The sequence below is a fragment of the Phaethon aethereus genome (assembly GCF_964289735.1).
Source record: "Phaethon aethereus genome assembly, chromosome: Z".
In the NCBI taxonomy this organism is placed as follows: Eukaryota; Metazoa; Chordata; class Aves; order Phaethontiformes; family Phaethontidae; genus Phaethon; species Phaethon aethereus.
Window position 1 is genome coordinate 50,696,284 of NC_138577.1, and position 121,896 is coordinate 50,818,179.

General features: G+C 41.5%; 2 protein-coding genes across 2 annotated transcripts; one reads left to right on the top strand and one right to left on the bottom strand.

The window, feature by feature from the left end:
• Nucleotides 1-36,601: 36,601 nt before the first annotated feature.
• On the top strand, nt 36,602-37,747 carry S1PR3 (sphingosine-1-phosphate receptor 3; the record flags this gene model as incomplete). The annotated part of the gene is made up of 1 exon (XM_082013411.1): nt 36,602-37,747. One exon carries the CDS (start codon nt 36,602-36,604, stop codon nt 37,745-37,747), a length of 1,146 nt encoding a protein of 381 aa, XP_081869537.1.
• Nucleotides 37,748-48,161: 10,414 nt separating this feature from the next.
• On the bottom strand, nt 48,162-106,148 carry SHC3 (SHC adaptor protein 3; the record flags this gene model as incomplete). The annotated part of the gene is made up of 12 exons (XM_082013652.1): nt 104,737-106,148; nt 84,640-84,710; nt 72,364-72,427; nt 69,665-69,784; nt 66,465-66,518; nt 62,173-62,224; nt 57,901-58,027; nt 56,570-56,723; nt 55,481-55,577; nt 54,403-54,597; nt 51,868-52,163; nt 48,162-48,290 (listed from the first exon to the last, which is right to left on the bottom strand). The coding sequence occupies exons 1-12, from the start codon at nt 105,274-105,276 to the stop codon at nt 48,162-48,164; spliced, it is 1,899 nt and encodes a 632-aa protein (XP_081869778.1). The 5' UTR covers nt 105,277-106,148.
• Nucleotides 106,149-121,896: the final 15,748 nt, after the last annotated feature.

Here is a 121,896-nt window from a genome sequence, read left to right on the forward strand (position 1 = left end):
ATTTTCCTGCCATTCTTTAATATTTCACATGCACTTTGATTGGATACCAAGTAACCATATGGGTTAAAACTGTGATTTTTTAAAAGCTAGATCTGGAAAGACCCTATAATAACCTGATTGACAGGGGTGACTTTCACCAAAAAATCACTATTAACAGTGGGAACTTCAGTGCATTTGCAAAGGTTGGTAACGCTGAAACATCCCCAAGCTCATGCTTAATAGATACTATGACAGGAACAGCCTCCTTGATGTGGGTAAATAGCCATGGAAAAGTCACTATATTACAGTTATCTCTCTGTTACAGAGCAACTTCTAATACTTCAGCAACTTGAAAACAACCTTTCTCCTCCAGACAGCCTTTACCCCTTTATCTTAAAATAGGGCTGGGTGTTCCTGTGTTCTTGGTTTTTTAGGAAGCACCAGCCTGGACTTTTTAACCTCTCTGTCCCAAGTCTCCTGATAGTTTAAGTGACATAAATAAATGATATGCTTTTAACTCACAGCCCCAACTGCTTGGTTTTTGTCAGTGCTATAGCTAAGTCATGGCTGAGAAAGCTGAGACTTAAATAAATATCCATATATTTACTAAGCTGCTGCTCCACTGGTGAAATCTGAATACAAGGAAAACTTGGACAACCTTTGAACTATTGTGGCACCACCACAGTGAAATGAGATATAGCAGCTGATTTGCCTGGGGCAGCCATAAAATAACTGGCATCCTGGCCATTTGTGGTTCTGCATAATGGGGCTTTGGGTTTAGCCACTTCAGCCAAACCAGTCCATTTCTAAATTTCCCATGTTTTTGTATTTAAACAAAGTCCAAATCTCCCAGGCCCCGTGAGGAGCAGCAAACCTGGTGGTCCTCATTTTCTGTTTTCTTTTAAAAGCTGGGACATATTGCTATATTTCCCCCCCTACCACCTATGCTTTCCCTGTACTTACTTTGCAGTCCCAGCTACCTCAGCTGTTGATCCCAGGGAAATTTCCTCTACTGATGCTCCCAGGAATAGAAGACATTTGTAGCCAAACTGGTAGTAACGCTGTGGTTGCATGCATGTTTGTAAAGTTTGTTTTTTATTAGATTTAATCTGAGGCAAAACGACTGGATGGAAGTTTCTGCTACTTCGGGCCATGCACAGATGGTCTGTCTGAGGTCTCCTTATCTCCTCCTGCAAAGCCTGTCTTACTCAAATCACTGTGATATTCACAAGTTGAATATTCAAAAGAAGAAATGTTTAATTATTTTTCAAACTTTTTAATCATTTCAGACTCTGTAAGTATTCAGAAAAAAAAAGTTTATGTGGGGCTAGAAGAGAAAAGAGCTCGTTTGCTCACTCCCTCCTCCTCTCACCACCAGCTTGCCCTGGAGGAGAGGACCTGTCCATCCACATCTGGCAGAGAGATTTAGACATGGCTGAAGGGAAGTAACAGTCAGACCCAAAGCTTGTTTATTTTACAGAAGCTACTGAGCTGAGGTTGGGAGGCTCTTCTGGCAAAGAAATAGCAGAGGCACATCACAGCGTGGTGGGAAGTTTATAGCAGCCACTGTCAGAAACCTGGGCCACCAGTGGATGCGCAGGTGTGCCCCACGTTAGTGCTTCCCCTCTCCAGGGAAGAGCTCCTTGCCTTGAGGCCCACAGGCTAAAACTTAAAAGAAAAAAACAAGCAAATAAAAAGAAAACCCATTTGGGAGTTTTCAGAGGGCTGAAAAAGGAAAGAGACTGGGTATGATTCTATGAGTTTTGTGGAAGAGCTGAAATAGTTGGACAAAAAAAGATGCTGCTAAAGCACCTGAGCTGAGCAGGGAGACTGACAGCATGTGGGGCAGTGCATGGGGTGCTGCGTGGGGCAGGTCCTTGTGTCCCGGCCACCAGCACTGTGCAGGGTGCAGGGGCTGCTTCTCTGGATGAAGCCAGGCTGGTGCCTCAGCGAGAACTGGAGAGGAGAGCAGCACTAGCAACACCTCTGCTTCGGGTGAGGAATAATCCACTGTTGCTGTATTCACTCCTTTATCTTCCCGCTGCTTTGGCCTCATAATTTTTAGTAAAATACTGTATGGCAAGGCAATTGATTCCTCTTTGTAAATGTGGAGAATTAATTGACTAAGCAGCAAGTAGTGTAGTTTAATTTTCCTAAACATCTGGGTGAGAGCTTGAACTAGTCTTTTACTAGTGATCCCTCAAATTTGATCCTGGCCCTTGGAAAGCTGGCAGTCGAGTCGGGACTGTCAGGGTTAGTATATCTGAGAAGAGGCAGCTAGTGTCCATGAACCGCGAACAAACAGTTTCCAGCTGAGCACTCCTTGGTTAGCATGTTGTTCCCCATTTGTATACTTTGTGATATGTGGTGATGCAGCAGTCTGGTACTTCAAGAAACCTTCCCCACAGCAGATAACACTTTAAGGTTGTTTTTTTCTTTCCCTTATATCTCTTTTTCTTGCTGATTTAAGTAAGTCTTCCATTGCCAGTGTATTATACCTATTTAAGAGGGTTCTGCTGCTTTCCAATGTTCTGAGAGCAAAAGGAAGCTAGCAACTTCTTGTTTTGGTCAGAGTCTGCCCAGAGAAGAATTTCCTCTCATCTTTAACATGATGCATTATGACGGTGCTTTCCATTGCTGCAGTTGCGAGGCTGTTCTAACCTCTCATGCAGCAGCACTGCTTTTGTGTAAACAACCATCTGTGTGCTCCCTCAAGAAATGAGCAGGCATGTCACCCATTAAAAAGAGAGTAAGATCATGTTTCAGACACGTAACCCATCCAACTTTGTTCCTCTTTCTGATGTAGCATTCCCTGTATTTCCATAGATATCTCTTTTTTCCTGTGAACCACATCCTCTCTTTTGCAACAGCGTAATTTCTTTGACCTCAGCCTTACTATAAAATGGAATCCAATTTTGTGTTGCATGGTTTTCACTGGGAAAAAAAGCCAGTAACGTGCATTTAAATACCTCTCAGTTTACCTCTCCTCCTAGGTATGTGCTCATTACATGCTCATTACAATATCTCTGCATTTATATTCGTTTTAGACCTATAGGAAATTCTAGTTATACCTGCATTTTAGGTCTTTCTGGACTATCCCACAGCTGAGGAGCAACGCATAATGTAGTTCATTGTAACTGGCAGACCTTTGCCTACAAGCTGTCCAGACTGCTTGCATTTGTCATCAACGCTGACGCTGAGCTCTCAAAGACCTGTTTTTCTATAAAATGGAAAAAAGCAAACAAAAACTGGTTAACCAGCCTTTCAGGCCAAAGGCTGGGCCCCTTTTTTGCCTAGCACAACAGCATCTTCAGTTTGCTTGAAGTCTTCAGGCACTACTGCAATTAAGTAATGATAAGAATACAATAGGAGGATAAAAAAACAACCACATAAAATCACTTCTTCCCGCCACAAAAAAGGCAGCTAATATCCTTGAAACACTGTGAGAAAGACTTTTTCCCACTGAAAGATTCCACAGGAAATAAGAAAAATCATCAACATTTTGACATGATTGTCTAATTGAACTGTTTCTCTTTGTATGGGAATTTAATGAGTATTAAAAACATCTCAGCTTGTTAGCATGCAACATATGAAAACAAAGACCCTGGTGACCAGCCCTCAGAGCAAATATTTGCAAATGTTAAGGCAGCAAATGAGGTGTTATTTAAATGAAGGCACTCTAAAAAGTCTTCTTAAACCACCCAACTTTCCAAACCCACAGACTAAGTATTAGCTTGAATTAATTAAAAACTTCTCCCTTATTTTTCCTTTTCTTCCTTGTGATGGATTTCTGGGAAGACTAAGGGGTCTCACATCCATTCCCACTAACTCCAAACCCTGCTTGCCCATACGTGCACTGGCAATCAGACACAGTATTGCAGATTTGTTCTCAGTTAATGAGAGCTCAGGAGAGTAGAGAGGGAGAGCAGGGTCTAATTTGCAGAGCCGTGGGACCCGTTGACTTTGACTACTCTTCCCAGCGTCCTGCTGTAGGTCAGGGTGCTGCTCCTGGCTAACACTAGTCACCCAAAGACACTTGTAGCACACAGATCTCTGCATTGCCAACTCCTGTGCAGTTCACTGGAGGAATGATGTGTTTCCTTTCATGCTTAAAAAGCATATAGGAGCCCTGAAAATTAGGCAGGTGGCCCCAGAGACCAGTTTTAAAATGTGGGGATCCATCAATAGTGATATTTATAGCTTAGAAACCAGCATTAAGACAAACCTCAGATGCAGTAAAAAAAAAATTAAAATATATTTACATAATCAAAATACAGACAATGGCTACAAAAGCTTTACAGGTCAGTGAAAAGAAATAAAAACATAATTATACCTATCTATACTTCAGATCAGCTCCCGGAGACTTCAACCCTCTGCCTCTCAAGGCATTTACCAGAACTTAGTGTTTTTATATGCACACTCTTGTTCCCTGTGCCTGTAGATAGATGAACCAGATACAGGGAATATTTAACTGTTGTGCAAACTTCCCTGACATTACATTCTTCTTTAAGTCTGTCCTTCCTACCCCTGAATGATCCATACAAACATAATTCAGTCAAGGTGCTAATTCTAACCCTTTGCGTCTGGCTAGACACCCTTCACCTCTCTATCTCTCCGTGAGGTCTATTCAAATACCTCAAGCACAGCTGGCCAAAGCCACCTCCTGCCCAAACGATGCCCTTCTGGTTGGGACACTGATCCGAAGCACAGCCCAGCTCTCAGGGCACTGTCTGAGGAAAATGACTGCACTGAAAATAACTCCTTTTTTTTGCCACCTTCATTTTTACCTAAATTATTTCCACAGCGGGGTTAACCCCCCAAGCACCCAAAGACGTACGCTGGCCTGGCTGCTGGGACATGCTGTGAAGGGAGGGAGCGGGCAAGGACCGGCACGGAGCGGGCAGCACGCGGGAGCTGCTCGGCGCAGCCCTGCAGCCTGGGGAAAAGTCCGTGGGCGTGTGGCCTCTGGATGCGAACGTCTGAAATGTCGCCGCGCCCACAGGCCCCCACGCATAGCAAAAGGACCAAGCTCTGCAAACCACTGTTAGCTCTCGGCTGAGAGCCCACGACAGCGCTCTGACATCCTGAGCTACTTTCCGCGTGTCCCCTGCTCCGTGCCACGAGGGCACTGGGACGTTACAGCCCTCCCCGGCAGAGACCCCAATGCCATGGATGCTGTGTGTGAAGCTCAGTCCTGCAGTGAAACCTGTGTGTGGCCTCTCCGCTGACATAGTATGATGTGTTTGCATTTATTCATCAAAAATATTGACACTCAAGGCAAGACATCGCTGGAAATAGTTCTGGTTAAAGGTAGGGTCTGTCTTTAGCCAAGTCATTTATCAATTTAGAGTCCCACCCTTTCAGCAGAAGTTTTTATTAACAAAACAAACTTGCAGCCATTACTGCAGACACAAACCCGCTCCCATCCAAGCACTAGAGCCAAATATGTCAACAGCAGTACAGTTACAAGCTCCTTCTTATGTATCTTAATGTGTATTGATGTCTGTGTGCAAAATACCTAGCAGAAAAACTGTGATAGTGAAAGCGAAGAGACGGATGGATGAAAGGATGGGTGCAAGCCTGGGGCCAGCACAGTTAGGTGGGCTGTCCCCTGACCTTCCTCGTGCAGCAGGCTACTCACACTTACACAGAAATGTTGTGGGAAGTATTACCTTGGCTTGGATGCACAAGGACTTTCATGGCTGACTTACTTCACTGTCACCCAGTTACAACTTCAGTAAAGCAATGAAGCCAAAGAACTGCATTTTGAAAATAAGCACAAGTGGTGTCGCAAACTAAAACCTCAGAAAACAGATCCAGAAAGGATGTGGTAAACATCTGTCAGTCTGCATCCTTTTAAAAAAATACCCAGGGGAAGTACATTTCATTACTGACTATGCATATTTACCGCGGGTTTAACCTTTTCTTTGAATAATTGAGTGTCCTTCATATTCTGAACCAGATGAATGGTTTGGAAGAGTTGTTAGGGAGATTAGACTGCTTGTAAATAATCCTGGCATCCATCCATTCTCTCCTCCTCTTTAGAAAAAAAGTCCATCAATGAAGGAAGATCACCCCAGAGGGACCAGTTTCAGAGCAGTGGTTTATGTAGCCACAGTTGTTCTGGAGATGCTGAATCACTTAAGGGAAAAACTAGTTGCTAATGACTGAGAGATATGCCCTATATTTATTTCAGAAGATTCTGGAGCAACCTAGAAGTCTTTTCTCACTTCCAATGTGACTCACACTGCTTGTAAAAGAAGAAAAAGCCATTAAAATCAGTAATCAAGCATTATTGTATGAATGCTTTTAAGTATATCTACAAGATATGGCGATGAGGGTGTTGGTCTCTTCTCCAAACTAACTAGTGAGAGGATGAGAGGAAACGGCCTCAAGTTGCGCCAGGGGAGGCTTAGGTTGGATATTAGGAAAATTTCTTCACCAAGAGGGTGGTCAAGCATTGGAACAGGTTGCCTAGGGAGATGGTGGAGTCACCATCTCTGGAAGTGTTCAAAAAACGTGCGGACGTGGCGCTTCAGGACATGGTTTAGGGGACACGGTGGCGCTGGATTAATGGTTGGACTTGATGATCTTGAAGGTCCTTTCCAACCTTAATGATTCTGTGATTCTGTGAAGAAAGAATTAAGGTTGTTTGGATTTCTATTAAACTTAAGATTAGCTGAAAATTTCCTATCTATACAAATCATTATTATTTGACAACTACAACATTCCCGTAATATACTTTACCCGAAATTATGTGTATGTATATACTCTCCAGCTTGACACCATTTTAACATCGTTTATCTGAAAACTGAACAAGGCTGTATGCCAAGAAGACAGAGGTCCAGACAACTGGATATTTGTAAATCTCAATTTTGCAAATGTCTGTGTCCCCTCAACCTTACTTGGTCTGCAACCAGCCTATTTTTAAAAATCTTCTGGTCTACTGCCAAATGAAGTGGTCATTAGTGAGGGGCAGGAGAGGAAGCCATTGCCCAGTGGCATACTTTGCAGTTTGTATAATTTAGGTTAGGGTTTTCAATATCTTGGAGAAACATGTTTTGTGTTTTTTAGACCAAAAGAACAAAGAAGTAGCATTATAAGCCAACTAATTTCTGGACAGCTAACTGAGGTACCTTAAGATAGATGCATCATCACCTGACATTGTCCTACAACGGTTGGTAGGGAGAGAAGCCCTACAGGGAGGCTTGTTGACCAGCTTTTAGGACGTGTGTACATGCATGCACATGTATATGTGCCTGTGTCCCCCTAATTAAATGGCTGCCCTCCCAAACCAACCACCTCAGCTAAAAGCCTACGATGATGAAGGACAAATTTGGCAGTGAGATATCAGTAACTTTCTTGCTACAACAGGGCTAAGAATTACATGCAGAGAAGTATTTGCTTTATATTTATATACTTAGTAACTGCTAAGAATCTGCAGAAGGATGCAGACATGGTTTACAGCTCTGTATTTATTTCTCAACAAGGCTAAAAAACTAGGACCTCTTCTTATACCAAATGAACCTTCACAGCCCTCAGGTATGTTTGCAAATGGCATTAGGTCAATGAGTCTTGAGAGGAGAATTTTCCCAGATGACTGTAGGTGTATTGTAAGTAAACAAAGCCTTTACTTCAGTTTTGCTCTTAGCAGACTAGAGCATGATGAAAGATGAGCCTTGTTTCTCCAGTCAGGCATTCTGGCCCAACCTGTTGGGCATTGCTGTGCAATCATGGCCAGAAATACAGGATTTGATTCTATCCAAAATCAGCAGTCAGAATCAGATTATTAGGATGCATCCATCTATGTTATTCCCCATAAGCATGTAAAGAAACTAACACAAGATTGCTCAAGGAAAATCGGAAGTGGCAGGATGCTGTACACAACTGGTTAGCCAAAATACTGCAGGTGGAAGTAGGAGATAGACTCGGTATGGTGGAAAACTTCTAAAACTTTTTGCTTTTGCCAGATACTGCTTGCATGACCTGGATAACTCTGCTCCATCAAGGGATATATTACTTCCATGTCAAGTGCTGGTGGGCAGATGTTATGCAACGAGACAACTGCTATTTTATTACCTATCCATTATAGTTTCATAAAATACAACCCTCTTGTATTTTCTGCAAAATAAGTGGGAGGATAATAGATGCCCCATGCTACTCATTTCATTCTTGTGTCGTCTTTTTTTGCAAGAGCAATACATCTTAAACCTTTCAAAGTCTCAAAAGCAGCACCACCATGTAGGAGCAAGTGGTTTATTTATATGGCATGACAGAAATGCTTAAGCTCAGACGGACCCGAAACTGGCAGCAGCGTAACCACATCAGTGCTGCTGCTCAGTGAGCCTGATTAGCTTAGCAAAACAGATGCATTTTTCAGAACAAGGTAGTATCCATCCAAGGTAGATATTTCAACTTAGACTGATGTTAGAGTGAGTATTTGCATCACTCTTATATATAACTATGTTCTAAAGCCCAGAGTCATCCCACCTAGCCCCAGGCACCTAACTAAGACATACTTCTTAGGAGCATACTTGCCCTAACATCCCTGTATACTGGAGGAAGAGAGACAGACACTTTCCATTACAGTTTGGATATTTGGTGAATTCCAAGACACAAGATCCTGTTTTCATAGAATTATAGTATAGTTTGCATTGGAACTTAAGTGCTTTGAAAATACTGTCTTTTCTTTCCAACTTCTCCAGTTTTGAACCTAGACTCAAAATTAAAATATGGTTGTAATTTCTTCTGACTGCCATATTTCTCTCCATTTATTTATCAATTTATAATATTTTATGTACATTAATACAGAATAACATGTGAAAGCTTTGGAGAATCTATGTGTTCCGCATGATTTGGCACAGAAATTCAAGGGCAGTACATCCAAACCAGAAAGTGTATTACAGACACATTTACTCTGTGGTGCTGCCCAGGACCCAGATTCTATGTGATACATTTTGTTTGACCGTTTTCATTTCAGGAGCAACAAACAAAATGCCAACTGCAGACAGTTTCACATTTCTGAATCCCAAAGGCTGGTAGGAGAAACAGTCATACACAGGAGAGAGGAACAGTGTGTTGGACACAGATTGTACTGAATATTTTATGCTGAAGTAATTGATGTAACTAAATCATTTAGAGAGTGACTCCAGTGCCCAGTGCTTGCATGCTGTGTTAGGGATGATAGGAGAAGAGGCAACAGTGGGGTTAATCTCAGAAGGTATTGCTGCCGTGGTCTTCCTTGACTCTGACCCCAACCCCAGCATCCTTGTTCTCGCCTGCATCTCTTTACGCTGCCACGAATTCAAAAGTCCACACGACACTTCATTAAAACATAGGTCTTAATCTTGAAAAGAGAAAATAAAGTAAATAAGATTTTTTTTTTTTTAAAGTTGCCAATGGTGACTTCTGCGCCGGATGGGCTAGTTAAAGCTCAGCGCTGCGCTAACAGATTTGTGTGGCCCTTGGCCAGTGGAGCACAAAAATATATGGTGCAGTCATCCTGGCAGCTGGGTCTGGATGCATTAGATGAGATAGGATTGATTTCGGAACTGCACAGCCTCTTGCTACTGCAAACGTGTCCCAGAGCTAGCAGTGCCCAGACACCACATCTCCACCACACTACCAGGGCTGGGAGGCTGCAGCCGCATGTGTGGCTGCTTTAGATCACATTAATTGCAAATTTTCCCCATGGAAATCCCCAAAGAGAAGGAAGGAAGTCTCCTGGGGGCTTCAGTTATGTGTGAGCCAGGTCAGCTTACAAAAACACAAAAGGAAATTCTTCTTGCCAGGACACCATGGAAGGAGCCATTGAGGTTTCCTGTTAAATATTTGCTTGCTAGCCGTGAAGCACACTCCAGCCAGTATTTATGTAACGCCAGAGATTTGTATGCCTTTTACCTACTTCTTCCGCAATCCTCTGTCACTTGAAGACGTTTTGAGAGTTACGCCAACCTGCTTGTGTCCAGAGCTGGCTCTAGCACAAAGGGTGACCCTGTAACGTCTGTGGTTCATTCCGAAATCAAATTCCCTAAACAGGCGCATTCCCAGGAAGCAAGAGACTCAGATGTAATTGCATTCTGCCTGAAATTTATTATTGGTTGGCACTTCACATTGCCTTTTCAATGCCTGAGTCCAGAGCTCATTCAAATCGTACTCTGCACACTCATTGCAAGAGCACAATTTATTTCTCAGAAAAATAAAAACGGTATTTCACAACACGAAAACTTGTGTGTCAGAGGAACTTCAGCAAACCCATTGTACCTTCCCCTTGCAGCCTTATGGTTGCTGATTGTTACCTCTTTTTGTGTTTTAAGCTGTTCGAAAATGACGATCCTCGTAATGAAAAATGAATATTTATTCTTCTTCAGACAAGACTTCTTCCTGTGCCAAGGATCAGAGTGATGAGCAAAGCAGTACCATTGCATGCCCACACAGGCCTCCCCGCTGCCCTTGGCGTGTGCTAGCTGCACACAGAATTAAAGAGAGATTAGTACAAAGAAGAGACCTTGGAAACAAACCTTAACACAGATTTGCTTGGCTGACTGCTTTTTGCCTATCACACCCTTTTTGCAGGGTTATGCTGTCAGCTTTGGTACCTGTTGGACTGTGCCTGAAGACGCCTCTGGGTCTCCCTGCGTAAGGAGGCAGGGTGGGCTGGGCCGGCAGCCCCTTCGGAGCCAGCCCTGGGTATCTCCTCCCAGGGCGTCCTGGGAAGGTGCCCCAGTCCTGTTGCCACTACGTTGTTCCACCCCAAAAACCTCAGCATTACCCTTTAGCACTTCCCCTCCATAATCTCAGCGGGACGCAATGGATCCCAAAGGCGAAAATCTTCCCTCTCCCGCCGCAGCGCGCAGCTCTCCCTGCATGGGCTCTGCGCCAGGTCAGCAATTGTGCTACGCTTAATCCAAGTTATTTTTACAGCACTTCTTGTAATTGTCAACGGCACATTCGGTGTTTACCCTTGATTGTGGTGGTTCCATGTTGTTTGTTCAAAAGCTGCGCTGTGAGAGCTAAGGCAAATCAATTTTTTGCATCACGTTGTAATGAAAACTTCTGTCACACAACCTCAGCCAACTCACATGCTAATACTGTGGCCATTTTTTAAAATAAAACTAAAAAGGCTCAGTGGAACTGCCTGTGCTTTTATTTTAGACACAATAGGGACCTAACGTTCATGTAGGAAATCATAAAGCAAAAATAAAATATTCCACAAACAGAAACATCTTGGCACCTTTCAACTGTTCAACAAAATTTACAAAATACTCTAAGTGAATAAAACAGCAGTTTGTAAAATATCCTCAACTAATTTTGCCCCCAGATTAACAGTTAAATAGGAAACACCCTTGATTCAATGTAGACAAGCAGTAATTTAAACAAACTTTAGAGTTAAGGCTTATTTACACTTTGTTGCCTGGCCAGTCTGATGTGTTCTGCATAAAAATGTGTTTATATACAACATTTTTTTTTTTTTTTCAAGTCAGCTGGTGTGTTAATACACCAGCTTGTTATTAATACACTTCAGAACTGGGTTTATGCAGAGGCACATGGCAAAATGGAGTGGATACCTGCCTGGTCCTACCATGGGGATGTCTGCTTCATCCTTTTCCTGGCTTGCTGGTTTATCCTGCCTGCCTTCCTCCCACCGCCCCCTCACTCTCCCCTCCAAACACCCGCTCGCTGTTTGAGCGCCGGCAGGCACCAAGACCTGCCCTGTCCCTTGTACGCCAAAATGTCGGTGAGTTTGGGTACCCAAAGTGATGCCACGGTGGCAGCTCCGGTTTGAGCACCTATTGCCTTTCTGAGCCTGGGGGGCTCGGGCACCACGAGCCTCCAAGGGAGTTCTGCAAGGCTGTCGTGTTGCCCCTCCTTCTCAGACTACTCTTTTTAAGCCATTCCTCTCCTCATTACTCAAAATGGCAGCTGTGTCAGAAATTGTAGGAAGTTGGTCTCCTCTTTCCACCTCCGAATACAAACTACTGTAACTCATAGTGAGGGCTCCTACCACGTCCATCTCACTTTCTCCTCTCTGATTAACCTGCCACAAGCCAAGATGAGAAGTCCTAAAAGGGAAAGGATTTGAAGGAAAGTGAAATTCAGAAAAGAGAAAGTGTTAAGATTATCGTCCTGGCTGACACTTGCTGAGACTTTGGCTTTGATCCAGTGCTGTATACCATACACAGACATGAAAAAAAGAGAACTTGCACCCAAAGAGTCCCAGAAACCATACAGCAGACTCATCCGCCCAGCCTGCCTATGCAGCACGGGGTTTCACTTCTGCAGCTGTCTGTTGTACAAAACCATGGTGCATTTGCCTGCTAGGCCACATTTCCAACAAAATTTTCCCTGTCATTTGGCTGTGTTCTTCACAGCACTGTTATCCACGCAAAGCACTTTTTCTCCTTTATTATTAATAACAATTAGTTTGATGTAGTCTTCATTGTTTATTTCAAAATCGTTGAAGTTGCCTTTACACCTGTAGTTTTGCATCTTGAGCAATTCATTGTCTCCCACTTTGAACAGCACAAACTGTGAAAATGCTTTACATAAAAAACATACATAAAATATACTGAAATACCCACCCAAAAAAAGTTATGTTCTTACACAGGATATGATATTTCAGTAATCATCACCAAAGCCTGTCAGAGAAGCATATTTCTTGTTCCCAGGTGTGCTCTTTACAGGATGCACAGAGCATCGAGGACCCAGTTTGCAGAAGCTGTTGCAGTATTTTCCAGGGCAGTTCAATGTGATTGACAGAATTCTCAACAGCCAGCCTCCCTCCTCCTGCCACAGTGTTTCCCCTGCTTTTGAAAAAGTTTTGCCAACTATAGCAAGGAGCGCTCGTAGGAGGCAGATATTTCTGAGCAGCACAGAACGCTAGCAGGAACATCTGTCCATCTTCCAAAAGCATTTCTTTCTGCAGCTACTCAGGTGGGAATTTCCAGCTCCTTTCTCCTACCCAAATGCCCAGGAAAAAGATCCATAATCTGCAGAAATAAAATATAAGTCCGCTGCCCCAGAATGATTGGAACAATCCCAATGCCATTGGTGTTTCTGAGCACAGATCTTCCACTTGCAATCACAAAAAGTAGTTCAGACCTTTTAAAGTTCTTACATAAACATTAGGACATCTTCTATGGCAATCAAATGGACTTTAAAATAAGGAAGGGTAATAAACTTTTTCTGTACATAAACAGATGTTTTTCAGCAAACAATAGCCATATGCTTTTTATCAATAGTCCCAATACTACTCAGTAATTCCCAGTGTGAAAATCTGCTAAGGCCCCAGGGTGAAAAGCTAGTCCTGTTATACAGGACAACCACAACGCATACACCTAGTCCCACAGAACCATAGTATTGACTACTTACACCAAACCAGTTAGCAACTAATTAATTATAATCAGAGATAGTAAATTTCCAGGTGATGATTGCACTTTCTGTCACACCAAGCAGGGCTCCTGTGAAGGTGTCCATTGGGGCAGTGCTGGGAGCAGTTCTGCACATCACTAATAAAGTGGCCTTTGGCATCCGGAAATCAACCTGCTCCTGCTCACCATGCCAGGTCTTTGGCTGCATCCTGCCCCAAATACCACTTCTTTTCAGCCAAGCACAGAACCATTTCTTCCGGAAGTGCAGCCACTCCAGGAAAGACCTGGGAGAATTTTCGTTTTGGTTTCAAACTCCTCTTCCATGTCACTCATATCACACTGCTCCTGAAGGATCCTGAAAGGATCCATTTGCCTCTGCACTGCTTTCTTAATGAAGGACATGAAGGACTAACGAATGACTGTGTTGAAGAAGATACTCACTCCACAGGCTGTGGAAAACATGAGCAACACAAAACTCAATGAAAAGCAGAACACAAGCTATAGAAGCTATAGAAAAAGCTATAGAAAAGAGGGAAAAAACCCAACACTCTTCAAGAGACCTTTCCTACCGACAGGTACATCTGGCTTTGTCTCTAAGAGAGAGACAATATGCCCATGAAAACTCCTGTTTCTTTGTCACACACACACTCACACACACATCCCCCTCCTGCAATTCTGCCACAGTTCATCCATTAAAGCAGCCACTCTCACCCGAGTCATCCACCCCTGTATATTTATAGCACTTCTGTTATTATTTCGCTCTTTGTGGGTGATCTCTTGAGATATGCTTCCCCCTGCATCCTGTGATTATTCATGAGAGCTATAAATACTCAGCTGAGTGGGTCAGCACATCCCTTCCCCCTCTCTGAAACAGATTTAATCTAACCATATACTCTGGTCCTCGTTTTTGGAGTGGGGACCTCCTCACTGCTACAAGAAGAGGATTGCGGGTAATATAGCTAAGACCACAGTATCAGATGAAATAAAATTAGTGACCTGCATTTCTCCAGCTCTGCTGGGGAACAAGGAGAGAAGGAACGGAGACTTGTACAAGAAGTATAGGCAGATGCTTTATCTCTGCAGCCTCACATGACCCACAGCACAGCATCTGTGGGGAAAGCTGCTCGACTCTGTTATCGCCAACCAGTGGCCACATGGTTATACCTGGAATCATGCCACATTCAACAGCAACTTTTAAGACACTGTGTCATATCTTCTCCTTCTGTGCTAAGGAATCATGCCTGATTCTCCACTCTTGTAACAGGAAGAATTCATATCAAACAAACTATTTTAAGCCACACTATTTTAAGCTGGCCATACATTAGAGGACGTTAACTGATAGGACAAGAACGAAGGTTCAACATAAAACTCACAAAACAAGCCTGTAAAAACATTAGCAACTGTCAACATGACTGTTAGTTAGTGCAGGACAGCAAATGTGGATCACAGAAACACTCCAAAATAAAAACATGATGCTCTTCAGATCTTACTGTGCTCGTTAGCTGCCTCACCTTGTAGACTTCTGGTATCTGTTTTTATAGTCCACCTTCTTATCATACGCACATCTCTTGAGGACTGCAGGAATACGCTGAACAACTTCTGAGAGCAAGAGGCACAAGGTCCATCAGGTTCAACTCCAAAACAAGCAGTATACTTTTTCAGATGAGGAGAAGGCTGAGGTACTCAACAACATTTTTGCCTCAGTCTTCACTGGCAGTGTCTCTTCCCACACCTCTCGAGGGGATGGAATGCAAGACAGGGACTGGAAGAGCAAAGTCCCTCCCACTGTAAGAGAAGATCAGCTTCGAGATCACCAGAGGAACCTGAACATACATAAGTCTATGTAAGACCTGAAGAGATACAACCCAGAGTCCTGAGGGAACTGGCTGATGGAGTTGCCAAGCCACTCGCCATGATAGTTGAAAAGTCCTGGCTGTCAAGTGAAGTCCCCGGAGACTGGAAAAAAGTGAAACATTGCACCCATTTTTAAAAAGAGTAGCAAAGAGGACTCTGGGAAGTACCGACCTGTCAGCCTCACCTCTGTGCCTGAGAAGATCACGTAGCAGATCCTGACAGAATGTATGCTAAGGCACATGGAGGACAGGGAGGATGGTTCAAAACAGCCAGCATGGCTTCACCAAGGGCAAGTCCTGACTGACCATCCTAGGGATCTTCTATGATGCAGTGGCTACATCAGTGGACAAGCTACTGATGTCATCTATCTGGCATCTATTCTGTAAGGCCTTTGACATGGTCCTCCACAACATCCTTCTCTCTAAATTGGAGAGAGATGGACTTGATGGGTGGATGAGGAATTGCTTGGATGGTTGCACCCAGAGTGTAGTGGTCAATGGCCCAATGTCCAGATGGAGATTGGTGACGAGTAGTGTCCCTCAGGGGTCCGTACTGGGACCAGTACTCTTTTACATCTTCATCAATGACATAGGCAGTGGGATCGAGTGCACCTTCAGCAAGTTTGCAGATGACACCAAGCTGAGTGGTGCAGTTGACACCCCTGAGGGATGGGATGCCATTCAGAGGAACCTGGACAAGCTCAAGGAATGGGCCCATGTGAACCTGGTTCAATAAGGCCAAGTCCAGGGTCCTGCATCTCGGTCGGGGCAACCCCTGATATCAATACAGGCTGGGGGATGAAGGGATTGAGAGCAGCTCTGCCGAGAAGGACTTGGGGGTACTGGTGGATGAAAAGCTGGACATGAGCCGGCAATGTGGGCTCGCAGCCCAGCAGGCCAACCTTATCCTGGGCTGCATCCAAAGCAGCGTGGCCAGCAGGTCGAGGGTGGGGATTCTGCCCCTCTGCTCCTCTCTGGTGAGACTCCACCTGGAGTACTGTGTCCAGCTGTGGAGCCCTCAGCACAGCAGACATGGACCTGTTGGAATGGGTCCAGAGGAGGGCCACCAAAATGGTCAGAGGGATGGAACACCTCTCCTGTGAGGACAGGCTGAGAGAGTTGGGGTTGTTCAGCCTGGAGAAGAGAGGGCTCTGGGGACACCTTCTTGCAGCCTGCCAGGACTTAAAGGGGGCTTATAGGAAAGATGGGGACAGACTTTTTAGCAAGGCCTGTAGTGATAGGACAAGGGGTAATGGTTTCCAACTAAAATAGGGTCAATTTCAACAAGATATAAGGAAGAAATTATTCACAATGGGGGTGGTGAAACACTGGAACAGCTTGCCTGGATTGGTGGTAGATGCCCCATCCTTGGAAACATTCAAGGTCAGGTTGGACGGGGCTCTGAGCAGCCTGATCTAGTAGATTATGTTCCTTCTCATTGCAGGGGAGGTGGACTACATGACCTTTAAAGGTCCTTTCCAACCCAGCCTATTCTATGATTCTATCATTCCTTTCTTCTCTTTAAACAGCCGGGAAAAAAATCACGTAAATCCTTTCAAATTTATGCATAGATCCAGATGAAGCTCTGTCTGGAACTTTAAAAAAAAATTTAAATTGCTCAGATAAAATAACTTCTGCTTATGGAGATCTTAAGAAACTGCTCTTAAGTGGCACACAGACTACTTTTTAGTGACACAACAGTTGGTGTTTTCACTCTCTTCTGAAGATAGCCCACTGTCTAACCACAGGGAATGCAAACTAAGAGAAGAATGCAAAAGGTATGAGATGCACACACAGAAATTCAACAATGTAGCTATTTTCACTGAGACCACAATCAACACTTGTAAAAATATAGCCATAAAACAGATTTTGATATTACCAAACAGCAGTCAAAATAACACAGAATTTGTTTCCAAAGCTCACCTATAAACTGTTGCATGCAATCATTATGGATGAGATTTCTTAAGATAAAACACTCTTTCAACAGTATTTTTCCTTGCCCAGAGTCTTTGTAAATCTGGCGTGTGTTGAAGCAATGTGTCACAAAGAGCATCAGACCTATATCTTGTCCTGCCCTTCAAAATTCATGATTCACAGCGTATTCAGGGTGATGCCACTGACAGGATTTCATTTTTTTATGCATAAGTAGGCGTCAAAGAGTCAGCTGCTGAAGCCAGAGAACACAGACCCCAGTAGACAGGAAAAGGTCTATTGGTTTCAGTGTCTTCAGGCTGAAGTTTTGACCAGCTGTAAATCACTTCCGAGTAGGAATGCAAGGCCCATCATTTCTCGACCATAATCAAATTAACAGTTGAGAATAGGAACACTTCATTTTCTGTTTCTAGAAAGTGAGTGAGAAAATTAAGTGACAGGACTCATTTCTTAAACAAATCACCAAAGTCTGAAAGTAAAAAGGAATGCTGTAAATTATTTTCCACCACAGCCACTATCATGTGTTATTCCTTTGTCTTCCAGAACAAGGACAACTGTGTCTGCAGGCAGCACGAGATAATGACCTATAAGAAAAGGAATGGATATAAACCAGCATTTACAGAGAAATGGTGACTGGTATAGACACATCTGTATCTCTATACAAGGGTAAGCTGCATGGCCACTGTCCCCTATCCCCAGCATGAGAGTATATGTGCACATACAGTTTCCCTCAGAATTAATAGTGGCAAGGGGCTTTAATTGAGAACAGAATACAATTACTGACTTTACTGCTCTTTCTCTTTGTATCTCATACAGGAAGCCTGTGCCCTTGTAGCCCCTAAAGACTATGTCGCTGTTTGACAAAATATGACGATGCAGATCTCCTGATATGCTATTAGCAGCATGACATTTCTGATGTGTGCGCAATCTCAGTGCCATCTTCATGTGTTGACTTCCACTCCTAGGCACACTGGTCTTTGACTACTACCTTATGCTGGTCCAGGTCCCACAGCTCTTGGGAGTACTATAACATCAGACCACTCCATAGTTTTGTAATGGCAGCTTATCTTAGCTTAATTGAAAATTAATGCTAAAATATAAAGATAGACAGAAAAGTGATACAGTAGTGAAAAATTAATGCAGTAACTGATTTTTGTCAATGAAATAGAACAATGACTTGCAAAAGTATGTCTGGACTTCCCAAAAAATAAATACCACAAACATCAAACAGCTCTCAGAATGAGATGTAAACAGCTTATTACACCTTTATCACATCATGTAAAATATTCTTCTACATACAACTTAAGTGATTTTCTCTAGGAGACTTTCCTTGGGAGAAAATGCCAACATCAGCAAGATTCACCAGGCTTTACACAACTCCAGGGAAAGTTGAAGGAGCATTGAAAAAAATACAAAGAAGTATGACAGATTGTGAGCTGAATCTCGTGCTCGGCTATGGATTCTGCTTTCTGGACTTCCCTGATGGCTAACCTGAACTCCTGAGGCTTTCAGCTGCTTGGGGCTGGGGTATAAATGTGAGAGACACCCTCAGTGAGATGCCCTCTGCCTTGGGGCTCATCCCCTTTCCTATGCCACTGGGGTGGGTAGAGGGAGTGTCTAAACTCCACAGAGATCTGAAATTGAGTGCAGCAGAAATTCATGGATGCTGAGACACATACTTGTATCTCTATCAAAAATGTATTACAGCAACTTACAGTGCAATAGCAATGATGGTCCTGGTGCCAGTGAGGGTGTTTACCTCCCCCTTTCACAACCCTTCCCAGTGCAGGCACAGTTACCCAGTAAAGACTGGAAGGATGCCACTAGTAACGATTCTGTGCCCACATGCTCTACATGACCATCCGCAGAGATGCAAATGAAGGATTTGCTGTTCCAGAACCACAGAGCTCTGTATTTAAGCTAAATAAGGCTTTGATTATGCCTTTTATTCTCAGGCTTGCCAACGGGTGGGGCATAAATAACACTATTCCAAAAGCATCCCTGAAAATACTGTGCCCCAGAGACATACATTCCTACTTTCCTCTGGAGGCGGGACAAATTATTATGAGTAATGATTCTCCTCAGGCGATATGTACCCACCACCACACACATCATGTGACCCATCAGCTACATGTAGTTCTGCATCTATTTACCCTCAGTGCTGCCAGCGACCCAGGAGACAAGGTCTGATAGACACGACCACAATTAGGCGTGTTGCTCCTGCTCCAGCAGACACCTAGGAGAGTATGAGCTGTACCACTAAAACTGACAAGATGTCAACTTTTGGTAACACTGATGCTTTAAATATTGCTGTCCCAGTGATTCTTAGAAGACTTTTAAAAGAGTAGCAATGAACAGCTAAGAGAAATGAAGGGAGTAGGCAGAAGGTGTGGAGTGTTTTAATATCGGCAAAAGAAAAACTGTGTCAGAGGTTTCAAGTCTAGGAGAAGAAAGTAGAGTTATAGAATATGTAGGAATATAGGAAAATTAATAGAGGAAATTGAATAGAAAAGGAATATTCAGTAGCTGGAGACCCCGAGTTTCTGAGAAAGGTAAGGCTGAAGTGTAAGAGAGAACAGAATGGAGAAGCTGTAGATAAAAAGGACCCTTAAAGAAATAGGAATGATAAAAGGACCGTTAATATGAACAGGGATCTTTCTGTTGGCTAAAAAAGAAGACCAATATTTCACCCTACTTGTATTAATTTGTAAGTGATATCTGAAAGAAACAGACCTAACCACAGGTTATTGACAAAGACATTTGCTAACAGAGCATAGCCAGTGAATTTACTAAGGTCTTCCTGGCAAAAAGGATGGAAAACTCTTATGGCATGTGGCAATTGCTGGTGTGGGTCAACTGACACAGCAGTCGTAGAAAATGGCTTCACATTAAAAAAAAGTAATAGTAACTTAAGTGTATAGCATGCAGTAAGGACATGACCCCAAGTTATGAATGACCCTTCGAATGTGACAGACAGGACAGAAAAGGTGGTAGGATGTCACTAAAAATATGCATTGCTTAGCAGAGATAGTTACCTAAGAGTGTCCCACGGCAGAGCAGCAATAAGGCTGCCGGTATCTGACCAAGCCAGTGTGGGTGTTACCACGCAGCACTGCCTCATGCTGCACATACAGACCTAAGAGGAACAGTGAAAATCACATTCAAAACTTTAAAACAACTTACCACTACTCTATGTGCACTATGGCATCACGTGCATACATGTGAAAGTGTTGGGCAGCCTCACTCACCTTCAGGTCTTCTTCCACCAGCAATCCCACTCCATCCAGTGATACTACCTAGGACAAGTGCTCTTCAGTCTGGCCTGCAGGCCATGTTGTAAGCTGAGCACTATTTACACAGACCCTTACTGTGACACTTCAACCGTCATGTTCCATGAAACAGCAACAAACACACTATCCATTAGCTCCTAAGCTAAGAAGCTCTTAAAATCAGATTCACAGAAGGGGCACACAGAGCTTCTGGGGAACTTCTTGTTTCAGCGAGTAATAACAGTTCTTAAGAATGCTGTGTGGTATGGGAGGAATTTATCTCCTGTATAAAGGGAAACAGATGTCGAGGGTAGCAGGACATGAGATCATTAAGGGGCTGCTGTGAGGGGTCGAGGGTTCTTTTCTGAACAGTGCTTGTTTTATACTTTTCTAAACATCATGTTGAGTCATTATTATAAAGCCAATGTATATGCCTGATTTTTAACTTTTCTGAGAACTCTCAAGCCCTATTAGCCATCGTAAGAGTCAGAATTTCTCAATGGCTTTGAAAACCAGGTCCATTACCTCTTTTAGAACATGTTATTTCTTCTCCTCCCCTCCTCCACTGCTCTTTTGCTTCCTTATAATCATTCTCAGCATATAAATTACTCATGGCAGAGACAGCTAGCATTTCAGTGCCTAGACTGCCCTTACACCCAGCCTGTTTAGATGTAAGCCTAGGTACAGATTTTAGCCTAGCATGCTACTAATACAAATAGTGGCCTCTGTTTGAAGTGCTTTCCCCCCTGTGGCCATGTCCCATGTCCTATGGCCACTGTGGAATAGGCAAGCTGGCTTATGAGACAATGCGTGTTTCCTAGGAGGCCCTGATCTTCCCAAGCAGGTCTTAGGGGGGTGTAGGTAGCCTTAATCTGGGCTGCCTGCACTTGCAGGTATGCTACAATGCTCTGCATGCATGGAGAACCTTAAAAGCCTCTTTCTTTCCAAGCCACCGTTACCTGGACATCTTAGGTCTAGCCAAGATGTCTACTTATTTGTGCTGTTAAGGGAATAAGTGTTTGGTTTCCACAGCTGAGCTCCAGATCTGAATTTCCTTTTTAGCTCCTGACATGCCTTGTCAGCAGTGACTTGTCCCAGCTGGTGGTACCTGAGATGTAACTGGCCACACAGTCCCTGCACACTGCTGGTGAACTGTGACCTCAAAACACATCTTGGATTGCATTTTCCACAATAAGCTTTCAGAGAATTTGGAGACAATTAGAGGGAACTGAATTAGCGGGAAGGTCACTTGTTAGCCAAATAAACTTGACGTGGGACACAACCACGTTGTTTTAAAGCATGGCATACCACAGAGCTCTGACTCACGACACCTCATGGGCTCAGCAGAGGTGATTCAGTGTCAGGGACCTGGGGGCATTAATTGTTGCAGAGGCTTGTCTCCAGCCCCATCTCCTGCTGTCTGCTGGCCATGCCCAAGGTGGATGTGGCTCTGTGACAAGCCCCCGCTCTGCGCCCTGCTCAGACCCATGGGTCAAGACCCAGCTGTGCGGGGTGGCCCCAGCAGGGCAGCCCGTCTCCAGGCTCCCAGACATTAAAGGTGTTATCATCACAGCTTGACCATACCTGCTTGAAGAGCTCTTATAGTCCCTTGCAAAGGAAACAGCAGCGTTGATGCTAAACCCACCCTAACCCACAGCAGTCCTCAGCCCAGGGTACAACACGGTCACTGATGCTCTAACGCAACAGACCAAGCCGTAGACTGTCTTTATAGGGCAGGTAACCACTTCCAGCAAAATGGTTGATAAGACAGCTGTGGGCAGCAATAGCTTCAGCTTAAATTAGCAGGGCCAGAAAGTCAGTGCACCCAGTATTACAACAGTTAAATACTGCATGTCAAGGATCACAGTGAAGCAAAGTCCATTCTTCCAGCATTGCTAAAATATTATTAACACTATATCAATATGAACACAGGGGAAAATTTTACCTTCTTGCTTTGTGCTTCTTTGCTGTCCCAAAAGAGGTCCATTGTCAGCAAGACATCCCAAAAACCCAACTGCTGCTGAATTTGGGGTTTTTTCCTTCTTTTTTTTTTTTTTTGCTTGCCCCAAACCTTCAAGACTCCTAACCTAAACAGCTGAATCCTTCCCTGATGCTTCAGTGAATACAGCCTGCCAGGGTACATGATGGCAGATGGCAGCCAGGAAACTAGCTCTGCATTTTGCTTGAGTGGAAGGAAACTTTCTTGAACTGTGCTTCAAATGCACTGAATCACGGTGGGATCCAAATGTCTCTGAAATTAAAACTGCCCCATTTACCCTGAAGATTTTTTACCACCTGTATCAGGGTGTTGGCAGACACTTTGTTAGCATTTTTTGAATGCTTTCAATCTGAAATCCAGAGATTCAAGTTTGCTGCTTTGGCTCAGTTCTTGACCAGATCTCAGATGGAAAGAACTTGGACACCCACAAGTCTATGGGGCCTGATGGGATCCACTCAAGAGTACTGAGGGAGCTGGCAGAGGAGCTTGCCAAGCTACTCGCCATCATTTATCAGCAGTCCTGGTTAACAGGGGAGGTCCCAGATGGCTGGAGGCTTGCCAGTGTGACACCCGTCTACAAGAAAGGCTGGAAGGAGGATGCTGGGAACTACAGGCCTGTCAGCCTGACCTCTGTTCCAGGGAAGATTATGGAGCGGTTGGTCTTGAGAGTGCTCACAGGGCATGTGCAGGACAACCAAGGGATCAGGCCCAGCCAGCATGGGTTCATGAAAGGCAGGTCCTGCTCAACCAACCTGATCTCCTTCTATGACCAGGTGACCCGCCTAGTGGATGAGGGAAAGGCTGTGGATGTTTTCTATCTGGACTTTAGTAAAGTCTTTGACAGCGTCTCCCACAGCATTCTCCTGGAGAAACTGTCAGCTCACGGTTTAGACAGGTTTACTCTTCGCTGGGTGAGGAACTGGCTGGATGGCCAAGCCCAGAGAGTTGTGGTGAACGGCGTTAAATCCGGCTGGCAGCCGGTCACAAGCGGTGTTCCCCAGGGCTCAGTTCTGGGGCCGGTCTTATTCAATATCTTTATCGATGGTCTGGATGAGGGGATTGAGTGCTCCCTCAGTAAGTTTGCAGATGACACCAAGCTGGGTGGGAGTGTTGATCTGCTGGAGAGTAGGAGGGCTCTGCAGAGGGATCTGGACAGGCTGGATCGATGGGCAGAGGTCAACTGTATGAGGTTTAATAAGACCAAGTGCCGGGTCCTGCACTTGGGCCACAACAACCCCATGCAATGCTACAGGCTTGGGGAGGAGTGGCTAGAGAGCAGCCCGGCGGAAAGGGACCTGGGGGTGCTGGTTGACAGCCGGCTGAATATGAGCCGGCAGTGTGCCCAGGTGGCCAAGAAGGCCAACAGTGTCCTGGCCTGTATCAGCAATAATGTGGCCAGCAGGAGTAGGGAAGTGATTGTGCCCCTGTACTCACCACTGGTGAGGCTGCACCTTAAATCCTGTGTTCAGCTTTGGGCCCCTCACTACAAGAAGGATGCTGAGGTGCTGGAGCATGTCCAAAGAAGGGCAACAAAGCTGGTGAGGGGGCTGGAGCACAAGTCTTATGAGGTGCGGCTGAGGGAACTGGGGTTGTTCAGTCTGGAGAAGAGGAGGCTGAGGGGAGACCTTATCGCTCTCTACAACTACCTGAAAGGGGGTTGTGGCGACGTGGGTGTTGGTCTCTTCTCCCAAGTAACTAGTGATAGGACGAGAGGAAATGGCCTCAGGTTGCACCAGGGGTGTTTTAGATTGGCTATTAGGAAAAATTTCTTCGCTGAAAGGGTGGTCAAGCACTGGAACAGGCTGCCCATGGAGGTGGTGGAGTCATCATCTCTGGAAGTGTTCAAAAAACGTGTGGATGTGGCGCTTCAGGACATGGTTTACGGGACATGGTGGCACTGGATTAATGGTTGGACTTGATGATCTTGAAGGTCCTTTCCAACCTTAGGGATTCTGTGATTCTGTGATGCTGTAACTTCTTTTCTATTGGGCTAAAATTCTTGCAAAAATAATAAGCAAAACCCATCTCCTGCTGCTTCAAAATGGCACTTTGTTACTCTGCTGTTCTGAATACCAAAGTTGTTAAAAAAGTTTGAATATCTTAATCCTGTATTCTGTGGAGGTGTCATTTTCATTTGCAAATGTGACTGCTACTTGAACCAAAACCCTCGCCTGGCAATGAAACTATCCATGTAGGCATCTGCATCTTCATTTCATAACACCTGCTTAGCCTCTGCTTGTTTACATTCCCTGTTAATTAAAATCTGTTTTTTTTACTGTACAATCCCTGCAAAAACCTAAAATTTATTTTAATTTTTAATCATATGATAGTCCTTGGCTAATTTAGAAAGACTTCAGCCAGACCACCTACAGTTTTAGTTATTTTTCTCTTTGAACAAAATAATCCCTATTTTTTGCCACCTTTGCTGAGAGTTAAGTTTTTCCATTCTTTCAGCCATCTCTATTAGTTTCCACAGGAAAAAAAAAAGTCCCTCTGCAACCATACACACATGCTAAAAGACAGACAAAATGGGGCCATCTGCTCCCATCACATAAGGTCGCATTAGGGAGGTGTAGCACTCCTCCAGGGATGGTGTGCACAGTGCTATGCCCACAGATTTGGCAGCGGGCACCATGCCTCAGCCATGCTCGGCCCACCTTTTGGGGAGGGCAGAGATGTCTGTGGCCCCGATGGAGTCCCGTGGAGGCAGCCAGGGGAGCAGGAGCTCTGCAGGAGCTGTGGGTGACGGGTGACACTGCAGTGGTGGCATTCATGCAAGCTACCCAGATCCCCCTGGGGGTCTCCTCCCAGTGCCCTGGGGCTCAGCGCAGAGGAGAGGACCACAGCTACTGGAGAAGGGTGGGAGCAATGTGCAGAAAAGAAAGGAGGGAGAAGCCTTCAGACAGTGATGTAGACGTATGCTCTTCATGCCTGGAGTGTTGAGCCGCAGGATGCAGATGGGGAAACCCAAGGAGCTGTTTCACTGAACTCATTTCCCCTTCTGCTTTCTCTGCATTTCACTTTTTACATCATGTCTGGCTGGAAGTGCTGTGATAACAACTATCTTTCTTTTAACACGTGCAATCTGCACAGTGCTGTGCATTCAGCTGAGTCTGTCTCAACATAATGCTAACGATAAATATCTGGCCATGCTCTGAGCATCTGCCCCGTTATCCCTAGAGGAAGGTGTCACTTGCAGAAACAGACAGAGCTCAGCTTAGCTAAGCACATGATCCCAGTAGTTAACACACAACATGCAGCTGAAATATGTCCTATGGGCATATATTGTATTTATACGTGATATGTACAAGACTGTACCTCTCAAAAATGCCATTACAGTTACAGAAAAGAAGGTGAAGAAAACAGGACATCTAAACCAACAGCCTTTTTACAAGCTTGTATTCAGCTTGTAAAAAGTCAAATTCTTTCCATTTTCATCATCCCAAGTAATGATCTGAGGGAGCAGAAAGTAGACGTGAAGGTAACAGGTGTATGTGTTTGGTTACGGTGTTTCTTGATCGTTTCTAAGACAGGCTCCAAAATGATGTATTAAAGCTATGTCAATATTTTAAGGGCTTTGAATCAGAATATTATTTTCCAAAGACACCAAATTTAAATATATTAATTCAAATAGATTATGAGATGCTGCGATTCAAACAACATTGATAAAATGTTAGAAACGTTGAGGTAACAGGATTTGCAAGATCTTGACCGCAGTCATTCCTGTGGTGGATTTATAGTTAGTGTGTCAGCTTTACTGCTGCTAAAGAAAGGAGAATACATATCTTTAAAACAAGTAGAGAAAGTCAAAAGAATTCAGCAAATACATAGCCATGACATACAAAGTGAATGAATATGTGAAAAAAGTCATAATTTTTGAAGTTTCCAAAATCTTCTCTGCTTATACTTAACAGTGATTGACAGATTGCTTATTTGATGTAGTAACAAAATGCATTTTGATCAGTGCAGATTATCATTCAACAGTATTACAAAGAAATATTCGGGGGCATTTATTTTATTTTCTATTAAATAAAAATAATATTTTTTTCCTCTTTTAATAATTTCTCAATTAAACAATATTACATTCAATATTGGCCTAAAACTGAGTTGGAGGCACAGAAATAAGCACAGAAATAGTATTACAAACAAAGATATGTTGCAGCACTTCATCACCTAGACATAACAACGCATAATACATCTTGTTAATATAAAAAAGATAGCTCAGCAGCAGTAGAAAAGTAGAGAGGTAAAATAGGTTACAATATAATCAGATAAATATCATATTGTTTTGAATTGCAACTTTAAAATCACCCTGCTGCTGTTTTGTTTACATACCAAGATAGTAAAAAATAAATGACTGATCTTCCACATGATGGAGCATTCCTTCAGAAACTCCAGGAAAGTAAATCAGTGAGAGACCTGTAAAGTATTGGATGAAGGTCAGTATGAGGAAATTATAACTAAGGCATTAATAAAACAGTGGATGAATGATTTTTTAATCTTGATAGACAGAAATTACCAAAATTTTATCATGCCCTAAACAGTTAACAGAAAAAGGAGACTCTTCAAGGACTTAATTGTAACTACCACATGAGAAGGATAATATTAATCTTGAAACATGATCTGTTTTGTCTGTGCAGAAATTACAACATCTTTCCTCTGAGGGTAACTTCAGCCTGTATTGCATATTTATACATTTCACCTATCTGTAAATAGAAATAACTTTAACTACTTTTTAACTTTTAAGCATGTCCTGAAAAGCCCATTTATATCAATGGCATCCATCTGTTAGGCATTCATTGGATCACATCCCATATATGGAAGTAAAAAACCTTTTTTTAATTAGTTATTCTCCATGTAATACAAACGATAGAAAATCAAATTCATGGGCTGTCGCAGTGTGGTGTGAGGCCCAGGACCATTTGGACAACTTCACTAGGTCGTTTTCTGAGCCCATTGCTTTAGCTGAGCCACCTCTCTCCAAGTCACCCTGCTGACCCTTCCTCTGCCATATCCAGCTTAAATCACCTCTCCTTTCTTTTAATACCTGCAGAAGTGAGCAATAGTCATGCTGTTACCTGTGCCATGGCTTGTCCTTTTAGCCAAGACCATGCTTTCTTGTAACACAGGAGAAAAGACCCGGGGCAGGATTTGGCCCATGCTAACTTTGGAGCTGGAGGTGTGCAGGGCACCTACTGCCCCTGCTTGGGTCCCCAGTCTTCCAGACGTGCCCTGCCTTCTCATTATATTTAACAGCCGTTAAAGGGCTTTTATTCCATGTGGTTTGTTTAACCACTTTTTCTCTTTCTCTCCCGCAGCAACGTGTTCCACAATTCAACGGTACACTGACGGAAATTTGTTTCCTTTTGTTTTAAACTGCTCTGTCTTGGTTCATTGTGGTTTTTGCCTTTCCTCAGAGCATTGATTAGACCTAGCCAACTTGCATTTTCCCTGCAGGGATGACTTTTATAAGCATTCCATTGCATTTTGTGCCTTTTTGTGTTTTACTGTATTCATGAGGAAATGAAGCAACCAGAGGCACCCGTGGTACTCAAGGTGCAGAGCTCACAGAAGAGCTTGACCATGTTTTCCATTTTGTTCTTCATTCCTTTCTTAATCATTCCTAGTATTCAGTTTCCCTTTAACAGTTAATGAATGTAGGATGTTTTAGAAGAACTATCCACAAAGACCTCTCACCTAAGCAATAACACTCCACGTACATCTGTGCATGTATCATTAGAGTTGCTTTTCTTATGTTTCACTTAGCAGTATGGAAATGAACACACCATTTTATCAGCAGGTCACTCAGGACCTTCAGGTCTCAGCAACTTCTTATCCTCGGTTTTAGTTTCACTGTCAAGTACCCTCAATAACATCAGCAAATGCTGTTCTCCCATTATTCATCCTGTTTGCCCACTCACTCATGAATTTCCAGGGCAGAACAGACTCCTCATCCCCAGGAAATTCAGCTGTTAACCTTGTTGCTATGAAAACTGATCATTGTTCCTGGCCTTTACATTCTATCTTTTACTTGGTTATTAATCTTTTTACCCCACAAAAATGCAATTTAGAGTACTCCAACAAGGTCAAGAGCCTTGTGGAAAGCTGAGTACGGTATGCGTGTCTCACAGGCTGTTGTGTCATGTTTGGAAATGAACCGGTGGGTAGTATCTGCTATTGCCAAACAGGCTGAGCTCCCCAAAGGTTCCTGTTCACTGCTGCTTTGGCAGCCGTGGCTGAGGTCTCTTTCCCGTGATGGAGAGGAGAGGTGGGCCATGAGACCCCCACTCTCACTGGTGGGTCTGCATTGCTCAAGGTGCTTTGCAGTAGAAGAAGGGCTTTCAGACACCACCGTCAAAGGTTTCGGTCAGAGATAACATCTGGTCTGCACCATCAATACACCACTTCTCATGCATACTCCTCTGCAGAGGAGGGTAATGTCCTTGTACTATATATAGTGGGGCCTCGCTGTGGGCTACTCCTACGGGATGGTGGCAAGCCCAACTGAGGAAGGCAAATCAAATCCATCACAGGCAGCAGGGCAAAGTTTGCCATCTCCTGGCACCATTGCCAAAAATATCTTTCCGGTGGCAGTACCTTGTCCCCTCACCTACTATGGTCTGATCAAAATGACTGTGTGTTCTGGCTCCCCTCTCCAAGTAGCCAAAAGGTAGCAAAGAAAAGGGAGAAGAACAAGGAATAATAGCAGACTGCAGAGCAAGGCCAGAGGCTGCTTACTAAAGCATCTGCTCTGCAAGAACTGGGCCTTCACAACAAGCAGCAAGTGGCTGCCCGGAGGACTACAGAGCTTCCTGGTTTTGCAGGGCAACTCTTGGACAAGGCTTTCCAGTACAATGGGAGAGCAGTGATTCAGAGACCCAGGCTCCCCTTTGCCGAAAAGCATTGTGTGCTTTTATGTGGTGTGGAATTTTTCCACTCCTCTTCCCCTTCACAAAAGAGCGCAGCTTTCACGCAGGACACGATGGGAGGATGAGGAGATAAGGACAGGACCACCACACATTTCAGTATAGCCCTATCCATAGCTAAGTGGGGCTGCATCCATGGGGTTCATCAGCTTCAAAGTGATTTTACCAGCATTCTGCCCTGTGTAGTCCATATCTCCTATCAAGGTCCTAAACCAGAAGACTTTTATTACTCGTCTTCAAGCAGATAAAAAGCAATCACAGAAACACACCATTTGTTCTGCTACATCAGCTTAAACTTCTGGCTATAAAAAGCCTAGTTCTGCTTTCTTTCAGGACTTTTCTTCCCTACCGAGTAGCAGTGCAGGCAACCTGACAGCCGAGCCCATGGCATGAGTCCCAGTGTGACGATGCTCAGCTCCAGACAGGAGGCTCCCAAGAAAAACACTGATTGCAGTGAGACGACTAGGCAACACTACACGCCTGCCTGCGCGTAGCAAGGCTGTTGTAGTGTTCCTGTTTGCCAGCTCATTGTATCCGTTTCTGACAGAAATCTTTGCTGTACCCACAGGCATCTTACAAGTACGTTTAAATTAGACAGTTGTAGGATCCAGGTTTCAACTTCTCCAAAGTGCTGCTCCCATCACTGAGGCAATCTGCTTGCTTATCGCTATCCTTGAGTTGCTATTATTCCGTCAATAACGCTGACAAGAAGTACTAAGAACATGCTGTAATTAAGCAGCTCAGGGTCAAACCAAGCCAAGAGTTCCTGAGTGCCTCACCCTGTGTCACCCCTCTCAAGCTCCCTGAAGATCACATTATGAGACACGGTAAAACACGGGGGCAGATGCAGGAGAGGTAAACTTCACTCAAGCACGCTAATAGCTCGAGCTGAGTAAGGACTACCCAGAATTTCCTCCCTCCCCCTCGCACTTTTATGGACGTTACAAATACTCGGCGGCGGGCTCCGCCGTCCCGCACTGCACCCCTGGCTGCCCACAGCGCCTGGTGCTTCACCCGCGGCCGTGCCCCGACGGCAGCAGCCGGACCCGCAGAGGTACCCCCTTGGGCACGGGGCACGAGTGGGCAGTGAGGGGCGAAGCGGCGGTGGTGAAGCGGGACGGGCCGGGGGCTGGCAAGGAGCGCCGGAGTGGGAACCGAAGCGTGACTGGGGGCGACAGCGGCGTGGGAGCAGCGTGCCGCAGGCAGGAGCCGGGGGGGCGGACGCGAGGCGGGGGCAGAGAAAGGCCCGGCGGGGCGGTCGGGCGGGAGTACCCGGGCGGGGCGGCGGCGGGGGAGCGCGGAGCCGCGGGGAGCGCCTGCAGCGGCAGCGGGGCAGGGCCGGGGCGATCCCAGCTCCGCCCGGCCTGGTCCGGCCCGGCCCGGCCCAGCGCAGCCCCGGGGGCCGAGCGGCGCCGCGCAGCCGGCGAGGTCGGAGGCGGCGAACGCAGACCGCCGGGGGGGGACGCGGCGGGGACGCAGCAGGTACTTCGCCTCTCCTGCGGAACAGCCCTGCCCGCACCCTGCCTGCCCCCTTGCCCCTCTCCCCGCTACCTGGGCGGCGGGCTGCGCCCTGCCGCCGCCTGCCCGCCCCGCAGCCCGCCTGTCGGTGCCGCCGGCGCGGCCGCGTTGGTCGCCCCTCGGCGAGCCACGGGCGGGGTGTCCCGGGCCCGCTGGGCTGCCGCTCCGCCTGCCTCGCCGCTTGTCGTGGGAGCGGGAAAGCCACCGCGCTGGCGGCTCCTTCGGGACGTCACGTAACGGCGTAGTGGCAGGCACGGAGCGGCGGCGGGTTGAGTAGAGCCCGAGACTGTGAGTAGAGTCGTTTTTCCCGGGTGGGACGGTCACGCCGCGGACACGTCGGGGATGTTCTTGGGTAGCTTAGACAAGATGGTTGTCTCTGCCCAAAAAGTTTGGGTTGCTGCAGTAGTGAATCTAATGACAGAATGCTGGAGTTTGGAGGGGGGAATAGGTCGGGACCGCTGGGAGCCGGTGAGAGGGAAGAAGTAAATGTGCCTTTCTTTAACGTGCAAAAATTAAACCAGCCCGGAGCTCCTGTGTGAGATATGCATGTGTGCTACTCGAAATTACAAAATACAAACTAATGTCTAAAATTCAGAAGCCAAGAAAAATAACCATTTATTAAAGGCTTTTCTGAGGCTGTAAGCTGCCAGCACATTCACTTAAAAAAAAACCAACAAACTTTTTAAAGTTTATTTGAGTTGTCCAAGACATGGTTTCACGGCAGATGTTTGTTGTCCAAACTTTATTTGCAACTGGCACAGCTTAATTTCAAAGGAAATGTGTATTGAAATGTGCTGCTGTTCTCAAAAGTCTTTTCTTTTCTTAAATTTAGCATTTCCAGGGTGTGCCAGATAAATTACACGTGCTTACTTTTCATCTGGAAAAGCTTTAAAAACAATATACAAAAGTTTGTCTTCAGATGCGCATTCTTGACTTTCCCTTTGCCTTTCTTAAAATTATCATTGGTGGCCTAAGCCAATGGTGGCTGTGTGTGGAAGAGAAGAGAGAGCTGCAGCATGTGTGGTGGTGGTGAAAGGGGGGTCTGGTATCTTTGGTCGAGTCTGTTTGTGGATATTTAGAAAGCAGGAAGGTACAATTCCAGCTGAATTAACAGTGAGTGTACTGAACGCATAGAATCGTATGTTCTTGTGTAGGCAAAAGCAGATAGTGGAAAGTTAAGTCCTGTTCTCACTTGTGCTTTATTCTCACTTGTTGCTTTGTCTTCAGGATATCATGAAAATTGAGAGCGGTTTGGCTCACTGTTTTGAAAATAGAAATTTCTTACTCTTGCAGCTGTAAAGTACGCAGTGACTCATGAGATGGTAAAAGCCCTCACCTCCCAGAGCACCCACTGGGAGCAGAGAGTGGACATGTACGAGAGATGGTTGCTGAAGGGCTTTGCCATCTCCATTATCACCAGTTCCCTGTTGCCTCCTGGTACTGGGAAGTACACATTCCCAGAGGAAAACTGCAGGTTGACTCCAGCTGCCTTAGCCAGGGCGTTATCTTGCAGGGAGGCGGTGAGATGTACAGCCCTGAGTCTCTGCCTGTGCCACTGTGTGGTGGGGCTGGAGAGAGTAGTGGAGGTGTGCCTTGCCATAGGGCAGATTGAGGGGTTGTGGCCTACTGCACAGCATTGCCCTTTTCATGGCACATGTGACACAAGGACCATACAGACCTTGGTAGACCCTAGGGATATGAGCCATGACAGAGAGCCCCCAGTCCAGCCTGGAAGGGTGCTCGACCCTACTAGGATCCTTGACCTCTGCAGGAGACCACACTAACTGCTGTGGAAACCCCAAAGCATGGTGGTGGGCAGGGAGATTTTCCAGGCAGGCATATGATGGTGCTCACTGCTGACCCCAACTGCTCCCTCCATCCTTGGAGCAGGGAGGACAAAGGTCAGCCAAATAGCTGAAGGAGGTGACTCAATTGTCCTCCACACGACTGCGGTTTTTAACATTGTACTGCTGCCTTTATGTGAGTAATTTAGCAAATGCTATCGTGTTCGTGAGGAGTACAGCCAGTTTGCCCCGTGTTGCCAATAGGTTTATCTTTGTAGTGGTACCTGGTGGTGCAGCAAGAGGGATCCTCTGATCTGAGGGAATAGAACTGATTTCCAGCAGTATCAAGAGCTCGGGTTATTGAGGTACCTATCCAGGGCAATGCTCAACACACAGCATGCCACAGACGGGCTCTTCAGGTCCGGTTTTTAATATTTTGCGCTGAGGTCCATACCTTGCAGCTAGTGGCTAGTCTTCTGCATGTGACTGGGACAAAGTTATTTTGAGGAGTGAGTTGTAGAGCTGTCAGGAAGCAGTTACACAGATATCCTTGACTTTGCTGCTGCTTTCTTGTTATTATAATATAAAACCAGTGTTAATTTTTCTGTTAAAAATTAATATGCTTTCTGAGTTACTGGCTACAAAACAGGAGGAAAACAAAAAAGTGGCTGAAAGATATTACCTGGAAATGCTGCTGCCAGAAGAGAATAAATTTTAATTTTTTTACATTATTATTTATATTAACTTTCAAGTGGCTTGCGAGTGATATTCATTCCTTGAGAGTCCTGGCAAATAATAATGCTCCAGCCTCCATTTCCTTGCTACTATCCTGTCAGAGGCAAAGATTTACTTTTGTGATACTAAGTTTGCTGTAATAATTTTAAGGGAAGAAATAATTATGAACAATGGAAGACACCTTGTAAGATTTCTGCTGATTGCGTGAATCGTCCCTGCCTTCAGCCAGGGGAACTGGTATAGCACCATTGCCTGTAGTACAGTCATGACAGTTTACAGCTGCTGAGTTGTGGCTGATAAAGTCCTAAGTCTGGCATATAATTTTCTTCACAGAAAGAAATGTATTTGCCCTTTGGTAGACCAGTATGAAAAGTCTGTTTGTAAAAGACTTACAGAAACATTTATTTTGCTGTATGTGGTCTTCAGGCAGCCACCGGCCAGTCTGGTGAGTATTGCTAGTTGAGCTATCATTAACAAATACTTTTCTAGTCAAATGTAATTGTTTATTTTACAGTGGAAAGCACTTGCAATTCATATGGACACAGTGGCATTTTGTTAGAAGACAATACAATGAAAGACTGTGATAGTTGCTGTGATAACAGTGTGCAGATTGTAACTGAATTACAATTAGATTGAACCTTAGCTGAGGTGAAGTTGTTCTGTTAAAGAACTTCACTGTTACCATGCTTCAGAAAAGAGGTCAACAACTCGAGGGCCCAATTCTGCTCCTGGGAGGTGAATGAGATGATTGCTGTCATCTTCATAGTAAAAAAGACTGAGAACACCAAGCAACAACTGTGTTTATAGGATAATATGTCTCTCCCAGAGGGTCTCTTGGACAAACAAGTTTGGACCTAAGCACTAGAATGGGGAAATGGTAATAATGATGGGTAAATAGTAAATTATTTTCTCAGAAATAATTTTAAAACATCTTGAATGTACTAAAGAATTCAAGTCAATTTGCTGTAGGCTTTTGTCAGTTTACTTCTTTTCTGAAGGGGATCCAGGAAAAGGGAAGGTGGGAAAATACGGTGTGGGTCATGCTTTAAATCCCTTTACATTCATCTGGGATGTGGTTTGCTCCTCCCCTCTTCCAGAAGGCACTTGAAAATGCATCTGCCACTTTTCAATTGCCAAAACAAAATGCTGGAACAGCACTTAAGACCACTTGTGGTCTTAAGAAACCTGTATGTAGAATCATAGAATGGTTTGGGTTGGAAGGGACCTTAAAAATCATCTAGTTCCACCACCCCTGCCATGGGCAGGGATACCCTTCCACTAGACCAGGTTACTCAAAGCTTCATCCAACCTGACCTTGAACACTTCCAGGGAGGGAGCATCCACAGCCTCTCTGGGCAACCTGTTCCAGTGTCTCACCATCCTCACAGTAAAGAATTTCTTCCTACTATGTCATCTATTATCTACCCCTTTCAGTTTAAAACCATTACAGCTTGTTCTATGACGACACTCACTGATAAAGAGTCCCTCCCCATCTTTCCTGTAGGCCGCCTTTAATTACTGGGGGGCTGCTATTTTCCAGTGAAAGTACAGACACTTCTATATTCAACCTAAGCCTGTTGGTGGTAAGCCTACTCTATTACACAGAGTAAATCAGATATTCCTTGGGACGTACAGGCTGCAGGTTAAAAACTGTTGGTGTGCTGGTCTCTAGCAGAGGTTGAGACCTTGATTTCTTCCCTTGATACCTGTCCTTTGAAAGTGCCTTTCACATGTCTGGGAAATGCTAGTGACCCTTGTGTAAATAAATGGTAAGATCAGGAGCAATAGCTCTTAAAGAGTTCCCTGAACTAAGCTATTTCACTTTGGGACAATTGAAAGTGTCCTACCATCCAACACAGCTTTTTATTTTCTTGCCTTTCCCAGAAAAAAGTTAAATCTTTACAAATTTGGTTCAGATGGAACCAGTTCTCTCCTCATCCCCATCCTGGTTTGGTTATTAAGCTGAAAAATTGGCTACCTGTTCAACCTCAATGCATATGTTTGGGGCATGAGCACTGATTCTCATTGGAATAGACAGCAACTAAACTGTAGCACTTCTGGTAAAACCGTAAGTGCTCTGACACCTTCTGATACTTTTACAAAGCTGTGCACATCTCTTCCAATGTTTATACATGACAATGGAAAAAAGACAGCTAGGAGGATCTGCTGTGAAAATGCAACCTATTAAAGTCTGTGGGAAAACATTGCAGTTAATCTAAGTCATAAATTAAAGCAAAACAGCAGTAAATTGAGAAGGACAATTAAAGTTGGTATAATTATTTTTTATTTAAAAAAAAACCAGTAAAATTAAATGTATGTCTTGTATACACATGCAAAGGAAAAAAAAAAGGAAAGTGAACCATAAAGAAAAGATACTTAAAAAGATGTGACTTTATATGTTTATTTTAAAAAGGAAAGCAGAAATCCAACTAATTTGAATGGGAAGTAGGATTGGTTTTATGATGACTGGCTTTCAGAGCGTCTCCTTAATTGTAAATAGCATAATTTTGCACCCTTAAGGGTCAGAAGTTACTTTAGGTATTGGCAACATGCACACTGGCATGAAGACTTGAGACCAGCTTTCTCAGGTTCTTTCCTACCTTAGGTCTGCAGGGAGAACAGGGACAAGCTTTGAAAGCAGTGAGTTTGCCTTGTTGCTGCTGCTCAGGCAGCGATGGTTGGGTGGTTTGGTAGTGCCACGTACACTTAGGTCTTTCTGAGAAGGAGTGAGCTGCACACTGGGGCTTGGTGGGACCATTTACTAAACCTTCTCACTGCCCCTCCGGGTTTTTTTCAGCGTGGAAATTCTGTAGGAGAAAGCACCTAAGTTCTCCACATTGCCCTCCTATTTCCGCAGCAGAGCTGCATCTGTGCAGAGCAGGACCCACAGCTTACCCACAGTGACCTTGATAAGCACGCAGCAATGCTAGACCTTGGTGTCCCGTTGTAGTCAGCGTCCCTCTCAGCTCCTGGGTGTATGCTGTAGCTTGAGCACCCACGTAGGCCGTGGGTGACATGGGAAGACAGTGAGATTTATGTTGCATTTGTTGTTTTTGTTTTCAGAACCTGGTTTGCCAGCCACTCTCCCGAATTAATATGCGAGGCTTGCTGGAGCTGGGGATTCCCACTGCCTGCCCAGAGGAGTGCTTGGATGAGCGTGGCTTGATCTCCCTCTTGTGGAAAATTATCGGAACTAAATTCTCGTGGTACTAAAGAAGGAAAGTCCAGGTGAACAAATGATGGCAGCAGTTACCATGTCACCTGATGCATTTGTGGGCCCTCAAGTAAATGAAGAGATGGACTCTCTGATCGTACTGCATTATAACTACACAGGAAAGCTTATTTTAAGGGAAAAGGCAACTGATAACATAGACCTGACCACTATTGCATTTCTGATCTTATGTAGTTTCATAGTCCTGGAAAACTTGATGGTGTTGATTGCCATATGGAAAAACAATAAATTTCACAACCGTATGTACTTTTTTATTGGCAATCTAGCTCTCTGTGATCTTTTAGCTGGGATTGTTTACAAAGTGAACATTCTTATGTCTGGGAAGAAAACTCTGAGTTTGTCCTCCACAATCTGGTTCATTAGGGAAGGCAGTATGTTTGTTGCTCTGGGAGCCTCCACTTTCAGCTTACTAGCCATAGCTATTGAGCGGCATTTGACCATGATTAAAATGAGGCCTTATGATGCAAATAAAAAATACAGAGTGTTTCTTCTCATTGGTACGTGCTGGCTTATTTCAATTTCCTTGGGTGCCTTACCCATCCTCGGCTGGAACTGTATAAACAACTTACCAGATTGCTCAACAATTTTGCCTCTGTACTCCAAGAAGTATGTTGTGTTCTGCATTAGTATCTTCATAGCCATTTTGGTTGCTATTGTCATCCTATATGCCCGTATCTACATCCTAGTAAAGTCCAGCAGTCGTAATGTCACTAACCACAATAACTCGGAGCGGTCCATGGCGCTCCTTAGGACTGTCGTCATCGTTGTTAGTGTCTTCATTGCCTGTTGGTCTCCACTGTTCATCCTGTTCCTCATCGATGTGGCCTGCAGAGTCAAGGAGTGCTCTATCTTGTACAAAGCCAACTGGTTTATTGCTCTGGCAGTCATAAATTCTGCGATGAACCCAATCATCTACACTCTGGCCAGTAAGGAAATGCGTCGGGCTTTCTTTCGCCTTGTTTGTGGCTGCCTGGTGAAATCCAAGGTGGCCAGATCTTTGCCTATTCAGCCCACACCAGATCACAGTCGAAGTAAATCCAGCAGCAGCAATACCCAGAAGCCAAAGGAAGATTTCCCACCAATAAATGTTCCCTCGTGTATTGCTGAGAAAAATGAATCTTCATTTCACAATGGAAACTTCTGTAAGTAAAGGATTCCTTGAGACAAGTACCTTTCTGTGGCTTTTGAACTACAAATGTAGTTTAAGCATTCATGCACTTAAGTCACATGGCAAAACACTAACCACTTATTTAACTTTGAGGACTTATTTATCAACAATCATTTGCCTTGTGTGTTCATTCAGTAACACACCTGATTCAGAAAAAACCTTTCATGCTACCCAACAGCCAGGGCAGAGTCCATGCCCATCTAATGACATTGTGTACCACGATGGCATTGCATGACGGGGTTGCATTTGGCACTGCCTGCCTGATTTTGTGAGACTTTAAGAAAACCTGTTACAAACTTCAGCATTCACTAAACACTGATGATGATCGGAAAATGAGCCCGATTGTTGCCGACTGGGAGAAAAGCTCATTACATATGTTGGTGATTATAGTTCTCTGTACGTATCTTGCTATTATGTTAATGGCCTTATATGTATGTGGTATAAATAGCTGTATATTTGTACAATTCCTTATTAAGAAGTCGTTGTTTGGTAAAAGTTTACAATATGCTAAACATTGTATTGCAGTATACAGTGTAAGGTGACAAATTATACAAATAGATAGGTGTGTTTCAATGGGGATATTTGAAAATATATGAAGTAGTAACTTTTAACTGACAGGAACTTTAACATGTCATATCAGTGCAGTATTTTTATTTTTTCCACTGTTATTCAGACTTTTCGTGTTTAGTGAAAGACAACATGACAGTTGTCACTGTGACATTTCACAACTTATTTTAAACAAGCAGTAGTAAATAACCATTGAGAGAGGCTATATATGTTTGCTATTTAAAGTAGTTAAAATGTGACCCAACAATACACATGTATCAAGTGTATGTACTGTTTCAATGCATATATTTTTACTTACTATTTCCAACGTATTTAAAAATTTATGTCAAACCTATGTACAAACCTGTGTACTTTGTGAATGCACTACCTAAGCTGAGATACTTCAGTTCTCAAACGGAGACGTATCATTTCAGAAAGTAATGAACCACAAGCGGGTCCCTATGGAGTTCCTGTATTTCTCTCCAGGCATTACCACAGCATGGGATTGCATTAGAAATTCTCACTGGGAAGACATCCAGCCAGTGGGACAAGATGGTTTTCTGGCAATGGGACCCTACACTCCTACCATCTCCAGGCACTTTTGCAGATACAAGAGGGAAGTTGCGGTACAACAGGATCATGCTGAAGGGCGTATCTCCACTTATACCTGACACTGCCTTGGATCTGGAACAAAAGCCTGTTTAGTTTGGAAGACCTTCCAACTTTCCTGGAGCCCTAGACTTACTCTTTTGAGAGGCTGTTCCAGAGAAACCTCTATGAAGACAACTTTATGGTTCATCACTGCCTTACCAGCCTCAGTACAGGGTGGTGTTCAGCATCAGAGGGATTCCCTGAGACCTAGGGGTGTTAAGACTTCATAAACATCTGGCTTCAAGTCCCCATGGAGGTGGCCTGTGGTACTTTCATCAATAGTACTTCGTGGGTGGAGGCTTCCGTAGAGGTTGATGGGAAATTCTGAGATTAGTTCCCATTGTCTTTCAGTAAGAATGTAAGCATCTAACTTTATTGGGCTCTTTCAAAGATTTGTGTTTAATGTCTCAGACATTACGAGACATGCGCAATCTTGCTCTATGCGCAATCAGAAGTAGTTGAGGCTTTTTTAATACACAGCCTGAAAGAGCTCATCCTTATCTTTACTCTGGTCTTAATCATTTAAAGCAGTAGCATTAGACTCTTCCCAAGTATGTACAGTGTATAAGTTGTGTAATGTGTGTAGCAAAAGCCTTTAAAGTGTAGAGGTTTGCATTGTGATTATCTTTTACAAGTTAACAGTCTGCTTGTAAATGTTTTATGCTGTTAGAAAAGTGTAAGAACAAAGAAAATCTGTGTTTGAATGAAGTAACTGTGAAAGAGAGTAGTAAATATGAAATAATTCATACCAAAAATGTTGAAAAGCAGTGCACTTAGAGAAGAAGAAAAAGCTAAACTAAGCTAAGCATGATATAACTATATGAACTGCAGATACAGGCTGGGTCAGCAGCTCTGTAGCTTTGTGAGAAACAGAACTAGTGACATTGCATTGCCATGGCTTGCTTATGTTTTTAGATCTTACAGTGCTGTTTGGCTGCATTTTCCGTGTGGATGTTCTCTCCTGAAGTTGCGTCTTTGAAAACTGCCAGCTAAAATATTTGCATACTTCTAAATGTTAGTTCATGACATGGTGGCACGTGGCATCATTCCTTGGCTATTTTAGAGCAGAAAGGCCTTAGCAACACAGCAGTTTGAGAAAACATTGTAGCTAACCCCACACCAATTCTAATATCAAGGATGTTATGTGATTCTCATTATTTAGGTGAAAAAAAAAGAATATTTTTAATAGCCAAAGTCCAAGAACATGCCTATAGCAGTGTGTTTTAACATCTGGATTCTAGCCTTAGCTATTGTCAGAGTTGATGCAAGGTAAAGTAATGCAAGCAACTCCATTGTTGGAGGCCATGTGATTGCGTGTCAGTACAAAAACCTTTCACTCTACTTTGATTTCCTTCTCTTATTTTGGAGCTTTGGGGATATTTGCTTAATTCACTACCCTGCTGTACTTGAAGCAGGCTCCTAAGATTCATGAGTTCACATGTAACACTGATAATATAATTTACAAAGTACTTATGACTGAATAGAAAAAAAAAAACTATTGTGGGTACAGTCTTCAGTCGGTACATCCCACTGGGACTTAGTAAGTAAAGCACAGATTCTGGGAGATTTCAGAGCAAAATTTTAAAGTAGGACAAGTCGAGGGTTTAACAGCAGTGGACCATAACCAACCAGGAAGCTGTCCTATCCTTGAAGCTGGAAAAAGATGGACAATAGCTTCTTTCACCCTAAAATATTAGAAAATTCTTTAAAATACATCCCAGAATCCAAGCTTTTTATCATCTAGGCTGATTTGAGCATACAAGAAACTCAGTCACGTCTCCGTTCGCCAATTGGTTTTACATGGAGCAAAAGCTACGGCGGAGACTAACATTTCATTCATATTGTTACATGAATTGGAGTATTTATTTTGGTTCTGGATTACGAAAGAAATGCAAATCAAACCACCTAAGGAGAAAAAAAAAAACTTTTACAAGATGCTTTCCAAGAGTCTTTTATTGCCAACAGTCTTACAGAGTATTTTCAACTTATTAGGTACCATAAACATTTTGAAGAGTTTTAATTAAATCTCAAACCTTTGAACTGAAGTTGTTGTGTAGCAGTCGTTTTTCAAAGAATTGTAAAATAATATTTTGGCCTTCTGTGGAAAACTTGCATGTGAACTTGGGATGTCCTGCCTGCACCTCTGCGTAACGTGCCAGGTGCTAAAAAGCTGCAGTCCGGGGAGCAGCTGGTCCAGCCCTGCAGAGCGGAGCTGTGCTGGCATCTGCCTCGGGTAGCGCCATTAATCCACCAACACAACCAAGGGCACAGCTTGGCCCTTTGACTTTCCTGGGAGCTGTGGACCCCATGGCCAGCCCGGGCCTGGGGACACTCCCTGCTCATGGCAAAACTCAAGTGGGGTGGGCACGGCAGCAGGGATCAGGGGTTTCTGCTTGGCCACCATTGAGCGGTGAGGCTTGCCACAGCCCTGAGGCCAGTGGGCACCTGAAGTGGGCTGGAGGCACCGTGCAGGTGCGTGCAGAGGCGGGCTGGTGCCCGTGCTGCCCTCAGAGCTGCATTTCTTCTGCCCACAAGCAACATAAGTTCCTAGGGCATCCCTAGGCTCAGCTTTTCTCCAGGTGGGTAAGAGGGAAGTGCCTTTGCAAGGAGACGCTTGAGCAGTAGAGGAAGAGGATTTGGGGAACATCAGCCCAGCTAAGCTTCCTTCTGATGTGGAGCTTTTCTGCTCTCCACAGTACACTAAATAGCTGTTCTTGCATGGACCTTGTCCTTGCTCTCCCATGAAGGGGGCTACCCTTGGCTACCCTCACCTGTTCAGTGTGCCAGGCAGGAAAGCTACCTTTTCAGGAGAGGACATCATCTGGCCCAGAAAGAGGGCTTGTACAAGCCATTACTTGCATCGTGAAAAGGGCATTTGCCGAAAACGAACTTGTGTAAATCAGTGTTGCCTCTGTCAAAGTAAGTGGGGCTCCTCTGGTGTAAAGTCAGTGTAACTGAGGTCAAACACCTCATGTGCCATCTGGTTCTCTGGTATTTTTCATCCTTGTTTCTATTGAGATGAGTAGTTAATTGTCTTATTAATATTCAATATCCAGGTAAACCCTGTAGAATTTCATTTATTCTGCTACAAAACGGGTATCCTTTCAGGTAAATAAAAAACCCAGAAAACAAATTAGGCCATTAGGGAACCTGGGCATAGGAGAACAGACTGAAGCCCACTTTACATGCATTTCCATTTGATAGTAGTGCTCAATATTTTATTACTTTGGTTAATCATATACAAACTGAATAATCAGAAAACAGTTTAATGACACTTACATTCCAAATTCTGTTGCTCAAGGACTTCCTCAGAGACAAAATTTGCCTCTATAACCAGAACCACAATCAGCAGACAGGCAAAAACTTGATATTCACAAAAGTCATTGGGAATATAAATGATCACAATATTTCCACATACATTATTCTTCCTGCAATTCTCAGTTAAAAATGTTTCTAAAAGTAATAAATATTAACAAATAACCAATGTACAGTCAAACTCCCTTTTACAGCAAAATAGTAACTTTCTTGTTTTGTTGTTGCTGCCTACACAATGCGAGGAAAAACACTTACCTCAAAAGAAGAAACCTGTCTTCTTTCAAGATTAAACTCTGCAGGACGTTACTGAGAAGCAGTTATCACACCAATCCAGCCACAAAAGACACAAATATATACCAATTATAATCTTTACATTCTTCTTTTAATAAAAAACTTCACTTGTTTTGAATGAATATTTGCCTGGGTGTGTTTGGTGGATTTTGCCTCATGGAAGAAAAAGGACGACTGCTAGAAAAAGCTGTCATTTGACCTGTATGTTATCTGACCTTCATAATAGCTACATAAAATGTAAATCTGCACCTTAATCTCAAAATCTGAGGCTACCTTCCTTTTCTGAGTCATCCGTGCTGTCTCCCACAAAGTGAGGTAGCAGAATGAGTCACCCAGCTTTAGTGTCTTTCTTCCTTTGGTTTCCATGATCTGTTCTGTTGTTAAACAAGGTTTAAACACTCTCTAGTTAGCTTTTCCCCTGTATGGTGCTTTTTGCTAGAAACATGTAGTTCTGAAATCTTATCCCCCTTACTGAGACAAAACCAAAATTCCTGCTTTTTCTCAGTGGAAGCCATACAAGATGCTTATGTTGGAGCATGCAGAGGAACAGATCAGGGCTTATGAACATAAATGTCTCAAAAAGATGAGCCGTAGGCATTGCCTAAGTATTTTGCAGTTCCGTTCCCCAAAGGTTCTATTTTACCCTTATCAACCAGTTAGCGTGCTTATAATTTGGTGACAGCTCTCTATTCTCATTAGTGGTTTATATGCCTATTGGCTCCTCTTCCCAGGCTTCACATTTCTTATCCCTGGGGTTTTCTCTCCCAAGACAGCTTTTCCTGTCCTTCTCCCTGCCCAAGCCCATGGTTAACTGCAGGCAAATTGTATGTCCATGTTATCTTCTCCACAGGCCTGCCCGCATTCCAGCTGCATCCAACGCAGATGTGAGCAAGGTCCACAGACAACTGTGTGCGACCGAGTCGAGTCAGTACCGACAAGCGCAGAGCTTTTAGTGGAAATTTGCCCATATGTTGTGCAAAAAGACCATGCAAATCCACATATTTTTGATAGTACATCAAGGTAAATCTGAATTTGGTTTTATGCAGGCGTGTTTTGAAAACGTCTGGAAGATAAAAAGGGAAGTGTGTCTGTTACTTCAGCTTAGGCTTTGTTTATGCAAATATCGTTTACTCAATATAAATTCTTGGTTCTGCCACTTACTTCAGTTATACATTGGATGCTAAGAACAAAGGCTTGAAAGTGGATATGTAACCTGTTGCCAGAACATTCACAAGTTCCAAATTTCCCCTTTAGAGCTGTAAATTTCCTGTAGGCTGCAAAACTCTGCTGGTTTTCAAATGGAGCATTTGCTGCTTACAAATATCTAAATATGCATCAGTTCTATTATGAATACATTGTAGCTGGCATCTGGCACTTGATGTGCCAGCAGCAGTCACACTGTGGTATAAATTTTATAAATTCTCCTCATCTTACTGCACAGCATGATGCCTGGGGACCACGATGATAAGAAATGTGAGCATATTGCTCCACAGAGGGGAGAAAGAATGAACCCAGGATATAGAAGATTTAGTGCTGGCAGGTGACATTTACCAGACTGTTAGTAAATGTTTTCTTCCGGTGACAGTGCACATCTTCCACTCAAATCCTGGTCCCGGCACTACGTCCTTTGCTCAAGTTTTTATTGAACATGTATGGCAGAGAGGTTTCTGGCAGAATCGGTGTTATCTCCCATTGTGAACCCTGTAGGATGTGGAGGGAAGATACTGTATGACCTTCTGTCCTCACCACGTGTGCAAAGCCCTGGGCAGGGAGGCAGGCAGTAAGCCATGGAAATTGCATCTCCTCCTATGGTCTCCACCCAGGCACGGCCAATATGAACTTCCTCTTCTTGCATTAGCGAAGGGAACCTATTGAGTCCTCAGATGAGCAAACTCCCATTGAAGTCAGAAGGTAATTCAGTTTTCAAATCACATCTTCTGCCTTTGAGGTTTCATTGCTTCTGAATCATCTGAAATAACTGACAGTTTGGGAACATGACTGTACCTCAGTGTCCAGTCTATCACTGCCAGACTCACAGGAAAATTTTATCATCCTAATAATTATACTAGAATTGGAATCTGAATGAATCGGAAGCATTTTGTTCACTTTTGAAGGTTCGTTTTTTAAAGGAGTCAAATGCATTTTCTTTGCCCCTAGTCCACATAGTTGCAACACAACTGGAATCAAAACTGATAATCAGATAGGACTCAAAATCAGTGTAGACAATCTTGCAGGATATTTGGAGTTTCAGTTCTGACTTCTCAGCTATTCCCTGGGAAAATATCAAAGGATACCATAACACTGTCTAATCTCAGTGATTTTTACTGAGTCTAGTAAATCTGTTCTTTCAGTAAAATCCCAGTTCTTGAAGTCATGGTACTGAATTATCACCAGCAAGTGTCTAGCCCTTGTGATTGCATAAAAGAGAATAAAACCAGAAGATGAGGGGACTACTCATTGCAGGGGGTTTGGACTAGATGACCTTTAAAGGTCCCTTCCAACCCAAACTATTCTATGATTCTGTGACTTAAAAACAAAGGCAAACATTAAAAGGCTCAAATTATTATGCTGTCAGCTGTCTGGGTTTTAGCCAATCACACAGCACTTGAGCCCATCTCATAACTTCTGCATCTCTTAAATTGCTGGCAGTGTTAGCTCCTCACTGAAATGAGCCCTGTCTCTCTAGCCGTTTCAATTCACTCTTGTTGAGCTCAGTATAAAATGGTCTTTGACTCTAATGACAACAGGTTTGGAACTGCTACCTCCAAGTGGCTATACAGTTTTTATACCATTTTCAGGTAGGGGAAAGCCAAATCTACCAGAGCGACAGTGACAAAAAGGAATGGCAGGATCCACAAAAGGAGCATTGCTTGGCCTGTGTGCCCTTCCTTCTGGACAACTTTGAGATCATTTGGTTCCCAGTGACTTAGAAAAGCCTCTGGATCATCACACCTGGCCAGACAGGATCTCCTGGCCCACTGCAGCAGCGAGGCATTGTTGCAGCCCAAAGGCACTGCCACTACCTAGGACCAACTGCATCTGATCAAGCTGAGTGTAACCTTTGCATCACCAGTGGGCATGCTGAGTTGGGCAAATTGTCTGTGCTGACAGAGTAGTTTAAAATAGCCACATTTTTCTGGAGGTACAGTTTGTGAAATTGAGGAATTTAATATTTCTATCAAGCTGTTTCATCTTGTGTCTTGTCTCCTTGCCACTTGCTTTGATTTCCAAAACATGCACCTAAGTGGCTGCTAAGTTATTAAAGCTACATCTAGGACAATGGTAAAAAAATTTAGACGCTTATTTTAGTGTATGTTTAGTGCCTTCATTTATACACCCATATCTTGTCACATTTTTCCAAGCATACACTGACAGGATATTTAGGAATCTAAAACAGACATAGGCAGCAGGTGGGATTTTTGAAGGCACCTAATGGATATAGGCACCTGGCTCTTACTGAAGTGATATACAACATTCGAAGTACAAAAGAGGCCTTCTCTTACAGTTAGTGATACCACACTTAAAAACTTTCCAGGACATGGCTGTAGGGAGGTGAGAGCATGGAATGACAAGTGTTACACATGATAAAAAAGGTGGCAACTGAGATACTTCAAACTGGAATATGGTGAGACATGGATGCTCTTAAATAAAGTCATTTGTATGGATACTGCTTTGGACTGTAAGATCTCATCACCTTTCCTTGCAATTTCTAACCTAGTACAAGGACAACCCAGGTTTTAAGAATTCCACTGAATTTGGGTTGCAATGCAGCATTTAATTTCTTTCCTTTTCTCTCAGCTCCCACCCAGACCTAGAAATACCAACTAATAACTGTCTGCAATAAAAATCGATCAGAAGCATTTGGTTACTAATGTCTTATCTTGGCTTCTGAGTATCTTGATAACAGAATCAAGTGTATTTTATTGCACAGATCACATGATCAGTCTTAGGTGCCTCAATCATTTTCGTTCTTGAGATCAACCAAAACCAAACTTCCCAAGCTGCAACTTCACCATATTTCAAAGCAGAAGGTACAAGAAAATTATTTAAGAATTTTAATATAATGATCCTACCTGAATGGATTCTAAGTGAATCCTTTAGTCAGTTTGGTTGTAATTTGACAAATTTTTTTATCTTAGCAAATTATTAAAACCAAATGAAATTTTAAGTAGATTTAAGTATTGACTACTTTACGGTAGGCAGCTACTTAACCTAGACTTATTCTGCTGACTCTTGGCCTTTGTGAATCAAATCTGAAGATTTGATTTGAGATCCTGGTGCTAGAGAAGACCTTGGAATGCTGAAGGCTAAATCCTGACTCTGGCACAAACTTTGCCTTTACAGGAATTGTGTCTATTGAATTTGCCTCTTGATAAGTTTCATAAAATATTCATATTGCACTTGCATTGGAATAGTGGAAGCCTTCTTTAAAACATTTCCCAGTACCAAAAGCCACAGACATTTCTGCTAGAAATGCCTCTTTAGTGTATGTGTATTTTTCAACTGGATATTTAGAGAAAAGCAGTATATTTGTGATACCTATCACTTGCTGAAGGCCAAAGTCAAGTTATGCTTTGGTAGGTAAATGCAAATGACATCATTTGCAAAACTGAGTCATGATAGTTTTCACTATTTATAAGAAGAAAAGATTTTTCAGATATGTCTTTGACCAACCACGTATATCTTGCATCAAACCTATTAAACACAAGTTATTTGAACTTGCCTAATCGGTATATAAGATCTCATTGGAGACTGGTAGTCAAAGACACCTAGATCTTCACCATAAGCAGAGAACTACTTAATAAATAACCTTAGCACTCAAATTAATAAATTAAAGTTACAGAATATTGTTATATTATCATTAGAAAAATCAAATGCACACACCTTGTACACAGACAGAACACCAAATCATTGTTAAAGCAAGATACAAATGTTCTGAGTAGCATCATATAAGAATTCAAATTTGACATCAGAAAGATAAAATGCTTTTGATATCAGTGGCACTGAATAACACTTTTAAAAATCATTTTATGCTAAATTTCTGAGTTGGAATGCTAGTTGCTGAATTCAGACTCCTTCCATGGTTAAGCAGCATAATGCACCTGTAATTCCCATAGTTGTGCTTCTTAGGTAAATCAGCAATAATATTCCTAATATTCATTTTCTCAAGAAATTGAGACTGCTGAATTCTATTTTAATCTGAACAATCACAACTGGCATTTTTTTTCTGGTAAAAACACATGGTACAGAAGATAGTTCTATACCATCAACAGACTGACCTGAAAAATATAAATATATACTGTATTTGTCTATATAATATGTATATGTACACTACCAATATTCACATTAGAGAATCTGAACAATTTTATTGAAATTACTTTTTAAGAAAGCCTTCTTCTGTGACTTCATGTCTACATAAAGATTTGAGAACTTTCAAGGGTACCATGTGAAATGGGGCTTCTTAAACCTAAAGAAAACATACTGGTGAAATGAATGTGAATATGCTTTTTTTTTAATGCACATGTTTTTTCAGATCTGCAGTTTCCACCAGTTGTAGCTTGCAAATCACAAAAACTGTAACAGTTATCTGGAGTCAGTGTTTCCTCTCAGCAGGCTGCTGCAGGCAGAGTTCACTCCCAGAAGAAACTATTGGTAAATTATTCTCAAGATGATGATTGATGAGGTGACTTATGCTGTCAAAGACACGATCTTTTGTCCGAACCTTCAAAAAAAGGATGCAAAAAGATAGATTAAAGGGCAAAATACTTTCTCCCTTAACTGCACACTAAAATTCTCTAAGAATAAAATGACACAATTAATCATGCTTTAGAGACTGATCCTTCACCATCAAAATCAGTGGAAATTTGGCATTTCTGGAGTTTTGCTTCTGTTTTGTTTCCTACTCCCTCTATTCTCTCCAAAGAGATATTATGCATGCTACCTATGGGCCAGTGTACTACTATTACTCTTTCTGAATAGGTCTGCTTGAAAACTTTCTGTGCAACATTTTGTTTCACTGTAAGTCAGATTTCTAGATAAGATTTTCTTCTTCAAGAGACCACCTGTTTCTTTTAAGTGTTTTCCACCTTTTTCATTAGAAAGAGCTGTCCTTCCAGAGATTCCAGAACCCAATTCTTCTCTGTGCGCCTCAGCACCTTAGTGCTTTCCTTAACAAAGACTTTCGTCTCCAGGTGCTGGAAAATTCCCTTCCCCAAAAGCGATAAGAGCCACGGCTTAGGTTTGCCCCATGCTGCACAGTACACACCTGTGCCTTTGAAACTGAAACACTTTGGGGCAAGGAATGTCATTTTTCTAGCCCATTTACCAGCCCTCTGCACCAGCATCCTGTTAAGTAAATTATCACACCCATGATAAGAAGAAACTGATATGCAAGGTAAAACAGTAAAAAATCAGGACAGGCCAAAAACTAATCTATATTACAAAACAATCTGTATTTAACCACATCTTCACAAAATATTTCCTTCCTATCTTTAAAACAAGTTAGGCATACAGCTTCCACAGTCAGAGGAGAGGTCCTCTCATACGAATGTCATGCTGCAGTAAAGCTTTGTGTTGGGATGGCTCTACACTGCATCAAGCAAAAGCCTGTGAACAGTGCTCTGTAATTTCCTTGAACTTTTCTCAGAAAGAGAGAACAACTTTTATTAAAATTTTCCAAAGCCAGCTTATGCTGGGGTGGGCACCTCGCTTGAAATATTTCAGTCTTCATCATTAAGTTCTAGCAAAACTGCTAGAAACTTATCACAGGATGTCACAGGGTAGAAAAAGAAAGAAACAACTTGGATGGCAAATTATGCTATCTGCTCGATCTGTATGTAGCTGCATCACTGGAAAAAAACGATAGGCTCTCCCAATTTCTGAAACATACTTGCTCGACACATCACTTCCTGTAATTATTCAAAGCAATATTTTCAAAAAGAAAATATATTTTAAAACAGCAATAACCTTCCTTATCTATATTCAGATTAACACCTTTTCAGTCCATTCAGCTCAGCTGAGAGTTTTCTCACTAAAAGCAATACACTTTGTCATCACCAGAGTTCAAGCCCTAATTCTAAATCCAGCAAAAATCCTGCAGTCCCCCATTTTAAGCGTCCCTTACCTGAACTAGAGATTATTGGGTTTTTTTGTCATCTGGATGAGAGCAGAAGCAACTGGACAGTTAACTCCGCTCTGAAAATACACCCTTAAAAGAGCTGTAACGTGTCAGTGGGTAATTGTGTGTGAAATGGATTTTCAGGCCCGCCTTTGTGTGAATCGGTTTTTACAAAATAATCACGCCAAGGCCATGCAGAAGAAATGCACGCTGCTGGCACGCTGCTGCGCCTAGCCACGCACTGGCATTGGTAGTGACAATTCTCTGCTCTGACATGTCGCCAATCGGGCTTCTCAGGAGCTGTGTCAGGATCCCACAAATCCTGACACAGCACAGCTATACCCACATACAGCCGCAGAAGAGCTGTTGTTATTAATTGTTGTAATCAATTTTGTCATTCTGTGATCAAGCAGTGCCTCCGGAGCGAGGAGCGTCAGAGCCATTCAGGCCATGATGGCGCATCGCAAGTAGGCTGAGGGAGGGGATAGGCACAGAGAGCAAGCAGGTCTCTACGCAAGGAGGTCAGCAAATTACAGAATCACAGAATCATTAAGGTTGGAAAAGACCTTTAAGATCATTAAATCCAACCATTAACCCAACGTCACCATGCCCACTAAACCATGTCCTGAAGCACCACATTCACAGGTTTTTTGAACACCTCCAGTGATGGTGTCTCCACCAGCTCCCTGGGCAGCCTGTTCCAATGCTTGACCACCCTCTCGGTGAAGAAATTTTTCCTAATATCCAACCTAAACCTCCCCTGGTGCAACTTGAGGCCATTTCCTCTCATCCTCTCACTAGTTACTTGGGAGAAGAGACCAACACCCACCTCACCACAACCCCCTTTCAGGTAGTTGTAGAGAGCGATAAGGTCTCCCCTCAGCCTCCTCTTCTCCAGACTGAACAACCGCAGTTCCCTCAGCCGCTCCTCCTAAGACTTGTGCTCCAGACCCCTCACCAGCTTCATTGCCCTAATTAGAGGCAGCGCAGAAAAGATGGGGGGCCTCCGTCCTCTGCCTACTGGAGGAAAATGACCTGGGCATCGTCGCAAGGCCGGAGTACTCCATGCCAGTTGGCAGAGCAGCAGAGCTCCCGGGTGGGACATAGGACATGGCGTCTGCCACGTCACATGGCAGCGTTTTCCTCGCAGAGGCCTGTGACGGTTGTTTGTGGGTTTATGCTGCAGGGAGAATTAGGGGGCCCTGCTGCAGGAGTCAGAAAACTGCTGGCAAAGTTTAGCGAAGGAGGCTGCCCCCCGCGCAAGAGCTGTAGGGCCGGTTCCCCCTGCGGTGCCCCGCTCACGCCCAGGACTGGCCAGTTCGCACCTAAAAAGTGCAAAACCATTCCTTGGCTGCCCTCATGCGGCAAATGTCATGGCAACAAGTACTACGGGCACCCCTCGCTGCAACAGGCCCGGCAGGGCCGGCACCGTTCGGCTGGTCTGCTGCAAGTTTCTCAGGTGGAACGGATGCCAGCAGGCCAGCTCCTTCGCAGGAGTTTCTCCTTGACTTTGGGGCTTGTCATCTAGCGTTTTCCTTCACAGAGGAAGAGGAGTTGCCCACTCTTGGCTCGCAAGACCCAAGAATAAAACGCGTGGCAACGCTTTCATGCTCTCAGATGAGACTTAAGCCCCTCCAGAAGCAGGACAAGACAGCTGCAGAAAACTGGAGCTCCCTTGCCCTCTCCATCACGCTGCTGGGAAGGTCCCTTTGTCGGCTAAGGGAGTCCTTGTGCCACAAAGAGATGGAGCAGGTTTACCCCTCTTGTCTCCCCGGCTCACGTGCAGGGAAACACAGAGGGCCTGGTCCATATCCTGGCTGACAGAAATATCCTGTGGAAATTGCATGCAGACAGGCTGGCCGAGCTTGCACAGCCACCAGCAGCTTCTCAGAGGAAGGCTAAAAAAGTGGCTTAGATCCACATTTGACTAAGACTGTACTGCAGTGGCCAAAGCTTGACCTTTCTGGAGAATCAGGTCCCTAAGGCTCCCTGCAACGTGCAGAAATCGCGCAGTGGGTCTTCTGCTAGGCATCAGGGAGAAAATTAGAGATGTGATGGCATGTTAGAGATGTCAGGCTGCACTTATGATCCATTGTGAATAAGCTGTAAACAAGATTAATCAGATTTAGAGAGAATGTGTAGAGACAGAGACCTCCTGTATTACTGAGGAGTCAGCACTTACAGTTCCTTCTGGGTCCACCAGAAGAAGGTGCTTGGCTTGTCCGTTGTGCATGCCTGTCAGCACATAGGAGCCAGGATTCGTGGTACTCTTCCTCACAAGGAAGTCTCCACATTTCTTTAAGAGCTGTTCTGCTTCTTTCCTGCTCATCTCTCCTTGATACCATGGCTCTGTACTCAGCTGTTCGGCTACAGTCCAGTCAGATGCTCTGGATAAAAGAGGACTGGTGCATCCAGTGGAGGTGGATTTCCTCAGCGCAGCCTCAGACGTTTGGGTCTTGAGGGCATCTTCAAATGGTTCTTGTTGTGGAAATAGAAAGAAGGGCAATATCATTCAGAGGTAAATCACGTTACAAAATGGTGATATTCAGCCATTTTTAATAGGATTTATTTTGTGTTGTAGCCACTTCCTTTTATCTTTATGAAAAAAATGAGGGAAGATGTACTGTTGGTCTACCGATTCATGGATTATATTAAGAGCGAGGAGTGCAATATGTTAAAAATGCATGTATGTTGTGCACAGAAAGGTGCTGATAAAAATCAGAGTGAACCTTGGCAGGAGCTTTTGAAAGGTACTGATTTTATTTCAGTAATGGCTATTGTCAACAGTTGCATTTATATGCCCTGGTACCAGGCAGAGCTCTCCTTTTGTCTTGCCAGGTATGTCAGACAGTTTCATTTCAAATAAATTGCATAATATGGGCAGCCAATGTCATTATACTTATATTTGGTCTCTCTTCAAGCAACATATTCATTTAAAAATTTTCCATTACTCAGTCTCCAGGCCAAGGGTATGTCTAGAAGGGATCAGTCGCCCTTACCACTCAGCCTAGCCCTAACCTCCACCTAGGAAGAGGACTTGGCAACGTAGACACAGGCTAACACCTTTACCATGATTTACCTAGCTGAAATCATCCTCATGGAAGCAACTTTTAAACCTCAGCTAAATCCTGAACTCAGTGTTACTTTCTGTAGAGTGGAATGGAAAGATGTGTCATTACAGATCCCAATAGTCTTACAGAAATAGTAAATAGGTCAGTGCATGCTTCATTACACGCTGTACTGACCTATCGGAAGCTATTTTCCCTTGCAAGACCTTCATCTGGCCAACTAGTGCATATTAAAAAGAGATACTGTTCTATGCCCACTAGACTTACTAAAGGACATCTGCAGAGCAGTACCGTGAAGCAATACACCAGCTCTAAATAGACTGCTCAGATGCGAGGAGTATGTAGCCATGTTTGCATGGGCCCACAAGGAAACTAATTTAGCTCAGAGAAATAGGGTAAATACTGTGTTGTCACAGCTTATTAATACCTCAGCTAATTCTTAAAAGCAGCTTATGTATGTCTTCACTACATTGCAGTCTGCACTAAGCTCAGCACATGTTTAGCTTGACAAACCACTAACTTAGGGCTAGTTTACACATTTTCTAATACTACTTTTCCCTGACGATGCAATAGTTAATAAAGATTAAGGAAGGCTGGAAGATGAGAAATCAGTTTTCCCTATTTTTAGGAAAATAATGTGTATAAAATTGAGGTTAAGCATCTGCATGTTTTAAGGGCACAGCACATTAGAAAACAAAGTTAACATCCCTGACTTCAGACAGATGACTTTTCTCATTTCAGATCTATATTCATAGATAGATACTCTCCCAACTGTCTTCCCTCCCCTTTTCTTTTAATCCAAAATCTCCCTGCAGAAATAAAGTCATATCTCAGCAAAAACATGCCAGGAAGACAGTTTTATGTATACTGAGATAACAGAAATCTAGATACGTTATTTTACAAATAACATATAAGCACCAACTACTTTGTCTCACTGCCTTTTAATTATGAGAACTGAATTAAACAAATCATGTGCCAGCAATTGATTGGAGGTAGGAAGAGTGGAAAAATAAAGAAAATGTTCTGTGCATCAAACCGCTTTCCCCATATTTCTTGTTAAGGATTCCTTCAAGGCTGAAAACAATGTGCATTGGTAGCACCAACATCAAATTATGACTGTTGCTTAAACCATTGTTTTATGGCTATGATTCTGATTTTGGAAAAGCTGACTTCAAAGTTGGAACAGATAGCTAGATAGAATAGTAGGCCTATCCAGAGCAAGGGGTAATTCAGCCATTTAATTTCCCTACCAGCTTCTTTGTTGCGTAAGGTTTTTGTAGTATGCATTGACTTCCTAGTAACATACTCACAGGACAGGCTGGAGCTAATTCTGCAGCCATTCACTCCTTCACTTTCCTGCATGACAAGCCTCCTGATTTATTTTCCTTCTGATGTAATTGCCTGTGATGCTAAGGATAATATAAACCACAACTCAGCTTAACTCAGATATAATATAAACTAGCTTCAAGTTTTTGGCCACCCTTATTTTAACTCAGTCTGATATGAAAACCCCATGAATACTAGAATTCACCCTAACTCCACCAGGAAAACTAAAATTTGGAGAATATTTAAATTATTTTTATACAGAACTAATGTAAAAACATATCGGGTCACTTGTTGGAAAGGGAGTGAATAGGAAGGGAACTCACTCATGTCAAACAAATCCTTTCCTGGGCTGCTCTCTTTGGTATCATCTGCTGTTCCACTGAAGGTGCTTTCAGCATCTGCTTGAAGTGCCAATAGAGCTTCTGTATTTATATGCTGGGTGTTTACATATGTTGGCATCTCTGCTGTTGGGGTTACTTGTGATTTCCCTTCTGGCATACTACAAATATCCAGAGATCCTAGAAAATTCAAGATTTTTTTTCTGCTTTTTGTATTTGACAGAATAGTGTTGTTATAATGACCAAATAACATCACACCCCATCACCACAGGTTTAAAAATCCCTGGCATTGGAGATGTAAAGTCGATAATGGCAGGATCTAGTAGAAAAAAAAGCTGATGAATGGATACAGGACTCTGTTTCAATGAAGGCTGGAGGGGGTATTATTCAGGAGGAAAGGAAACATTTCTAAATAAAGACTGTCAGTTTCAAAACTGATACTCAGCTGAGGAGTCATGAGAGGAGGAAATGGAATAAAATCCTCAAATCTGTACAGATTAACATATCCTGGCATTTGAAAAGAAAGAGTCCCCAGTAACATAAAGGTGGATGGGGTGAAATTTCACACATAAGTTTTGATATGATTTTCTTAAAATTAATAGAAAAAAACCAAAAAGAACATTATGTATTATTTGTTATTCGTGGAGCGGAGATCATGTGCAAACACATACATTGCTCCACATTTTAAAAAAACTTGTGACTTTAGGCACTTCCTTTGGAAACTCCATCTTGCATAACCTAGTGGGTCAGATTTTCAGAACAGACGATGCAGCCTGTCTTTAAATACCACAGGGTTTTAAGACACGGCAAGGTAGATAGCTTAAGATTTGGGGCAACTCTATTTATTAACTGCTCTGCAAAAGATAAGATTTTATGAAGGTGTGCATTTAATAATTTGTCTAGAGGTAATTACCAAACACTTTTCACTGGTATCAACACTAAAATTCAGACAAAGGGAATCTATCAACAACGTGCAGTTCATTGCTTTGAGGCATCAGGCTTTTACATGCTTTGCCCACCCAAGACCTCCTGCAGTATTACAGCTAAAACTAGCAAAACTCACCTTGCTTAACAGGCCCACGATGCCAGTCTTCATTGAATTTGTCTCCTAAGTGACGACTTTGGTAATAGGTTTGCTCTCCTCCCACTCCTGCTGCAGACTAGAATGGACACATGTGCAAAGAAATTTTCAATTACCTTTAAAATGCTCAGATATATTGTGAGTGGCTCTGACAATTTCCTTGGCTCTATTCTGTGTACTCCCACTCTTCATTTCCGATTCATCATGGTGTCAGAATATATATCTCACAAATGCATTTGTGTAGGAGTAAGATATTACCGGTGACCTTCATGTAAACTTCCCTGCTTACTGCTTTTATTAACCCCCGCAGTCCCAAATGATGCATCATCTCCTCCAGGACATTTGTCTTCACATAGCGAGTCCTGACAAACCCTGCCTGGGAAAAACATTCCCCAGAAACACACCTGGGACCAGAAGACACCCCCAGCATGCTCCAAAGCATGAGCTGAAAGACTCATGTTGGTACCAGGGCATGCACTCGGGTACTGAAGGGAGGGCACTGTCTACAGACAAGATTGCTCTGGATTTAAGCACAATAGTGCTGGATCTGAAAACTCCTCTTAGGTGGCTACGTTGATACTGCAGTCAAACTTCCAAGAACAATGCTGGTAGAAATATCCAAGCTGACCTCAGTTCAATGTGAGGTGGAAAACCTACCTAGAAACGTGGCTGAATACTGATTGCTGCTGAGTTATTAACATAATAAACTGTTAGTAATGACTGCACAAGATTGTTGTAACAGTTCTGCATCACATCTTTCACAGTTAGCGTGCACTATTTGATACTCTCTGAAGCAGACATGGTTTCTACAAATGTAGTAACCCTCAGCAGATTTCTTTTCCTTGAACCTGTGTAATCTTTTAACACCATGAAGAGCTCACCTATTTTTGTTTGTTCTGAATCTGCCTCATTTGTTGCCCCTTAGATCTTCAATGTCCATTCAAAAGGAAACTGTCCACACATGAAGGGCTGTGAGGTATAAAGGGTCCCAATGTATCCATCTTAAAATACTGATGTTTTTTTGAAATGTTGGATCCATCAGCAGGAGGGCAGAGATGCAGTTGCACTGACCTGAGCTGTATCTGCAGCAGTAGGAAGTCTTGCCTTGAGCCTGGCATCAATGAAGCCACCGGGGGGGGGCATTTTATTTGGGATGTTGTTGTAATAGGGATGTTCTGTTGCCTCGTTATCTTCTTCCATCCATGGCTCATCAAAACTCTGCATCCTGTAAGAAAGTAAGTGCCTTGTTTTGCCACTTGCTTGCAAAGCACTTACAGATACTTGCAGCGTGTTAAGACTGCATGTCTGGGGATCACTATTGCATATCATTTTGACAATTCGGCTACCATTATAAGTCAGGAAGCAATGACGGATCACACAGCAGACCATTTCTGTCTAGACAGACTTGATCTAAACCTGCTTTGCAATGGATGAAATTCTTTATGCTGAGTAAAGGATGTTTTTACTTAGTTATAAAGACCAGTATAAACTGCATTAGCAAACAGTTTTATTTAACCCTACAGTAGCATATTTAATATTATTACTTGATTGATTGACTAAGCCCTACAGTATCATATTTAATATTATTACTTGATTGATTGACTAAGCCCTAAAACTTTGTCTTATTATGGTTGCCCTATCACCAGTGTCAATCTGGAAGAACTTCACAACGTCAAGAGAATGGATCTGTGGTTTCAGTCTACATTTGACAGTCATTGACACAAGTCTAAAGTGAGTACAGAATGCTTCCAGATTAGGATAGTAGCATTTTTATTCACCATACACCCATTTTACTCTGATATAAGAGATTACACAGGGTACCAGCTCACTGGGATTTACACTAACGTTAGCAAGCATATAGCAATCCATGTCAAAAACACAGCTCACCAAAGAAAACAGAATTCTATATCCCAACCTTTTAAAAATATACAAGCAGACAGATTTTGTATCCTCCAGAAAGCAATGCAGCCAAAGCCTCTGTACAATACATCACACTCCTAAAAACTGCACTCTGGACAATATCAGAAACAGTGAAACAACACTAGCCATTTTGGAAGCCCGCAACTGCAGCTTACTTCATCTCAATGGACAGAGCTGCTATGACATAAGCAACAATGAGGAAATGCCACAAATAACATCCATGCTTGGCCATCCAACTCAGCCTACTAACTACAAAAGAAAATGCATGATTATTTCAGTAATTTCACTGTGAAATCCATATTTAACCCATTCTTTTAAAATTACTGTTGTCCTTTCACATTCATTAGGCAAAACCTGCTTTGCTAATGCAGCAGAAATCTCTTATTAAAGTCTGTCTCCAGCAACATTGTCCACAGCACATTTTATTAAGTGAATAGAAAGTTAAAGAAGATCCTTTAGCAGTCTTCTGCAATCGTACTCACCTATCATGGAAAGTAGGTAACTTAGAGGGGCATCGCAAGTATTGCTTAAATCGAAGCTCAAATGCTTGCCCTATGGTGCTGATGACATCCTGGGCCAGGCCATCACAGCATTCCAGTATATGACAAGCTAAATGAAAAAGATTTGACACATGCACATGCAAATCATTGTTTATGTTATGGTGGGATGCAGTGACCTATGACAAAACACCTTCACATCAGGCATAGTTGCCCTATTCATGGTGTGCATATTTCAATAAAAACCAAATCTGGCACAGTGAATTTCAGGCAATGTGGTCTTTTTAAAGGTTACGTAAAATTGCTTTGGTGTGTTACTGCAATAGGCAAGACCAAAAATCAGTTCCACAATCTTAACAAGTCCATAAAGACAGGAAATCTCATACAATTTCACTTGTTATTACCTGAATGCAATAAATTATATAAGAATTCTGAGATTTAAGTTGAAATTCTAAAAATATTGGTAGATGGTAACAACAAAAAAGGCTTTCTTTGCTTTCCTCAGTTTTATCCCCACTTCAGTTTCATGCCTAATTACCCCAAGTTTGCAAGCTGTTCAATTCCTTTGAGTTTCCAGAATTTCCCAGGCTGAGGGAGGAGCAGTAACTAGCATACTTCCTAGATACTTCCTAGATCCTGGGCCCTGACCTGGTTCCAGTAATACAGAGGCTGCTACCTTTTCCTTTTGGTCTGTATGGAGAAACTCTTAGCAAACTGCAGGATCACTGGAAGCAAAGAGCCAGGACCCCAGTTATTGCTTTAACTAAAATTATGTCACACAAATGTCAGGAACAACCCTTATTTCTAGGACATTGGCATCCAAACCATTTGATTCCACTGAGCTGGACACTGCGCATATACTAAAATGCAGGTTTTCAATTGAAGAATTCATATTCAGGTTATTAAATCAGTCAGAGGCAATAGAAATTAGGAACTTTGAACAAGGTCCCACTGTAATGCAGCAGGACTTGGAAAAGAACCAGAGTTTCACATCTAACCCAGGCTCTAGCCAGTAGACCACAGGCTTGTCCAGCACTGAATATGTAAAATGAACTTGCCTGAGCCTTTCTGAATATCACAGAGGTGTTGTTCATTTAGATCTTCCAGCTCTTAACACCCATCTATGTTTCTGCAGTGTTAGGTGAACTCCTCACAAATTCGCCTGTTTCTGTTGTCACATAAGATGACACTTGCAAGCCACGCTCTGATTTAAATCTGGGATGGGTTTGGCTGCTCAGACAGCTGATAAAGGTTTCTCAGTCTCCCGAAGGAAGAGAGCTTGTGTTGCCAGCCTCCCTCCTTACCGTCCCCATCACAGGGATTCAGAGAGGGCACACGGGGAGTGCCGAAGTTAACCGGGGACCTGGCTCTGTGCAATGACTTCTCAGAGGCTGATCTGCTGGACAGACTTCTGAGGAGGCTCATAAACCTGCAGTTATGCAGGTATGGAATCACCAGGGCTGTCTCTCCCTCAGCAGCAGCAGCACCTCAGCACATGAGATGGCACCAGTCACAGTGCTGCCCTGCTAAACAGATCCAGTGATGCTCTCTTCTCACCTTACAGCATCTGCTGTGCCCACCAGCATACTGAGGCAATGCCTGATTCAGGGGAAATGCCCTTAGCTGCATGTTGAAAGTGGATTCAGCAGCCAAAACCAGGACCTCCATGTGTTCAAAGACAGAGGTAGACGTCCCTGGCTAGCAGCAGGCTATTTGCTGTTTACCCCCTCCACACCACTGCTGGTGGCAGTGAACAATCAGCCCCCAGATAAGGTGCTGGACTTATCCCCATGGACATGGACCCGAAGTAGTTAGGCCAAGCAAAGCTATAATTTTTGCACTCTATAACTAGAGTGGGAATTTAAAGAGGCTACATTGCTCACTGCTAAACCTGTCTGGAGCTGAAATGAAGCATGAGTCATTAAGTAGTTTCAGTAGGTGACATAACAAGTAACCTGTTTCCTTGGATACGTGAATGGACTTTCAGCAGGTAGGAGGTGTGCTTCTTGTAAAAGGATGAGGAGGTTTGGCTCACACAGAGATGATTTCTTGTGAATGTTACAATGAAAGACAGACAGCCTTTAGCTTGCTAGATCCAGAATATAAAGCATGAAGACAGCTTTTCCATCCTGGGAAAGAAATGATTCTAATATGCAAGTGAAAGCTATACTATACTGACACAACATCAGTGCTAGTGTCAGCAAGAGCAGCAGTAACATTTTTACTAGACACAGAAGTAAATTGCAACTCACTTCTAAAGTAATTTGGACACAAATAACACTAAGACTGACAGAATGGCCAGTGATGGTGAAAGACGGCAATCCAGATCCCTTGGTAAACTAGACCTTTTAAAAAAATGTGTTTTAATACTGGTCGCATACATACAAAATCACTGATCTGCAAACACTGTTGTACACATACAACGGCGGAAAGCTCCCATGGAAAGCTGTAACACAGAAGGACTAAAAATCACAGTGTGAAAAAATTTCACGTGAGGTAACAGTGCTTCACTGCAGCAAAAAAGGGCTTATGCAAAACTGGCTAATGACAAGGACAAAAGCAAGGAAGAATAGGAAGGTGCAGCCTCTGTTACAGATTGCTGACATTAATACTAGGTTATGCCAAACAATAACAGGCATCATCTACCTTTTAAAACAATGCAGAAAAATGAAAGAAGGAGAAACAGAAATTATCTGATGGATGGAAGACGTGCACTGAAGCTGGAGACCTACGTAGTTCACTCTGTCAAACTTTTCCTAAAGAAAACTGAGAAATTGATTGAGCTAAATACACCACAGGAAGACAACACCAGGTGCTTAGATGACTCCTCAATCTAGGATAGACTAGCTCAAGAAGGAACAGTGGCAGGAAGCCAAGGCTAAACACATTCAACTTATATCTAAAGAGCATAGTCCATGAAAGGGTTTTTATATAAAATCCATTCACACAAAAACAGAGCACAGGGCTCCTCCAAACCCTACAGTGTAAATGCCTGGTCTGCGATGCTGGTCCATTACGTTGCCACTGAGATCTCTCAGTACAACTAAAGCAGTCTCCAGTTTGGCAGAAAGGTACTGCTAAAGCAGGTGCGGTGGAGAGCAGCTCTGCACAATACAGCCTACAGCCTGATGCCGGAGCCTTTCTAATGGGGGACACATGATGCTGGAACATAACAAGCATGGCAAAGAACTGGACTACCTCCCTACCTCCCACCCCTGTAAGTTTTCTAGGTGTTTCACTAATATTCAGCATATTAGTATGTTTAGTTCAGATATTATTTATGAGCTAATGCTCTCAAGTCTGGACACGTCTGCACATGGACACAATAGATTGTTGAGGTATCTAAGATTAATAAAGGTGACAAAACATGGCAGCTATTGAATTAGTTGTGCCCATGGTAAGGTCGCAGCTCAGGGTTTACAGAGTTGGCATTTTGGAGTTAAAGCGCCTGAATTCTGCAGAAATCCTGTTGAAAGTGCTTGAGTCTTTTTTTGGAGCTAGTCTTTTTTTCTCTATGAATCTATGAATAATAAATAGATTCTCAGGTACATTATACAATACCTTGTACCTAGAATTAAGACCTAGTGATGCTTTCTGCATTACAAGCAGGAATGTTTTCTGTACCTATTATTCCAGACAGTAATTTACACTTTTTATAATTTGCTTTTACTTTTGAGAATCTGAACTGGGTTTTAGTCTTTGAAGACAATCAACACGAGTTTCCCCGCTCCTGACTGATTGCTTCTAAAGCCATACAACCTTGAACAAAATTTCACTGAGAAAGAGGATTACAGCCTCCAGCAAGCTTGCTCGAAAGCTCAGTATTTGGTAAAGAATCTGATTCTGCCACAAAGAATTAGGCATGTACTGAGAAGACTTAACAGATTCAGCCTCCTCATCGGAGGGCTTAATCAGAGTACTGCTTAGTTCTTGCATAGTGATTGGGTGTAGGTAAGCGTTAGCTGTTGCCTAGAAGCTCACACAGCCAAGTAAAGCAAGCATTTGATTTAAGAGAAAGAGAATCCGAGTGATATTTGGAGATGAACTATAGGCAAGACCCGTTGCGAGTTTGAGAACAAACTTGAGCATGGCTGTTCCTTATTGCTACACAATCATTCCATGACTCTGTCAAAGGTAATCTTTTTATAGGGCTGCATTTATTTTTTCTTGGAGGGAAAAAAAATCAACTGAATTATACCATGAATAATTCACGTTTCACAAAGGAAAAAAGATGCCAAATAGGTATTTCTAACTTACCTCTCCGATTAACAGGATCCTTCGCTACATATGCAACATAGTCAGTCGTATCCTGTCAAAACATTAAGATATCTACAATGAATGCAAAAAATCATAGCAAAAGATCACAGTCCAGAGTGTGCATATTCCTGTGGGTAGAGCCTCAAAATGACATGTTTTGCTCTACAGTTATATATTACTTAAACCCCATAAAAACATTTATGGGTTTTGGTACTAATCCCACCCTTTGCTTTCTCCAGAGCGTGACCTATTCCAGCAGAACTTAAAAATCTCATCCCAAGGCCTTTGAAAAACAATTAGACAAATTGAGTAGGATTTGGATCAGGCCTTATTTAGAAAGGAGTAGAAATTACAAGTCCTCATCTTCAAGCTACTGAGATTTTGTTTCAGAAGATGAATAATCAACTGGTGGTGTGGCAGAAAGAGTGGGAGTAACAGCCCTGCTCCCCAGAAATACCGAGCAGTGGTGCTTATTCATGTGTGACAACCAGGTGTGTTTACTTTACCGACTACAATGCCATACGGCACAGACGTGCTCAGCCACTGCTTGGCTGTGACGAGCAGCCTCCAAGGACTCTCTCCCCCAGCCCATAGGCTGCTCCCAGTCATCCCCGATGCCACATGCCAGGTGGATTTTCTGACAAGAACAGGTTGACATCTTCTTTGGGGATTTTTTGCTTGCTCTCCTCCCACCCTCACACTCCTGTGTGCAAGCAGCACAGACTTTTGTGATTGTGCAGATGAAACAGAAAGGCCAGTGCTTCTCATAAATGTAAGTCCTGCTGGCACATGTGGAAAATGCCATATATGCTTGATGCAATCAGGAAGTCCTGATTAGATCTGGTATTTCCTGACATGCCTGGCTAGTCAGGCATAGCTAAACCTAACTGAGGTATATATAGGATACACTACAGCTGGCTGTGTGCATCTACCCAAGGCCTTTTCAGGTGACTGATCCAAGACCATTGACAATTATGTCAAGATCTAATGTCACAACAAACATCAATCTTCAGTTAAAAGGTAGACCTCTTTAGCTTAGCTTTCTCTAGTGCAGGCACACACCGCCATCACTCAACCAAAACAAATCACTGTGCCGCATGTATATACAATTTCCTTTCTAAGGAGAGGGCAAGGGAAATGATGAAGCACATTCATGGTTCTGGTGACAGATGTGTAGCCATATCACTTAATGCACTATTGGAAGGCACTCAGACACAGCAGTAATGAGGTTGGTCTGTAAAAAAAAAGCAGAGAATAGAAGAATAGCCCTAGCATTTTGTCCAGTCATTTCTTAAGCACTCAGTGACGTAGTGTCTGGGCAATGACTTGAGTGGAAGTAATGATGCATATCAACAAGTAAGGGGAGGGGAAAAGTGGCTATGTCTACAGTAGCAAATAAAACAGAGCCAAGGTAGAGGCCTGCACATTGCCCCGCAGTTGTCTATACTGTTTAATTGTTGCTACTCTCCCTTGCCTGGCTCTGCTGGTTGCCCACACCATGCTCTGAAACTCTCCAAGGGACCAGCACATGCTGTGCATAATCCCAAGACACCACTGGGAGGGAAAAGAGTGACTGTGTGGATGCAAATTTCACTGTGCTGTTTAGTTTCGGGGCCAGAAAACAGGCTACAAATAATTTTATTTACTAGTACAGACACAGCTAATGGATACATCTATGCCTGAGTAAATCATAGTCCTACCTCCTCGCTAGCGTGGGTGTGAGAGACTGGAACCACCTACTCTTTGTTTCAATCTAAAGCTCTCAGATTCAAGCTGACTATGAAAAACCATTAAGGGCCTAAGGTGGGCACATTTCACAGTGGCTAAATTAGAAGATTCCCATGAAAAGGCTACTTGGGCAGATGCAGCCCTGTCAAGGCTGGGCTGATGCAGCAAAGTGGTCCCTGACATTCAAGTCCTGAAGACAAGTATGAATGAGCTATAATTTTAGCCTCAAAGAAATTGCATTGCGGTGTTAAAATTTGGAGGCAGGGCTGAAACTGAAAAACTACTGCCTTCAGGGAACTCTGAGAGACCTGCCTTATTAGACCTTATGAGATCTGCCTCTGAAATTTCAGCAGGCATCTCCAAAAACAGATGTCTTGTCTAGCAGCCTGGAAACAGCCACCTGAAATGACTATAGATGAAAAATGTTTACTGTATCACAAGGAGGGGCTGAAGAGGACTAAAGCAGATCCAGAACAGTCTTGGAACTGAACTAAAAATGATTCTGAAATGGTATGTAAAAGGATTTGGTGGAGAAATTTTTAAGTTCCCATCTACTGACATAGCCAGAAACTGTCTGACTCATTGCAAAGGGGAATATTGCAAAAATATATATGGTACTCAAGCTGTTCTCCAAGGCTGTGGAACACTTCTCTAGTGGATATATTTTGAATGATGAAGGTAATTAATGCTTAGGGAGTGGGAGGAAAGTTGCAAAGCTAATTGCTGGCACGAATGTGTGGCAGATATCCAGAGCAGAAAAGTGGATGGGGGGAGAAGTGGGGGCAGTCTCAATTCTAAATAAACCAAACTTCAAAATTCAAAATAAGGGGAGTATTTCCTGAAGAAACGTGGGCACAGATCTGGGTTCCTAGTTCAGTGTGGCCTTTCTCCATCCGTTTTAAATGTCATATGAGGAGATGAGCTTATGGGCTGGAGACCAGTATGTTTGCGGGATATGGTTTGATGGTGGCAGTCCTCCATTTCCAGTGGAAATCACTAAACGCTGATGAAAGTTATGTCTGGATGACCCTCAGATGGCTTAACAAAGCTGTGACTTAAATCACATCCTTGCATCTTGTCATCTTCCACGTGCAAGCAGGACACAACCTGCTTTATGAACAAGCTTTTGATTTAAAGTTGTGCCAGGTATTAGTCCACTGAGACAAGCCTGTAGACCGTCATTAGATGCTCATATCTACTCTCTCCACCTCCAGAATGAGATCATCGTGCAGTGGTCTTACTGGGAACGTAACTACAATTTCACTGTCTCTTGTAGGCTCCCTTACACTATGCAATTTGATTTCTCTGGTAGCTCACTGACTCAGTAGCGTGATTTTATCTCTCTAAAACATTTGGAAGAGCTTGTTTACTCCAAATTCAATCTCTACTGCTGCTTCTCTCCTCTTTCTTGGTAAATCACTCTATCAGTGGGCAGTGTGCAGTGGTGTTTCCAGGACTTAGCATTTGGGATGGCAGATGGGGAGTGAAGAATTTTCTTATGGAGGCAGGGAACTGTGCTAATCACTCCTCTGCCCACTTCAGGAATTGTTCATTTACAGCATCCCTTGCAATCTGTTGATCCCTTTTTTGTTCCCCAAATTACTATGATACGGAATCCTATTCCCTTGCAGAACTGAACTGAGCTCAGCTGAGCTATACTAAGCCTTTATGTTTTCTGAGGATAGTGAAACGAACAGGGAAAGTGCAAAGGATCCTCAACAGAGTTGAACTGAGAGAATTAACTCACAAAGCAGGCTAGAAATTGCCTTACCTGTAGTACATGACTGATAAATGACAGATAATTGTATGATGGAGGAAAAGGCAGGTTATTAATATAGGTTTAAAAGCTTTCAAACCTTTAAGCTAAGAGGTGAGCAATGTCCCTGTTTTGTAACTCTCCCATCGATTCTGGGGTGACACATACTTTTCAAGCACATTTAATATGCCTTTAGATGGACTGCTTATAAAAACAGGGAAAAGTGCAACAAGCAGAAGTTTTCCCTTTGATCTGAATGAACCAAATGTGTAGGTGTTAACTGAAAGTTTTGCAAAACTAGAAAGAAAGATTTGGGCTTTTCTTGAAAGCCTGTCTTCAAGCTGCATGAGTGAATATACCTGAAGGCAGTATTTTGCAGTCTTTTCAATGTACACTTAAAGACGAGAAGGAAAAAAATAAATGCATACATTGCTATAAATATAACTGCAACATAGTCTATTACTGTAAAAGTACAAAATAAAAAACAGTCAGGACAAAAATTCACATGATACCCATATGACTATACTACATTACTCTGAAAAAAAAGGCCTGCTTATCAGTTATTATATGAATGCTCACAGCCCTTTGATACTTTTTGTTTCAGTCATTCAAAGAGGAGGATTTATGACTGCTTGTCAGTCGTTTCCCTCTAAAAGAGTTTGATGGCAACAATCAAGAAGAATTTATGAAACAATAAACAGGAGCCATGGCAGTTGTATTTTTCTTTCAGTAAGCTATGCAATAAATTTTGTCACACAGTCCTCATAAAGCAATATCTATGTGGGGGAAAGCTTTAAAAAATGCTTACCGGATCACCTCCAGATGCAAAGGAAATAGATTGCATATGGTGATTTGCTATGATCTGTATGGGTCAGAAAGAATAAGTGTGAGTCAGCAGGTTTTCTTACAGTTTACACTTTTGATTTATTTTTTGGTTTGTATGGGGTTGAAAATCCAAAACCAAGATCGGAATGACCTCTGCATTTCACCTACAAGGAGTGCAAAGAGTAGCATGATAATGAACAAACTTAAGGATGGATGTATCTATTCTGGTGTTGTTTAAAACCTAGCAGGACACGGCAAAATTGCTGAATGTGCCCAGAACTCCAGCAAATCATAGAGATCTGTCATACAGTATCTTTGGAGACATTTTCATCTGCTAAAGCTCACTTTTTTTATTACAGATAGTGATGAATGGAGCAAAGGGTCCTATTCGTCACAATACTTCTCTGCTGATGTCACTCTGGTGAAATCAATGAAATCATGCCAACCTGCATACCAGCTAAGGATCCTAACATTGCTCGCAGTACCTACTGTGTCATTTTATGTTTCAAACACCAACATGTTTGCAATATGAAACAGAATTTTGACTCTAGCTGCAATCTAGCATTGTGGACAAAATCTCAGGCATACTCCAGGGCATTTCAAATTCAATTTGCTTATGTACAATTTGTACTAATATGATATTTCTCTGGGAAGAGACAAATTATCATGAACCTCTAATACACGAACAGCTCTGCTTCCCTGCTGTTCTGAGATTTAACTTATGAAATCTTTTAATAATGAAATCATGTAACAACGAAGAAAGAAAAGATCATTTGAAAGAAAATTTGACTTGATCATCTGAATCACAGAAACCATGCCAAGGTATTTGTCTGGTATAGGACAGGCCTCTTGTTTAGTGCCTCAGAGCATGTAATAATAGTCATTTGGATCTCAGTTGCTCACTTTGGAGAGGGTACCACATACTTTAGAAAACTGTTTTGAAAAAAAAAAAAGAGACTGAAAATACTCTCTGGGCTCTTTTACCATCCTGCATCTTAAAGACCTGAACTAGCAACTATCGTCCTTGGAAAGACAAAAGCCTGACATGAGTTTCTCTGGATCTTGCTGCTTCATCAAGTCAGAGAGAGTTTACAACTATTTATAGTGCTTTTTTCATATAAAGAGTGCTTAATTTTCAATACTCTTGCTTGTCCCCCAGCAGCCTCTGAAGATGTGGTTAATTTTTAAGTGTTCAGTGGTGAACCATGATTCCCTTACCCATCAGTGAGGATTTCCTTCTCTTTTCACTGTAAAGAAGTGATCCTAACAGTAGAGATGAACTGCTGAAGATTTGTTACACATTTAATATTGTCACTATCTTGAGTAGTGCAAGTAAACTGATCTTTTAGTTCAGCAAACTAAAACTAAACTAAACTAAAACTAAACTAAAAAACCCCAAATATTATTTCAGATTGCCTCAAAAATTATTTTTCTTAATTTTAAGAAAACAGAAAGGTGCTTGAAACCATCAGTTCATTAGACACTTTTTTTAATACCACAGCTATACAGTTTAGTTTACTTTGAGGCAGAGGTATTTCCCGCCCCTGCCCAATGCCAAAATATCAAAACAAGGCATAGCAAATTACCAACGCCTTGCATTGCTTAAAATGAAATTATTCACTAATGTTGCACATAGTTTAGAAGCATTTCAGTGTAACCAAATCTGCATTTTAAACAAATAAACAAACCAAAATCAACTCCCACTCATCCCTGCTTAACACGTTCACAGAACTGTTGTGCAGGGATACATGCAGTTGCTTTCCTGCTACCCCAAGGGCCAACAACACTGTCTTTTCTTTTCTTTTCTTTCCTTCCAGCCCCTCTGGGAAAAAGAGGCTATTACAGAAGTTTACAGCCATCATCCTGGGTGGGACCTCAAAGGGCAAAGCTGCTGGGACATGCTTATTTTCAAATCAAATGCTTGGCATAAACAAGAAACAAGAGAGACCACAGCCAGACTGGGGATTTCTGAGAAACCAGACGTTTCCCAGGCCTGCAGCACCCAGACCAAGTCTCTCTCAAAAAGAATGATGTGAGAGAAAGATACACAGTTTTGTCAACACAGAGAAAAGGCTATTTTTCTGGGGGAGATTCTTCCCTGAGATAAATCAGTTTAACTGCATTTCTACCCTGACATCAGCTGAAGACAAGGCGACTTTCAGGGTTTGGCACTTTTTTAGTAGATGTAATTACAACAAGTTCCTATGCTTCTGACTGGGAGCAGCTGTCCTTACAAAAAGCACTGCTGTGTATATTCCATAATAAGGCTCCAAACTACTGCAACCAGCCTCCCTCAGTGCTTACTGCAGAAGATTATGATGTTTTCTAAAATAACAATAAGAATGAAGATAAATCAATGAAAACATAATAATAAACAGCAAGATTTTTTAATAGACAATGTATGTATTCTTTCTTATTCTTTAATACTGAAGCTTCTAAGGACAGCATGATTTTTTTTTTCTTTCTAGCTGTATCTGGGCAGAAAGTTGAGTGCTCTAACACAGTATGTGGCTCACAGCAAATAGCACAGCAGTGACTACGCATGTCTGTCTGCTTTCTCTTTATATATACCCTGAGCAAGGATTTTTCTCATCTCATACATCATTCACAATCCACTGCAGTGATTCCCCAAAGTCTGTCTGTACCTTCAGCACAATGAAGAAGAAATGGGCTGCTTGAAAAAGGCTGCCTTGTCTCTCTAAAAGACTGGCATTTCTCTGCACTGCAAAATCCCTGAGGCTGTATTTTTAGCAGTGCCTCAGGAATAGATTGCCCTTTAAGTGTCTAAATGGGGAGAATGACAGCAAAATTTGGGATGCACATTCAGTCCTTTAGTCACTTACTCAAATGCACCCCTTTTTAACACTCTGAAAGTTTGTAATTGTACCCAACAAGAACTCCCACGACCAGAAAATGCCATTCCATGTTGCGGAAGTTTTTTAAGAGCAAAATCAAGCTACATGGCAAGAATAATTCATCAAAGCTGAATGTGTTCATTCAAAGTGTTGAATACTGGAATAAACTATGACTCTTACTATGCTTTATGTTCTGTTTTCATTCATTTTATAGACATTATTGAGGAATAATAACTTTGAGCAACTGAGTATTTTGGCAGACAGCAAATAATTGTGCGGTAAGCTGTTCATCAAAAGCTTCACAAATTAATACAGCAGTTAAACTCACCTGTTTTGTATCAGGAGTCATTAGGTTTAAGCTGGTGGTGGAGATATTCAGCATTATGCTCATTCCTGCAAACTGAAGATTGCTCTTTCCCAAGATGCTAGAAAGAACTTTACTTGGTGGCTGTGAGGGAGGGGGGAAAAAAGTACATTTTTGTTCTCTGTTTATTTGGGATGACCTTCATTTTATGCAAGGTTAGCTGTAAGGTTTCTAAAAGATTTCATAACCTTTCATAAATGTTTCTAAAAAGTTGCTGACTTTTCATGGATTATTTCACTGTAACAGCTGTTTTCCTCTGGTGATAATTTCTCATTTAGACTACTACTACTACCACTACTACCACCACTACTACTACTACTACTAATAATAATAATAACAACAACAACAACAATAATAATAATAACAAGTTAGGCAGGTATTCATCCACTCTTGACCTAACAAAACAGGGTTTTTGTGAGATAGCAAAGTCTCATTTTCACCAAGGGACCAAGTGAGCAGACTAAGATGAATGCCTTAAGTCAGGATCTTAAAATGGCATGTTCTTATTCGGTAAAAACAGCTTCAGCTCCCAAAAACAAATCTGTCATTTGCTCCACATCTATTGACTGCTCTACCCTCCTCCCACATGGGAAGTGGGACTCCAGCGATGCTCATGGGATGCTTACAAAAAGGGAAACAGTGTCATTATGCTTGTAGACTTCTTAGCAGTAGGTAAAAGCCCAGCCATAGGCTAAAACCTCTGTATGGTGGGGCACAACACGAGCTAAAGATTATTCCTAACTCACAGAACTGCAGGGAGCCACACAGCTGCATGACAGCAGCCTCACTCAGGTAACCACAGCCCGTACAAAACCAGGCTGCCCAGCAACAGCAGACCAAGACCTTCCACTTCGCTGAACTCGCACTGGTGAATATTTGTGCCAGTCATTAGGATATAAAAGCAAAGCTGTGACTGGAGGCAGTGTTCCTCTGCCACTGTATTTGCATTCGTCTGAAGATGCCTGCAAGCTTGGAAAGTTTTGTCCCTAGCAGGATGGACACACTTGTGCTTCTTTACTCGTTAAAGCTTACATATATTCAGTTTTAATTTCTTTTCCTTCTGCTTAATTCATTAAAAATACGTTACTTACATACTGCTCATACGCAATATTTTTGCTGCACTATTTTGTTATGTTACAGTGCTAGTATTTAATTAAATTCTCTTTAAAATAAGCCCTTTTGAATATTCTTGTTTCTTTTCTTTCCTTAAACCCTCGTGATTTCCAGCTCATGCCTAGGGATCATCTGCCCACAGCGTGGGTAAACTGTGAAAACTTGGCCTCAAGAAGTACATGTCACCTTAAGCAAATTCATAAGCCTCTAGTGGCAAAAGCATGATGAAAGTACAAGCTGGCAAAAGATACGTGTCTTTACATTCATCTGAAATTCTGTTGCTTGGCAAATTTTCTTCTCAGCCAGTAGACTTACTTTAAAAACACAATTTCTTTCCAATAACTGATAAGCAACATCGCTGCTAAAACCAGTAATGCAGCAAGGTGTCTCACTAGGCACTTGGGACTCTCTTTAGCCTACTTTTCCAATGATACTTTATGTCATTTTCCTTTCCAAGGAAAAAGATATTTTCCTCTTTACTTTCAGGTTTAAAAACAACAGCCAGAGAACCTAGAAATGCCAATGACATAAATTTGAGGGGGGGGAACCACAACCTTAATTTAATTTAATTTAATTTAATTTAATTTCCAGTTATACCATGTCACATATGGCTTATTTTACCGGGGAAGATTCTCCATTACAAACAAGTGGCATTTCATCCCGTCTTTTTCTGGTGGGGTTCTGCCGAGGTGGTGGAGCAGCTGGGAAAGCAGGCAGAACTTTTCCTTCACCAGCCTGTTCTCCTGCTCCCCACAACACACACAAGGGCTATAGTTAATTGCTTTCTATGCTCCTTCCCTTAGAGTTAGCATTAAATCCCAGCTTTGCCAGCAGAACCCTGGAAGAGCAGGCAGTGCAAGACTGCTGAGAGCCATCAGTGCAGGAGCCGAGCCGAGGCTTCCTCCACTCCTTGCCTACAGATCCTCATTCCTACCACGTGAATGAGAATAAAAGCATGGTAATAACTGTGTCAGGCCAATGTCCACTGGAGCTGCCATCAGCGCTGGCCACGGAGCATCAGATACAGGTGCTTATGCAAAGAGCATAGGGAACTGAGGACGACCTGGTATGTTCTCTCCATTTCCAGAAATCAGCGATTTCCAAACTCGTTAACTGTCACCATTACAGCTATGGTTCAAGAACAGAACTTTCAAAACTATGTCTATTTTTGGCTTCTGCAATAGCTTCCAGCACCTATTTCCACAATTTACTCATACATTTTATGAAAAGGCATCCCTTTTTTTTTCGTTTTAAGCCCTCCACCTGCAATCTACAAAAGAATGAAAAGGAGAGGGTTTCTACAGTAGGAATATAAAGGCAAGCCACAATCTTTTTCCTACATGTGCTCACACTTCTAGAGGCCTATAAAAGCAGATCCTGACCAAAAGGGCAAGAGGCAACATACAGTGGGCGAAAACAGCCAATACTTTAAATGATTAATGATCTGCAATTCTCAAAGCTGCTTTCAAGTCACCTGCCTGCCTTGCCTCATCTCCTCTGTGTTGAACTAAGAAAACACAGTCAATTGCACTACAAGAAAAGAAAAATACCTTTCGTTTCTTGAAGGCTCCTTTGGCACCAGGCACAGCTTCACAAACACGACTGATTGCTTCCCTGAAGAGACAGAAAAAAGCTTTATGGCAAATGAATGTGTGGGTTTCTTCATTATACTTGAAGTGTACTGGGAGAGAACAGCTTCAGACCACATTTCTGTTCACAAGTGAGGACAGTTAGCGGGTCAGTCAGCTCTCTGCTCAAGGCTCAAACTGGTGCCATTCAAATTGAGATTACTTCAGTGTGAAGCAGAAGATAGTAAATAGTCAAAATTCGTGTAAGGAAGAGTATCCTGAGAACTACAAAGGATAAAAATATTTTCTTGCACTATTAAAAAGATCTTTTCTCTCTGTAAATTGGAATATTTGTCTTAATACCTTCTTCCATGTCTCATTTTGGTACCTTATTAAGCCATGAGGAATATGATCATAAGACATGCCTTTAGTCAACATCGCTTTTACACCTTTTTTTTTAAACTTTTCTTGTAAGTTAAGGAATAGTAACCATCTTTTTTCTCACTAGTATACTATGCATTTTTCCAGTCAGAGTAAGACTACCTGGTGTTAGACAAAATCAGAACGCTAAAATAACCCTGGTAATACGCACGTTGTATACCATTAATGTAATGTATAAAATTCTAATTTATATTTGTTCAATACAATCTGAATAATTTATTTGTGGACCTATTTTTACATTGTAAGCAAAATTAATGCCATTAACATTTTATTTCAGTTTTCTAACATTGCTTCATTCTTCCCATTGCACTCAAGTTGAATTACAGAAATGCAGGTTGAAAATTAATTTGAATTCATACTCTCTTATAGGAGAGCAACTGTATACCACAAAAACTCATTAAATCATACTGCTACAAACAAATCTTATAGATCCTTTCAGTATTTAACAACTTATTAGCTGAATAGTCAGTCTGGTCAGTATTTAGAATTTTCTCCAGTGCACGCAGAGACCTTCCTGTGACCATTAGCTACGATGCTGTAATAGATCTGTCCCGTTGATACTGTAAGACAGAGCGGTTGTACAGGGACGCCAAACCTTGTTTAACTGTTCTAAATATGGATTGAGACTAACCACACATTATATTTAGACCTAAAAACATGCAAATAACATGTATTCTATGCAAAAAAAAAAAAAACCCAGCAGAATGGGAGACATGGACTACAGGCTAAAGAACAGTCAAAATAATCAAAACCTTGAAACATCATCTTGATAAAAACATAAATTATTTTAATTTTATGCCATGTGCAGGATGATATTTCAACTACGCATTAGGTGAATGCACAGGATCAATGAGTCAGGAGAGAAATACCATATACCAACCAGCATTCAACATTAATGGCTCAGCAAATATCACAGATTTATCCAGTTGCAATCAGTAATCGCTATATCATTATGCCCTGGATCCTTTTACCTAGGGCCCAATCCAATGTTCAAATCACCTGAAAGAATTGCATGAATTTATTATTTTTGGGGAGTGGGTGGCCTTGCAGCACATTTAAAATCCTGACATTCTGAAGAAGAGTGACATTTATAACAAGAGATAGTCAAAAAAGCTTTCAGGCATACAAACCTTTCTTCAGGTCTAAAGGAGAGCTGCTTTGTTCCACAGCATGTCGTCGTCTTCTTTTTTTTCCCCCAACTACATCTGCTAATCTAATAAAATTGCCTCTCACTACAAACCTTGCCTTGCATATGCCCTGAGAACATCACAGCTACAGTCGCACTCCATTTCACAGCTCAGCACTTGTGTTTAGTTCCCACATTTACCACAACGCTGTTTTGACTCCAAACAAGTGTTTTAGTTAAAGTAGCTACTAACCTTTCTTACAGAGCAAGTAAAAATTGGTTGGTTTAGAAGAGCAGCCCTGATGCAGCCTAGAAATACAGGACAGAAAGCATCACACACACTGATCATCATGACACTGAGACATAGGTTACTCCTGAAAATGTAATCAGGAAAAAGAAATATTCTTCTCCTCCTCCAAAAAATGTCTTTCTGTGAATCAGGAAAAGCAAACAGACATTATGTTACACAGTGCCATTCCCTCAGCCTCGCTACTGAGCTAAAACTTGTGGTTTCCCATCTCTTTCTTGCCCCAAACCAAATCCTTTGGAGGCAACAGGGTGGGAAGTCCAGGCCTGTGGCACTCCCCAGCCCACTGCTGTCTTTCAGACCCATGCCTCATGCTTCCCCAGGTGTGTCTGAGCTACCTGGGCATTCTGGCTGCAAACTGCTGGCACACAGGCATCACCAGAACTTCATCCTCTTTGCCTCCTCCAGCGGTCTGATTAGGGCAATGAGGTCCCTCCTAGGTTTTGCCTCTCACAAAAAGGATTTGTGTTTCAGATATGACCTGCGCTTGAGGGATACGTTCGCCTGTAACCTCCTTTCTCTTCTTATTTGTCTCCACCATCTTCTCTTCTCTCTCTAGCGGCAACACAGAGCAGGTAGGGAGAAAAGGGAATTTTCAGGCCACCACACCTGACAAAAAACATTTACAAGCTTGTTATTTTTCTGGTGTAGGGCTGGGATTTGTAAGCGGTTTTGCTACTCCTTCTTCTGCCTGCCAGCTCCTGATAATCAGACATAAAGCGTGTTACTCAATAGACCCATCTGACTCAAGGACCTTGTTGATCAAAACTGCCACTTGAGTGTAGGAGAGGAAATGCACCCGCTGAAGAGGCTGAAGCCCGGGGCTGAGGGTTAGCAAGGCAGCCTTGGTTACTGCTCGTACTCCCTGCCTCAGCCGAGCGGGGAAAGTGCTAAGCTGAAAAGCTAGGATAGGCATCCTCTCACTCAGTAACAAAGTGCTATAGATTTTTTTCAACTACCCATCTTCCTTTTAGTAAAATGTCATGGTTTTACTGAACTCAGTGTTCCCAAAGTCTGCAGGAAGACGGGAAGTGGAGGGAAGGACCTGAGGAAGGTGTCAGCTTGTTGAGATACACGTCAGATAAGGCAGGATGTCTGAACTTGAATTTGACAATTCTTTTAACTTCATTTTTTGAAACTGTGTGGATACTAAATGTATTCATTTCCTGAAGCAACCGCAGGGTTTAAGTTAACAAAGCTTTTGGTGACAATGTTGGGAACTTCAAAAGAGGTATTCACAGAACAGTTCTGCCCAGGCAAGGACAGAGTGGCCTGGTGGCAACTCTTTGTGAGCCTGCAACAAAAGGCGCAGTACTTATCCCATCAGGGAGTTAAGGAGTCTTGACGAACTATCTGATGAAAACAGGAAGAAAAAGGGTGGCTGAATATCTGCCATTGCAGTGATACACACTTTTTCCAGGAGAAGGTTCCTGGATCTCTCTGTTCAAAATATTCTGGATCATTTGGGGCGGGGGGCTCTTTACACAGATAGCCGAGTGATGAGGAAAAGGCATCCTAAAGACTCCCTTCTAGTTTGCATTGCCAGGCAGACGTAAGCATTTTTTTCCAGCAAATCAAATTTGCAAAAGCTTCTTCAGTACGAACACCAGAGCCACAAATCAAGCCCAGAAATAGATATTGCTGCTAGGTTGAGTGCCGTTACCTGACTTACGCATGCAAACGCTTGTCTAAGGAAGGCAAAAGCAGAAGTTCTGGACATATCTGCATGGCTAAACAGTTGCACAGACTTTGGAAAAGTTGGGTATGACAACATTTGCTTCCTTTCCAATATGAAAGTTATTCAACATAAACACACATTACACCTTTCTAAGCCACATGCCGTTTCATTTGCTAGGCTCAGATAAATAGCAGTGTAGAGTTATCTGGATCGCTTGTAAAATTAGTTACTGCGCTGTCTGCAGTAGGGACCACATGCCGAGTTCCAAATCTGTCCAAGAGTATTTTCTGCTTTGCAGATGGTCATACTGTGGAGTCATTTTCTTGGCACAAAACATGTTGTGTATTTTGATGTAATTTCGGCACCCAAATGTATCCAGTGAAAAATTACCAATATGCATTTTCCGAGGCTGACCTATGCTGCTTTAAAGTGACTTGACATCTCTCTGAGATGGAGGAAAAGACATTTTACATTGCCATTTTGTTCCATTGAAAAGGCATTGCCCTGATATTTTTCATAGTTTTAGTCATATTTTACTCTGACTGTTATATAAAGTAGCCCACTCAGGAAGCTCAAATCTGTTCCTTCGTGAAACACCATCACATGAAAATATCCTCCCTTCTTGTGGTTTCAATGATTTTTTTGGCTGTGATGCTAGGTTGTGTTGTTGCTGTTTTAATTAATACAATTTAATTGATTAAAAAACAGAATTCTGGAACTCATATTTCAGAGAAATGACAGGCACATACAAATTGCACAGATTTTCTCAACATATTTGGAAAAAGTACAGACATCTCAAATACTGAGACGAGAAACCATCACTAGCTTTTAGTCTGAAATGTTTTGCATGACAAGAGTTAAAAATTGGCGATATTCTCTTCTTAATATCTTCTAGTATCCTATAGTTCCCAGGTTTACCTTTGCCACCTCCAAATCATAGGGCTTCACAGGTTAAAAAAAAAAGACATCAAAAGATGGACTTTTAAAATGAAAGCATGACATGTCTAGAAGAATTCTACAGAAGGCTCCCAGTTGTTTCTCAACAGTGTTATATTCCTGCCAATTTATTTTAATAATTTATAAATCATTACCAAGTGTTGTACCAGTATTTTCTGAGGAGAAACAAACTCTATACCAAGCATAAAAATAACTTGCTTCTGAAAAAGAAAAAAAATTGAGACCAAAAATAGATTTTTAGAAATCCGTTTAATAATTGAAATATTATTTGTTCTTTTGCAAAACAGACAAAATGAGCGTGTGCTGTCTGAAGTAGCACAGGAGACATTCACAAGCTCTGAAGACTAAACCAGTATATTGCTGTTTATAGAACTTTAAATACCAACTGGCAAATTTACCATGTCTGGAAGATGTAAGGCTGCAGAAGTAGCTAAGGAAAAAAGAGCAGAGGGTATGGATAGGAAGGAGAGGCTAACTGTGTGGTGTGGATGCGCCTACTGCCACAAATTCAGACTACCGTGGGGCGAGTACCTCTCTGGGGAACTCCACCCAGAAAGTTGCACAGACACCAAGCGATGCCATTTGGCACACCAGTCTGACCAACGTGAAGCCTGTCCTGACTGCACAAGCGATGGAAAGCCTGGAAGAAAAGGTTTGTGGAATCAGGTGACATCGGCAGACGTGGCATGCAAGCTGTTGTCACTTGTAGAGCAAGGAGACGACAACTCCTCCTTTTCATCCCCTCAGCTCCTCATTTTGTTTCTTGAAACAGAGTTTTTCACACGTAGAAAATCTGCAAGCAGAAAATGAAAGGAAGCTGGCCGACTTCATTTTTGGTTTATTGAATAAACTTCATACAGTAAAAGGGTTGGCTTTGGCAATTGTTAGACATAGAGTACCACATGCTGTTAGGTATGTAGTATGCAATCCATCCAAAGGTTGTTATTTTTACGCTCCTGCGTCTTCAGTGTGAGACTTACATCAATCTGATAACAGAATTTAATGCATGTGAGAGGACTCTTTTGCCTTTATTGCCGAAGAAACCTTTCATTCATTGGGACAATCAATGACAGCTCTGTTCTCAGTATTTACAGATGATCTAACTTTAAGGAATATTTGAGGCAATTTCAGTACAATCTGTACCTTCTGTTATAACATGCAAGTAAGTTTCAGAAACTGTTTAATTCATCAGTAACAGAGAAGTCTACCTGATCTTGATGACTTCTTCTAATAGAGTAGTTCTGAACAATGGTCTTATTTTTAGAAATGTAGAGTGAAACTGTTTATCCAGCAGCACACCTTATTTAGATATATCTCTTCTGCCTGCACACACAGTCACACCTGTACTTAGCAAAACTGGAGCAAACACATCCATTTTTTCCTTACAGCTCTGGCAAAGGTATGCCACCAACAGGTGATGTCGAAGACGTATAGAGCTGCTCCTCCACTGCTGAGAACAGAGTCATATATATCTGCAATTAATCATTATTTAGACTCTGACAATCCTGGTCCAAAATTTGGGGTATCTTTCAAACAGGAAACCTCTTAAAATATTGGTTGCAGCTTTTATGAACACAAAGAGGAGGTATACAAAACCTTGATGTTGAATGCACAGCTACAAAAGCCTTCCTTCTGCAGAACCCTCCATCTGTCAAGAACAAGGTCAATGATGCAAAAAAAAACTAAAGAAAAAATGTACTTGGAGGTTTAGATCTGTTAGGTAGCTCCAATCCTTTAATTTCTTTTGTGGCCTTCAGGCTTTTTCCCACTCAGCCTGGTCTCTAGACTGGTGGTCTCTAGGTAGTGGTCAGGGAGGTGGAGAGAGAGAAAGTAAAACTGTATTCTGTTGCTAAATCAGCATCATAGTAACCTCCAAACCGGGTCCAGCCTCAGGACATTTACTTTAGTATCTTCTCTCTCAAAGAGTAGCCCGGAGTAGATATTTCAAAGGAAGGCATAGGAAACCTTACAAAAGTAAAATGAAAAAATTTAGTCTAATGAATATTTTTCTCTAATCCCAGCATAATTGGTTTCATGTCCAAAGCAGGACTTTGGAGACACATATCCTCCAAAACCTCTTTATTATTAGAGGATTAAAGTTCTAAGACTGCCTTTTTGAATAACCTAAGATATATGACATTTTATAAATATACAAGCTGTATTTGCTATAAAGGACCGCCCAGTGGTGATGAACTGTCTGGTGTGACTGGACGTCATACGAAAGACACTCAAATTCCTTATGCCTTCATTTCTCTGTGTAATCAAGCTGCTAGGTGCTATTAGCAGAAGAACTTCAGAGTTCCTCTGTTTCCAAGGTGCTAGGCAGTTCTTAACTTTGCATTGCAATTTGCATTTTAAACATGTTAAGATCACTCTGCCTCAGTCCTTCTGCTTCTGCAGAACCACGTGGAGTCACCCGCTTTCTGAAAAGCCCGAGTACAGCTATAACCATAACTGCTTCCCTGACCATTTCGTTTTCAACCCTCCACCTTGCCCATCCCCTCAGAGGCTCTCTGCTTTCACAAAGGCAAGTGGAGTGGGGGAGCTCAATTAATTGCTCTCACTCAGGCTTCGCATTACCATATATTAGTCAAATTAATCCAAATACTAGCCAACATTTTCCACACTAATACTACGTTGAAAATTAAAGACTTCACTGTTAAGCATACAACCCCCTACTTATTCTAACCCATTTCTGTGCTAATGACAGCTAAACTTGCAAATGTAAATTATTCGCTGAGAGTATCAGGCACTATAGCTGTCATTGCACCACTTGGAGGTGTGCTGTATGAATTATAAGGATGTCCCCATCCACTTTTGGGAATCCTGCTTCCTGATGAACTGAGCAGTAGTCAGCACCCTATGCTTCCCAGAGCTTTGCCCCTGAAGTAACTGTGCATAAGGGCAGAGGATTCTCATTTGCACCCATTCCTGCATACAGCTGTGTATCCAGGCTGCAGCATGGGTATGCCTGTTCTGCCATCCCCCAAGGACTACCCCACATCCAGAGTCCACATAGCAGAAAGCAGGGGTGAACCACACTCACCTACCAAGCAAAAGAGCACATTAAGGAGGAGACTGAATACAGAATTCACTGCAGATAACACATTACCTACCCGTCTTCAAAAATCAGAAGGGAAACATTATTCCTTTGCCCATGACTTCCATCCCATTTTCAGTGATGTTTGCTGACAGGGAATTTCTGCAAAGAATACAAATACAGTTGAAAGAAACACAACATCAGCTGAACTTCGTTCGTGTTTAGCACTGGTCTCGAACCCAGCTCTGAAGTCTTGGATTGCCATCATCTCCCCTTCAGAAGCTTGGGATATTGGCATAAATGGGTTTGGTTTTCACGATTAATAAAGTTCAGGCCCCAAATTTGGAGAGGAATCTCTTTCAAATTGTTCAGCCCAACAGAGTTCATGGAGAGGATTGGGATCAGAGTTTGGATTCGGGCCCACTGCTGATATGAAGTATTTCAGTCCTCTGATCTACTTGCCATTAACACAGCATGCAATATAATGTTTTACTCAGCATGGGGAGGTGCGAATTTCTGAAACTGCATGCAGTAAACTGATCATATTCAATTAGATACCAATGAACATGCAGCCTTGTAGTCCAGACACTGCTGTACAAACAGGGCATGCAACAGTATTCTAATTCAATCCAGTGTGTGACTACACTCATGCACACAACACAGTAGTGAAGACTCATCACACTATAACAGATTTAACAGTAAGCATACAAACATATTATATGAACTGCAAACACTGCATGTTGCAAAAGAATTTTACCTGATTTTTTTTTTTTTTTTTTTTTTTAATAAACAGCCTGAGGGAACAAAGGGCCTGGTCACACAAGCTTTCTGTGACGATGACGGTAGGTTTCAGATGAACTTAGGACCACTTGCCATTTGCAGTTAGCTCAGTAGTCTTGTCTGCTAGATCTCTTTTTCCTCTACTATGTTGAAAATTAAATGCTTCTGTTCGTCTTGCCGCCCAAGAAAGTCATCTTGACTTCACATGTGTTACAAGAATTATCACTGGATAATTAACAATGCAACATGTGGATTCAGCTGGCTTTTATTTATCATTATGCATAACTGCTGACCCTTGGCTTGTATATCCATTTATTTGCTCAAGAATTCATATGACATTACATTCATTACACAAAAGAATAAATACAATAAAACTGATTAATACTACTCTAGTTCTCCTATTTCTCCTGTAGTGAAAGAATCTCGAGACTTCAAGTGTGTAATGATAAAGGAAAAAATATGTTATAAATCGCACATAGCTGTTCATTTTTCCTCAAATCAGCTCCAAAATTAGAATAACAATACCTTTTGTCAGGCACCACCAAGGTTGTTAAGATCCAATGAAGAGTATGACAAGTGAAAGTGCTTGCTCACTGCTTTCACGCAAAGATAAATGTATTGCTGCAAGTTTCAACATTATAATTTACAAAAAGAGAAAAAGCAAAACAAAAACAAGTCGCAGACCAGGTACAACAGTGTTACATGGCACAGGTTGATTTTTCACATGACTGTGACAAGGAAGGAAAGACTGCTGACCAAACTGTTTACACCGGTGCTTCAATCCAGTTCCTGGAGCTGAAGTTGCAATTCATCTGTCAGACCCGTGCCGGCATACACACTGATGTACATGCTTTCCTAATGTATTAATTGTAACAGCTGGGATTTTCAAAGCCAATCAAAATATCACGACAAGCTTTTCCCATTAACTTATTTAAAATGGGTATCTAATTCACTACATTACTGGAAATCCTACCCCAATTTTTAAGTAATTTCTAAATATTCACTCAACTATGTCAGTGCCCTTTACAAGCACTGCTCCATTTAATCACACAGTTGTCTCTGACTAGGGCTAATGGTTTCTCCAAAATAACATCCAACGTTTGCAGCAGAGCCAGAGGCTAGACATCTCACCCTCCCATGACTGAAGTCTTTTTTTCCTAGGAACTGGTGCTGCTCATCTTACTTCGGGGTTTTGTTCCTCCTCAAAGCTAGCAGAGAGATAAAGTGACGTTACGCAGTAACCAGAAGACAGAAAAAAGGCAAGCGTACTCCTAATGGCCGGCTTCCTATGTCTGAGCTCTGCAACATGGAGGAAAAGCAAGGGTAAGAAAGCAGGCAGGGACAGGGATGTGATGCAGTGGGAGAAAGGGAGTAACTGCTTTGTATGTCTCAAGAACGATGCGTGCTTATTAGGAAGAGATGCATCCAGACTTCCACACTGGCTCATCTTTTCTAACTGGTTTTCAATCATACTTAGTAAATACTGCACAATACCAGAGGTTATACTGGCCCAAGACAGATCACTTTCTTCCATGACTGGTTTTGCAAGGTTAAAGAGGTGTGACACATGCAGTAGGATCAATTTAAAAAGTTACGGGTCAGAAAGGGATCAGAGCTGCCTTGAGATCTGTTTTCCAGTTGTGGGAAACAGCACAGAGAAGTTTACACAGCCCCATACGCAGAGAAGCTTTTACTGCAGCTATGGATCTAGGTTCCTCAGCTGGGGCAGTCACAGCTAACATTACTAGATCTACAGACACAAGCCTCAGTCACACTCCATCACGAGCCACCAGGTTACAAGGACAGTTTTCTTACTGGTGGCAGGCTGCAGAGAAATCAGCAATAGACATACCTATACATAAATGTATGACATAGACATAAATGTAACTTTCAAGTACTTTTATTTTATTTGAAAACAAAGGGCTGGACAGACCATTTGGTGCCAGGTGTCTTCATAAGAGGGAATTAGTGCCTGTAATATCAGAACATCAGCCTTATTAATTCAGTACATATCTTGAGGCTTATGTTATGTTTCTTAATGCACATGAGTAAGTTAATCAGCAAATGTGAATTTTAATAACTCCTTAATAATATTTTCTTAATGAAGAATGGGCTTGTATACTACATGACAAAGCATGGCACAGACTGCTTCCTCTGGATACTTAAAATTAAGACATGGCACGGAGATTTCTAGAGCCAGATGAATTAATGACATGCAGATTAAGATGCTAGATCCTGTTTCAACAGTCACCTAAAAACTACTACTTTCAAAAAAGTGTTAGATCAGGAACTACATGATCAGAATGATGAGTTAGAGAGTCTTCATTGTTTTATGATAAACAGAAAATTGCAAATGCAAAACAAGCAGCAAACCAGGAAGATACGGCTTCCTGCTTGAAAAAATATCCTGTGCTCTAGATGTGGTCAGAGGAAGATAAGCCAAGAAAATGCCCACCGGGTAGGCAAATATGCTGTAACTTCAGCAGAAAAAAAAAAAGATAATTCCAAGTCTATTTCACAGTAAAAGCCAAGAATCTTTTTTGTATTGAAAGAACTATATGACAAAGACACTTTGTGCAGACCATATTGCTTTGTATCAGCAAATACGCTTAAGTATTAATGGCAAAGTTGTGCCTTTAAGCTAGATAGTAAGAGAAGTGCAACACTATTTGAACAAAGACCTATAGTGAAAGAGGCTGTGCAGAAAAATAAAGTCAAATTCAGTTCACATTCAGGTACAGAATACAAAAACAATAACTATCACAACTGTTTCATAAGCCAGTATCATTTAACTGCAAGTGATAAACACAAATGTGCCACCTTCATTGGAACTACAAGCCTGCTTAGACACGAAATCATTTTAAAAGGTCACTGCTGCAAATACCACAGAAATGTACACGATGAGTTTAAAAAAGTACAGTAGTAAAATTCTCAAATGCCTCCATAGTCTACATTGCCTGAAAACCAGAATTCAGTCATTTACCTGTCCTTGTATTTTTATGCCCCTCATCAATAAAAAAATACTTAGCTGTCTATGATATGACAAATGGTTTATGATAGACTGTCAGCAACTGTAAGATGCCTCAAAGAGGTGAAATTCAAGCACTGTATTATCACTTTATATGTGGTCTTTTGGAAAGGATTACTTCATTTCGATGCCAGAATTTGAAAATGTGGTATCCAGTTGCTAGAAGACATCAGTGCTACAGTCCTCTGAAATCAAGGAGCTCTGCTTTTCAAGTGAAAATGCCTACAAAACACTATTTCCTATAGTTCTCAGAAAATAGTCTCCTAGAAAAAAAATTATTCATGGACACTTCTTAAGACAGTGCTGTACTTATGTTCTGCTCTTACAAAAATACCATGACAGGTTTAAAAGAATTGTAATAAGAATCTCATACAAGTTTATTGTTTCTTACATACAGTCTAGAACAGACAACATTCTTTCATTTGTCTCTGGTATCATTGTGGTGATATATTTTAATTTATATCCTTTGTACAGCCAGTTTGTCACCTGACATCTCTTCAAAACAAATTATTACAAAAACCTATAAACATGTGGCTCCAAAACAGCTGCCTACACTAAGTTTGCCAAATGCATTGTCAATTTTACACATATTCTAATTCTCACTGGCTTAAATTTCATGAAATTGGTACCCCGATAAGTGCCTTATTTGGCATAACAAGCAGGCAAAAATTTTCTAAAGCAGTTCCTGGCACGTCAAAAGACCACGAAGAACATATCCTTTAAGCCTCGTTGGAGCTATATGAATACCAGGTGAGAGATTTACCTGTAAAACTAAAATTGAAAAGTGGACTTACAGTATCTGAAAATTATTTACTATGTGTTTTGCCATCTTCCTGGCTTTTCCACTTTGGGGACACAATTCAGAAGTTACTTTAAAAAACACATTTGTACAAAGTCTTACCTTGCAATCTGTGTTCTAGTATTGAAGTCAAGAGATCTCATTGAGCGTAAAACTTCTATACATCCCAAGTACTGTAAGGAAAAAGAAACAGTTGGAAAACGTATTATAATTATTCTTGAATTCTGGGAGAAAATGCAGCTAATCATTAAAAGGCATTGTACAATTCTTATTTTTAGATTTGGATTTATCCTATCTGTCAGGTAGGTTTTTATGATTATGTTCGTGTATGTCACAGATATGTTCCGTAAACATTTTATTTCATTTAAGCCTCAAGTTTGGTTCAACATCTCTTTTTACATTTTAGCTAACCACTGTAATACGCCTAGTTCATAATGTGTTGATGTGCTTATTAATTTTCCTTTATCTTAATTGTTCTATTTTAGATGTAAAACTAATCAAAGTAAAAATAATAATAATGAAAAAGGAAGTGTGGTAAAGCAAATTCATCTAGCATTGCTTAGGAGAAAAATCTTAAGAGGGAGACAACTAAGACTCATTAGTACAAAAAAGGTAAAATATAGCAGGGAAAGCTGAAAAGAGCACCAGCAATCCAAAGAGGATTCCTTAATAACCAGCTCAGAGATAGACAGGATTTAGTATTTTCATTAATGACACTAGTATAAAGATACAGGAAAATGCTTACAAAATATACTAATAACCCATGCTGGGAGATGGCTTCAACAGGGTCATTCAAGAGAGGAATGGCATGAAGGTTAGCTAATATTAGGAAAAGATCAGACCTATTGACCCAGATTTCTGCCCTGCATCTCTATGAAAAAGAGGTAGTACCATTAGAAAACATGTTAAAATATAACAGTATCTATCATAGGCGTGAGAAAAACTCAGGTGAGTCTTCCAGATTTTCTTCCAAAAATGGGCATCATCAAGAGCTAGAGCTCTTGTCAGATATTTGGACAGTGGCTTTGTACAAACCAACTCATGACTGGCATATGGCAGTATCTTTGCATATAATTTAAGTATTCAACCATACACCTGACTTTTGAAAGTCTGGGGAGACGGGAATGAGCCTTTACATAATGAGCCTTATAATGTTATTCTATTATTGTGGGTTTATATTAGATTTTATATAAGTTTTTATATATATTTGCAGTGTAATGCAATCTATTTGGGTATGAAACTGGTGCAAAACCTCAAGTGACGCCACCATTTTGTGCCTGTTTGGGAATTTTATTGATACTGAAAAAATGATTTAATTAGAGAATTACTACATCAGTAACTATACTATCTAGAACTTCAGCAATGCTTTTTCTATAGAAACATGTATGTCACAATCTGTTTACAAATTGAGGGAGTATCTAGTCTGTTTTCACATGTCCATTACTATTTAATTTATCGCTATCAAATGTTATGAAGTCACTACAACACTGAATGAAATAAACTAGAATATCAAGTGACTCCTATTCATTACATTGCTCAAACTTGGATTATAATAGCCCACAGTGTTTGGGAAGGGTTGGTTCAAGATCCATTTCCTACAATTTTTTAGAAATCTCCTGCAATCTTATCTTATGTTTTTTTGAATAGCTTGTAAAATCCTCACGGAAGATATCTTGTCTATAGAGATCCTGGCACACGGAGCTTTCAAGCTAAGGGTCATACTCTCAAGGTGTTTAGATCATCATCACTCCTCTATCAGTGAAAAATTAGGTAAGCTTTGTATGTTATTACAAATAGATTCCTTTTTTACATATACTTCTGCCTGAGTACTTAAAGCATCCAGATCATAACATTTTCAAGCTCTGATGCAGGAAGTTAAGCCATTAACTCTATTTTTAAGTATCTCAGAAGGTGATTTGATTTGGTTGGAGATGAAGTTCATTAAACATCAGTTGAGATAATCAGCTGAAGTCAGTTATGCCAGTATACAGCAATTAAAGATGTTTTCCTGTACTCCTTTTGTGTCATTTTGCTTTAGTTCTGGTATGCTTTTATAAATAAATTTTCTCAAATACTTATTTCATATGAGATACTTTTATAATTAAATATGCTGTAGATGATATAATTAGTCAAAGGTATCCCAGTAATTTTTTGTAATGAAATACTTGCTTTTCATTATTTTACAAACCTCTTCATTTAGACTGCTATCAAGCTGTCTAAATCTATCATATATAATATGATCATATAAATGATAATATTTAATGATATATAACATATAATATGATCATATATATGACCATATATGATCTATACCATATAAATCTATCAAGTATCTAAAACACTCTTGGATTGTACTTGTTGCTTCATTTCTCTATATTTGCCACAAATCTTTTAAAGCAAAGCAACTGCACAATTTTGAGAATGAGGTCCAACATTTTAGAAGCAAACTCTGGAAGATAGTTTGACAGGTACATGCAGGCGTGCAAGTAAACACACAAACACATGTGCACACAAGTCACTGTCAAAATGAACACACAAATAGTTCGACAAATACTCATAAACATACTTAGAAGGCGTGCATTTAGACTCCTTTGAGTCATACTACCTGATCTGCATTAACAAAAGTAGAGACAAAACCAGACTGGAGGAAGGTCAGATGGAAAAATTACCCTGTATTTGTTTTATGTATAGCACAGAGACAGTTGAACACAACATAGTAAGGTTTGCAGTGTTCCTGACTGATCAAGGCAAAGATGGCAACTGATTTTCTGGGATAAAAGATGTGAACACTTAATCACCACGGCATGTTTTCAAGTAACGAAATTACTATAAAAACTGACATTCAAAAGGTCCAAAGGCCAACTACAGGGACACATAACTCACCTACTGCTATGCTTCAATTATTCCCCAAGACCAACATTGCTCTCTAAAAATATCCATTTGAAGTACATCCTGACAAGGATCCACAGAAAGAAGACATACAACCAAGATAGCAAGTAAATAAATTATTCAATTATTGCAACAAATAAACACCCCAATTAAAAATAAATGCTATCTTTTGCTTTAGGCATTCCATGAAACATTTCAAATATAGTTATAAAACAGTCTATTTCTAAAAAAGCTCCTCTTCACCCAGCACTTAATGTATATTCTAACCAATCAGCTACTGTGCACTGTGATATTTATGAGCTCCCACTAGCATCTTCCCTCTCATTGCTCAGGAGACAAATATATTAAGATGCAGCTCACCTTGAAGCAGAAAGATTTGGGACTACCAGTTTCAAGCTCTCAGATAACGTTCTGCCTTTTGTCTACTTTCTGATATATGAATGAGTTTCCAGCTTGTATACCTTCATTGAATGGTACTACGACCCAAACAAAAAACCTTTTATATGAATGAATATCTTCCCATTCAGAGGTTTTAGCTTCATAACTAGTATTTTGCATGATAAAGAGCACCCTTATAGAAGCTGATGCAAACCTAAAAGCAGAGTGCCACATACTCCTGGCACCACACCTCTCTCATTGCATGAGGTTCTAACATTCTTACTAGTTACAATTTTTCCAGGTAAATGTAAAAGAAGGCCATATATCCCAGGTTTCTGGTTTGTCCTGTAGGTGAAGATTTTTTCCATATTCCCTAAAGTTCCTCTGCCTTCTCTACGATGCAGTCTGAAAATTCTTGTGTAACAACCAAAATTTTTTACTGTACCCTGTGTAAGAAAGGGTATTGAGTTCTCCCAACACTTGTCAGAAACAGGGTGTTCAACACAGGAGCTCTGACTGCACTGGTGTTTGGAGTGAAGAGGAAAGGCAAACGAGAGTAGTCAACGTCAGAGATGCCTTTTGCTCCATGAACACAACCAACCTTGTTCAGTGTTTCCTAACAAGTTCATTCAAAACACCAAGTTTCTGGAAGAAATCTTCCATTGTTTGACTCAGAAGCTAGCAGTAACAACAGCAACAATTTTTTTTACAAAAACATAGCAAGATGTAGCCCCATACAGCACTGCAGTAGTCAAACCTACAAGTGACAAATGCTTGAATGCTTGAACGGCATATGCATGTGTGATAGCAGACAAGCATCTGCCCAGAACACGGGTAACATGAAGATGTGCCCATCACCTACTCTCAAATGAAATAAGGATTCCTAATTCCTGAGTCTGAACTACTGGAGTATCATTAGCTCACCAAAACTGCACAGGTATTCCGAGTAAGTTAAGATGGACTGGTTTTAATCTGTGTAACCAGATGACCATCATCAAATCCGAGTGGTTCACAATGCTGCAGATTGTGCCTGCAACACACAGAAGCTTGTGCAAGTTATGTAAGAGACAACATGGTTACATCAGCAAACCGACATGCAATTACACTAAGCCAAAAATTACCCAGTGCCTTCAAATATCGAGGCATCTGAAATGTGCACTAACATTGCATAGCTGCTGATAATAGCCTGGGGGCTCAAAAATAGGTTCTGATTGCTGGGGTTCAGGGTGGTGTATGTAGATCTAATTTCTGAAAATAGAAATTTCTGAAACATATTGTAAGATACCCTGTAATAAGCCGGTCAATTCACTGCAAGTTTCTTACCCTCAGGCTTAGGCTGTGCTTTTACTTGGCAAGTATGCAAAAGTGAGCATCTTTTTACTTGCCACATGTGTTCCTCATTTGTATCTCAAGTCATAGGCCTGTATTTTCATTATTCTTTTGGGAGGAGGTTATTTGTTTGTTTATTTCTGTGGGTTTTATTTGTTTTGCATTTTGTTCTCTTTAGCCAAAGCGCTAGTCCAGAATTAAAATATGCCATGAAAGTAAATGAGTAGTTAGTATGAATTGACTGGTGCTTCTTAATTCCAGTTGAGAAGTCCCTTATTTAAAAAGAAGAGCTTTTATCTCAAATTCAGATCATGTTGCTTCTATTGCAGCATGCATTTATTTATGCATCAAAACAACAATTCCTTCTAATTTCAGGTATCATCATTGACAGCCAAAGGGGCTTGTGAAATGAGCACCAAGAGTTCCATAATATTCCACAATACTCACAACTTATTTTGAAGTTTGCCATTTATGCAAAATGGTATTAAGATTCAAGCCCAGATACACCCTAACAAGCAGGCTGTAATACAAAAATAGTAACGGCCCAGGACTTAATTTCAAAATAGTAAGCTTGCCCACACGGGGACCCACATGGGGACCCATTTAGGATTTTTAATATCCATATTGATGCATGAAAAGGAGAAGACAAATACACAAAAGCAACTGCAGGATTGATAATTGCAAGTATCTTACAAAATGAGGTTTTTTTCTTTGGCAAATTAATATGAAACAGTAAACCTGAATCCTTTTGCTATCATATTAGATGAATTTCCCAGCTTAACTGAATTTACAATACCCCCTCTCTAAACCACTGAAGTGGAAAAAAAAAAGAACAAGGAACTGTAATCAGAAGGTGTTCCCTTTAATAAAATAACCTAAGTAAAAGAAAAATAATAATATGTGCCACAATACTTCCTAATTTTTTAAGCTGTGCTTTAACTGAACATTTATTAACTTGAATATCTTACTAATTTGACTGAGACATGCACTGCAAATTATTTAACTCAGCTAATGAGCAGGAAAAGATCACAAAAAGAGAAGATAGCTTATCACAAGATACATTTGCTTCTTTAGTTCATAAGGAGATCACAGTGTAGTTATATGTATCTGATTAAACTACACAGATCCTTTAGCAGTAAATTTATTAATTTTGTAGAATTGTAGAAGCTTTATAAATTCATGAAAACACTAAACTTTTATGTTGAGAGAAAAAGTGAAAAAAAAAAATCTGAAATAATTCAGGCACATCTGGCAATACAAAATCCTTGCCATAAAATAACCCTCTGATTGGCAATTGCCAGTCTGCTGGGTACTTCATAGTATCCATCTGCCCATCTGCCAGCAGAGGCAGTGAGAAGTCATTGACAAAAATCTGTTTGAAGAAACACAGTCACAATCCAGTCCTTGCTGTTTTTTAAGATAAACTGAGTACAGAGCTATACCTAGAATTTGAAATACATAATTAACCTTTCAGTTACCCACAGCAAAACGCCTTACCCTGTGGTGCAGCACTTCCGCAAAAGGCTGTAAAGATACTGGCTCATGGCAGGAGGACCTTTCCTTCCACATCTTCAGGAGGAAAGGTAACTGCTTGGCATTTTTTCAGATAAATCATCTATCCTTACTCACACAGCCTACACAAGGTGGACATAAAACCTCCTCACCGATAGCTTTGCACCCCTTTAATGTGACATAGCGTGCACACCCCTGTACCACGCTAGCTCATTGGATTCGTGTGGGAGGCAGAGAAGGTCTGGAGGCATGGCTCTGCATCCAGGTAGCTGTGGGACTCCTCTTTTTACATGAAACACTAGCTCCTCATCCTGATCACACCAAATGTCCCAGACATAAAAAGCTGACCTTCCTGAGTCCTTCCTCACCTATATTCTCCCATTAGTAAAGCAAAATGAAAAGGAAAGATAGAAAGGTAAGAAGAAGTGTGCTAAATAACAGTGGTGATGCATCACATGTTACCCACAAAGCCAGCAAGCTTCTTCAGGGGCTATCCTCTTAAGCAGAGTCACCTGTAACCGCAATCATTTGCTACCAATGCGTAGTCTTTAACAACAGCTAATATTCACCAGTATTTACAGCACTCACATTAAGTTTGTATAAAATTTTGTTTTCAATAGTAAAGATATAAAATATGATGTTCTTATACAGCAGCATTATGAAAAGCATAAATCCTCTCACCAATTACCAGAAAGACTTTCAAACCTTCTTAAAACAGGTAAATTGTTCATTTAGTCAGGCTAAATATGGAGGCAGCCTATGTTTTGAATTCACATTGAATAAAATATTGCCTTAGAAGGAGGGGTACTCTGAAGACATCTCTACATAGCAAAGACTGAAGCGGTCATGCATATTCCATCATTACAGCAGACAAGAGGTAAGATATGAGCTGATGCCATGAGCAGTTATGAGAACTGAAGACTGTAGGAAGCTCATAAGGCTGAATCTACACTTGAAATCTTTTACATATAGTTACTGCATTCATACTGAAAAAGAGTATCTAAACAGGGACTTTATATACATGATGCTAGTCATTGACCTAAGGATGTGTCTCAGCTACCCCACTGGAACATATATCTTGGTGGGAGCTCAGTAAATCTTTCTGGACTCAATGGTCAGCTAGCCCACTAGAGCGCTGGAGCCTCTTCTGAAGCCAAAATAGAACAAAATGTAGCAGTATAGGGAGGAACTTCTCTGTATCACCAAAAAGTCATCATTTTCTGAAGACCTTCACTCAAATGTGCAATAAACTCTTTTCTTTTGTGTTTTTTTTTTTAACCTTAACAGTCACCCAGTGTTAAGAGGGTGTTTGCCAAACCTCAGGCAAACCTTTTCCTGGTAGGTGGATGACTGCTGTACGTTGTCCTGCGATCACTGGGGCAAACGTCCCACCCAAACTTTGACACCACAGAAGTCTGCGGGACACCCATCCACTGCAGGTGTTGCTGATAACACAAAGCACTCATCAGGCACAAGGGGCAGCCTTTGGCAAATACTGGCTACTGTCAACTGAGCAGATAGCAGCACAGTGGGAAGAAGGTCTCACGTGCACACAACCATTCAGATTTATGTCAGTCCACCTAGATATTTTAAGCAGAAGGATGGAATGGAAGATTAGTTCTGTGACATTTCTAATGTAGGGTGAGTTACAATATTAGAAAAAGTTGTGGGCAGAAGCAAGACTGGTTATTCAGAGATAAATTTGTATAAGCAGTAGTCACAGAGCTTTAAGTCAGGTGGTACAGATTTCAGTTTCTCTGGTAGTTTGGGGTATAAATACTTGCCTTTAAATGCTCTGCTTAGCTATCAAGTAACACGATATTGAGATGTTACCTAAAATGAGTATTATTCTTCCAGCCATGCCATAGCTTCCCACCCCACCCTCCCCTTGGGGCAAGACACGTCTTCAGGATGACTTGAAGACGTAGATCTCTGAGGGTACATGATGCCTGTGCTCTACCAGCGTATGCTGAGGGACCCTCTCTGTATCTCTGCCCCGTGGGTCCCCGGTATCAGCACAACGGCACGCCTGCTTGGGGGAGCAGCAATCCCGCATGAAAGAAACACTGGCAGCCTTGTTCTGAATGAGGAAAAGGCCCTATATTTAGACATTGTCAGAATCTAACACCAAAAATGTGTCATAAACATATGCTGCCGTGAAAAACAGAAAGGCACTCTTCTGCAGTTGGTAATTTTTATACCAGTAAGTAATCATGTAGAGAGCTTTACAGTGAATCAATATTTCCCCCAAAGGATTTTTTCTCATTAAAGAATGCATGTTCTAATCCAGACAGAAAACTCTAAGTAGGATTGATTGAATGGAAATGGAACGGAAAATCTAAAAACAAGTCTGCTTCGGGGTTCAACTACAAATAAGCCTTGACCCTTCGGCTGTAAATTTATCATCAGAAATTGCTCCATGAGACAAGTAAATCAACAGAGCTTCTAAACTAGTACAAATGATGATGGATATGACTGTCAAGAGGTTTGCATTTCTCTTGGAAATCAGTGGCTTTTTTCTTCAATAATGGGTGAGAGGAGAGCACAGTTCTCCCAAGAATACCTCCAATTTTGGCCAACACCTAGCTCTTCCCTATTTTCTCTTGTACAATAACCAGCTTCTGTAGTATAAAAATATTTTAAATGTTCCTATGTATGTGGACTTTAACAATTCTTAACTGGTGAATGTTAACCTACTCTTCCAACGAACTGCCTTACCCTGTTTGAACACAAGGCTCAGGTGTGCACAACTGTAATAATAAAGGGATTTAGGAGGGGAACACATGTATTTTGTGCATGAGATCAGTACCTCCCAGAAATCGCTTCTATGATTTATATACCTTGATTTGTTAATTAACACCTTATTTTTAGTATAATTCAATGCTATTTTGGCATACGATGTTTACAATGTATTGCTTCTCTATTCTTTGAACTGAATACTTGGATTTTCAATAACAGGAATGCTGCTAAAATTATGCTATTAAACTATTTTGGTAAAAGAAATAACCTTCATAAGCTCTTGATTTAGTTATCAGAGTAGAATTACAAAATATTTTTATAAGAGAATGCAGGAAAATACGACTTTCTCTGTATATCTGTGCCTTGATATATTTTGATTCACTGCACCAAACAGAAGTCATGTTTCTTTAGCATCCAGAGTACAAAATAATAAAAAGAAAGGTCACGTTTTAAAATTTTCACTGCATGACTGTGAGTCACGGCATATTTGCTAGACATCATGTAAATGCTTTTACAGTGAATTTCCTGAAAATTTTCATACAGGCTTTGAGTCGTAAGTAAAGTGGGACTGACTTCCATAGGAATTCTGGGATCACCTATAAAACGAAGTGCCTAGCATTGACTAATTAATACTGTAAGGCCATGAAAATTTTTCATCTAAATAAATTCTTCCTAAGTCTAAGCCACTGCCAGCAGAAAAATCAGCTCCTAAACAAAGGAAGTCAACTATATTGTTCTATTCCACACATCTTTCTTGCACTGAGTTGCTTAAATAACAAAAAAGAATCAATCCACCTTAACACAACAAAAAATAATTTTTATTTATATATACGTACTTTTATTTATCTATAATATATATGTATGTATGTATTTTTAATATATACACAGACTTTGAAGTCCTATATATTGACTTCAACCACACACAAATACACAGTACCACTGTTAGTAAGAATGCTTATCAAGAATTACTAAGTCTAAAAAAAGTGTTAATTTTTTATTATTTCTGAAATGCAATATAAACATTTATAACTATTTTAAAGTTTCAGTAGGCAGCTGTATATATCTATTAATAAACTAACAAATGTGAGTAGATACATGATTATATAAAAAGATACCAAGATTTGCCAACACTCTGAAAAAGCTGGAAATAGATTATTCCTTTTTCTCCCACAGAGATCAGAAAACCTATGAATTCCTTCTGCAGTACCTAGGGATTCATATAAACAAAGAGGCCTTGGAGAAGATATGAACACTTGTTGAATGCCTTCAAATCTTGTTGATGATGAGGCACAGAGAGAGGAAAGCATTTGCAAAAGAAAACATGCTTAAGTGCCACCAATATCAGGACAGAAGGACAGAAGGTAGAACAATACTAAGCAATACTTTTCATGTCTGTTAACAGATCTCTCAAGTATGTTGAAGATTTTACATGACCATGATCAGTTGCTGGGGAAAAGAGATATCTGAAGAAAAGTTGTGCGACAACATGCAGTATTGTCACCATATTTCAGTTTCCCTCTATTGATAGAATGCATTTTCATTTTACTTTACTAGAATAAACTGGATTTTTTCTACTTTTCCTGTATCAGAGTTGCAGACAGGAGTAGTTGTAGAAATCTCCACAAAACACGAGAGCATGGGGCATCCTACCAGTAAGAAAACAGTTAAAATGTCTATCCCATAAATCCCCGTAAGAAAAGAAGAATCCATTCTATTTGGGATACGTCTACAATTCTCAAGAGATATTAATAGTGGTTTTACATTTGTGCCCTGTGAAAGTATTCTGGCAGCATCTCACAACCAAATCATTCAGTAATGATTCAGAACCTGTTAAAAAAAAAAAAAAAAAGCCAAGGATTTAGCTAGGGGAAGAAGGACATATTTTATCTTATCTTGGAAAGCAATTTCTTAAGTCAAAGGTCTCATTTCTTGCTAGTAAGGAGAAAGATACCACTGAGAAGCAAATTTTGCTCATGACAATTTTCTAATCTCCATCTCAAATGGGGTTGAAAACAACACATCTTCAAGGAAAATACCTTCTTCTTTCTTACTCACATGTGGATGAAATAAGATTGTCAACATCATGCTCAAAAATATTTAAGCAGTACAGATGCTAAATGGACTGGGCTTTCACAAGATTCCACAAAAATCCCGTATTGGTAATTTGGCATGTACAATATTTCTGATGTTCTTATTTTACAGATTTATGTGTTTGCATGCAAAAACTCAAAAATGCCAGAACCAGAAGTGCATACATTGGACAATGGTTTATTCTATTATTTTAAATGTAAACAGATCCTGCATTATGCCTCAATTTTTCATATGTGCTGAAAGCTTTCTTTAAAAAAGGCTACTTTTGGAAAAAACGTTAGTTCTATACTTTTCAGGTTTAACTTTAAAAATATATAATACAAGGTGAATGCAATTAATCAATGTGAACCACTTAGAGTATGCACTGCAGTATTACAGATTAATTGTTTCATTTTCACGGTTGCATACTTTAAATCAGTGAACACTTTCCAGACTGTTTTCCTGGCTACCTTGAATATCCACTAAGATATATTTCCCTTTAAAGCACCATGTAGATAAGTTCTAGCAGCTTACATTCTGCATCAGAATTCCTTTAAGACAAACGTGCAAAAGCTTCTGCAGCCAAAACATTTTGCTTCAATAGTTGAAAATCATAATTGGACATTTGAAACCATAAATATGGACATTGAAAATATATCTAGTTACTAAGTCCTAAATTAGTCCTTTTTTATACTAATGCTGCATGTACCTCTGGTCTTTGTCACAAGAGTCCAGCAATTAAAACACATCTTTCTCCTGAATCATTATCAATCTTTAACTTTCTCATGCTTAAGCTATGGTTATTTGTGTTCCCAGTAAGAGTGCCCAAAAGATGACCTCCAATGTGCAGAACAGAGGAATAAGGCACGAGATGCCCCGGATTGGATTTAAAGCATGAAAAAATCTCTAGAAGGTCTTCTTGCAGTATAAAGGCCACAAAGAATCCCAGCAGAGCAGCTCTGGGGGGCTGGGGGCACCATCAGACCCTAATGGCCCTGACCAGCCTCACTCGAGACCCCTCCCCAGCACCCCTGCCCAAAAGACCTGAGGTCAGTGTCAGCTCAGGATGGGCACCTGTGGCTCCCAGCTTGTGCCCCCAGTACCGAGAAGCCCTGCTCTTCCAGCTCCTTGGCAGAAATAACTATACTGCAAGAGAGGTTTCATATAATGCTTCTATTTACTTAGTGCTTTCTGCTTATTTTATGACTATAAAATTAATTTACAAAAGGTTCACAATGACAGAAAGATACATCTTCAACAACTAGTATTTTAAGTCTTCTCTTCCAGACTAGGCCTGCTCTACGTGCAGGCTATTTATCCAGTGCAACTATTGCTGTAATAAATGAACGGTTACAGAACAGTCTCAAATCCAGTGGTAATCTACACTACACAAACAACAGTCTTTTAAGTAGTCTCAATCTTGTTTCAACTCGAAAAGTCTGCTGCACCTAACTCAACAGGCTGCACATCAATTCTACCTCTTCAGATGTCTCTCACGTAACTTACTACTCTTTCTGCTGACCATTGAACAACCTGAATTGTAATTCATAACACTGATCTAAAAAATACATCCATAAATATTGCTCACTTCAAGCTCACAACGTACACCAGACTTCAGTCTCTGACATGAACAAAACCCCTCTCGTATCTCACTGTATCCAGGGTATTCTCCACAACTCTGATCCTGCAAAACATCCATACATCTTGTGAACTTTGAGCTTATTAACTATTTATTGTTTCTTACAAAACATTTTTCAGGTATATATTTCATAGGGAAACTGCTATTCTCCCTGGCTGCTGTGGTATGCGCTGTCTGCTGGGTGACCTTCTTTGACAACTATTACAAGTGCATCAGAGAAGACCACAATTCACAGGTAGCGTCTGCCGACCTGGGCAAAGCTGTCTTTCTGTGCCTCCAAAATTTCTACTCTAATTTCTGTCATAAATGTGCTCAGTTTGCAAACTGAAAAGATATTTTCTGATTTGCCTATTTTCTATTAACAATGAGTGTTCTAGGGGCTAGGTATCATTGGTATTAATAATAATGTTTATTAATAGTAATATTCTTGCTATATAATAATTTATTAAATTATAATCCATTATAATTAACATTATTAAATTTATATTATTGTTATTAGTAATAATCCTACAGTAGACTGAGCCAGACTTCATTGCCTTCCTCATGCTGCTGAAGTGCTGTAAGAGAAACAGGTTCAATGCATCTGCCAGTGCAGCTTGATTTCATACCAGGCCCTTGTAAAGCTCATTAATTCTGAAGGTTTTTATCATGCCTAAGTGTTGTTAAGGATAACAGTCATCTAGGAACAGGACCATAGTGGGGACCGCCTTCATAGTTTCTGTCTCAGACCCAAGAAAAGACTTCAAGTAGATTCAAAACACTTGGCTGATAGGTTTTTAACAGTTTATTGTGGTGTTTGCAGTGCAGCTTCACACTTAATTATTTCCTTTCAGAAAGAGACTCTGCACAGTTTATCCGCCTGGCCTTTTCATTCCTGCTCAGACTTTTGAAATAAGTAGGTAAAAATGAATGACGTTGTAGCATCTGCACTCAACATGTGGAGACAAAACATGGCCCCTACATTCAGTGGCAAAGGTGGTGTTTCTGAAACATTCTAATTTCTTGGGAAATTAAGGGTACTTTTAAAATGCCCTGTGGTTAATTAAAGCAGCTTGTCTATAAGAAAAGAGACAATTCTGTTGATGATGATTACTTCATCAGAGGTATGCAGTGTCAAATGTCAGTCAGAATGCTGGTGTCCAATGAGACATGCATTCCCTTGTAAAATTCCTATGCTAGTAAGAGCCAAAAAATGGGGATAAAGGCATGTTAGTACAACAACATATCCAGAAGGAAGGAAATGGTGCTGAGAAAGTTAAGATAGTATCTTAAGATAAAATATCTGTCTTTCAGTCTTGTCCTCATTATTTAAGGTATTTGGTCAACTTATGTGTCTAATTTCAGGATTTGTTCTGAGATAACAAAAAAGACAAAAATCCCTGTATCAGCAAATACAATGTGATGGTGCTGTGTTCAAAAGCCCTAGACAGTTTTTCTGTTGACCTTACCTTATTTTCTCTGCATCTCCCTATAACCTGTTTATTTTTACCTTTTATCTTTTTGCTTGCCTTTCCTGTCTAATTTCAAAGGGCTTTTTTTAGTCTTTAAACTTTTAGCTGTGACTCAGATTGTCTGAGTCATCCTTTTAAGACTGAAGTCTTTCCTGGTCCTATGAAAAACTTATTTGAAAAATCTGGGGGAATATCTATCACTTATTAAACAAACATTCTGGATTACCCCTATTAAATTGCGCCCAATCCCCAACTGAAAACGACTGGAAATGTGGTTGCACCGAGTGCCACCATTATTCCCATCACAACTCAAATGGACAGGCTCTGCCTCAGACCTGCCTGGAGCAGCCAAAGGCAGAGCCGCGTTGCATTTTATCATAAATATATAGAATCAAATGACATATGAATACTGCATGTCTACGTAGAACTGCAGAGAAGCAACCGAACCCCTCCTCCTCTACGACTATGGGATTTCTTTCACTGCTTAGGGGACTAAATCGCCCTGAAAGAGCGCCAGTAGCTGGGAAGGCTGGTTGTCTCTGGCAGTATCCCAGGGCAGAACTGCCTTTTCCCCATTGTGAACAACAAGAAAATGTGATATTGATACTTTGTGCATTCACTTCAACTTCCCGCTATCGGATGACGCAGGCTGCAGCACGAGGACAGCTAGTGTGTTAATGGAGACAAGGTTCCTCACTGGGTTATGTGGTCAGGGGACAAAGGAGTGCCCTGTCACCTGGACAAAGAAGTGCCTTAACCCCAGCAGCAAAAGCAGGCATGAGTTTTCCTTGAAGATCTCGGTTCATCTGTGTGTTTTCTTTACATTTGTAGCGGCAGATGTTTATACTGGGCACATGGTATTCTTACTTTAGCCATTATTTGAAGACAAGTAAAGAAACCAACAATCCAATTTCCAAGGAAAAACAGAGACGGAATTCTGGCTGAATGCAGTTATACCTCCTAAACGGAGCGGCTAAATTCATATGTGGATTTTAAAACTGTAAATAATGAGCAGGACTGTATAATTCTTGCTTTAAACAAATAGAGTTCTGACTTTTAACTATTCAAATCAACATTAACAGTGCCTGAATTGTGCCACTCACGACATAATCCTAGGTGTGGAAATTATGCCAAAGCTTCCAAGGCATTTTGCAAACACTCCAAATATACTGCAGACCAGATATTCACATTGAGAGTTGAATCCTTCAGCACCGAAATTATTACATGCTTTGCTTTCTATGAAAGGTGTGCAAATGTATAGTAATAGTACTTGATTCATGTAATTAGAATAATATTGTAATTAAAGACTCTGCTGTATGATTTTTGCTTGTAGGATCTGATTTAATTTCTGTGAGAAATGCTCGTTTCGTATCGGTGGGCTGTACAACAGACCCACGGTGTTTCAGATCCACGGAGCTCAAAAAAGAGGTTTTCGACAGAGCAACAGGCATCAATATCGCTCTTTCATAGCAGTGAAATAACAACGAAAGAAAATGTGAAGGATACTAACTGATGGCAAAGGAATATGGTGTACTAGGAGGGACTAACTGCTAAAACCAATGCTGTCATTGTCACTTCTCTCTCCCCAAACCTGCATGCATGCAGCTTTAAAATCCACGGTGATAAGCCAGTTTCCTAAGTCTTCGAGCTCCGGCTAACGCTGTTTGGTTACCTGGGTTGAGGATAGCAGACTCTGAACTAAAGGATCAGTATTCAGTCCTATTACCACCACATGGCTGAAACACACAACCCACTTCTTAAACATGTAAACCTCATTACAAACAGGATGCTGTGGGACTGCGTTCCTTATTATTAGAATCAGATGCACAAAATTCTGAGTATGTTTTTGCTCAGGCCATGTCAAACTATCAGCGATTAACCATTAACACTACTGCAATTTGACTGGTAGAAGCAGAATTTAAATCTGTTATTTAAAAAAAAACAACCACCAAACCAAAAAACCTTGCACAAATTTTTCTATAACAAAGGAAGATAAATTTAATATCAACCAAAAAGACAAACTAAAAAGTCTTGCTGTAATGTATTTTTTTAAATAATCCTTTTTTTTAAAAAACAAGTAGATTGTAAATTTGACTTTATGTCTTTTTAAAAGGTAAGAAGGAAGCAAGAAACTCCCTTCTTTTTTTCTTGCAGGCTAGGCTGGATACCTTTCAAACAGGTGAGCAAAGACTACCACCACAAAGTCTCAAAGCACTGGTATCTTGCTCCTACTTTAAACCAGCAGCAAATCAATTCTGGTTAGAGCAGAAAGGAAAAAAAGAGAAACACTTTTCCAAAAAGCCCTGAAGTCTTCTAGGGGAAGGCCGCGTATGTCGCACTTTCCACCATGCTAGCTCCCTTATAGCTGTGCTTCACAGCCTGGGTTAGCCACTAAAGAGAAAAGTAATTTTGTAAATCCCATGTCTACTTGCAGAGACCTGCTAAAATTACAGCTGCCCTCCATATACGCTGAAGGGAATACCATAGTACAGAATAAAGGGATGCAATAATAGCATGCAACACATCAGTTCATCCTTACGCACATACTTAACTTTCAGCATATAGGAATAACCTCAGTTATTCCAGTGAGGATATTCCCATAAACGGTGTCATGCAGAAATGCTTGCAGAGCTTAAGCCTTTACTTGGTCCTGTGTTTGAACAGCTTCACAAAAGACGTCTATTTTCCTCATCAGATGTAAATTGCTGTTATCCCCTCCCAAGACATGAAAGTGTTAAAATGTTAAAGAAATAACTGTAGTTAGTATTACACTCTTTAGATACTTTTCTATAATTTTAATAATTTAATATGCTTTTCATTGAAATATTATTTGCCTGGCTTGCCTTTCTCTCAGATAGTATCTTTGTATCTGTTGTTTTTAACACTAGATTTACCCAAGTCTGTTCTATACCACTGTCCTGGTTTACAGCTCGTTGGCTCTTTCGGATATACTGTATATAGGGTTATAAAATTATGCTATAGTATTTTGGGTTTATTTAGTTTTGAACTGCTGAGAAACAGCATTTTAAGCTTATCAACACTTGCTATAAAACCCAGCCATGAGTTACCCAAAGACAGACATACATTTGCCTCTTGACTGTTGATTGTGCTCTTAATTAAATGCAACGAAGCCCAAGATGTCTATGCCATTACGCAGTTAAATTCATCAGTAGACATTTATCATTGGAAACAAACAGATTTCATTGAAACATTTAACTACTGTTACATTACACAGTTTTACACTTTTTTATTACCTGTATTTGTTTTTCTGACAACATGAACACTCATAATAACTTCGTATACTAATCAGTCCATCTATGGGGAGAACACTAAGCTCTTCAATGACTTCCATCACAGCAAACCATTTCATTATTTTTCATTAGTGAATAATTTGTAAAACTGTTCAGCAGTAGTGTTAAGTAAAATATCAGTACCTCACCACTTTATGTCCCCTAATACGGCCATGGTGACTGCCTAACTTGTTACAAAAATACTTTTTTGTTTTTCTTAAAATTTTCCCATTGGAATAATATATAAAAATGCAATGTGAAATCCACAGGGAGCAAAAAAATACAGAAAGTGCCAGTATTTTTATGGATTAAAATAATTCTGTTGCAGCAGACCATGAAGATCAGAACACAGTTCCTCTTTACCCTAATCCTACACCCATTTTTAAGCATTATAATTACACTGCACATTTAAAAAATGAGTGATATGCGAAAATGTGGGGACAGCAGTAAAGTTACAGATTTGTCAGACATTGCACATAGGAACTTTGTGTCTCTTACTTCAGAAGATTCCAATGTGAGTTATCAAACTGCCCAGCAGTTACAATTTACCAGGTCCCATAGGTAATTTTCATGTTTTGAATGTAGATTAATGAGAAAATAGCAACCCAGTGCACATTTACACACAAAAGGATAAAAGCTTTGCTGGTTAACAACAAATCTAATTTTTGTCTCATTTAACTAATGGCATATGGAATTTTCTGCAAGGCATATGGTACTAATTAAACATGGTACAAGTCCCCCACATAGTCAATATAGCCATGAGGTATCCAAGGAATGTTTCCCTTCAGTGTACATTATCTATGTATTGATTTGATGGTCTGAATGCATAAAAGCCCTGGGAAATAACTGTTTAATGATGTGGGAACCGCACTTCTATTCTTAGCTGTATGAATGCTGCAGTTGCTGAGGAAAATTCTGAGGTACTTAATGATGAACTAACCAGGACTGGTTTATTTTCATTCATTCGTTAACCATGGTTTTTGATATTTATTTTTAACCTTTGTTTTTATATTTAGAGCCCTGTTCTGTGACTCTGTGTGCCAGAGAGCATGAAGTTAAAGATCTCACCCAATTCTTTTAATAGAAACAATAATCTAGATTCCATACATTTTAATGACATTAACACACACCTAAAACATAAGTTTTATGGTGACAATGATATATTTTCAAAATTCTAATATGCATAATGTATATAAATACACTTTCATGTATTTGACACCAGCTGTGTAAATTAAAATATTTGTTCTAATATCAGTGTTAGATATGGGTTAATTATTAACTTTAAATTAAGTCCACTTATATATAATTTTAATTCTCTTTTCAATTCAAGGATATCAGCTTCCTCTAGCATACAGAAGGTCAACCACTGAAAAAATTAAGAAAATGAATACTGTGTTTGTTCTGCTTCATAATGATCACTTCAGGTAAAACAAACAGCAGCAGTGAATTCCCACAGTCATTATCTGCCTACTTACAATGTGCTAAGCAAAATAAAAAAGAGAATAGCTGAGTTCCCTGACATAATGGGAAAATGGTAAATGACCTTCCATTAACCAGAATATTTCCATGCAAAAGAACAACAGGGTCTCAACACCACTATATCCAGCATCAGTGGGTTATTTTGATAGAGACACTTCTCAAACAATAACACAGCAGCAGTTTGTGTTCTGAAAGGTAGCACTGGCTCTTTTGTGGTTCCACTAAATTTCAGAGTAGTAAAAAAGACAGTACAATTTCAACAGTGCTCTGAATTGGCCAACTTACTCAATCTACCATCACTTGCAAAATCTGCCATCGCCACTAACAGAAAGAAACGAAAACTGCTTCCTAGTGCTCCAACTGTTAAATATGCACTCTGCTTTTGTTAATGAGACTTGAGAAAAACCGGTGAGAGTTAAGCAACAAGGCTGTCATTCAGTTTTAAAGCATCCTGATACAAAGTCACACTGCGACTTTTATACTCAAAATAAGATACTAAAAATAAACCTGTAATCTTATCAACAGTCTGCTACAAAACAGTTTAACACTTAAGATACAAAAGCCACCTGGCAAATAAAACATGGTGACTGAAGAACAAATACTGGACAATAATGTTATTTTTACACTTTCTGCACACTGTGCTGGCAGGTGTAACCAGAATCTTACCTGACTACAAAACCATTGCACATACCCTGCTCTCAAAGGCTCTAATTTAACAGGTCATTTCAAAATACTTTCAAAGCATATGGAAATATTACCACTTAAACTTAGGATTCTCTGCTCTTGACATGCTGTACCAACATGAACTGAAAACAGCAATAACAGTTAAGGTGGCTGAATTCTCATTATGTAAACCAAGCTGCATTTTCCTGCTCTACTCACAACAGTATTTCTATTTGTTGAACATGGTAAGAATTGCGCTCTGTGCCTTACTGCTCTAAGATTTCATACACAATTCCACTTCAAAAACACATATGTCCTTAGAGGTATTTTCAAACTGAAATATCATGCAAGATTAACAGTTCTTCACACATCAAGGAATCTTTCTTTCCTCCTCTATATTGCACCAGACATACTGAAAGCCTATGTACCCAAGATATATACAGTATGCTAGATAACACTGAAAACCTAAATTCAGAAGAAGGGGAGGGGAAAAAAAAGTAAGAAAATCAGCTTTTAGCTTAGGAACATTATTTTTACACAGCTATAGAACATTATCTGACAAAGAATCTATCTGCAGGTTTGCTCAAATTCAACAAATTAACACAGCTTCCCAACCCTGCCTTCCTGCATTTACATACCATGCAATATGCACAAAAGGAATACACAAATAAGAGATCCTTTCAGCCTATCTAGCCTGTCATCAAATCTAGCAGAGAATTTTTCATTAATAAAAACAGAGAATGGAAGAAATCAGACCAACCTTCACAATGTACGTCACACCAGGTCCCAGGATCTTCTCACTCGAGTGCAGCCATCCTTGAGAGGGTTTATTGACAAAGCTGCTACTTTGATTCCAGTCTTCACCTCCCGGGTGCATTTCCTCTGACCGTGTTTTTTTCCCCATGCTCATCTTGCTCACGTCCTGCTGAGAAGACGAAGTGGCAGAGACAAGGTTACATGTGTTGTCTGAAGCCCCTGCTGCTGAGCTGGAAGCACTCGAGCTTCCCTGCAACTTGGAGACAGCAAGCTCCTTTACTGCAGAGGAGAGGTTTTTGATACCCAAAAGGCTGCCCGTGTGAGAGAGTTTCAAGTGGGACACTTTATGGAGGAGGGTACACAGGGTGGTGGGTCCATCTTCTTGGTCCTTGCGGAGAACTTCTGGCGAGACAAGGTACGACGGTGCTGTTGAAGCTGTAGCAACTGCTGAGACCTTGCTGTTCATGGACAAATTGTGAATAAGATCATCAACTGATGTCACCGAATCATTCCTGAAGCGGTTATACTTGGTACGTTGAAGCATGCCCTTCTATCTGGTTTCCTGCATATGTTCTGGCAAATCTGATGCCAACGCACGAGATGCCTGTGCTAACATAGCAGGCGATTCATAACAACACGGACGGATAGCAGGATTTTGGGGTAAAAAAGAACAGAGTATAAAGAAGAACAAAAAAATATATATTGTTAAGAAATTTCTTATGGTTCCCCGTTAAGGTTGGGTGAAGTAACAGTTTTCTATGACAGAGATCCCAGTCCTGCTTAGAGCTGCCAACTCGCTCACAGCAAAAGCATGACTCACACAAATGAGAAGGACCCTTTTCAACAAAAGGCTCAGTGAACACTGCAAATCACTTCCTGTAGCAAAAAAAAAAAAAAAAAGGGGAGAAAAAAAACCATCCACCCACTTACAGCACACTAGCACCAATCAATTCTCAAATTTCCTTTTCCTATCTTCTCAAACAGATATTTCCTTCCAACATTTAATTCTTCCTCCACCCCCCCACCCTTTTGGTACCAAAGGCAATTACCTTTACAACTGAATTAGCAGCCTTTATGAAACACCACACTTTATTCTTCTGTTTAAATCTTCTTCCACCTCACATATTTGTGATCTATAAAGAAGTCACAATAAGATAGCAAATATCTGGATAATATTTACACATATATAACCCCCCTCTTGCCACCTCCCCAGCAAAACACAGACACCTTAAAGGTTTTCAGAATACCTTTAAGCACACAAGTATTTTAAAAACAGATGACAAAACTAAAGAATATACACATTTTCTTCCACAGAAGCAGCCTAACAGACTTTACAAGTGCCTTTGTGTCAATACTGCGTCTCATGAAAATTGTTACATTCAATTTTTGATAGAGAAAGAAATCTTTCCCCGTTACTTCACAACAACCTTCTATTTTAATGCAGGAATTACATAAAGTACCTATGTGTGAAGAAAAGTATTTTTCTGATGTCCAACAACAGGCTCAAGAGATGTTTTATCCTTCACCACTGATATTCACTCTGAAGAAAAACATGAAGATCTTCAATTCACTGGAATGTTTGGTTTAATTCTGAAAAACTGAAAAAACCTAAAAGAATATTCAAAAGTCCAGGTAGCAGCAAACTGACATCCTGCAGTGAAAAATCAAAAAATGTACCAAGTCGTATTAAACATAAATGTCAGCCACAAACACTTGATCTGAGAAGTAGCAAAACATGCAGAAAACAGGTATTTCATTTCTCCTACAGTTTTTTGAAAAATACAAAATGTGTACAGCATTGTGATACACAATGCCCATTGTAAGCCGTATTAACGGCTCTTTTCTATAAATTGATCCTCTTTGCAAAATATCTTTTGGATGCAGGACAATACACTGCATTATAAACAAATTCAGACCAGAGAAGTTGCATAGTGCAGTTATTTTTTAAACAGAATGCTAACTGCAGCACAATTTAGAGAAAAAATCCTACGGAATTCCTTCCCTCTCCTGTGACTAAAGGCTGCAGTATACAAACTGCAAATACAGTGAAACAGCCAGCTCAAATACAGGTATTTAATTAGTATATTCATGACACATTAAATTAAGTCAGCACCTCTTATCCCAGCTGTGATGAGTAATGGCAATGTCCTAGTCAGTGTAAAAGCAGGTTTCTAGTGATCTGCGGAATAGCCTTTCATCACCAGGCTGCGAACCTGCTACAGCATCCACACAGCATTCATTCCTCTCTTCATCCTCCTAGCACAGCAACAGCAAATACACACACCATAGCCTATTTTTACGTGTCTCTACTGCTCAGAAAACCCTACTGCTCCCCAATGGCTCTCTTCATTAGACGCGGCTAGCGGAACTGCAAAATGTGAATGAGATTCTGTGCGTGTGAATGGAAGGGCTGGCGAGCATCCCCACATTTCTGTGAATGAAGCGAGGCCTCGCAGCCCCTGCCAGGCAATCCCTGGGGTGCTCACCAGCCCAGCCAATACCAGCCGGCTCTGATGACTCATTCAGCAAAGCCTTGCTCAATAGTGGAAGATCCCATTCCGAGCGCAGGCGGCACCTTTTTTGCAGCAACACCAGAAGACGAAGCTGGTGTCTGAGCAGACGAGGGTGGGCTGCAAAGCCCCCGCGGAAGAGAGGGTGTTGCTGGAGGAATGCACGGGGTGTCCACAGGGGTGGCAGCTGAGGAAAGCTGGCGAGTCGGGTCTGGGTTTCTCCCCAGCGTGTTCATTCAGTCGGTTCATTTACATCCAGGATGGGAACATGAATGTGCACATTTCGTCTGATGTTTGATTGCTCCCTCTGTGCACCAGCAGATTCACGGATTTTACAGGTTTGCCTTCAGAGACCCCTGATGTTAAAAAAAAAAAACAAACCCAAACCAAAAACCACCTGCTTGAAAAAAAAGCATATAGTTATTTACACTGTTAGCAGAGTAGATATTTAAAAACAGTATGATCATCAGTCCACTGAAAGAGAGGTAGAGGGAAAGCTAGAGGATAGAAGCTTCCCAGAGCACCAGCAAAAGGACTAATATCTGACACTGCTTCACTGGACACAGAAACGCTACCCAGAGACCCAATGGATGTTGAACTCTCCCAGAAATCTGACTTAGAGGTCGCAGGGGACTAGTAGCCACAGAATTACCCAGTGCTTGAAATCAGGTGCACATCTCAGTGTCTGGGAACCCGTCTCCTTTACAAATATGACCCTGAATTGGGAGAACTGAACATTTTAAAACCTTTCCTTTCATAGTTATTGGGACTAGAAAAGGTAGATAATTTTGCCCTATAGGCAGCAGGTTCAAATCCAACCCCAGGAAATGATGAATGAAATTAGGAGACCTTGTAATAGGCATAAATTGCAAGTAAAATTAGGATGTAGTTAATTCTAGCTGTTTCCAGAGCACTATAATGCCTTTGGCATTTCCAACAACATGCCTGTAGCTTGCACACTGACTATACCACGCTACCCTCAAACAAACTTGTTACTACTATTACCATAGCAGTACTGACAGCAAGACATTCAAACCACCATTTCACTCTCATCTCTCTATCTGCATCTATGGTAGGTCAGCTAGTAAAGTGGATCCAAGTCAAAAATGAGCCTTTCTCTTTTCTTTTTGCAGGGATATGAGCCAGACGCTGCCACTGTGAGTAATAAATGGCCATGGAACAGGGAATTCATTGTTGACTCAGTAATAAAATGGCAGGTGGAAATTCAATGTTGATAAATGCAAAAAAATACATAATCCTAGCAATACATACAAGTGAGGGGGTGTACACTACCTCTGATGAAGTACAGCATTTCTGATAAACTACTGGTAATGTTGGCATCTCTGGCCATTCCTTCCTTTTTTTAAAATGTTTTTCTCTATTGTTTTTTTCAGTTCTGTTTTCTCATGGATCCTCCTCTCACCCTGACGCAGTCCGTGTCTCATGTGACTGTTCCTCCTTTTCTCCCTCCAAGTGGCTCTCAGGGGCTTATCCTTAGCTGCCACCTTTTTTCCTTCTGTATCTCAACAACCTCTGCAGCCCACATTTCAGAAGCAAGTAAGATTTATTAACAGCAAAGGGTAGGGGAAAAAAAAAGATACTGGGGGGCAAGATTAGAGGGAGGAAAGGGGATAAACTACTGTTTTCCACTGTTACAATGAGGTTCAAAAGGATTTAAATTGCTGCAGATGCAAAGGTAGGAGGCATTGTTGATACCAAGCTAAACCAGGTGAGATGGTGTGATCGCCGTAAAGAGGAAGCGCAGGCAATACAACTGCTACGTTCCATGACCTGTAGTAAGAAACTCCCCTGAATGCAAAAAACATGACTTTCAGTGACCCACATTTAGGGAAATATGAATCATATAATCAGAATCAGCAAAAATATCTAGTTCCATTAACACACTGTGGTTAAATATGTACTCTATACAAACAAGTGCTAGAAACCATTAAAATTCTGCTGAAAGACTATTTCCATTTCAACAGCTTCTGCCCAGTGGCAGTAAAATTGCTTGTGGACTAAATGGAATTAAAAAAAAAATGAGCATGAGAAAGACAATGACTTTGGAAAAAAAAAATCCAAGCTGCAGGGAGTGCCTGAGCCTGTCGCTGGTGCCCGAGGCCAGCGGAGACACCACTTGCGTGCGGTGCGGCCAGGTGAGCGACCTGCTCAGCCTGGGGCAGAGCTGAAAGAGGAAGTGGAGAGGCTGAGGAGAATTAGGGAGTGTGAGAGAGAGAGAGATTGGTGGAGCCGCACCCGGCCATCCCTGAAGCAGGGGCAGCCGGCGGAGGCCCCACAAGCAGCAGGGGATCCTCTGCCCTCGTGCTGCTGGGCAGAAGGAGGGGACCGAAGACACGAGGGAGAATGGAAACAGGTCCCCGCTTGGGGCAGCAGGTGAATCCCCTCCCGGCCTCCCTCACCGTCCCAGCTGTCCTTACACAACAGGTATGGGGCTCTGGAACTTGAGTGCCAGGAACATGAGGACCCTGATGAAGGTCCATCCGGGGGGTTGCCTGGGGCGAGTCACCCAGCCCCTCGCATCAAGACGTCCTGTGTTAAGCAAAAAAGGAGGGTAATTGTCGTAGGCGACTCCCTTCTGAGGGGTACAGAGGGCCCAATATGTCGACCAGACCCAACCTACAGGGAAGTCTGCTGCCTCCCTGGGGCCTGGGTGAGAGACATCACCAGGAAACTCCCTGGTCTGGTTCGGCCCACTGATTACTACCCGCTGTTGGTCATGCAGGTTGGCAACGAGGAGGTTGCACTGAGAAGCCCAAAGGCAGTCAAAAAGGACTTGAGAGCACTGGGGCGACAGGTCGATGGAGCGGGAGCACAGGTAGTGTTTTCATCAATCCCTTCAGTGGTAGGGAAGAACGCTGAAAGGAACAGGAAAGCACACCTGATCAACACATGGCTCAGGGGCTGGTGCCATCACCAGAATTTTGCGGTTTTTGACCATGGGGTGGTTTACAAGGCACCGGGCCTCCTGGCAGCAGATGGAGTGCAACAAGGGAGAAAAGGATTCTTGCTTATGAGCTGGCAGGCCTCATCGAGATGGCTTTAAACTAGATTTGAAGGGAGAAGTGATTAAAACCAGGCTTACCAGAGATGAGCCTAGGAGTGGTGTGCCAGAGTTAGGGGTGAAATTGAGAGCTCAGCTCAAGTGCATCTACACCAATGCACGCAGCATGGGCAGCAAACAGGAGGAGCTGGAAGCCATTGTGCAGCGGGACAGCTATGACTTAGTCGCCATCACATAAACGTGGTGGGATGACTCTCATGACTGGAGTGCTGCAATGGATGGCTGTAAGCTCTTCAGAAAGGAGAGGCATGGAAGGAGAGGCAGTGGGGTGGCTCTGTATGTTAGGGAGAGTTTTGATTGTATAGAAATCAACAATTGTGAAGACCAACTGGAGTGCTTATGGGTAAGGATAAGGGGGAAGGCCAACGAGGCAGATATCCTGCTGGGAGTCTGTTACAGACCACCTAACCAGGATGAAGAGGCAGATGAAACATTCTATAAGCGACTGGCAGAAGTCTCGCATTTGCTGGCCCTTGTTCTTGTAGGGGACTTCAATCTACCGGACATCTGCCGGAAGTATAACACGGCAGAGAGGAAACAGTCTAGGAGGTTCCAGGAGTGTGTGGAGGATAACTTCCTGACACAGCTGGTGAGTGAGCCCACCAGGGAGGTGCCTTGCTGGACCTGCTCTTTACAAACAGAGAAGGACTGGTGGGAGATGTGATGGTTGGAGGCCATCTTGGGCTTAGCAACCATGACATGATGGAATTCTCGATTCTTGGTGAAGTAAGAAGAGGGGTCAGGAAAACTGCTACCATGGACTTCCAGAGGGCTGACTTCAGCCTGTTCAGGTCACTGGTTGAGAGAGTCCCTTGGGAGACCGTCCTGAAGGGCAAAAAGGTCTAGGAAAGCTGGACATTCTTCCAGAAGGAAATCTTAAAGGCACAGGAGCAGGCAGTCCCCATGTGGTGTAAGATGAGCTGGTGGGGAAGGCGACTGGCCTGGCTGAACAGGGAGCTTTTGCTGGAACTCAGGGAAAAGAGGAGAGTTTATCACCTTTGGAAGAAGGGGAAGGCAACTCAAGAAGAGTACAATGATCTCATTAGGTCAAGCAGAGACAAAATTAGAAAGGCAAAAGCCCAGCTAGAGCTCAGTCTGGCCACAGTCGTACAGGATAACAAAAAATGCTTCTACAAATACACTAAAAACAAAAAGAGAGTCAAGGAGAATCTCCATCCCTTACTGGATATGTCGGGGAACATTGTCACCAAGGATGAGGACAAGGCTGAGGTACTTAATGCCTTCTTTGCCTCAGTCTTTAATAGCCTGACCAAGTATCTGCAGGGTATTCAGCCCCCTAAGCTGGAAGACAGGGATGGAGAGCACAATAAACGCCCCATAATCCCGCAGGAAACAGTTAAGGACCTGCTAAGCCACCTGGATACCCACAAGTCTATGGGACCTGATGGGATCCACTCAAGAGTACTGAGGGAGCTGGTGGAGGAGCTTGCCAAGCTACTCTCCATCATTTATCAGCAGTCCTGGTTAACAAGGGAGGTCCCAGACAACTGGAGGCTTGCCAGTGTGATGTCCATCTACAGGAAAGGCCAGAGAAGGATCCCAGGAACTACGGGCCTGTCAGCCTGACTTTGATACCGGGGAAGATCCATGGAGCAGTTCATCTTGAGGGTGCTCACAGGGCATGTGCAGGACAACCAAGGGATCAGGCCCAGCCAGCATGGGTTCATGAAAGGCAGGTCCTGCTTGCCCAACCTGATTTCCTTCTATGACCAGGTGACCCATCTAGTGCATAAGGGAAAGGCTGTGGATGTTGTCTACCTGGACTTTAGTAAAGCCTTTCACATCGTCTCCCACAGCATTCTCCTGGAGAAACTGGCGGACTGTGGCTTAGACAGGTTTACTCTTCGCTGGGTGAGGAACTGGCTGGATGGCCGAGCCCAGAGAGTCGTGGTGAATGGCATTAAATCCGGCTGGCAGCCGGTCACAAGTGGTGTTCCCCAGGGCTCAGTTCTGGGGCCGGTCTTGTTCAATATCTTTATAGATGATCTGGATGAGGGGATCGAGTGCTCCCTCAGTAAGTTTGCAGATGACACCAAGTTGGGTGGGAGTGTTGATCTGCTGGAGCGCAGGAAGGCTCTGCAGAGGTATCTGGACAGGCTGGATCAATGTGCTGAGGTCAACTGTATGAGGCTTAATAAGGCCAAGTGCCGGGTCCTGCACTTTGGCCACAACAACCCCATGCAACGCTACAGGCTTGGGGTGGAGTGGCTGGAGAGCTGCCCGGCGGAAAAGGACCTGAGGGTGCTGACTGACAGCTGTCTGAACATGAGCCGGCAGTGTGCCCAGGTGGCCAAGAAGGCCAACAGCATCCTGGCCTGTATCAGGAATAGTGTGGCCAGCAGGAGTAGGGAAGTGATCATGCCCCTGTCCTGGGCACTGTTGAGACTGCACCTTGAATGTGGTTTTGAGCCCCTCACTACAAGACGGACATTGAGGTGCTCGAGCATGTCCAAAGAAGGGCAACAAAGCTGGTGAGGGGTCTGGAGCACAAGTCTTATGAGGTGCGGCTGAGGGAACTGGCGTTGTTCAGTCTGGAGAAGGGAGGCTGAGGGAAGACCTTATCGCTCTCTCCAACTACCTGAAAGGGGGTTGTGGTGAGGTGGGTGTTGGTCTCTTCTCCCAGGTAACTAGCGATAGGATGAGAGGAAATGGCCTCAAGTTGCACCAGGGGAGGTTTAGACTAGATATTAGGAAAAATTTCTTCGCTGAGAGCGTGGTCAAGCATTGGAACAGGCTGCCCAGGGAGGTGGTGGAGTCCCGTGACTGGAAGTGTTCAAAAAACATGTGGATGTGGCGCTCTGGGACATGTTTTAGGGGGCATGGTGGTGTTGGGCTGATGATTGGACTTAATGATCTTGAAGGTCTTTTCCAACCTTAATGATTCTGTGATTCTGTGAATTTGGGTTAGCTAAATTATAAGAAACAGTGAATATGTCAGACAAACTTAAATAGAGATGTTACTATGAGTTTTAATTGCAGCACACAAAAAGTAGACATAGGGCCACCCTTGTTGACATTCCTCTATACAATAAACCCTAAACAATTAATGTTACTATGACACAGCATTAAGCCATCAGCAAAAGGGATGCTAGTCCTCACATTGTAATCTGATGGACACAAGTGTTAATGCTCTGTTCCAGTAAATCAATTTGCAGAATATTTACTATCACAAATGTTCGATTCCTCCCACAAAAAGATAGCGTTTCAACAGTACAAAGGTTTCTAATAACCTGTGGAGACATTTCTTCTCTTGACTAGTTAACTGAGAAGGGAAAATACCAGCTTTCTTTGCACGAGCTAGATATACACCAGAAATCTCTTATCCAGGTATTAATCAGCCTAATCCAGCTTTATTTGAGACAACCTCCGATGGTGTAGTTACAGACAAGCAAGACAACATCAAGACAAGCTAAAAAGCATTATGATCTAACCTTCTTAAGAAGGTATGTAGCTATTTTAATTTTAAAAAAATCTAACTAACATTGATTTGTCTATTCTGTTTGTACATACGTAGTACATCATATTCTGTCTTTCTCTGTGTCTCTGATATACCTGCACACAGAGCTCAGTTACATGCTCCTGTGATTTCATGGGAGACTCTCAACACACCTGACAGAAATATTCAAAGGCACTGAAGTTTCTATCAGTGTCATTAAAAAGACACATGACTATATACCTCTACTTCAAAACATTTTGCAGGAAAAAAAACCACAGACTGGGCTCACATCACTTAGATTTTTTTCGCATACTGGGTGTTTGAGTCAGACCTCGGTTTACTGTCCTATGCAAAAAAACCCCAACAACCCCCCAAAAAAATCCCAAGGCCTGTAGGCAAAGGCTATGGTTCTCCCCTAGCAAAAAGAAAAAAAATCTATTTTAACAAATTCTAATTGATTTAACAAAAAACTGCTGTAAATTGCCCCCATCTCCCTTTCATTCTCACCCCTTCTCTCTCACCCGATCAGAGTTTTGCTGTTTCCGTGGCAACCTTATTGCTAAGGGTGGGCTGTGCCAGTAAATGGGAGTATTATCTGCGGCTTTGCAAGTTATTTCTTTGGAAAGCCACACTGTTGTAAGTATTACTGTTCAAAATCAGTGACCATTAATCATTAATGATCAACTTTGGGCTTAATTTACATCAGTGGAATGTAAAATTAAGGTCTGAAATATGCCTACAAATTTCTGTGTGGATGCTTACGTCTACATCAGGTAGAAGCTGACCCTAAACAAGGAAGGTATTTTTTCTGTTACTTGAAAATAAGTAACAATTACTGAAACAATTTTGTCTTAAAATGCTTTCACCCTGTGAAGCATGACATGAAATATTTGGAAGAAAATGAAACTTGTAACTCCTTCCACTCCATTAGTGGTTCCTGGGGGCCTATTGTTAAAAGTCAACGTACTATAGAAGTTCAGACTAAAGATGTATCTGAGGTAATACCCAAACCTGAACAAGACACTAAGCTTCTGCAAGGCAGGATTAGACAGAGGAGTGCATTAAAATCCGCAAACCAGCACTAAATCAACTTTGTAACACGGGACCTGCTCTTACGAAATCCCAAATTTTTACAGTAAAGTCTTCCTTTCTCTAAGCCAGCCCCTGAGGTGAGAAAGAGAAGTAGCAGCCATGTAACAGGGCTGCATTTTCCAAGTACAATCTAAAGCTCAGCCCTGCCTGTGTGGCTGCCTGCACCTGCCACAGCCCTTTGCAGCTGCTCTTCCTCTTTCTCCCTGTCCCAAGCTACCGCCAGCCCTCTGCACCATGAGCTGCGCTCCAGCCGGAGCATCATCCCTGACAGGGACGCTGCATCCCCAAGAAATACCTGCCACTCATGTTTTCCTCTGTGCCCACAAACTATCACATGGTCGAGAAACCATCCTGTGTTGTGAGTAATGTAGTAGGCGGCCCATAACCTTCTCTCTGGTCCTGTGATGCACTTGCACTGATGGAAATGACAGTTCTTCTGGGAGCATCTGCAGTAATGTCTAAGTGACTCCAGGTGTTTTTGTTTTAAACAATCAGAAAAATTGGAGATTAGGAGGAGAAAGTAAACAGCAACCTAGTTCACTGACAAATTATGCAAGCACTCTTCTTGCTGTCTTCCTTTGACAAGGAGCCAGCCAATTACTTATTTGTTAACCCAGCATCTTTTTGGTCCTCATTCATGAGATACATTTAATAATTCAGTTGTTCTCTTTTCTACTTTGTAATAAGGTGTCTATTTTTGTCCTGGTAGGTTTTTTGTGTGCTTTCTTTTTATTCTATCTTATTTTCCTACGTACGGCTTGCAAAGTTGCTTTAAAAAACCTGTATATGAAGTTCTGATTTCATGAGTTTCCTATTGATTTCAATAGGACTGGAATTTTATTGCAGGTCTCCCAATCCAAATGCAAGTTTAGGAATTGTAATTGTTTCTGAATTTTTGTACAAGGTTTCTTAGATAAACTGATTAAAATGTAGAAAAATACCTATGAGGTACAGGTTATTAAATGATATTTCATTGGTTGCCGTTCAAAAAGTATGTTTATTTTTATGAAAATGTAAATTTGTCATTGATTATTTTCCTTTTTAAATGCATGAAAAAATTTTATTACATATACAGTATACATACAAATATGTGTTTTACCACCAAGAGATTTATAATATATAAATAGTATATATAGTACCTACATATATACTAGTACCTACTCCTATAGCTAAATACTGGAAAGAAGAGCAGCAATAGAAAGGATGATGTGGAGAAATGCACAATGCTCTTTTTTGTAGGTTTTGGCATCAGGCAGGGCTAATTGTACCCTGTCTGAGCAGACACCAGTCCATTAAAAATATCGAACTTTCACAAATCCATGTGTTCCCCCTCCGCTAACTAAAAAGATATAATCGAAATGATAAGAACTGAAAAACAGCAAAGAGTATAAATGTCCATCTTTGTCTTACGCTGCACATCAGACCAAAATTCTGGCAGTATGTGCAGAGACTTGGTGGCAGTAGCAGAGCTGTTCAGCCTGCTCTCCCCCTCCTGTCGCTGACAGCATCACCTTTGCTGTGTTGCCATAAAATGCATGGTGTGGCATCTGACTGAAGAATAACACAGAAAAAATTGGGGTTTTTTTAACCAGGTCAGTTCTAGAGTCCGATTCACTAAACAAATTGAACTGAAGGCAGAGCCAGGGTAGGAATAAGCAGTCATGGACTGCAAAGAGAGAGAGGAAATGTATTAATTGCATAGGCCAGGATAAATGCCTAATAACCCACTTGCATCAGCTTCACCATGAAACACAACCCGCTAACTCGTGCCACCAAACCATACAGATTTTCTCAGCAAACAAAGAGTTACCTGCCGTGTTGTATTTATAGCAAAGCCATTACCGATCAGTGCTTGTACTGAAAGAATTCTGGCAATTCTGCAGCAGTGGGTAACAGCGCTGGTGGAGGGTTATTCACAGCAGTTCTCATCCTGGCAAATTCAGAATGTGGGGTACTTCAGCATTATTTGTACAAATTGCTGGTGTGAGTCACTGTACCTGTTTACGCTAATGCTGCTTGTAATCTGACCTGAAGTGATGGTTAACTTCTTCCTGGGTACAGTCATGCGGAAAAGGCATCCACAGACACATGTATATGCATGTGTGCACAGTCACACACACATACACGCATGTATTAAGGATGTATTTTTTCTCAGCTAGGTTGCTTGCCTTCCTTACATTTGAGTCAGACTACCTAGGTACAACAATAGTATGGCAAACAGGGTGGTCAACCTGCGAAAGACCCAGTAATGAAGCAGGGGTGGGTGGCAGGATTTAAATAGCTGTTTAAATTATCACTTAACTGGACTGAAGTTTACAAAATCCATTGCTAGTACTGTGAGGAAAGTCAAGAAGTAAAACAGCTGCAGATGAGAAGACTGAAAAATTCTGTCTTAAGCTCCATGCATTGAAGCAGACCAGAAGGGAGGCAAGCATCCTGCACTCTAAAAAGGGCTCCAAGATTAAAAAATGTTTAGAGTGGCACAGGAGTGGAGACAATGATGTGTGTACTGCTCTACTGTCATCCACAGCAACTTGTGTATTTCTTTGCTATAAGAAAAGTATATAGTGACTTTCTCTAGGTACCCTCAGAAAATCTGTTTTATTTCCTCAAGCAGGACAAGCCCCTGAGAAGCTTCAGTACAATTAAAGTTGAGAAAGGACAGAAGCTACTGATATTCTAAGGGTTGGCAGTTCTCCAAAGGACTTTGGGCACACGAGTTACGACCAGATTTTGGTAAAAACAAAGACATGTAGCAAGGATGTACAGCAGAGAGGCTGGAGCCAAAAACTTGGCCAGAGCTTGAACAGACAAGGAGAAACTTAAGCCCATGGGCCACACACAGCTGTTTGATGGCTATCCAGGTCAGAAGAGCCATCCCAGAATGGGAGAAAATGGTCAACTATGAGGGTCTATTGAGAAACGCATGCATCAGTAGCCTGACTCCCGAGTTGCACAGTGCTCACTGTGCAACTGGGAGTTCACTGGCATCAACAAAGCGTTGGTGCCAGGATGAAGAGGTGGAAGAGAGATGCCACTGGCAGAGGCACTAACCTACACTCCTAGCTCCAGAAGCGAGAAAGGGAAAAGGGATGTTGAAGCCACCACGCAGCCTGAGAAGGCCTATTATGGCAACAAGTAAAGCAGAAGGAAAAATCCTACTAAGTGGCAGTGTAAACAATCAGCCTTACTACCTGCTGGCAACAGTAGTGCTGTTATCTCCAGGTAGTTCAACAAGTTTAAGCGACAGCACATCTGTGAGACTGACTGAACACTATCATTACAGTCAACATGTTAGTGTTGTATAAATGTTGATTGTCTGCTGTTATTATTCACTTTGACTGGGATAGGAAAGAGTAAGGATCTATGCTGTTATGAAATCATTATTTGCCACTGAAGCAACCTGTTAAGTCTCTTCTCTAGCAGCTATTACTGACCACCATGAACTGCAATTACCCTTAAACTAATATTTTGTTTTAATATGACTAACAGCACTGTATCTCTCTAGGGCTACCAAAACAATGCCACAGCAGTGCTTTGTCCTGCTAAAGCTACTAGTCTACCCAAGTGCAAGAAACTATACCAATAAAAACATGATTTTGCACATAACACTGTGTAAATCCTAAAAGCCTGCTTTTGCACAGCGCCTGACCAACATATGCCTGACCAGCCTATCTAAGCTGGCAGAAATCTGTTGTTTAGATACAAGCATTAGGATTGGCATGTGGCTACAAAATCCTTAAGTACAATTAAACTAAAAACTCAACAGTTAATGCCAAAAGAAGTCTACTGCACAAAATATACAGAAAAAATATACACATCTGTCTCCTGTGCAGTTACTCAAATATCAATATAAATGTTCACAGACCACCATGATGACAGTCAAATGACAGAAAAGGAAGATAGTAGAAGGTTGCAGCATAGCAATGAGTGGGTAGATGGGAATTCCTGGACTGACACTCCTTCTTACCTTGCCAATACCATTTTAATTCTGTTTTAACATTTTGGAGCAAAAGTTTTTTAAGAAAAAGCAAAAGAAAAATCTTCCTATATGCACAAAAAACCATAAATTATATTTAACTGGTCTATACAACGTCTTTGTAACTCTTCTAGCACATAGACACTTTCATCATGCGTACGGACACAGCCATGCCACACAATAAAGTTCAAGTCACACAAAACTAACACCTGCCCTCTGCTGTCTAAGATGCAGAAGAAGCTGGAAGGAGCTTTTCCTTTCTACAGAGACATTAACTCCCTCTAGAGCATTAGCGTCTATGGGCAGCTCAATCACCAGCCTGACAATCACACCTAAAAGAGGGAATAACGAGAATGAAAAACTTGTATCAAAGTCCCTGCAAGGCCATGTTATGGCAGCAAGAAGTGTTGGCCATCAGAAAGTAAGACCACAGTTTAATCCTGCTTAAGAGGGCAGAAACATCCTGCCTGCCTGTCTCATCTGTTCAGAAGCATACTGCACCGACCAGCAACCCTGTTTCAGTTGCTGCTTCAGCTTTTCGTGCTTTTGAAAGAAAGCAGTCCATAAAATGTCACCAATAGATCAAACACCTTCCTCAGCCTTATGGGGTCCTTTGCAGCAGAAATGATGTTTCCATCACTTAAGGAAAAGGATGGAGATGTACTGCCAGGAGAGGTGATACACAGTGAACCAAAGCATGAGGCATGAGCAGTGCAGGGTGGATCATACAGTTCATCTTTCTATAATTTTTAATTATGTCCACAAAATTATCTTGTAGCCATGAACCAGCAAAGAGATCAAAAGGATGACTAAAAAAAAAAAAAGAGGTAAATTCTTCACAACATAGATAACAGTCAAAAATAAAGAGGCATTTTTCTAGTTCCCACAACAAATTTTCCCTTTTATCAATTAATTTTTACTTCAAGATAATAAAATTTGAAACTTCTCAGTATAGCAGGTGCCCAGAATCTTATTAATAAATAAACAGTGGGCTGAACTAACAAAATAGTCATTTGGCACCACCAGAGATTTTACTGAACTATACCAATATGAAAATATCCTTTAAGGGCTGTTAAGCGCCTATTTGATAAAGCTATTTATTTTCTAAACCATCATTAATTAATTTGTTTTGAGTAGGACTTTGTCCAAAGGAAACTAAAGTTTGTTGCTAGGAAACTGCCATAAAAGTGTCCTTTACTTCTATACACTATCAAATTCATGATCCTTTAGCCTGGTTTCCATTCCTTGATCAACTCTGTAACTGCTCAGTAACTCTGTAACTCTGTGTATCATTGGTCAATCAACCGTTAATGAAATCACTGACCAAATTCAGCCAAAAACTGCAAAGAAGGGGAGGTATCAAAGATGTTAAGTAACAACACATTCATGGAGTAAGCAAGCGGGGAAAAGGGTGCAATTCTATCCATGCATCTAGACAGGAAGGCACCATAGCGTTGGCCCGTATTTCTTAAAATCTAACGCTTTTAATAAACATGCTCTACCTATTACTGGAGATACTACCAGTATTGCAAAACTTCACAGATACTGTCAAAGACATCGGCAATATAATCAACATAGTTAGCAGGAATTGTTCAGCTGTCATTGTGTAGGAATGAAAAGGCTTTGTATTATGCCATAGAGCAGTGTTTACATTAAGGAGTAAGAAGGATTTTCCAACGTAAGTTTGGAGCTTCAGACCACATTCTCCTTTCTCCATACTGTTCATATGACCTTAACCTATCTCACAAAATATGCCACCCTACCTTTCACCCTTATCTTCATGCAGACTGGAATAAACCTGTCATAAATGCTTAAAAGAATTACTTGACAGTACCTCTGCACATCATTATACTACTATATACTTTTTTTTTAATTATGTTTATCTCGGTTAATATCTCCCTCGCCAACACTCAAAAATTTTAAATCTCAGTTTGCCAAGTTCCATATACTAAAGCACTTGGAACCAGGTCGTTCATCTATCAAAGATCCATCTCACCATGATCATGATTGCTATCACTAATTAGAATAGAAAACTCGGGACTTCTCAGTATTTCGGCAAATCTCAACCACTGATCCAGCTGTTCAGTTGCACATTCATTTCAACAACACTAAATATGACACAATGCAATTTGCAGTTTGCCAACAGGCCTGAAGTAAGCTTAATCCTAATATTTACAGTTAATCATTTGTAGAACAAAAGGTAAATAGAAGCCACTCTTAATATCTACTCTAATCTTCCACATAACACAGGCAACATGTCTTCTGTGAATTTATTCTTCAGTGGACCACTGTGTTACTTTCAAGGAAAATGCCTAGTGCTTGTGAAAAATTCCTAGAGGCTGTCACAACCCTGGGTAAATTGCTACCCTAATCAGTCACCCAATTGTTTACTGTTTGTAAAGCATATGCACAAAACAAAACCACCTCACATTACACTTTCAAGTCTGTTCTTAGCATGGGGAGATAAATAAAGTCTGTATCAGGTGTAGATTTTCTAGGTAACTCTTGAGGCTCAAGTCAGCCCATTAGTAGCTACCAGTGCTGGCATACTCCTACGCTATGCAGCCTAATGATACAGACAGACTTGCCCCCACCTGCCGTGATTCATGCAATCCAGTCAGCTAATACAGTAGCATCGCTCAGCAGAGCAAGGGTACAGTCTACAGGCAAAAATGTACACAATTTTCTCTGTGCTATTCTGGATCCTGATTATGGGTCCCAGGAGTAACAATATACTGCTGTTGCTTCTAATTTTGATATACAAGTGTGGAAGCCCACCCTACATGAAGAATGAAAAAAATTCTGAGCCTGTGGAGGGCACTATTGCAAGAGAGAGTGGAGCATACTTAGCAAAAATGAGCTGCAGCAAGGTAGTCTAATATTGGCCTTTCTAGCACTGGCTTCTAAAATGCTGCCACATAACAAATATTTTTATAACCAAAATGTTCACGTGAAAAATAATTTTACTGTTTCTTTGATGATCACCTTGCACTCAGATCAAGTAGACAAAATGTCTATATATTTATATACATGGATACACATAC